The sequence below is a fragment of the Rhinolophus sinicus genome, chromosome 1, assembly GCF_057876585.1.
Source record: "Rhinolophus sinicus isolate RSI-liver-muscle chromosome 1, RSI-T2T, whole genome shotgun sequence".
Taxonomy (NCBI): Eukaryota; Metazoa; Chordata; class Mammalia; order Chiroptera; family Rhinolophidae; genus Rhinolophus; species Rhinolophus sinicus.
The window spans coordinates 66,174,024-66,318,202 of NC_142501.1; the positions used below are offsets into that span (position 1 = coordinate 66,174,024).

At 39.2% G+C, this 144,179-nt stretch overlaps 1 pseudogene; it reads left to right on the forward strand.

Annotated features, from left to right (window-relative positions):
* The first annotated feature begins 50,134 nt into the window (after positions 1-50,134).
* On the forward strand, positions 50,135-110,245 carry LOC109456555 (transmembrane protein 126A-like; annotated as a pseudogene).
* Positions 110,246-144,179: the final 33,934 nt, after the last annotated feature.

The following is a 144,179-nucleotide window of genomic DNA, read 5'->3' on the forward strand; positions in this document are numbered from 1 at the left end:
ACTTTGTTAATATGATGAATTACATTGATTTTTGAACGTTAAGCCAATCTTGCATTCTTCAGATAAACCCTCTTAGTCACTGTGTATTACCCTTTCTATGTATTGTTGGGTTTGATTTCTTAAAACATTGTCTTGAAGTTTTGCATCTATGTTTATATTGATCTGTAGTTTTCTTTTCTTTTCATCTCTTTGTCTAGTTTTGATATGAGCGTAATGTTGGCCACATAGAAGGAGATGGGAAGTATTCCCTTCTCTTCAGTTATCTTGGGAGAGTTTGTGTAAGTTTGATAGAATTCTCCACTGAAGCATCTGAGCCTGGAGTTTTCTTTGAAGAAAGATTTTCATTTAATAATCTAATTTCTTTAATAGATATAGGTCTATTCAGGTCATATCATTTTTTCCCTTTCTTTTCTCAAATTATTATGGTAAGAACACATGACATCTTCCCTTTTAACAAAAGTTTTAAGCGAACAATACAGTATTATTAACTGGGCACAATGTTGTATAGCAAATCTCTAGAACTTATTTGTCTTACATAACTGAAACTTTATACCATTGAGCAGCAACTCCCCATTTTCCATCCCCCAAAGCCCCTGGCAACCACCATCTACTCTGTGTCTGTGAGTCTGACTATCATAGGTACTTTATATATGTAGAATCATGCAGCATTTGTTCTCTTGTGACTGGCTCATTTCATTTAGCATAATGTCTTCCAGGTTCATCCATGTCATTGCATATAGGAGGATTTTCTTTTTCAAGGTTGAATAACATTCCATAGTATGTCTATACATTTTCTTTATCCATTCATTTGTCAATGGACTTTAGATTGTTTCCATATCTTGGCTAATGTGAATAATACTGCAATGAACATAGAAATGAAGCTACCTCTTCTAAATTCTGGTTTCAATTAACTTGAATATGTGCCCAAAAGTGGGATTGCTGAATCATATGGTAGTTCAATTTTCAATTTTTTGAGAAAACTCCATACTGTTTTCCATAGTGGCTGTATCATTTTACACTCCTACCAACAATGTACAAAGGTCTCAATTTCTCCACATCCTCACCAACACGTGTTGTCTTATTTTTTTTTTTATAATAGCCTTTCTGACAGGTGTGAAGTAATATTTCACTGTGGATTTGATTTGCATTTCCCTGATGATTGATGATGTTGAGCATCTTTTCATATACCTGTTGACCATTTGTATGCCTTCTTTGGAGAAATGTCTATTCAAGTCCTTTGCCCATTTCCAAATTAGATTGTTTGTGTTTTGCTACTAGATGATAGGATTTCCTTATATACAGAGGGTGCCAAAAAAAAGTGTATACACATTTTAAGAAAGGAAAAAACTCTATTAAAACTGTAATACTCAATATGTACCAATAACAAAAGATGAATACAGTCACGTTTGACTTCTGCAATTACAAGAGGTGCTCAAAGTGGTTACCATCAGCATCCAGACACTTCTGATTACGGCAAACTACTGCTTGAGCATAGCTAACATCTCTTAAAATATGTATACATTTTTTTCCGCACTGCCGGTGTATCTATGATTTACAGTATACATCTTTAACTTATCACACTCTACCCTGCAGAGACATTATTCTACTCTCCATGTAATATTTTTATGTATTTCATTTTGGATAGCTTCTATTGCAATGTTTTCATGTTCACTGATCTTTTCTTCCATGTACTTTTCATCTCAAACATTACTTTTTCATTTCTAGAAGTTTGATTTGTGTTTTTTCATATCTTTCATGTCTTAACTTTTTAAATACAAAAAATATAGCTATAATAGTGGTTTTAATATCCTTGTCTGTTAATTATTGTGCTTTGCTTTGGGATGCAGCTAGGTTACTTGGAAACAGTTTGATTCTTTCAGGACATTTGTTAAGCAGGACCAGAGTAGTATTTAGGGCTAACTTTGCCCTAGTACTGAGGCCAGACCCGTCTGAGCACTCTATCCAATGATCCATGAATTAGGAAATTTTCCAATCTGGCTGGTGGGAATAGGCACTGTGCTCAGCCATGTGTGAGCACTTGCCACTGTTCTCTCCAGTCCTTTAAGATGGTTCTTTCACTGGCCTTGGGTTTTTCTCTTACTTCCATGTTCTTATCAGTAGTTTGATGAATACTTGAGATAAAACCTTTGCAGATCTTGCCACCTTATCTCTGCAGGTACTTGAAGGGAATATTTTAGATTAGCTGAGTGAAAGCTTTTTTCCTTGATTGGAACTTGGCAATCTTGTTTCCTACCTTTCCTTTGTATGGACCATCACCACCAACTTTCAGGGCAGTGTAGGGGTGGGTTGGCAATTCCTGCAGAAAACTTTGAATAACTAATTAGAAAAGTCAGTGGCCCTTTCTTTCTCGGAAATATCACTACTCGGGTGATGATTTTTCTTTTCTCATTGATTTGATCATCTGTCTTTCCTTATTTTTCTGGAATGAATATATTTAATTTACGTGCTAAGAATATTTTTTAAATAATCAGAACAAAATTCCCTCCCTTACCCCAATAATCATTTACATTACTTATTCCATTTTTTCTGGCTGTCTGCCTATGGGTCATGGAAGGGCATGGCCAGAGGTATCATCAGCGGGGCTTCCAAAGGCTTGTACTTTAATGGGCAGTACGAGCTCAGAACCAAGCTCAGACTTATTTTTCTACAGCATCATTATATGCTTCTCTTCCTGAGCTGTGACTGTACCATGTGTCTCCCTTTCTCTCCGATCAATACAAAGCGTCCAACCCCAGTCCTTTGGAACAAGGCGTCCTGATGTTCAGTCTTGTGTCTTGTGTCTCAACTCATATCCAGATTTTCTTCTCAGAATCTCACAGATTTAGCCCTTCCGAGTTTTTTTTTTCCATCTTGTTATTTGTACTGCCTGTTCCTACTTTATGCTGTGCTTTACCCGTATTTGTTGTTACTTTAATTAGTCCTGTAAGACTTCATTTGAACAGCCCCCCTCCACCTGTCTCGGGCTCTATTAGTTTCCCCTCCAGCCTGTCTCGTTTTGTGTCTGGAGTCTGTTATAACTGAATGTTATTCTCATTTTCTTCTCTTTTTACTTTGTTTTCTTTTCTTTTCCTTCTGTGGATGTTTCAAGATGCTCCTGCTCTTTATTTTCCATGCTTACTGACATCAGGCAAAGCTAAAGAATCTGAGACAAGACAGCCTGGTCTTTCCTCTACCAAAGCAATCTTCTGCTGGAATCTCTCCTTCATTTCCAATTCCTTTATTTACTCTCTTTTTGTCTTTTTCACACCCAAACTATAATCCACATTTCCCTTTTTGTATTCTATATCTTAGAATTCCTAGAACAGAGCCTTATATGTAATACATATTTACTAAATATTTGTTGAATAAAATAATAAAAAAGTGAATTAATAAATGTTTGGTTATTACCACCTCAGCTGTTGATTCTTAGCTTTTATTTTAGTTCCTGGTAGTGGGTCCAGTAGGTTCGTCATTGTTTACGATGAATATTTTTATGTAGTTGTCTTATCTCAGGCCCAATAAAGGCCTCATGTTTCTCATTCTCTACAGGAAGTGCTGTTGTATCTTGGGCTTTCGCATCCATAATGATTTCCCTTATCATGTATGTTGATGTATTTTTTCAATGTTTGGAAAGCGAGGGTTTTGTGTACAGATTTGAATATAGAAATAATATTTAATTAACTTAAACTACAAATTAAAAACTACAAATTTTCTTAGGTCTTTAAATTCACTTTGCAATTCTGATTTTACTTATAAACCAACTATTTTTTATTAAATTTAAAACCACCCTTCCACTTACTTGATTAATTCAATTTTAGCAGATTAAAATCCTCTATACGATTATTCATATTAATAAACCATCAATTAAGTTTCCCAAAGTGTTTAAAAACATTTATAATTGAATATATCAAGCAACTCAGATGCCTGACGAGGCTGACTTAACCCTCAGCAAGCAAAATCAAATTACTTGTGAATCTAAAAATTCACCCTTAAAAACATAATGAATCAAAACATCCAAAGACTGTTTATAAACATTATGACATTATCAGAACTTTGAAACTTAAGATGAGAATAAAATTAAGTACAAATTTCAAGTTGAAATTATGAAGCTAAACTTTTTGATTTTGTAATACTATGCCAGATTTTCTTAAACGTTGCTCACACTTTAAACACACAAATTGTAACTTTTATGCCTAAACCTATTAATAAACAGTGTTAATACTATGGGTCCAATTTACTTCATGACCATTGTCAGTTGTGCTGAGGTTACTGGGTTGACAGACATGGGGCTGTGATATAGATACTCATTTATCAGATGTTGGAGACCAGGATTTGTAATCATTGGACTACGAACTTCTAGAATGAGTCTATCCATGCCACAGATGAAGACACTGAATATTGTTCCATCTGCCATGTCCATAGGGGAGCCAAGCTCCTGTCCTTTAGTTGAGATTGATTTAGCAGACTGTGTCCCCTGGTCATTTGAATCCCAAATTACACCTCTACTCAAATCTCTTGTAACATCTTCAAACATTTCTTACCTTTTTTGGGGTAAACTGAATTACGTACTTCCATTTAGTTTGCCACAAATTACCTTTACCATTTGGTTAGATTCTTCATTTCTTTTAAACTTTTCTTAATTGACTCTTTTGGTTGTAAATGGGAAAAAAAAAATCCAGTTCAGACTGAAAATAGCAAAAGTAGCAAAAAAGTAACCTATCGGTTCACATCATTGAAAAGTCCTAAGAAGTGGCAGGTTTAGGCATGACTGAATCAAGGGGTGCAAGCAATCAAACAATATCACCAGGAACATCTCTCTCTGTCTCCGTGCCTCTTTCCCTTTCCCCTTCCTCTCTTTTGACTCTTCTTGTATAAGTTTGGGCCTAATTCTTCATCTCATTCCTTATGGTAACAACAAGGCTCCAGGCACCTACAGGCTTATATGGTGCTGACAAGCCAGCAATCACCAAAGAAGAGACTAACTTTCAGCATCTGTATCAATCCCCTCTGAAAACCTGATTGGCCAGGCTTGAGTCATGTGTCTTCCTCTGGATCAATCACTGTGGCCTAGGAAATACTCACAGAACATTCTGATTGATCACCCTGGAACACATGTCCACCCCTGTGGTAAGGAGCTCAGGGTCCCTGGATTCACAGGCTCAAGAGAATCCCATGGAATTGGGGAGGGGGAGTTCTCTGCAATAAATGATGCCGAACACAAAAAGTGGTAGATGCCCGCTGCAGTGCAGAATATATGCCGATCATTTTGTGAGATTTATGTATATCAAATCTTTGGTTGTTCCTGCTGCCTGCTATAAACCTTGTCTGTCCCAAATGGAAAAGCACTTGGCAGCTGATTAACTCAAAACTTTCTTCCTTGGCATAACGTTATTTCATTTTTGTATTTCTCAGTTACAAATCTGTCTTCTGCTTTTCCTGGAACTGCTAATACATTACAGGCTTTATCCAAGTCACACAAGGTCTCCTATATTTGTTTTTAATGTAGAAGCATCACCAAGTTTTTCCAGAATTCTAGCTTCTTTCCTATAGATGTATATTCTCCAGGACAAATCCTGTTTCACAGTTGAACCAAATTCCTAGGGACGTGAATTACTGAAAAGATGGCTCTTTAGGCCCATCCCAATTCATGTAAATAAATTGGATCCCCGTGTATAATCATAACACCAGCTGCTTTTAAAATGAATCCTTATGATGAGTTTTCCATACAAAAAGTCTTTCTTGCTTTTATCTTCTAAATTGTCAGAAGATTCAGTTTCTGGTTTCCTGTCCTTCTGGAATGATGATGATGATGATGATGATGATGACAATTATAATAGCAAAGTGACTAATAGTTGTTGAGTAAATTGGTGCTGCCATTGCGCTAGGTATTTAAGTGTAATATCTCTTCTATTCCTGACATCATGCCAGGAGGCAGATATCCATTTTACATAGAGACAATCTCTAAGCGGTGATTTATCCAAAGTCACAGCCACTAAGTGACATGTCTAAGATTTGAAACAAGGTCAGTCCAGCCCCAAAGGCCATGCTCTGTATCTCTATGGGTAGACACGTGGAACAGTTACCTTTACAGCTGTTCCCCCCTTGTCCAAGGTTTCCCTTTCCTCAGTTTTAGTTGCCCACAGTCAACCATGGCAGTCCAAAATATTAAATGGAAAATTCCAGAAATAAACAATTCATAAGTTTTAAATTGTGTGCGGTTCTGAGTAGCATTCTGATGAAATCTCCTGCCATCCTGGTCTGTCCTGCCCAGGACATGAATTACCCCTTTGTCCAGTGTCTGTCTCCACGCTGTATCCACTCCCCTCCTGTTAGTCACTTAATAGCTGTCTCCGGTATCAGATCGACTGTCACGGTATTGCAGTGCTTGTGTTCAAGTCACCTTTATTTTACTTAATAATGGTCCCAAAGTGTAAGAGTAGTGATGCTGGCAATTCAGATATGCCAAAGAGAAGCTGTAAAGCGCATGTATGTGTAGGAAAAAACATAGTATATGTAAGGTTTGGTACTATTCGTGAGTTCAGGCATTCACTGGGGGTCTTATAATATATTCCTTGTGGATAAGAGGGGACCACTATAATGTTTTGTTAAAACACAACGACGTCTATTTATTTATACATTGTCTACTGTCTATAGCTGCTTCTCCTGGAATGGCAGAGGTGAGTAGTCAAGATAGAGACAGTACAGCTTGCAAAGCTTAAGATATCAGCTATCTAGTTATTTACAAAAAAAGAAAAAAAAAAAGTTTTTGGACTCCCAATGTAGTAGATGCAAATTTCTGATATAAAGTCTGTATAGTTAGTTGACCCTAAAATAACATGGGTTTGAATGGCACAAGTCCAATTGTAGGCGGATTTTTTTTCAATAAATATTGTAAAGGTATTTTCTCTTATGATTTTCTTAAAAACATTTTCTTTTCTGGGGTTTACTTTACTGTAAGAATATAGTATATCAATGATTTATGTCATTGGTAACATTTCCAGTGAATAGTATGCTATTAGTTAAGTTTTGGGGGAGTCAAAAGTTACCCATGGATTTTCAACTGTGCAGGGGGTCATCACCCCTGACCCCCATGTTGTTTGAGGGCCAACTGTAAAGTTTACTTAAACCAGCCCATTCTCCTAGGATAGCCTGTACATAATAAATTGTTCAAACAGGGCGACATGGTTTTGTGATTATACATTCTAATTTGTACCATTTTCCCAATTATGCTAACTTCTATTCGATTCAAATATTATTCAGTAAATAGAATTATGAAACAGCTTAGACAGCACAGTGTGAGAGCCAATGGCAAGTCAATGCCCACAATGAAACCCAGGAAAAGTGAGGAAGCTAATAACATTGAGGGGAGGGGTTAGAACTGCCTGAATCTCAAGTGCATATATTTCACAGCTGTGGTGCTACGAGACAGATTGCTTGGAATGCCACGGGTTGGCTAAGCCAGACAAAAATGAGAGCATGAGGAAATTTTTCCAGTGAAAAAATATTTTTCCTTACAAATTTGAAATATTTTCCCTTTGATGTTATATTCATTTCTTTCCCTTTAGAAATACGATAATGTCTTCATCCTCTGCCGAATGTGTTTTCCCCCTTTTGATGTCTGCAACAAGTGAAAATTAATTCTTTTACCTGGTGCACACGGACAGTTCCATAGGCTTATAGTGCATGTGAAATTGAAATATATACATTTTTTTCAGTTGGTGAAAATGGTAAAATTGCCAAACTGAAATTTGAAAAAACAAGTTTTGTTTTTGTTGTTGTTGTTGTTTTTGTATTTTCTGTGCAATTGAAAGTGAAGGCACCACTAAACAAAGTAGTTTTAAGGTAATACTAAAGATCTCAGTCCATGGACTGTTTCTTCCCCCCTTCGCAGGAGGTAGGACCCACACTTGGCTATTTAGTAGTTCTGAGACCTGGGACAAGTCACTTCTACTCACGGAGGGGGGCTCATTCACTCCAAATGTCAGACAGGAGTGGTAGTTGCTGTTGACAGGCCTCTTGAGAGGACTGAAGGGGACTAACTTGGAAAGGTTTTGTAAACTGCTGGAAAGCCTGTGTAAGTGGAAGGTGTTGCTATTGTTTCTTTGTCAGTAAAACCTCTTGAGAACCTCCACCAGTGGCTGGAGATGGGGAAGGAAGTGAAAGTAAAATCAAGCATTTTTGTTGCTATTTAAAAGCCTCCCTAGTAACAAGCCTTGCAGGGTAAAGCGTTGAAACTAAATGAAGCTTTCAGTTTTCTGTGGGTTTCAGCAATTCAAATTAGCTCGAGGGTTCCCCTTTTGTCTCTCCCCATGTAGCGGTAGTTACACTCGGGGTTGGCATGAGATAAAATGCTGCTGTGCACACAGAAATCTCTTGTACATTCTCCAGGGTCTCTCTGAAGTCCAATTGCCTGAGTTACTTCCATTTCTTTTCTTTTTTTAATATTCCTGGCATGTTCAGAAGTGAAATGCCAAAACAGAGTTATAAACACTGTGCTACATTTTTTAACATTTATGTCTCAAATCTAGTAATTTTAACACATGCATTGAAATAAGAGCAGTATAATTATCTTGCTTTTCAAAAGATTACAACATGTATAAGCAATGTTTGTGTAAGATGTGCTATAGAGAGTGGGACCCAAATTTAAGGTCCTGTAATGAATGACTCCTTGCAGCCATATGAGTGACTGTTACTGCATGTATAGGCTTATTTAGGAATGATGTCAAAAGTCTTTAGTTGAGATCCTTTCTAAACTAGAAGGCTGAGCTGAAAGGCTCTCCTGCGCTCCGTCCCCCAGCTCCTCAGCCCCCACCCCCCCCACACTGAGACCCCACTATTAGTATATAATTATGACTATGAAGCAGAGGGGAGAAAAATAAGGGATGATGGAGAGATCATTACGGATTCCTTCCACCAGTATTTTTCAAGTGCCTAATGTGCACAGGTAATGACACAGTGTTGTGATCAAGCTCATTCGGGGTTTGAATCCTGGCAGTCCTATTCCCTGCTTGTGTTATTGATCCTCTCCAAACCTGTTTTCTCATCAGTTACCTCATTTGTGAGGTGCGTCATTGGTTGTTGTGAGGGTTGAATGACTTGGGCATGTGAAGTTATCAGAACAGTGTCAGGTACAGTGAATGAGCAGTACAAAAGCTCTGGCCCTCTGGGAGCTTAAATTCCAGCTCCCTCGTTACATTTTGCTCCTCGTTTCCTCCTCTGCAAGCTGGTCTCCCTGAAACAGCTGCCTTGCAATATTTAAAGACATTTGGTAAAACACAGTAACTTACTCCACTAATGAAGGGAGATTTTTAAAAAGCATCAATTGTATTAAGGAAACGCTCTTAAAAATTCCTTAGTCAGCTACTCAATAAGCAGCACTGTGTTAGGCATTGTCTAGGAGCTGCTGATATGGTAGTGAACAAACCAGGTATGGATCCATGCTTGTGAGTAGGAAAGATGTTAGATACCTAAAGTGGTTTGCATAACGTAGATTTTTAAAGTATAAAATGCATACAGAAAGTGCACAAGTAATCAAGGGTGCAACTCAATTTTTACAAAATGAACACACATATATAATTCGTACACAGATCAAGAATTGGAATCTGACCAACACCCCAGATGCCTCTCTGTGCTCCCTTCCACTCACAATTACCCCCACCCAGGTTAAATATTGTTCTCCCTTCTAAAGCCACAGACTACTTTGGCTTGTTTTTAAACTTTATAAAAAAGGAATCACAGCATGTACTCTTTTGGTTTTTTTTTTTGACTGGCTTTTTTTTTTTTAACACAATGTTAGGTTTATGTGAAATTCATCCATTTTTGTGTGCGTAGTTATAGTTTATTTTCATTCCTGCATATTATTTCCTTGTATGAATATACCATGATTTTTGTATCCACTCTACTGTTGATGGACATGTGGGTTGCTTCCAGTTTGGGAATGTTACAAATAATACTGTGGTTGATGCTCTTATATATACCATTGGTTGGATATATGTGTGCATTTCTATTGAGTATATATTTGGGAATGGAATTGCTGAGTATAAGGTATGGGTATGTTCAATTTTAATAGATACTGTCAAACAGATTTCCAAAGTAGTTGCGACAATTGACACACTAGTCAATTTAGTATGAGTTCTGCTTTGCTCTAAATTGTCTGTCCTTTCTATGTTAGCCATTTTGGAGGGTATCTGTGCTATCTGCATTATGACATTAATCTGCATTTTTCCAAAAACTAATAAAGTTGAATGCCTTTTCATATGTTTATTTTCTGTTTGGATATCGTTTGTTGCAAAGTATCTCTCCTGACATTTGCCCATTTTTCTACTGAGCTCTCTTCCTTTTTCCTTTCAATTGGAAAGAGTGCTTTATATATTCCGGATAAGAGTAGTTTGTCAGCTATCTGTATATGTATTAAAACTTATTCCTATCTGTGGCTTACCTTTTTACTCTCTTAATGGTTTTGAAGAGCTGAAGTTCTTAATTTTAATGTAGTCCAATTGATCAATATTTTTTCCCTTCTTATTATTGCTTCTTGTGTCTTAAGAAATCTTTGCCTGAGGTGGGTCTTGTGGAGATACCTAGGGCAAGACTGGGAAATTGTTATGCGCTGTGTTACGTGGACTAGCAAACAAAACAGTCAGGATAGCTAAAGGTGACCCCAAGAAACCAAAAGGCTAGATGCCTTCTTTGTGAAGACATGTTGGAAGGGACATACAAAGAAATCCAGTGACTCCTGTGAACTCTGCATTTTCCAAGTGCTCTGAGAGGTGAAATACAATGTGTGGGAAAGAGAAATACAAATTTCATGAAATTGCAAAGTGCACTGTGATCACAAATGAAGGATTGGAGACCCGCTAAGGGAAGCCAGAAGATAGATCACACTGCCCCTAAACACCTTCATACCCCATCTGACTCTTTTCTCTTCTGCTTTTAGCTCTGCCCAAGATTGAATCCACAAAGCTAGGCATTTCTATTGGAGATGTAGCCAAAAAGCTGGTGACATGTTATAGCCTGCAGAATTCCTAAAATGCTCCTAAAAAGATAACCCACCCTAATTCCTGGAACCTATAAATATGATGAGTCATCACTCACTCACGTGATTTCATAACATTCTGTGGCAGCGTTGGCCTTAAACTAGGAAATTATCCAGGTGAATACGATTTAATCCATGAAACCTTTCCTAGCAGAGTGCTTTCTCCAGCTGGTGGTAGAAGAGGAAGTCAGAGATTTGAAGAATGAAAGGAATTTGACGTGAAGATGCAGAAGGTCATGTGAGAAGCAATTCAGACAACCTTGTAAAGAACTGAGAGAGGGCCCTGGCCAATGGCCATCAAGGAACTGGGTCCTCAGTCCTACAACCGCAAGGAACTGAATCCTGTCTACAACTTCAATGAGCCTGGAAGTGATGTCTACTTGCAGATGAGGACTCAGCGGCTAATAACTTGATTTCAGCCTTGTGATCCCCTGAGCAGAGAACCCATTCACACTGAGCTGGGTTCTGACCTACAGAACTCTGAGCTAATAAATGGGTGCTGCTTTAAGCTGCTACTGTCATGCAGGGACTCTGGTCCCACTCCCCACACAAGAACACAGGATACGGTGAGGCCAAAAAGGAACAACAACGGAGCCATAGATAGGGGAGTCATGCCACCATATTCTCGATGGCGGCTGGTTGAGACACAAAAGCAAACGTCCTCCAATACCCCAATGAGGAGTATTCCTGCATGCCCCTCTCACTGGTGGCTGGACGAGACACAGGAAGTAGGATCAACATGATCTGTAATCTGCAATCCACTTGCTAACCGCACTTGCTAGCCACAATCCACCATCCACTTCTCTGCCAACCAACCCACAACCCCCTTTGCCAGCGTAGCCACAGCAGTTATATTAGTCGCTAATGGCTAACCGGTAACAACTGATGGCCAACCAGCCACAGCTGATGGCCATCTAATAACCAAGCCAGCCCCTTGCCACATGAGGCCGAGAGCCTGGAAACTGCTCTCCTGCCTCTGTCCCCACAGCTACACTTGTAATAATTTGTTACACAGTGATAGAAAAATAAAACACATGGCATAATTTGAGTGATATTAAAAAGCCACCTCATAATAAGGCAATGATTTAAGGAGAGGAATGAGAAGGATATTGCCAACTATACTCTAAAGAAAAGTGATGGGATAAAGGGCCATCTAACCTTCCCAAGGAAAAAAAAGGTGGAGGAGGAAGATGAAGAGTACGAGAAAGGGATAAAGAGGATGAGGAAGAGAATAATTAATAAAAGCGTGTTTTATCTGCCTTCATGTGAATACATGTAGGACAAACGCAGTAACTGATCCACCTCCCATGTGAAAAGTTGTCTGTTGCTTTCACTGAGTTGAATTCCACAACTGGAAAATTATCCCGTTGCAGTTTTGGAAGTGCTCTAGGAATTGCAAGTGGTTTCCATCATGTGTTTGTGAGTGTCACAAGCACCTGGAAATTCTTTCAAAGTCGTTCATATTTCTAAATATTAAAAAAAAATACTCATTTGTTGTCTTCATTCCATGAACTTAAGGGATTCAATTGAGAGGGCAATAAAAAAACTCATAGACACAGACAATAGTTTAGTGGTTACCAGAGGGTAAGGAGGGAGTGGGGTAGGAGATGAGGGTAAAGGGGATCAAACATATGGTGATGGAAGGAGAACTGACTCTGGGTGGTGAACACACAATGGGATTTATAGATGATGTAATACAGAATTGTACACCTGAAATCTATGTAGAAAATAAATTAAAGAAAAAAGAATCAATTAAAATGTTTATGAAATTTTAAAACTTTATAATTTATTTGTAAAGTAGTGTTATCGATGAGAAATCCTGAGTTATCAACTGTATATATCTATAGTTTGTAAAAAGAACAAAACAAACTAGGCAACCTCTTGTGGTCCATGCTTGGTATTATAACGTGGAAGGTGGCACCTTTTTAGGGCCCCCAAGGGTGAGGCAAAACCTATAAACTGTACTTCAGGTTGCCTCGTTTTTCCATAGAGGGGCATAACATTCTTAGCTATGGAAAAGGGACATCAGCTGGCATAAGAAGTGTTCTGATTGGTTTTAGTTCAATCTGGTAGTTTTAAAACAAACTAAAACTTTTCATTGTCAGAAAAGTGAATAGCCACCGCTGAGATGAAAGCACCTAAGCCTTTGGACCTGAAACACACAAACTGCAGCTTTCTGTTATCTATTTATTGTTTTGTATGTTTTGAAGCTAAAACTTTCTTTTTGTTGAAGCATCATATAATATAGAAGAGTGCATATATAGCCAGCATGGAGTTCGATGAGGTTACACAAAGTGAACACACCTGGGTGACAACCACTCAGCATGAGAAGCCCCCAGTTCACCGTCTCTTTCCAGTTGAAGCTGCCCTTCTCCCCAAAGATAACCTCCACCCTCATTACTAATGTAAAGGTTTGATTACTTTCAGAATGCCAAAATATTTTGGAAGAAATGTGGATTTATTATATCTTTTTAAAAACGGGAAAAAAGAAATTTTACCTCAAGGTCATGAAGGTCTTTTCCTGCTTTCTTTTAGAAGTGTTATGGTTTTGCCTTTTGGAGGTCTTGATCCATCTCCATTCAGTTTTTGCGTGAGGCCTGGTAAAGATCCATCCTTGGCGCAACTGACAGCCTGGTGTTTGCACCTGGCCCCTCCCCTCACCAGGTCCTGAATTCAGATTTTCCCCTCGCGAGACTGCTGAAAACAGATTTTCAGTGTTTCTGCATCTTTTTTTTTTAACCTCCACTCCTCATACATTTCCCAATTCAGGAAGTGACATGAAGAGAAATCTAGCTATGTGTTTGAGCCCTCCTCTCCGTGTCTCTTTTAGAAATTATCTTGTTTCTCTGTACCCAGGTTCTCAGTTTCTGCCAGGACCCGGAATGGGCTAACATCCTGTGGGGGGTATGGAAGGGAGGTGGGAGCAGCTGCTAGAGTCTGCTGCCTGCTCTGAGGGTCTGCACACTCCAATCTCAGCCACCCCACCCCCCATTCTCGCTGCCTCAATTGCTCTCCACTGCCTTCCAACAGACGATCTCTGCATTTAATTGGACCTTCCTTGCTTTGCTTCACAGACGTGCTGGTCTACTGCAAGTTACTCCTTATCACCTACAACAACAATTACAATTAAATATCACAAATTCAATTGTAATTGTGATAATGTTATGAAGGGAAAAAAGCATAGGGTGCTATTATAAGAGGGAATATTAGGAGTCTCTGGTTCACGAATTCCATTGTCTTCTCTAGAAGCCACTGTAATTTATCATTAGTGGACCCGAGCCTTGAGCACATGGACAGGGTGTTCGAGAAAGAACCAGCAGCTCAACATCTAATCCCGTTTTCCCCACCAGTCCTCCTTATGGAACAAGTTTTAGCCTCTGTAGGTCCCAATTTCTGTGATCCTGGCATTTCTGCTTCACCTTACATACAGGAGCCTATCTTTTAAGTACTTTAAACCCTCAGGACAAAAGGCAGCTATTAAAAAAAAAAAAAAAAGGTGGCACAGAAATTTCCTTATCCTATTTAAAATGCTGTGTGTATCCTTGAAAATCAAGACAATAGTGTTTTTTTGCTTTTTTTTTTTTTTTTTTTTTAAGGTAAGGAGGAAGCAGAATAAATTCCCATAAGGCCACAAACTACCAAAAGCTACTGAGATATAGTCCCTAGAGAAGGATATGTGAGGCAAATATCACTTTGGCTTCACACAATCTCTTCTATGGTCCACTGCAGCATCTTGGGTATGAACACGGGTTTATGGAAGAAGTCATTGGTAGGAAACGAAATTAAATGCCATCGGTTAATACTACCATAGGATTAAGGCTGAGCGTATCTTGATAATCCTTAGTGTCCTGGGATGGAATGGAGTTCAGGGTCATTTTTTCTCTCTCATGCTTGAATTTGCAACTGACGATGCCTAGTGATCAACGAAGGAGTTTTCAAAAACAGAGCCAGGGATGGATGGGGGCGGAGGCAGGCTGGTTAGTCAACACGAGGAGTGGGACAAGCCTTAGGTAAAGAGAAGAACGTGCTTGAGTGCTTTCTGGCAGCTGGCTTCCAGCTGACAAAACAGTGCAGGACAAGCCGGGACCTTAGCAAATCTGAGTGATCACCACTTTGGGAGAAGGAAAAAACCCATATAAAAAATTAATTGAAATTCTCTTAAAAGAGGGTCAGAAGAAAATGAACGTCTAGATGGGAGCCAGCACCCAGAGATAACCTCATCTAATCGAGGATGTGATGGCTCAGAAGGTAAACAAAATACAGTGTAGGAGAACCACAAGTAAAACAAATGAAAGGAAATAGGGAGGGAATAAAACACAGGATGATTTGGGAGGAAGCGACTACTTGGGGACAAGCCAGAGAAAAATATTGAAAAAAAAAGTAAGTTTACTGCTCTGGTGTGGGATGTTGATAGCAGGGGGAAGCTTAGCATAGGTGGGTACTGCAGGTCTGTGGGAAACCTCTATTCATACCTCTCAATTTTGCTGGGGAACTAACACTGCTTTGAAAAAAAATTGTCTTAAAAAAAACACAAAGAGCCTGGAAGAAGCCAACCAAACTCATAACACTGTGAGATTGCTGGGGGAGGGGGAGGAGTGTTAGCATTCATTAGAAAAGCATCTTATTCAAAGGCTTGAGTCTTGACCTCTTCTTCGTTTGACATTAGGGACTATCCCTCCTTGGATTTTGGCGCAAGGAAAAAAGCAGAAACAGCCGCACAGAACAGAGAAGAGCCCCAAACAGGAATGGACAAACGACTGAAGGAAGTCTCTCAGGAGGGTCCCTGTCTTTCTTTCTCCATCCTTTGAGTTCTCATCCTCGTTCCTTCACATCCTCTCCTCTGTTTTTTGCCATGCTTCTCCATTCTTTCATGAAACTCTTCTACTGATAACTTCTGATGTTTCATACTCCTCATCCCATTGCCATAAGGAACAGACATAGAAAATAGGTTAAATAGTAATCAAAACAAAGGTTGATAATAATATATATTATTATATATTACATGTATGATTACGTATGATTTATTATACAATACATACCAATATGCATTACATATCCTAATGTATATTGATATTGGCTTAGCAATTGAAAATAAGCGTATGCCATTCTCAAAACTGTCCTTTTATCATAAGCCGTGAATGGACTTGGGATTTGAGCTTTATCTTGGCACTTGAAGGTTCACACTGTTTTTTAAAGACATTCTAACTCTCGCTGGATCTCAGAATACACATTCCTGAAACTGTGTAATTTCTGTGCTGCCATTACTTTGAAATACATATTTCCTATATTACAGCACAGTGAAACTATCAAGCAAGTTGTAATAATAAATATAATGATACTTTGTATTTTCAAAGTGTTGCACTCCTAGAGGCAGAATTTCCCAAGCATTCTTGCAAGCCAGGCAAGCACTATGTACTTAGGATTTTATAGCTGAGACAACTGAAATGTAGAGAAGAATGGGAGCCAGTGCTTACAGCAAGTCAGAAATAAAGAAGGAATTTAAGGGAAGTATCTTACACTCAACACTGGACTTCCTGTACTGAGAAATATGAAATAAGAAGGACAAATTATAAATTATGGTGGCAGAAGTACTTTAATCAAATTTGTATATTTACCAATTAAAAGCTAATAATTCTTAAGTACTGTCATGTAAGAGTAGTACTTATAAAGAACAATATTGTTTTTATTTGAGCAATTTGCTTCTTAATTTCTCGCGATAAAAATTTGTCATAAAATCATAAATTTTCATGGTTTTAGTGCACGAGTGGAGACAATAAAATGAGCTTAGGAACAATTATTAAATTTGATCTTTTTTCAAGTACAAATTTATGCTGGCAAATTCCATACTAGCTGCCATTTACCTTTTTGGAGGAGATGAGAGATCAGTGAAGATGATGTCTGTAATTTTTAAGAGTACTTTAAACTGCTATTAAAGGTAAAGCTGCATGATTTAGATTCAAAAAGACTTTGTGCGGCAAACATTTGCTTTAGATTCCTATGTCTTATAATAAGGTGAACCTGAGCTGTTGAGATCTGATGCTCTTGTTGGAGGGTGGGGAGGTCAGAGAGGGGTGGTGAGCAGCTATCAGGAATAGAGAATTTGGTCTGATGTTGGCTCTGAAGTTGTGTCAGACCCACAGATGCGAAAATAACCAGTCAACGCCTCCTGTCAGTGCCCCACCTGTCACCTTCCAGTTTTCAAGTGAATTGCTGGACTGCACATGTAAAATTTGGTGCCTCTTTGTAACACAGCTCCTAGCACCAGGCTGTGTTGATTTTGTGGAAAGACAATTAGATCTGAGGTCGGATGACCTGCACCTAGTTCCTGTACGGGCTGAGTGGCTTTCAAGGAATCACTTGACCACTTTGGACCTCAGTCTGTCTTCTATACCAAAGGGAAAACATTAATACTTGTATCTCACAGAATTGTTGCTTTGGTGCAGTGAGATACTGGATCTGGTGGAAGTGGTTTGTAAACTATAAAGTGCAGTAGAAATATTGGTTACTGTTTAACCAGCCAGTGATTCTCTGAGTCATTCTATAACCTGTATGTTGACGGCTTCTGGTCCAACCTACCTTTTGCTTCTGGCACTTAACGCTTTAACAAGCTACACAGAGTGTCCTGTCATGAGTGGGTGATGCGACCCATGCAGTCCCATTGACCCAGTCTGAGAAAGGCCTGTGCGTCATGTAACAGTCTGCTGTGGTCCTGAAATTCTTCCCTTTCAAACAAGGGGCTTTCGGGTTCCCTTTACACTGAGCCCGATAAATTATGTAGCCAGTGTTGCCTGTCATGTGTTTCTAACATAAAAAGCCTGACTTTAAAATCCCTTGGAATTTGCTTCATTCTAATCATCTGCTTTTGGTATCTCTATGTAGTTATAAATTAATATTTTTATTAAAATTGTTTATGTCCTATATGCATATATATATGCATATACAGAGGGTGCCAAAAATGTATACACATTTTAAGAAAGGAAAAAACGGTTAAAATTGTAATACTCAGTATATACAGATAACAAAAGGTGAATGCAAGTCATGTTTGTCTTCTGCTATTACAAGAGGTGCTCAAAGTGGTTACCATCAGCATCCAGACATTTCTGATTACGGTGAACGACTGCTTGAGCAACACTGACCAAACTGTTCACTTGTATACATTTTTTTGGCACCCTTGGTATATAAATATATACATTTATAGTGTCTGTGTGTGTTTGTGTGTGTTTTCTAGATAAAGCAGAACGTGAAATTGTGACCGAACAATTGATTCTTTCTAAACTACCTAGATTCTGAATTTCTGGAGGAAATACGTATGTTTTATATCCCTGTCCTTGTGCTGGCACATTGGGGATGGTCCTTAGAAGGTGGTGGATGGAGTGTGTGCTCATCAGGCACACCGTATCAGTCTATTGTGAGAGACACTCTTTTTGGATGACAAAAGTATCCTTGTAGGGTGATTTTACGGTTTTATTTTCTTTATTATGGCTGATAGTAGCTAAAGGTATTTGATTTTCAAAACACAAGTTGCTGCAGCTTTCTTCAAAATTTTTAAATGTATCCCATTATTTTAAATGTATCCCATTTTTTATATGTATCCCATTTTTTACATGTATCTTTGACTGTCTAGAGAAAAATAATGCAAATATATTTTGTTTTGTTCTCAATTAAAATATAGTCAAACTTGATATTCTTAAGGAAAGTTAGGTTGTCTGACTTTGTTGGGTATGTCATTTGGGAGTGAAATGGCAGTCAAATCATTTCAAAGTTCATATCATTTGTTTGATTGTAAGTAAAATTGGTTTACTTCAGATAGGGTTCAGCTCTACATTTGGGAGTAGTGGGCACTTCTGTGGGGGAGAGAGGTTGTGTTGCATATATATATATATATATATATATATATATATATATATATATATATATATGTATCAAATAGGGATAGAGAGTTTATAGTAATTATCTATAGCTGCACAAAAATTTGCTCTAAAACATGTCAGTCTAAGACAACATTTATTTTTCACACAGTTTTGGAGCATTGGGAATCTGGGAGCAACTTAATTAAGTTGTTCTGGCTCAGGGTCTCCCAGGAAGCTGCATTCAAGATGTTGGCTGGGGCTGCAATCATCCAAAGGCTTGACTGGGGCTGAAGGATCTGTTTCCAAGAAGCCTCATTCTCCTGGCTATTGGCTGGAGGCCTCAGTTTCTCTCTATTGGGCCTCTCCACTGGACTGCTTGAGTGTCCTCAAGACACAGCCACTGGTTTTCACCAGAGAAAGTGATCAAAGAGAAAGCAAGACAGAGACCAGAGACCACAGCAACTTTTATAACCCAGCCCCCAGAGTGATACCCTATCACTCCTTTATTCTATTGGTTGCACAAACTGTCTTAGTCCATTTGGGCTGCTAGAAAAAAATTACCACAGGTTGCCTGGCTTATACACAATAGGAAGTTATTTCTCATAGTTCTAGAAGGTGGAAAGCCTAAGATCAAGGTGCCAGCATAGTCAGATCCTGGTGAGGGCTCTCTTCTGGGCTCCTAGATGGCACTTTCTCACTGTGTCCTCACATGGTAGAAGAGGTGAGGAATCTCTATGGGGTCTCTTTCACAAGAACACTAATTCCGTTCATGATGGCTGCATCTTCCTAACCTAAGCATCTTCCAACGACCCCACTCCTCATATTATCACCATGAGTTCTAGGTTTCAACATAGGTTTTTTTTTGGTGGGGGGAGGACACAAACATTCAACTCATAGCACCGACCCTGATACAATATGGGAGGGGATTATACAAGGGTGTGAATATCAGGATGTGGGATAGTTGAGGACTATATTGGATGTTGGCTACCACAGGGTTGGTGGGTGAGAATTAGTCTTTTCCCTGAGTTCCAACTGAATTCTGCTGCAAAATTGGGACACTTCCTAATGTTTGGCTTCCTAGAAGCCCTGCACAGCAGACTGAAGGCATGGGAAATCATATTCAGGTTAATTTTCAAGTCTAGTGAATACATTTTTATTAGCTAATGAATCAGAGTTGTTGTATTGTGTAACTGCGGAAGAAGAAGCATCAATGTAAGGGAAGCCATTTGAAGTTGCCCTCCTTGCTACATTCTTAGCACTGTGTTAAGTGCCGCCAGGTTGGGGGCACAGGTTGTCTTAGAGAAAGATAAGCTGAAAACAATATGATGTGATGTATAATCAAGCAGTAGAAAGTGCAATTCAGACTAACCACTATAAACATTTAGGGCTCCCTGCTGCCCTGCAAGAATGCAAAGCTTCCTGAAGATATAGGTTTGTTGAGAACTGAATAAAGAGATGGTATGGAGAGGTGAAAGGGCCTGAGGATAGGAAAGGTACCCTGAGCAGTGGCAGGAAGAGACAAAAGGCTGATTTAGAAGCCTCATAGGCTTGAGTGGAGCTGACTTCTACTCTTTACATCAGGAAGATGAAAGGAAGCAGAATTATCAATAGAGCAGAGGACAATGCCATGGATGTTTATCAGATACCCACCATATGCAATGTACTTTCCGCGTTATTTTATTTAAACTCCAAATGACTGGGAGAGGCGAGTGTAGTAGTCTCCTTTTTACAGAAGTGGGTTTTGAACTCAGAGTTGTTTGCACCCAAAACACATACTATTTTCACAAGATACTTGCCGTCACTGTAGGGATGGATGAGCTGGAACATGTGAAAAACAAATAGGACTCCCCAGTGACTTGTTGACTCAAGGGAAGGTAATTGGCACGTAGCCATTGAGTAAACGCCCTCCTTTCTGTCCACAATCCTAGAGGACAGACTTTGACTCTTCTAGATATTTCGTGAAAACACAGCTGTCCACAATTTCCACTTTGCCTCCCGTGGTCGGGCACACCCAGTGTGGACTGGACCAGGGGTGCCCTGCAGAGGAAGAGGGAAGAAGGGCTCATCTCACACCCATTTCAAAATGAGCTATTTGAGTTTAGCCACTTTAAGTTTAAATAAAACCAATGTCTCAGATGGAGACGAAAGTGGCCATTTAAAGACAAGAGATAACAATTATACTATCAAATCATAGTGTGGAAAATAAAACAGAAGAAGCGTTTGGTGCTTAGACACTTTGGTATAGAAGAGTCAGGAGGGCCAGTTTCGAATTCTGGCTCCACATCTAAGTGACTTAGAGTAAAGTATGCAAGCTCAAGATCTCACCTGTGAAATGTGGATGATGATGGCTACCTCATTAGAATATTGTTTTAAGGAAGGTTACTTTAAATACTGCAATAGGTAGCTATTGTAGGTGCTATACAAATTGAAGTTACTTCTATTAAAGTGAATTAAATTTTTCCAAAAAGATTTACCATTCCAACTATGATCAGCTTTGGCTAAAAAGATAACTTATCTGCATTCTTAGGTAAATGCCTGTTAATGGTGGGGTGTTTACCTAAGGATGTACAAGTAGACTGAATTCTTTGTCACGCTGCACATCATGGTGGGAGGGGGTGGGGAGCAGCTGTAGAGTAAACAGGCCTCATGAATATTCCCTGGAGTTCGGAACACATGCAGAGAGAACCAAGAGTGGGTACCATTATCTTCAGCATAAAGTGATAGCAAGATGGAGGAAAATGGGGACGACGACGGTATGTGTGGGGTGGTGTGGATGTGGCACAAACCAAAGCTAGGGCAGATGACTGAATGTACTGATGGATTTGAAGATAGTTTGTAAAGAATATGAGCCACGCCCATTATCATCAGGGGCCCACCTCAAGTTATCAGTGTGTTAATGGCAGAAAAAGGGAGAATGGAACACGGGTTTTCTAAAACCCAGCCAAATACTTTTCCCTGTACTGTGCCATCTTGGGAACGTGGACGCAATACCTCTCTTCTGCCATTTAATGGTTATTTAGAGTTTAGCTGTGGCACAGCCTGCATATGTCTAGTGCCTGGTGGGAGAAAGTGAATTAATTAAAGTCTCCTCAAGCTGTTCTTCATTAACTTCTCTACAGTTTTCATCGTAAGGCCAAGTTATCAAAGAGATACCAAGACTTTCCTCAGAGGAGTGCCAGCATGGGGGAAGGAGAGAGACTCAATCCTTAGGAGAAAAGTTCAAGAGGTTAGAGCTTTTGGGGACAGGTACAGCTCAGCCTGAGAGCTTTGAGAACCTTGCCTCTGTGGGACAGGACACGTGTGTGTGTGTGTGTGTGTGTAGGGGGGGATGTTCAGTCAACCAGAAGGAATCCTGAATAGCTTGGCTTTTGCTGTATATGTGGAATGGAATATATATTTTTTCTTCTTTGTTTTAGATAGACAGATGATAGATAGATGGTAGATAGATGATTGATAGATAGATAGATGATAGATAGATAGATAGATAGATAGATAGATAGATAGATAGATAGATAGAGATGGTAAATAAAATTATAAGCTTCCAGAAGAAGAAAGATTGGAAATTAGTCTCAAAACTACTTTGCAGTTATGTCTGTGTACTTTAGATATTTTGGCTTAAACTAAAGGTAGTAAAAATCATAGTTTATACTATAAAGTAGGTTTAGTTTTTAATCAACAAAAAATTGTATACTACGTTACAGAAAGTGGGTTCAGCTATTAACTGTGCATGTATCAGACTTAAGAATATATGACGTAAAGGAACATTGTCAGATGATCAAGGCAAGTACCTAAATCAGTCACTAGTTGCAGTTGCTCTCTTAGTGTCAGACTATGTAGGCCAGGAAAAGATAATCTCCTGCAAAATTCTCCCAAGCTAACACTAAGCATTTTGCAGACATTTTAGAGGAGACGCAGCACAGAGAAAGCTCGGTGCTCACCTAGTCTAGAAATATGCACTAGTTCTCTAGTCTACATCACTCGTAGGTTGTGCTCTCTGGGATTATAAATTGCTTAAATTAAAAAAAAAATAGGAATGGACGATGGGAAATTAACCCCTTTGTTCATTCACTGTAAATAAACCATCAGATAATTCAAATCACAATTTGTCTCACTAGCCGTTTCATTTATCTGAGTAAATGAAATCTTCTCACCTCTTCACCTTACCTTGCCAGAGCAGTATGAATTTAATGGTATCCAAATGTCTTGGATGTATTTGCTGGCTTCACTGTGCCTTACTCTCGGAGTAAAGATAAGGCCTGATAGGTTTGTTTTGTTTTGTTTTTAACCCCAAAGTTGATTATTCTCTAAATGCAAAACACTTCCAAAATATATAGTAAGAAAATGAATGTGTGCTACATTTTGATTAAGCGGGAGACCCCACGGGAATTTTAGAAATATTTTAGAGCTTGGGGAAGTAGAGAAAAGAATGTATATTTATTCATAGGATTCAAGTAACTTACCTAGAAGAAATTTCAAATATTTCCTCCCAAAACAAGAACACATGCTTAATAAGTTCCATCATGATTTATAAATGTGAGGTTTGGGAGGTACAAAGTCACGTGAGTGAGACTCTTCCTGGGGTTCACGGGAGGAAGGTGTTAAACGACAGTCAAATCAGGTGAGAGTTCCCTAGGTCACTGACCTTTACAAATTGTAGTTCTGGTGGCAATGGCTGCCTCTCCTTGTAGCTGATAGTGTCTGGGGTGTACAGGGTTTCTCTTTTTTTCTGACTGAAGTACTTCCCTGAAGATGAGAAGTTCACGCAGCCCGAGAGCGGGAACCCCAGCCTGGTGGATCTCCCGTATTCCAAGCATAATAAAGGGTTGTCATCCCCCAGAAGGCATGATGGTTTCTAGCTTTCCAGTGGCTGGGTATGATCTTGTGATTAAATTCTAACCAACGAGATGTTAGGGGAAAAAAAATGTTTGGCAGCTTCTGATCACGTGCCCTGAGAGATAACTATTGTGCACCCTTGCGTTCTCTGCTCCTTTGTCCCATCCAATATTTGTAGACTGGAAGATGGACCCAGGAGACTGACTCTCACCATTGTGACGATAGCAGGGAGAGAAACTAGAGGAGTCTGGACTCTTGAGGACCTTGTAAAGATGCTCTGTCCTGTCTTACAACCTCCTGACTTCACTCAGGCAGGAAGAGAATATATTTCTGTCTTGTTTAAACCACTGTCCTTTTGAGTTTTCTGTCACTTGCAGCTAAACTAGGTAAAGGGCAGGATTTAGTTGTTGGGTTTTTGTTGGTTTCTTTTGTTTTTGCCAAAATTTTGAATACCATGACAATACAGAGAGATTGACACCTGACAGGTACACAGAAGAGGACAGATTTTTGTTGCAGGCCAGTTCCTGGGATTCGGAACGAGTCTCCTCATCCATGTCAGTGGCTGACCTGAGATTACTCACACATCTTCTTCAGGGCCAGCCTACTCCTGGTAGCTCTTAAGAATTCATAATAAAGTGTAGCATGTCAGCAGCTCCTTAAATATCTTTCTTTTAAACCAATTAAGGAGAACTTGGTAGAATTCATAATGGGTTCTGCCCTTCAGGATAATTATTTCTGAGGGGAGAAGAGATGAGCTGAGAATTAAACAGATATTCCAAATGGTTACTCCTCAAATGGTGTCGGGGAATGCAGGCCAGAGTCCAATATTCTCTTACGATTAAAGAATTATTATCCTAAATTTATAGAGAGGGGACAGGAAGGGGATAGAATGAATTCAGATGAAATAAACTCAACAAAGATTGTTGCAATTATGGCATAACCCAGCTGATTGAAATTTTTTGCTGCTTCTTGTGCCCTAGAATTTCTTCTGTGCTCACGATTGTATGGCGTTTCAGTGGGAATGGTTCTGTCTCAGTTCTTCCTCTGAGAAGTTTACTTGTCATGGGAACTCTCAACCGTAGTTCACAGCATCTCGTCCTTAGTTAGGACACTCCCTGAACTTTTGCTCCATCTAGCAAAGCACAAGCGGTCAGCAAACCACAGCTCATAGGCCCAATCAATCCACAGGCTAAGAGTAGTTTTTATATTTTTATATGGTTAAAAAAATTAAAAGAAGAATAATATTCTGTGAAAAGAAAATTATATGAAACATACATCTTAGTGTCTATAAATAAAGACTTATTTGAATAAACAAATGCCTATTCATGTACACCTTCTTTATGGCTGTTTTTTCACTATAATGGCAGATAAGTAGGTGCAACATAACCTACATGGCCTGCAAAGCCTCAAACATTTAGTATCTGGCTCTTCACAGAGAAAACTTCCTGACCTCAGTTCTAGCACAATGTGACACGTTCAGGAGTCTGGGTTCTCTGCTGCTCCATTTACTGAAGAGCAAATGAATACACATTGGAGAGTTGCATTCTATGTGCCAGTCCTTCAAACAGGTAAACATGGCTACAAAATGCTTAAAATATATATATATATATATATAGTGCCTCTAAAATCTCAAGCCATGTAATGCTGTAATATGAGAAGCAAGGGGGAATATACTCGTATTCTTGTTGTATTTTCTGTTTTCTCTACCTAATTGATCTCATTTCTAGACACAACCAGGATAGTAAGGGTCTGGAAACCATTTAATATAAAGAGAGGTTGAAGAATCTAGGGACATTTAACCTGGAAGGGGGAAAACGCTTGGGAATCTGACTGGAGCAATTCTATGCTTTCCATGACATTCATGAAATCCAGAGGAAAAAAGCATTATTCCCAGTGCCTTAAAAAGGGCAAAGAGATTTATTTCCTAGAAGCCTCCAGCAAACCTGTGTTAGTCAGGGTTCTCTGAGAGCCAACATCAAGGTAAGGATTACGTGTGCTGAGCTTTTATTAGGGAAAATGCATGTGTGAAAGGAAATAGACTGGCAGCTGGGCAGGCTGGAAGAGCAGTCAGATCCTCATGGAAGTCTCATGTGGAGTAAAAGAAAGAGGAAGAAATTGTCCTATACTGCTGTGCAGTCTAAGGCAAGCCTCAGGGAATCCTTTAGCCGGAATCAGCTGATAAAGGAATTCAGTGTCTCCTAGGAACCAGTCTGTTTCAGTACTTTTAGGATCCACAAATTTGCGGATGAATTTCAAAGTGCAGCACCTGGGGCCTTTGGTCTTAAACGCCTGTGGTAGGAGGTGTTTGACGTGTATTCCAATGGCTGCTACATTGTTCCTCACATCTCATTGGACCATTATTAAATCAATCTCTGTGTCCAGGGATTAAATGACTTGATGGACTAAGGCCTGAATTCTTGAACCAATCACTTTGGCAATAGGGATGGGATTTCCCTAGGCCCGTTAATTCTACTGTCTGGGTCAGTTTCCTCTTCAGCATGTGGGTTGTGGGGAAAGGGGCTAATATCTAAATAAAAATACGGCTATGCTTAAGAAGGGAGAAGTAGAATAACATCTATGATTCTGTAATTCTAATCTTGATCTATCTGACACCAAAGCCCGTGCTTTCTTTCTCTGCAGCGCCACATCTCTTAAAATCTATGGTGACCACAAATTTTACAAATTGTAGTGTTTGGAATGGGAGAGTGGGAATCATTTTCTATGCCACTGAAAATCATCTTGTTATCTATGACATAGGTGTTGCCATGACTAGTTTTAGATCATTTCATAAATTATTGATAAGCTGATATTTTGTAATAAGAATACAATAATCATAATAGCTAATATACACAGAGCAATAACTATGTGTTCCACACTGTGCTTTTTATCCATTCTCACACTTCATGCCCTCACCACCCTTGTAGATCAGCATTCTTACTAGCTCCAGATTATGTAGGACGCTAAGGGCTTACAGGATTAAGAAACTATCCCGAGAACACAGCAGGTAGGTGACTGACTTTCTGATTGCAAAGTTAGTTATAACACCTCCTCTTCCACAATGTCTTACTATGACTATCTCTTCTCTAGCTTTCCTCAATAAAGCTTTCCAAAAGTAACTTTGCTTTTCAGGAACTATTCTCTTCTAGGTGTGAATGGGGGAGCTTTGTGTTAGGCAAGATATGGCTGTTGAGGGCTCTTGAGGCTGGTGTGATGCCAACTGGAAGGGCAGTTGCCCTTATTGTCCAGTAATTGCAGGTAGCCATATACAGTGCAATGCTTTGACATTATAGCATTTGGCTGACTTTTTAAAAAGAAGTGTTTTATGTATCTATTTTGGTTGCTCAGCTATGCGCTGATATACACCCACATTAGGTGGAGTTGGTATTTTAGGGAACTAATCAAAAGACAGACAAAGACCAAAATAACAAGGGCTATAGGGAGAATTCCAGTGGTCATCTCAGTGACAATTCATTTGATTACGGTAAGCTTTACTGTGGCTACGTCTTGCTTTAAAGAAAACAAATCTACAACGCAGATAAATGAAAAGGTGATTATCCACTTTGAAAAGGGATAATGAATTTACAGAAGCATTTACTATGTCCTCCTTAAATATCAATGAAATGCAATTTAAAAAGCAATTCATTATATACAATACTTAATTTTTTTTCCAAGAGTACACCACTGGGTTAAGGGCTGTTCACATACATATGTTTTGAAGAAATACATTTCAAATGGTTTCAGCAAGATCAAATTTCAGTATGTTTTTATGTATCTATACATTCAAGAAATATTCATTAAGGCCGTACTACGTGCAAGGCACTGTACTGCATTTTGATATAGTGACTTGGTAAGTCTAGAAGGCCTAGACTCTACATTCCTAACAAGTTCCCAGATCACACTTTGGGTAGCAAGGGCTTCCCGAGAATCAGTCTGGAAAATCAGGAAGAAACTAGGAGAGATGTGAGCCATGGGGAGCACCGCAGGATGAGTCTGGGAGGATGCTTGCTGCTGCCAGCTAGTATGTGAATGCGTGTGTGTGTGGGGGGTAACGGGGGTGCCTGGTAACACTACTGCCACCGGAACTAGCCACTGCACACCCTCAGCTTCCCCTCCTGCTGCTGGATGCTGAGCATTGTAGTCTCTGTAGCTGAAATGAATTCCTATTTGCAGTAATTGCTCCGATCTCTGAGACCTGAATGAAAGCCCCGGATTGGCCAAGCTAGGGCTAGCACCCCTGTGCTCTACTCTTTGGATGGTGGGAAAAGCTGGTATCTGCTCTTTTCTGATTCTGTGGAGAAAGACAGGCCCTGCTTCCTGCCATGTCTCACAGGATAAGCAACTCCTCAAACTAGAAAAGAGATTCAGATGTTGGGAAGCCAAAAAAATGATAAATGTCCACCACGTGAGTTTATATGTAAAAAAAAAAAAAGAAAAAAAAAAAGCCTGGTTTAGTTATGTAGCTCGTCTTTACATGATCCGTGGCTCTGAGATGAAATTCCCAGGAGCCACATGGTTTTAGCCTTGGCCTTAGCACTGTGCTTCCAGCCTCAACTGGGAGAAACAGCTCTCCTGTGTCACGTGCCGTGCTCAGAGGGTGCTTTTCTTCTTGGGAGTACAGAACGCTCCCAATTCCAAATCTAATTTGCTTTGTTTCATCTCCTATTGGACTGAAAATTTTTCTTGTGTCAGTAAGTTTTTTCTGAATTTAGTGTGTGAGGATCGATGAACTCCCAAGGTGTTTAGTTCATCTTCCTGATGAGATTTACAGGGTAATTTCTCGAATATTAAAAAAAATAAAGGTAAATCTTATGCCGTGGCTAAGAAGAATGAGAAATGTCAAAGTGTATGCCTGTTTGTTCCCCTTTTAGGTTCACTACGCCCATCCATACTGTAAGCTGGTTTTCATTAAAATGTGACATTTATCTTCCCAAAGTGAGTTTGTCTTGCTATGATAAGAATAAAAAAAGTCACAATTTACTGCAAAAAAGAGTAAATACAGGAATAAGATAAATGATAATTTTAAATGAAAACCATAATTTTAAAATAATGCCTTTCTTAAATATATAACGTTCTAATAGAGGCAAACAAATGGCATGAGAATTCAAGTAAAATAAATTCTAATGTCTGACGAAGAGAATGTATTGAACAAAGATGCCTATTGTCAAAACACTGCCATAGAAACTTTTATCGCCACATATGTTCTTCCATTACTAGTTACTAAAGGGCAGGAATCACAAGTAGATCTTTCTTGCCTTGTTTGGTGAGACCGGGAAAAGGGTGCCTGTAACAATCAGCCACTCAATTGAATTTTCCCACTTTTTAATCAGATGTAGACACAGCCATCAAGAAAAGGGCCCATCTGCTGGAGTGGTTATGACCCATTGAGGCTGGGCAGACTGTCCCAGACCAGACATTGCAGCCCACAGGAAAAATAGAGGAGCTCTTTGCTTTTTTCTTTTCTTCCCTAGAGAAATGGAAAATATTGAGCTCACCTGACTTAAAAACTAACTATGGGTAACAAACATTTGCAGCAAATTGGAAAAGGGTTAGTCTGGAGGTCCCAGGACTTGAGTTTAATTCTGGTTCCAACATAGTTTCCTCATCTGAGAAATGAGAAGGTTGGAGTAAATGAGCTGAAAGATTTTTCCTCCTTTAATTAAGACTGTGCGATTCTAAAGATGAAAAGATTTTATCTCTACAACATCCTCTATTGGAAGGAAAGAGGCCAGATTAGAAAAGATCTTTAACTAGAAATGGAGGGAAATGAAAAATGTTTAAAAAGTCAGAAATCCCTGGAGAAAAAGGGAAACATGGAGAGATCTTTGGTAAGTAGATAATAAAAAGAGACCTACTCAAAATAAACTGGTCTTGCTTCCCCCAATTCCTGGACAGAGGGAGACACTTTGACACAATCCTTAGCTGATTTGTCATTGTTCTTGGCAGTTTTAATACCTGTTTCTGAATGAAACAGTCACAGTAACTCACCACTAGGTTAAAGATTTTCTGATTATTGGTGGGGACAAGATAAAACCAAGTCTCATATTGTAGTTTCTTTTCTACTGATCTTTAAGACCCTCTTCTTGAAGAAAGGACCAGCAATTACCCTCAGACATGATTTCGAACCAGAGTAGAGATGAGAATCAGGAACCAAACATTAGGCACCACTGTGCAAACACCTAAGTGAAGATGCCTGGCTTTTGTTTCTCTACATGTCATTTTTCAATATAATGAGAAAAGAAAAAAGAGGAGCATGGCTTTTTAGAAAAGAATTCACTTTTAATTCTCTAGTAGTTAAGGGTTACCCAGATGTGGATGGATTTACTTAGCTTTTAGGTTTTCCCTTTTTTGGCAAGAGCCATGAAGGGGAACAAGCAGAAATGTTTTCGTTTTTGTTTTTCCCCCAGATTGGACACTGAATACAGCAGCTCTACATAACACCTTTAAAGGCCTACTGTGTGCCAGAGTCTTTCATACACGTTATTTAACGTTTACAAAAACTCTGTGAGATTCATGTGATAACCTTCATTGTAGATGTGAATGTGGCAGCTCTGAGGTGTATGAAATTCCTCAAGGTTACACGATGGTCAGACTCAGGTTTCCTCACTTCAAGTCAGGTGTGTTTAGAGTTGCTTCTTAGCTTCTGGACTTATCTGGGAGGCAGCTTGTCTATGAAAGGGGGATGTACTTGTCTCAACTACAGGTCAAGACACCAGCAAAGGCCTCAGACGTACACTTGCCCAGCCCCGAACCATCAGTGAATACTGGACCATGAATCGCATAGTAGATCACAGCCAACTGGCTGAATAAATTAATGCATGATTAAATGTGTACGCTGAGTATTTTCCAAAAAGAATAAATCTTGCTAAACGTAAGAAGTTGAAATGTTAACATCTTGAGTTGATCTCTTTGTCTTCCTCTCTGGAAATGCATTTAGATCTAACTAGTCAGGTTGTCCCTACAACGTAGGTAAACTTCTCAACCTATTGCAAGTTTTGACTTTTGACGACTGTAATATAATATTGAATGACCAAGTATGCTGATACAGCTTGAGCTCAGTGACTTATGAAAAAGAGAATTTCTAGTCAGATAAGACTGCATACTCTTGTGTAATTTGTCAGAGTTACCAAAACAAAAACTGACAGATTAATCAACAATTTGTATTGGCAAGTAAATCTTGAATTGTTCACTAAACAGGAAAGTAAGTTACAAACAATTCTTCATATTCTAATAAAGATGTTTCATATAGGTAGCTTTACATGTTATTAAGAAACAGCAGACTCACTTTTTATACATATATAAATCAAAGGCATCAAACAGGCATTCAGAATTGAACAGAACCAGCACTGTCAGAATTTGTTTTCTGAACTGTAAGATATTTCAGGCCACAAACATGAGTCAGGCTTAAGATAAAGTGGTATCTACAAACAGGTTTGAAAAATAAAGAAGTTGGGGGGGAAAAGACACAACAAGCTTATAATTGTGAAACATTGGATATAAACATCAATCACGAAGGGGTAAAGTAAAAAAAAATTATGGCAGATCAGTACATATGTCATTATGAACTACGATGATAGAGATTAGTGTTTCTTAATCCTTTACCTGTTTCTACATCATCCCACTTATGCATCATACTCTTATCTGGAAGAAGAAGGAGGATGTAATGAGAATCACAGATGCAGAGCTACGTTTATTAACACTGGAACATCTCCAAATATGGCTGACTGGAAAAGCCAAGTTGTAAGACATTATGTAGAATTACATCTACATGTACATATTCAGAGAGATACCTGTAAGGGTATTCAGCAAAATGTAAATGGTGACTATTTTTAAAGAGTGAGGTTTCAAGTGACCTCTGCTATCTTATTTGTGCTTTTCTGCACTGTTTCAATTCTCATAATGAACATACATTTCAAATTTTTTTAAAAAAATACAGGATTGCTTCTGAGGATTTACACTTAGAAGAAAAAATAAAGCAGGAAAGCATCTTTTTAAAAAAAGAATAATAATCATAAGTAATAATCACCAATTGGTTTAAAAAACTTGAAAAATATTTCTCAACAGGATATAACAATTCTACAGAACATAACAGTATGGCATTTTTAAAAAATGCCACAATTTGGTGATCTCATGTTTAATCAATCAGTTTTTCTATCACTAGAATGGTGTGTATAAATACATGCTCTAGAAAGAATCCACCAAGACAGATAAAAAGCGAGATCTAAAGATGCGATCTGGGCCAAACATCTGAAGCACTAGTCTGAAATAATACCAAATGTTTAGCTGTTTTCTATCCCTTACAAAAAGTATGTAAATGGTGATGTTTTTATTTGTCACGCAGACATTGTTAGAATTATCAAGATGCAGCACAGAGAGAAGGGGAGGAGGCAAGGGCATTTGGTTTTCTACCTGCCTTTTAGGGGACATTTGTATGCAAGAGAAATAACAGTGTCTGTAACATCTCAAATACAGAGGCCATAGAAAAATACAGGACACATCAGATGTATGTTTCAGACATAGAGACAAATTCCAAATAGCACTCCATTGTTAGAAGATCATGCAATGTTCAAGGACTAGTTTGGTACTCAAGAGACAAGGTTTTTGAATGATTATCTTTCAGTATATGTATTTTACTATATGTATTCAGAAATTTGGTATGTGAGAGTGTAGTGTTATAAAGCTCAGCAGATAGCTGGAATAAAAGAGAGAACTAGATTTTGGATGGAGCAGGAATAACTCTCCTCCCTGGAGATTCATAATTCTCTGCAGTGAAGGAGTGTTGGTTGGCATGAGAAAGCTAAACCACATAACATGTCTAGAATATTAGTATTCAGTAAACAATCATGACTGCAGTCACCCAGTGCCGAAAGTCTGCAGCGTGAGTGTTCCCAGTCTCTTTGAAAAGACATGCAGCTGTTTCATTAATGGATGAGAATCCAAAGTAATATCAAGGAACAAAAATTGTTGAGTTTGGTTAGTTCGAGGGGATGTCATCTTCAAAATGTGACTAATTTGATAATATGAGAGCATTTCTGAGAGAAGAAAGAAAAGACGGATAGCATTATGCAAATAGATACAATATTATTTTCCTCCCCTTTGACACAAACCATTCTAGAAGCAAAATGACAGCAAGGAGGTGAGAAATGAATGAAGCAGCCTCTTCCATCTCTAGATAATTACACAGGGAGCTGACAGCTCTGGGCCAGAGGATTAAGAGTGGGCCCGAAACAAGCTGGCTCCCCTGTAATAACTGTAATAGTAACTCACATTCATGGAATGTTTAGTATGTTCCAGACCCTTTCTAGCTGCTTCACGTGGATTAGGTTATTTAATCTTCACCACCACCCTGCAGAGTAAGGACTGTTATCACTGTCATTTTGCAGATATGAAAATTGAAGCTTGGAAAAGTTAGGTAACTTCCCAAGGTCACACAGTAAGGCGTGGAGCTGGTATTTGGATTCAGATCGGCTAATGGCTCCCTCCACTATTACATTCGATTGCTTCCCTGTATCTGCTAGGTAAGGAGGGCTTTCATGGGTGTAACCTGCCAGTGCCCCTGTCCTCCAGTTCCATATCAGCTTTCTCTTTGGGATACTAGGAATTATTTTCATTTTGTGCCTTGAAAATATTTTCCATGGAGCCAAGTCAAGACCATGTTTTACGCTGTTATCTTTGAAATGCCCTCTTTCCACCTCCCTACCACGTCCTGCCCCTCCCTACCACCCAGTTCCTGACAATTCTTGAAGGTGATTTACAGAAGAGTTACATACATACCTAATTGGAAAGCAAGAGGAAAAGGATGGGCCTGGACATGAGAACTAAAATTTGAATTTTCAGTCCTCTGGTAGTTTTAGTGACGTGAATATGGTCAGCAAACATGAAATGTTCCTGAAAATTTGAATCACTATTAAAGCTCAACTTCTCCTTGGTTCAAATTCTTTTTTAAAACGAGACCAAAGCTTACAAAGACCAACGTGGCAAATAAACGGTAATGCATGTTTAGCACTTAAGTGAGGCTTTATTATCTCACCTAACCTAGAATAGGATTGTTTGGAAATGTGTGTATCCAATTTCCTTGCTCCCCTTTGCCCCTTGGAGGGAACATAAGGTGCTTTCACCTAGACATTTTTACTCTCAACTCTTTCTATTTTTTAAACAAAGGATTTAATTACTTTCATCCTTTGAACGATGAATTCTCCTTGAAACACAATATTGACCACTTTTATTGCTTTTGGTTATGTATCTAGGCTAGAACATTACATTATTCATGAATAGTAACAGTAACCACCAGAAATATTGGGATTTGGTTGTAGAGAAAATGTCAGCTGTCTTCAAGACATCTTCAAAGTGGTCACAATCCTGTTCATAAATTAATAATAAAAAATTCATGCAGATCACTGAGATATTAGATAAGAAATCATTCTGAAAAATTCTCCTACCCAACATGGTATAGTCATTTAAAAAGATAATACAACTGAAAGTTTGTACCTAGAAGTATTATTCCCCTTCACTTTTTTCACTCATCCTGCCTCCCCCTTCTCCTCTGTAACCATCAAAAAGTGAAAGGGATTAAGAAGTACAAACTTTTAGTTATAAAATAGATAAGCCATAGGGTGTAGTGTACAGCCCAGGGAGTGTAGTCAATAACATCGTTAATAAGTTTGCACAGTGACAGATGGTTACTAGACTTAGCGTGGTATCACATTGTAAGGTATATAAATGTCAAATCATTATGTTGTACCCCTGAGACTAATATACCATTGTCTGCCAACTTTAACAAAATTTTTTTTTTAAAAATACAAATCTAATTATACAGTTGACCCTTGACCAAAACAGGTTTGAACAGCACAATGTCACTTATACATGGATTTTTTTTTTTTTTCAATAAGTACCTGTACTGTTTTTGATCCATGGTTGGGAGGATTTTAGTATCTGCAGGAGGTCCTGGATCCAATTCCCTACAGATTCCCGGGGATAACTTGAGCTATACCCAGATTTTCGACTGCTCAGGGGTCAGTTCCTTAACCCCCACTCTGCTCAAGGTTCAACTGTATAGGGTTGAGCAATGGAACTTTTAAAACTTTCACATGTAACTTCTAGATTAGACCTAGAATATACTGAAAACTCTGGTTTGAATGGATAAGCACAATTGTGATTTACATTATTAAAATGGAAAAAGTGATTAAAACATCTTTGCATAGTTGAAGAGGTCTTGCTTCCTTCATCTTATTCAGCTTCCATAATGATACTTGAATTACCATTTTAGTTTTGGTATCTTGTCCAGATTCTTACTCAAAATATTAGCCATCATGTATTATCAGTAGTTCTTGCTATTTCATTAGGTTCAAAATCTAAGCATTTTATTAAGTACAGATGAATTCAAAGGTTGAGAATCACCAATATGTCTATATGAAAGCTGCCTGGGACTTGATGAAAAAGAGGAGATTTCTATGAGTAAGAATTGAATTAGTAAGCCAGATCTCTACTGCTAAATTAAAAGGCTGCCTGGAAGTTTTGTTTGTTTGTTTGTTTGTTTTGCTTATATTAAGAGTCATTCAACTAAGCAACAGGTATATTGCAATATACAGAGAAGGGTAACATATACTCTGATTTTAAGGATTTAGGTCAGGAGATTAGAAATACACATGGAAAAATATTATTAAAATTATAAGGTAGGTGTACAATGTTAGTATGAGCAATAAGTGCTGAAGATATTCAGAAAGGGAAAGTTTGCTTACTACTAATCAACATTCAGTCACCGTTCTTTTCACATTTTTCAGAATCCCTCCCCACATATATCTCAGGGAAAGCAAACTGTATCTTAAACTTCAAGGGAGACTCCTGATTAGTCTAATGCTAAATCAATTATGGTAATCCTATCCTCTCGTCTCCGCTCTCCCCCATGATTTGTTCAGGGAACTAGGTTTAACCCAATCAGTAGACAGAATGAAGTCAACACATGGGGCCCTACAGAGTCAAGATAATCTCAAAGTAAATGACATAATTGACCTCTGGATAAAACTCTGCCTAAAGTTTATTTTACTTTGAACATTTAATTTACTAGAGCCAGGAACTTGCTGTTTTTATTTAAGCCACTTTGTTTTGGATTTCCTTTTGCTAGTTACCAAAAGATTTCTAACTGATAGAAATTGATATGAATTTGTTGACAGTAGGGAAAAGCTCATGCTGGATAATAGAGAATAGCAGGAGGAAAAAAATCAAGAAGATAAAAATAAAAGTAATGTTGAAGAAAAGTTTAGGCTAAAGGAGAATATTTATTAGAGCAGCAGAGGGATGCCAAGTTGCATAGATTGGTTGGTGTAATGCTTTGGAGTTCTGTGAATGGCAAGCTAAATAATTTGAACACTTTTTTTTTTAGGCAGATGGCATATAAGATGGTTTTTGAACATGGAAATTGGAGCATTTAACATGGTATTTTAGGTTAATTAGTGGTGAAGTGCCAATCATATTAGAAGGGGACAGATTAGAAGAACAGCTATGGAAATGTAATGGCTCTGTGTGGTGTCAGAGGGATAGTGGATGGGGAGAGGGGGGTTCACACAGTGTGAGGGATATAAATGATAAACGTCTAAGTATTACTTTGTCTTGTGCATCAGAAACTAATAAAAAAAAATCTAAGCTAATACTAATAATAAAAAGAACAAATAATTAGAAGGGGCCAGACATCAGATCAAAATTTAGTGCCTTGATGTTTCCCAATTCAATTATGAAGACAGTGATTGCTGCAAATTTCTGCACTGGGATTGGTTCCATGCCCTCTCTGAACTCATTCCATCCCAGTTACCTAACCGGGGCTTCTTCCTGTTCCACAACAGACCACACTCATTCTGCTCTAGAAATTTTGCACTGGCTGTTCCCTCTGCCTGACATGATTTTTCTTCCTGATCTTTGCATGACGGGCTCCTTCATGTCATTCAATTCTCAGCTCAACTGTTGCCTCTTCAGAGAGGACTTCTCTGACCAGTCAATCTAGAATAGCCACCTGTCCCTTTCTATCATACTGTCCTGTTTTGATTCTCAGTAAACTTAGCACCATCTGTTATTTTTCTTGTCTATTTATTTATTTGTTTTGGTAGCTCTTCCCTTCCCCGACTACTAAGTGAGCTTCGCAAGTGTAAAGAGCTGGTTGGTCGTTTCATTGCTGTATCTCCAGTACCCAATAGGAGCTCAATAAATACATGTGGAATCAATTGTTAAATAAATAAATTTGGCTATGAAGTTTTAAAATTGCTGAACTATTGAATCACAAATTTAAATACCTTTCAGATGATCAAAATTAAATAGCTTAGCTAATCAGGAGATAAATATTTTAAAAACAAATTTTGCTCAAAAAGCAAGCAAGTGGAAGAACTAAAGTATGTCAGTATTTTTCTCAATGTTCCAAAAAGACAAGGGTAATTTTCAAAACAACGTTCTGTCTCTTATGGCTGTTTCCGTCAGATATGCCTTGGGCATAAAGAAAAGCCCTAGGGAACTTCTAGAGAATATATTTAAGCTTTTCTGTTTCCATTTTCCCTCCTGGCAGTTTTATTTCAAGACCAGCTTTCTATAACTAGCACCAGGTTTCTAGAGCAATTCACATCGCTGAAATGATCCGGAATGAGGAATGTTCTCTTTTTTTGTTATAACAAGAATTGAGATCCCTGATTTGCTCTCTAGTAAGTGGAAAACTCCGTGCTATTGGCTTTTGACCACAGCATGAAGTCCTCCCACTGTTAATAATTGTCTTCTTTTTCCTGAAATACGCCTCAGTGCCTTTACCAGTCCATTATGAAAAATCTTTGCCGCGAAAAATGAAGAGAAAACAAGCCTCCGCAAAGCAGTGAAGGAGCACCTTCTACAATGCGAAGAACTTTCTAAGCCAGCCCTGTTCCCCATTAATGTCTCAGGGTGCTATTATCGATAATATACTCTTGTGGCTTTTACTGGGATTACAATAAATGAGCTTGTGTACATTACCGATCTGCTTCTTTTGACTGAATTGGCTGGTAAATTATCTGGAGTCATCTATTGAGGCCATGTGAAAAACTCTCAGTGTTAACTTGAAGGAATTGGCTAATCTGGGTGAAATGGTCACTAAATTCCAATCATAAATATAGCAGATCAAAAGAGATACGTATCTTAATTTACCGTCAATTGAGGTTGGGAATATTTTTGATTGACTAAATCAAATATTTTTAGTAAGGGTCTGATAAATATTTTTGATTTACTAAAATTTTTGTAGTGAAAACTATTTGAAATTACTAGGGTATTGGTTGGAATTTGGAAATCTTTGTTACACAGCAATTTTGGTTTTCCTCCCTCTCCCTCTCTTTCCTTTCTTCCCTCCGACCTTCTTCTTAAAAATAAGTAATAGTTTTATTACTTATCATGGCATTTAATCAGGAATGTCTTTTGAATAAGTACCCTTTTAAGAAAGGCTTCTTTTTAAAGTAAGAACCTCAAGGGAATTAATGGAATCCTAGAATAGTAAATTAATTTTTATAATTATTTGCATATTTTAAAATGTTTGACCAGCATCATGCATTTCCAAATTAGGTAGTCTTCTTCCCCCACCCCCACCCCGGAGAATATACAGTCTCTCATAAATAATTTGTAAAAGTTTTAATGAACCATTTTTTTAGTTAATTGAGATGCATGCAGGAAAATTAACATACCAAAAACTAAATATGTATAAGTTTATTATAAGGTGTCCCTGAATTTAAAATTATCTTAGCAAAATTTATACATTTAATTGAGGTTACATTGGAAAGCTCTTCTAAAACTTTTTTGGATTATCTCTTTGGAATTAATTTGAGAACTCATAGCACATTCTTTTGAATATTTTTAACCATGGAAGATTTTCTTCTATTAGAGACTGATTTGAATTTTGGAAATAATCGAAAGTCATTTGTTTTTAAATCAGTTTCATAAGGTACATGATCAACTTGTGTTATAATCTTTGGGATTATGAAACAGTAATACAAGAAGATGGAATTCTAAAGCAATTTGATTAATTTTCTTGTGTGGTTCAGAGTATTCAAAGTCACATTTTGTTGTGCAGTAAATATTTCTGTTTCCTATTTAGTTACTGTCTCATTTACTTCTACTCTTCAGAGGGAAATGTCTTAGATTCCTAGTAATCATTTGATTTAGTTGCTCTTTTGGAGCTGAGGAAACCCTCCCACTACTGTAGAACAGAGAAGAGGGCATCTACAAGGCATTTCAGGATGTATTTTAAAGGTGTCTCGTCTCTCACCCCTGCATAACCCAGATTTATGCAACAGCAAGTAAGATGAAGAATGCAACATAAGATAGAGACATAACTATTGAACTCATGTCCCCGAGGTGAAAATCTGTCTTTTAAATATGCATTTCTTAGTGTTCCGCAGTGAACACAGGCAAATTCATAAAATGCAGTATTTTCAGGTATCTGACCAAATTGCTTCTCTCTCTCCTCCCTCAACTCAGAACTTCTCAAGGGGACACACTTTGCAAAATGCTCCCCACCCAGTTAGAAACACTCAGGAGAGGGTACTATTCACTTAGAATATAGCATCTGCTAGATCAGGTTCATCCCCTGCAAAGAGAGGGACTCAGAGTGACATAGAAGTCTGAGAAGACAATTAATAGTTATTGAGGATCTACTCCACTGCAGACACCACTAGGGACTTTGACAATATTAATAGTAAAATAATGATCACAAAATATACCTTAACATTTTTATCTAATTGAGTACATATCCCTCCATTAATACCATGAGATTGATACTATTATTTTCATTTCAGAGATGGTGAAACAATGGCTCAGTTGGTTGACTAAGCCAACTACCTAGTAAGTGGCAGGCCCAGAATGTCAGCCCATATCTTCTTTGAAATAAAAATCAGAACAGTTTCCCTTACACTGACTACTAGAGCAATGGTGGCACTCATCACCCAATCTATCTCATATGTAATAGTGAAAATAGGCATAGACACAATTAAGAAAGAAGTCTTAGACAAATAGTGGATGAGGTGTCAGAGAACCAGGGAGGATCATTGGGTATGGTTGTCCAGGTTGCACACTGCACCATTCAAGGGAAGCCACGTGAATGGCACTCCCTGAAATAGTGCAGCGTTCAACATCAGCAGCCATATGTGCCAGCTCTGGAACAGGTAGATGGGGTAATGTAGCCAAGTACCGCAGTACTTTGAGTTTTCAGAGGCAAATAGACTCTTGGGTAAGAATTTAGGGGAAAAAATGGTACCCAGTTTTAGGAAAATAATATGTTATTCATAAAAATGCACTAGAAACAGATATTAGAAGCTTATATACAGTGCAGCATTGGCCAGAGAGAGAACCAATAACCTGGCAGGAAGCCAATTTGTGGATTCTTTTCCATTCCTTGTTTTTCTTTTCATTTTTTTCTTTCTTCTTTTTTTTCCCCCAGCTTCTGTCTTATCTAAGTGTTTCCATTTAAGCTGCTATGCTCTCCTGGTGGCTGAGCCAATCTTGACTGGGGCAGGAAAGGTTATCGGGAACCTCACACACACCATCTGGTAGTATCTAAAAGTAATGCTTTGGCCTTCCACCCAGCATCCAATGCTGGGGATTAGCCTCTGAATCACAGCCTTTCCTTTCTCCCACCACGTTGGCTCAGCTATACAAGGGGCTTTCCCTGCCCAGCACAAAGTTCTTTTGCAATTAGCGTCCTGCGATGAAACCCAGATTACTTATTACACTTTATCCTCGGTGAGCTCTTGCCTAAGTTCTGTAGGAAACTGGAGCATGACTGTATATCTTTTATTATTAGCCAAGATTTCCACTCTGCATATTGGAAGGCACACACGTGTTAGCGTCAGACCATCCTCATTAAAAATTCCAGCCTAGTCACTTGCTAGCCATGTAACCTAGGGCAAGTTATGAACCATGTTGGGAAATACCCTTTGCATGTATGAAAAGGGCATACTATGGCCTCCCTCCCATGCATGAGGTTACCCATACGGGCTCTGATTACTCTTCCCTTCTTTCTCTGAGGAGGACTCATGGGGTGAGTAGTGGTTAGGATGGTTTCAGTTCTAGAGGATGGCTACTCAGCTCAAAGTTATTGAAGCAGTGAGGACACTTACTGGCTCATATAAGATAAAATCTGGAGGTATGGTGGCCTCTAGGTTTGCTGATCCTACAGTTTAATTGTGTCATCAACAAGCCAGGTTCCTTGTATCTCTCCATACAGCCATCTACAAAGGAGGCTTCATTACAAGGTGACTTCTCTACTTCATAATATGGTGGTATCAAGTAACTCTGTGCTATGTTTTCAAGTAACTTCAAGTAACTATGCATTACATTCAGTGCTATGTTTTCTACGGGGGAGAGAAAAAGAGGGGGAGAGAGGGAAGAAAGAGACGAGGGAGAGACAGCAAAAGAGAGAGAGAGAGAGAGAGAGAGAGAGATTGAGAAAGAAAGAGAGAGCGCATGTCTCCCTGATCTTTGGAACCCAAGTCTTCTCCTTTGTTTGCTTGGACCAATTTCAGTCATATGCTCTTCTTGCATGAATAACTGTTCATAGAGAAATGTTAGATGCTGACTGGTCCAAGTCTAAGTTCCTGCACCATCACTGGTCAGTGAGTTACCAGGATTGACCAGGGCCATTCCTAACTCGAATGCGGGTACCCAGTGGGGAAGTGGTGGGATGAGCGTTGGAGAATCAGACCACACAGGGTGAAGAACCCTGGGCTTTGGTACATATTCCTACTCTGGCAATTACCAGTGTGGTCACCACTTCTGAACTTCTGTATCTCCACCTAAAAATGAGGGATAAAAATAGTACCTGCCTCACCGGTTGGTTTTAAGGATTCATTGAAGTAAAATCTGTGAAGCTCTTAGCACAGAGGCTGACAGTTGTGTTATTGTTACTGACACCTACGAATTCTAGATGTTATTGTTACTCTATGTGCCTACAAACATGGTGCCACTTCATGCAATTTTCGGTTGTTACCTGATTCCTGGATTCCCACCATGCACCTCTCGGCACCAGGATGGCTAAGTCACATCTGAACGCTTCATACCGTCTTTGTACAACCGCCTGTTCAGCTACGCATGAGCAGGTGGCTAGATTTGTCCCTTCTCTCTCCCATCACCTTCCCATCCACTCTTACATCTCCTCCCCAGTAACATAGGGTATTGAGATCACAGCTTGCTTAGTGCTAGAGCAAACTCATGTTTTGATAATTTTCTTGGTAACCAAAAAATGATGAATGACAAGCCTGGGTAACTGTCTGGGCAACGAGGGGTATTCTACCTTATGCCTGTATGAAATTAAAAAGGTCTTTTATGATTCTGATTGCAAAAATACCTACTATTCAGAATTGAATATTTCTGTTTGATACCTACTTTTAAGCTAGACTTGCTTTCTTAATATCCCAAGCAATCTCACTACTGCATTTCTTAACCTCTCATTTTTTGCTTAGAGATAGTGTTATTAAGTAGTACATATCCTCAGATGTTTTTAAGTTCCCACGGGTTTTACCCTTTCTTAAGTAGAATTCTTCCTCTTCTGGTATGTCATTATTTTCCAGAAATATGTTAAGAATCCTCTTTTATTTTTTCCATTTGCTTTTTTGATAGCATGAACAATTCCCTCCCCCCGCCCAGTCTACCCAGTTGTAGTCTCAAAGTTGTAATGAACTCTGTAGGTTTACAAACTTCTCATATTTTAATCTCTGATCCTTTCTTTCTCTTTCTTCGTCCTCACCATGGAAGCCTAGAAGTAACACACAACATGCAGCCTTTTAGAAAAGTGGGCTATGCTTGTGGTGACAAATAGCTCATGACAAATCGCTCTTGGCTGTTCCAAAGATTCCAAGAGGAAGCTGGTGGCTAGTCTGTCATGAAGTCCAGGGAGACCCAAAGGCTATAGTGGCAGTTTCAAGCTGGCATATGGATAGGAGTAAAGGTTACGAACAGATGGTAACTGGAGTTAGAAGCAAATATTTTCATTTTCAAAAGAGCCAACACAGCGTCAGGCAGGCCCCTAATGGCAGCGTATCACATAACAGTGGGGAAACTGGAGCTTGGTGCAGGCCTTGGCATCTGCTGAGGAGAGGAACAGTGGGCCCCTCTCAGGGAGCATTTGGGAGGGTGTCCGTGCCCTCTGTGGGCCATGAGCACAGATGTGCACTGCTGGCGGAGACCCACGCCTGGGAGGGAAGTGACATCCAAAGGCTGGGTTCTGCCTTTGGCCATAGATTACAGCCAGAAATGGTGCCTGACAAATGTTGGAAACATAGCTCCTCCCTACCCTTCCTCCCCTGCCCCCCCCCAAAGATGTCTTAAAGGATGATACACCCTACTTGTGTATGTGAAGGAGAAAGACAAAATCTAGGTAACAGATACTGCTGAATTATTACAGGACCAGAAGGGCAGGGGATTTTACTCATCTTAACATATTGGAATTACCCTCCTCAGTTAATACTGTCTTGTGTGCAACTGCCCCCAGGAATGACAATGGTGGCCTGGAGTCCAGCAGTATCTAGGAGAAGCGCAGCTGTGTGCTTTGACAAAGAAAAGCAGGAGGGCGTGGAGTACACTTAAGGTAGTTGTGTGAGCTTGTGCACATGTACGAGCAGGTGTACGGCCACGCTGCTCAAAAGTGTAGACCACGTAGCTGTCTTGGGTGAATAGCCCCACGACCCCTTCACTTAGCTTTCTTTCAGTTTGTGATGTTAGAATGTTTTGCTCTTCTTGCAAGATTAGAATCTATTAACATTCCAGTACCTCAGTCCCTGGAGTTTCTGCCCCAGGGTCTTTGCTGAAAGGATTTTGCTGCCAATGAGTCTCACCCCTGACTGCGCACAGCCCCTCTTCTGCTCACGCATGCACCAGGGTTGAGCTCCTGTGACTCCTGCCCTCCGGCCACTGCAGATGTTGTAAGCACCCAGGAGAGAGTGGAAAAAGATAAAAGGATGTACCGGTATCTCTGAAGTTGTGAGACCCTGGGGCTTATAGAAGCAGAGCTTGACTTACATGGGAGCTTTGCAGGCCTCGTTTCCCACTGACACATTCGGGATGCTGTCGGAGGCATCCCGTGCCCTCTTCATTCGCTGTGGAGGGATTCCAGAAAGTTAATTAACCTGATTATGATACTTTCCTCCTTTGGAACTCAAGATAGGCTGAGGCTTTGCCTTTTAAAAAATGACCCATGTCCTGGGAGGTGGGGAAGATAAATCCTCCTCCATTTTCACTTCAGTAGGCTCACTGTTTCTTCAACTTACTTGGTAATTAGTAATTTACCTCTCCTCTTTTAGATTTGTTAATGTACACATTTTTCAATGGCCTGTTTTGTGCAAATGACTACGTATGTTAGGCACTTTGAAGAACAATACAACGAATTAGAAAATCCAGTCTCTGACCTCAAGGAATTTGCAGCCTTCGCAGAATTATAAAACGTGAAATGAAAATCGATGCAACATTTTAGACTGTTAAGATCCAAGTGACTGGCAGGATGCTCTGAGAATTTCACAGGCACATCTTTCTCTTTCTGACATCTTGGTGTGTGGAGTCAGGGTGGTTCTGAAGCCTGCGTTCACTGACACTCACTGTGGGCCCCGCGATGAGGCCTTGCCCTTCCTAAGCCAGGGTTTCTTTTCTTGCAAAAAGAGGTAACAATAATATAAATCTCTCAGGAGTTGAGAGGACTGAATGATTGCATGTACAAACAGCATTTGGCCCTGTGTCTGCCACACAATGAGTGCTCAACGAAAGCTGTTATAATTGCCTTTCATTTTCTCCTCACTGCTACGAGCAGGCCCATGAGTGAAAGCTGCAGGGCCAACAGATGTCTGGTTTTCAGGCTTTTCCAGGTGCCCTGGCCCAACGATCTCAGACAACGTTTAACCTCTGAGTGGCCCTCATTGCCCACCCCTCCACTATTTAATTTCTAAAATAAATGCAGAGTTAAAGATCAGATAAATGCTTGAACCAAGGCTTTGCCTAGGTAATGAAGTACCCCAGGCCCTGGACAGCTGTTGGCGAGGACAGAGTCGTGGGGACAGTGGAAGGAACACGTTCCTTGAAATCAGCACGAGTTCCTGTTTCCAAGGAAGGGGTTGATCAAGAGAAGGAAGGGACAGGGATTCTACGTCTTCTTTATAACCTGTTGCTACATTTAGTAGAAAGGCCTTGGCTACCATGTTAGTTAGATGCTGATGCCTCAGGAATAGAACATGAGAGGACAGAGATTTCAAATGCTGATTGTTTTTGTATATACCAAAACTTTCCATTCCTGTGTTTTAAAACTGCCCTAAAACTCACCACCAGCGTCTTGTTCAGAGCTGGGCTTGGTGACTAACGGCTTCATAGGAAGATTTGATTTTGCCGTTAACAAGGTTTCTTCCCATGGGGTGGGGAAGCAGCTCACCACGGGCCAGTGATTCCCTCCATTTACCACAGGACACCACAGCAGCAGGTGGAAGCGAGACAGCTTTGGAAAGCTGATCCTGTTTGAGCTTTCCATATTGCTCCCCTGAAAGCTACTGTGGAAAAGAGCCCAAAGCTGAGGCTCGAACAGCCTTGCAGTTGGTTGCAGAAATGTATCTGCCTGTGAAATTGTTTCCAGGCCGCAGGGTTTTCCCCAGCTCTTTCCAGACGGTGAGACCAAAGTCAGGCAGGAGAAGGACACAGCTTATGCAGGGCTCCCACCCAATTCTGTGGGCGTGCTTGCTCCTGGCAGGCTCAGGACCACAGCTCCCTGGTACTTTTCCTAATTTTCAGGGCTGCTTGAATAGCAATGAGCCCAAGGCCTCTCACCTGAAGGCCAGAAGGCCATTTAGTATTGAGAGAAACCCAAATATGCCACCATAAAATATGCCTCTTGGTAAAGGATTCTGTTGAGCTGTTCGTTTTGAGAAACAGCAGACATACGAGAATCTCTGCAAACAGAAGAAAAGTTACTTTTTTGTAAGGGAAACTTGTATTTCTAAAGGAAATCTCCATTTGTAAGGATGTCTCCCTTTCTTTACCAGGAAGAAAATAACTCTACATCACCAGAGGCTTTATCAGTGTCCAGAAGGCACCGACTTAAATCTGCACAAGGAATCTGACCTGTGTTCTCCATGTTTATGCCCCTGATCACTTTCCATTCCCTGACCTTTCTCACACAGTCCTTTCTTTGATTTAGCTAAAGATTGCCCTGAAGACTAAATCCTGTCACTTCCTGGAGTTCCTTGTTTCCCTGAGTATCTCCCATGTATATATGAGGTATATGTGTTAGTAAACTTGCTTGTTTTTCTCTTGTTAATCTGTCTTCTGTCACAAGGGCCCCAGCCAAGAACATAGAAGGATGGAGGGCAAATTATTTTTTCCTTTCCCACACTATCAACAACAGGAGGCACCTCTCATTTAGATATTTAACGTGATTTCCAAATGAACTTCTAGTTTGAGATAAGGGGTTGCAAGGACAAGATCGAAACCCACACCATGCACAGGCTGAGTGTGTGTTTGTGTGTGTGTGTAACGAATTATATTAATTTCTCATGAATAGCACAATTATATTCCATTGTATTGGGGGGAGTTTGAAGTAGGAAATTGTTAAATGCCAAGAATCATACCACAACTTTAGTAACCCTGCCTTGGCTTTGTTTTTTTCTTTGTTATTTTTTTTTTTGCTTTTAAATATAGTATGCTTCTAGCCTCAAACATTGTGAGTGACCTAAGACCTCTTTTAAGTTTAAGAGGCCTGGATACGCACCAAAAGTTGCAGTGAGCTTTAATTATGCTGACTATAAACCAAAAATACATGGTACCCAGGATGACAAATACGAGGATATTTATGGCATCAGAGGGCAAATTAATAGGAACTGAAACTGTTTTGGAAAATCTGGGAGGAATGTTGTCATAAGTAGAGATGTTTGGAAATTTCTTCTGGAAAGTACGGCTCATTCTATGACACCCAGGAAGAGTTCGAATCATCCTTTCCTCAGCACTGACAGATCATTTTAATCTCTTAAAAATCATGCGATTTTTACACTTATCCATTCCTCATGTTACATCAGATACAGTGGACATAAAAGCAACTTGTACATTGCTTGGTTCCATTAAATGTTAATTACTATTCATACTGGACTACACCCAATGACGTAACTATGGTATGGAGTGTTAACTTTTATGCATAGCCAAAAATCTCAGAGGCTCATCTCGAAGTAACTAGAAATCTGTCAAGTGTTATTCTCTTATGGAAATACAACCTCCAAACTAATGGGGAGGGCCGTTTAAAAACTGCTCCCCAGGATGAAGACTGGAGTGTTTGCCCCTTAAGTGCATGGAGCTGAACATTTGGCTCTGGGAGGTGTATCGGAAATATTTGAATTGGCCTGAATTCCCAGGTCCGAGGCAGAGCTGTGAGCCCTCGATGTGGACTGTTTGTTGTGGTTGCAGTTGCCAGCACGGCTTCTCAAACTTTAAAAGACACGTCAGTAGATGATGATACTATTCTCATCTTCTGTGTGTGCGAAAGAAAAAGGACACCCGCAGCAGTGAACAGGCTGACAGCAAATGTGTGTGTGTGTCCGGAGTGAGGGGAGAATGAAAGGAGGGGTGACTACCCCTCTGATGGCCAGCTGTTCGGTACTTTCCAGAGAGGTGAGAAAATGACCCCTAAGAACACAATAGATTGACCTCAACTGTTGGCTCACCAGAGCTGCCTTTCACCAAAGAAGGAACTGCTCTACGATCAGGAAAAACAAAATTTTAAAAAGTTGCTGATTCCATTTGTTGCCCAAGTGAGTCCCTAAGTATGACCTATTGTGAGCAGCCCTCTGTGGGTCTTGTGAAGTGGTCAGTGAACCGAAATCAAACTTTCAGGAAGATTAGAGAGCTGAAGTACGGCCCTAGTGAGTGAACTGTAAGATTACATGTTCTGGGAAAAGATATATTGAGTCTGTGGATAAGAAATAATAATTACATAACTGAAGAACAAAAAGGAGAAGAAAAAGGAATTGATTAATTTATCTCATTACAGACTTAGTGCCTTCTAGCTAATGTAATTTGTTTTCTTCTCTCATTTGGTCTATTGTGCCCTCTGCAGGGTTATTCACCAAAGAGTGGATTGTGACCTGCATTGGGGTCTCATGAAAATTAGAGACAGAAAATAGCTTTCTGAAAGGCTTCTCAGAAGATGCAGAGCTGTGGTTTTCAGATGATGCCGATGTCTCAACTTCTCCCTCCCACTCTTTAACTTTCAGATTTCTAGAGCAACATTTTCTTAACGGTGATCATATACCGTGTTCCCACGAAAATAAGACCTACCTGGACCATCAGCTCTAATGCATCTTTTGGAGCAAAAATTAATATAAGACCCTGTATTATATTATATTATATTATATTATATTATATTATATTATATTATATTATATTATATTATATTATATTATAATATATTATATTAAAGACCTGGTCTTATCTTACAGTAAAATGAGACTGGGTGGGTCTTATATTAATTTTTGCTCCAAAAGATGCTTTAGAGTTGATCGTCCAATTAGGTCTTATTTTCGGGGAAACACAGTAATAATAATAACAATGATAATGATAACAGAAGAAATAAACAAAGAATAATGACTTGGAGCTAAAGAAGCCTTAGAACTAAAAAAGAATTTAACCTTCAGAACAACTTCAGAGTTGCCCCCTTATGAGACGCTATCTTGTAGCAGGACTTTTTTTTTTTTTTTTTTTTTTGCATGATGTAGTGTTACTAATTATGTAACTTGAGAATTAGACACTAGGACATGTATCCAGTCTCTATTACCATCCGACAGAGAAACAGAGAAACAGAACACTGAATTCTAGTACTGAATGTATCATTTAGATGCTATATCAGCTCTTCAAAGGAAAGCGTAATTTCTAGGCCTGAAGAAGAAGTAACTAAAGTCAGTTTTCATGGCACTATTTGATCACTCCCTAGGTTAAAATGAACCATTCACCTGGTTTTGTTGTTGGTGCTATTTTCCTTATTTTGCCGTGAAGGTGGCTTACTGACTCTGTCTCTGTGTGTGTCAGTCATTTGCACTTTTGTGTCTGTGGAGTGCTTGTCTACTTGGGGTCTCCTCGGGGTCGTCCTCCACAGCTGTATAGATAGTACAATGCACAACCCCACTGGATAGGACAGTGATGTTATAGATAAAAATCAGTATCATTGCTAAGGGTGAAAAACGGGTTCTATGGAAAGTAACCGCACAGGGTTATCTGATCAGAAATTCCTAACTGGGTAGGTCATGGTGGATCGTTATGCCCCAAGCATACAATTTTTTTTAGTAAAATGTTTCTCTTTGCCTTAAGAAAGCCCCGTTCATTGTTTCAGTGCATCTAGGTTAATACACCTTTGAAATGCCTCTTTTTAGACCCTCAGAAGCAAAAACACCCTCAAGAGAGTACATAATCTTAACTACTTTGTAATCTAATACCTACCTTGCTTTTTCCTACCTTCACGTAATTTTCCTTACTTTCCCTCCTTAATTTCAAATGAATAAAATAAACTTCAAAACTATCATTCTCTGGAGCATTTGAGATCTTGCTTCTCTCCAATTGTCATCAGTTGGGCTCCAACAAAAATCTTATAAAATTTTTCTATAAGTTTGGACATTTTCTACATCGACATTCCCAAGTCTAACATGATCCCCTAACATACTGATGCTGCTTGCAATGACTGACATAATGCTTATGATGACTTATGATGGGATTACATCCTGATAAACCCGTGGAAATGCACATCTTATAAATTGAAAATGCATGTAATACACCTAACCTACTGAACATCATAGCTTAGCCTAGCCTACCTTAAATGTGCTCAGGACACTTTACAGTAGCCTATATTGGGGCAATTATCTTGAGTTTCATTTCAAAAGCAATTGCCTTCCCCTTCTCACCAGAAGAAGGAGACACAGATGAATATTTTGTAGACACAATAGGATGCCAAAACACAAAACATGACATCGAAAACACACTGGCGGCACAGCACATTGTAGAGTCTCGGTTGTTTACCGTGGTGATTGTATGGCAGTTCACTGCCTCTGCCCAGAATCTCCAGAGTATCACACAGCATATCCCTTGCTAGTCCAGGGAAAATTCAAAATTCCAAGTACAATACCTACTGAATGTGCATTGCTTTTGCACCATCATAAAGACAGAAAATCCTAAGTCATCTTAAGGTGGGAGCATCTATACAAGAAAAAAGAGCTCCCCCCCTTTCTCCCGTGATCACGGGAAGTGGGTTAGGCAGGGACCTAGTTCGTAACGTCAAAGGGATTTGGTAGCAGGAGGCAGGAATCTTGTTATCTTTGGCGGTGGCTGTGATCTTAAGAATCAAAGGTGGATGCTTGGGGCTTTAGGTCAGCCAGGTAGTTTCTCTACCCTGGGTGTTGGCTGGGGAATTTGCAAAGACTCCTAGGCAGCTATGGAATCAGGCCCCAGTCTGCCCTCGAGCAGGCAGTGCACTGGGGCCCGAGCAATGGAGCTGGCCTTCCTTCTCCTGTCCTGTGTCATTCGAGCTCCCTACCTCTCTGGCTGTGACCCCCTTGGTTTTGGCAATGCCACCCCTAACCCCTTTGCGAGTGAGAGTATGGCCAGGGGAACCGAAGAAGACACTTACCCTCTGCATTAGCTTTGTATTGTCGGCACTTAGAGTTTTCCCCAATTTTAATAACCTTACACATTCTACTAGACTGTTTAGGTGGTGGCAGAGATACTAATTTGGTCCTATTTTAATTGTTCTGGGTGTTTACCTCAGTGCCAATATTTTTAAAAAGCTCTCAGTTGATACTAACATTTATCTAGGGTTGAGAAAGTCTGTGATGGAGAGGAGAGTAAGCTAGAGTTAGAATTCAGATGGCCTGTCTACAGCTCTTTACTTTCTACATAATGGTTTGTCATGCAGGGACTCCTGCGGGTCTCTGGTCCCGCTCCCCACATAAGAACGCAGGATACGGTGAGGCCAAAAAGAAATACCCATGGAGCCATAGATAGGGGAGTCATACCACTATAGTCTCGCTGGTGGCTGGGTTGGAGACACAGGAAGCAGGTGCCACACTATCTGCAACCTGTTGTCCGCTTCTCTCTGCCAACCAACCTCACTTGCCGTGCTAACTGCAATCCGCTCTTGCTCGCTCAGCCACCATCTTCTTGCTAGCCCCCATTTTCTGTTAGCATAGCCATGGCAGTTATATTAGTGGCCAATGGCTCACTGGTTACAGCTGAAGGCCAACTAGCCACAGCTGATGGCCATCCAATCACAGTTGATGGCCATTTACTACCTGAGCCAGCACCTTTCCACGTGAGGCTGAGAGCCTGGAAACTGCACTCCTGGCTCTGTCCCCACATGGTTACATACCTGTTCTGTTCCGGTTTCCAGCACTTCCCTCCCACACCTTTATTCATCTCACACTTTTCCCCAACTCCACTGGACATCTTTCATCGGGGCCACTCGTGCAGCTAGAGACCTCTCTCCACAACCAGAAAAATATGTCTGGGAGAAGGCAGCTGATTTGGCTGTGTGACTACCTTCACGTGACCTAGTCCTCCTTCTTAAGGAACACGCCTGTCTGTGCTTCCATTTCAGTCTGTGGTATCAGGCGAGTCCCTGCCTTTAAGGATATCGTGAGGTCTGTATCTAGACTTTGGAGGATGCAAATGTTGGCTAGATTGCAGCCGAATGACAGCACCCCCTCTGCACAGAATGTTGGATTCAGGCTGTGTATCAAAGCCGCAGAGGAATTGCTGGCAGTTTGTTTGCTCGGTCTGGACTTACAGAGAAACCTGTTGAAGAATGGAGTTTTGCTAATGAGAGGACAACAGAAATGACACTAAGGGGACAAGTTCCAGGTTGGGGATCCGCGGGTGTTTGTCTTCTGACTGCAATGCTGAGGACTCCATACTAGGTAATACACCGGGAGCCACGATTCCGTGAGAGATCCCAGCAGACCAGAACATCTGGATTCAGTATCAGGCAGCTCCGGGGGCCTTTGCGTCACCCCAGCTTCATGGACGGCCATCCTCGGCTGTCCGTGGCTCTGCTCCATCTGTGTGCTCTGTCAGAGATAATGAAATCAGACAGGCCCCCAGAGACTTCTTTTCTCTCCTCACAAATTTTTAATAAAACTCTTTGAACAACAGAGCTGGGCATCTCTGAAGCCTGAAATTAAAGTGATAAGATGGAAGATTACTCACTTGTCAGTCTGCACCACACTGCATCACCCATACAAATTCCAGGGGAGTTTTTTTTAAATCTGCCGACAATGTGAGGCTCTCCATCTGGAGTGCTTTCTTTCTTATAGGAAGAAAATACAGCACCAAGGAAGAGAAAAGAGACACTTCATTCTCTGCCACGAACAGCATGTGAACCAAGCCCTGAATCGGGTTTTCACAGAAAGTAATTCTTGGAGAGAATCGCTTTTGAATTAGTTAAGTGTCCTTGATGCTGGAGACAAAATGTAATCACAGTTGTTCCTTTGGTCACCACCACTCATCTCTATCTGCCTTTCAGGAAGAATGGCCACTGCAGGTTTCCGGGCTTGCTGTCTTCCCACGTGCACATGAGTCTGAATGCCCACCCTCTACCTGTGCTGCCTGAAGAGCACACCTGGCCTCCTGGAGCTCGCATGCCAAAGGGCAAGGCCGACAATAGACAAACACCAAAGTCCTATAATGTAATGTCAGTTCGTGCTCAGTGCCATGAGAAAACAATCAAACAGGTCGTGGGGCAGAGGGGCATGGAGGATGGGCATAAGGTAGGTAGGGTGTTGTGGCATGCAAGGAAGGCCTCTGAGCCTCAGGTTGTAAATTAAGTATCTATGTAGGCTGGCCTCTTTCTCAAAGCAGAAACTGCACATTAATTCTGCGAGTAAAATTATTCTGTTTTCTAAAAAAGAAACTTTATTTAGCCCTGGCTGAAATTTCCCTCCCTCCCTGCTTTCCTCTCCTATCTCTCTCTATTGTCTTTCTCTTAATTTTACCACCTAGTCGTAGCCAGGAAGAAAAACAAATGTTTCTATACTTTTATAAATTCCTCAATTTATATTACTAGAGTCATAAGCTCTCTTAACACCAACAGGAAAGCTCGCTGCAGCTGACTTCTGCTATCCTGTACCTTCTTGCGGAGTCCCGCACAATGTAATGTAAATCTTACAGTGGATATCTGGGGGCTGTGGCTCAGATCTCCCATAATGTATGTATAAATAAAATGGGCCTCCTGCTGAAAATGCCTAAAGAAAACAATGAGCGGTTAATCTATCTGGGTCCTGTGCTAATTTCACATTATTTTCCACATTAAGGCATTGACTCTAAATGAGGTACCAACAGTATCCTGCAATCCTTTGCCTTAGAATAGAGTGATAGTCTTTTTTTGTGAAAATGTATTCAGGACTGTAGGGGCCAGTGTCCCTGGCAGGTAATACAGGCCACTCAAGTGTTTTAAGTGAAGAGAAGGCAATGAATGGCCGATTGTGAGAGGTGTGGATGAGGGAAGGGAGCAAACAGCATGGTGAAGCATTTAGAGACTAGAGAGAGCAGAAAGCCACCTCCAGGGCTGAAAGGCAAGGGGCAGGGGATTTGTTCCCAGAGCCCCCTGAGAACTGGAGTCCTGGAGTCAGAGATAAGAAGAGGAAGAGGGGCAGAGCAGAGAAATCCCCGAGCAGTCACTTTTCTCACTCTTTTGTCTCAAACCCACCTGGAAGCCAGCTGCCCATGACCATGGACAGTTTGCTCCTGGGGTACAGAACAGGACAGAGAAAGGAAACTGAGGAAGGCAAATGCAGAATCTAGAGCACAAACGCCATATCTAACACGTACCTGTTCATTAGATGCTTTGTCTATATATGACTCTACAGTGGTTACTACAATCCAGTCTTCTTTCCTTCAGTTCTAACAGCCAAATATCGAGCGTCACACTTGGTAAATGGTCTCCCTGATCAAAGTGCTAAAGTGACCTAATTCAATACTATTTTTTAATTTAATCTATTTTCAGCAACTGGTCTGTGGAGACTTGATCTGACCATGTGCATCCTGACTCCAGTTGCTTCCCTCCCCAAGTCCCTCTTTTGTACTTTAAGATAAAAGATCATTTCAAAAGAATTTAATTATTTCCTTTCTAAGTAAACTCAGAAGAATTTCCTCTTCTCTTCAGTTTTTAGAGCCTGTCTATAATTCTCTTATTCCGTCCTAATATTTTTTCTTTCATAAAGAAATTTAGGACTTGAAAGTCATCTTAAGGTCATTTTCCTATAGTAGAAACCATAAAGATGAAAGCACAACTATCTGGGGGGCCCACTGTCACAGCCCAGTTCTTCCTGAAGCCTCCAATGACTGCACTTTCTCGCTCTGGCTACAGTTATTTCATGGGTTACATTACAAGCCACAGCACTTTCTTTCTTAGCTGAAATAGTTTCCTTGGCCTTGGCTAAGAGTGCCCCCCCCCCCCATAAAAAAAAGACAACCCTGGAGAACTTTCCCAAAGACACACATTCACACAATCCTACCCAATACATCTGTGTTTAAACATGTAATGGCTCAGCTAATATTTATTGTGAAAAATAGTCGTTGCCTGAATCTGCGCCCACTTTGAAGAAACAGATCTCTCTGCTGCTTCCCAGTCAGAACCCCTTCCTTTGTTGTGTTCCACGTGTGAACAGAGAGAAACCCCCTTTAAACTGATATTGATCCATAGGCTTTACCAACCCAAAGCCCTACAGAGGGCATGTCAGCTCATCTTAAGCTGAGGAGCATGACTAATTAGAACTGGGATTTAGGCTTCTGTTCATGGATAGCCCTTCATAAGCACCCTGAACTAACCCTCTTCAAAGCCTGAGACTAAGGAAGGCATGTGTGAAAGAAACCTCATCAATATTAAGTTATGTCTTATTGAGACTCTGGAGATCTTACTACTATGACATGGGAATCACGTCACCTCAATTTGTAGCCCTAGAAAGTTTAGCTGGTCAGCCTTGGAGAGAGGATCTCCACCCACAAAAATACATCTTCTGCCCATATATTAAATACAACTGGTCTCTTTTCCTTTCACTCCCCCCCTCACCCAAGTCATCAGAAGTTAACTTGGATTGGGGCAGGTAAGACTCCAGTGTAGATATTTTCACCTAAGTGCTAATAAGCTTAAACGCTAATAAGCTAAACTGTAAAAAAAAGAAGCCATCAACATGGTAGTCAAAAGCAAAGGGAAGAGAGTCCACCCAGAGCACAGCTGCTAAAGTCACTGTATTCCTTATATGCTGTTTTATTAACAGCCTGTTTCCAGGTCTGATATGACACAGGACATCATACTTGTCTTCCCCCATCTGGCTTTCTTTGTGCAAACCTAGAATGTGGAATGTCGTACCAAGGTCAGGGTCAGAATCCTCTACAACTCGGTGGGTAATTCATCATCTAGGTTGGTGGCAGGAGCTGCTCACTTTCTTGGATATAGTCAGAGAGGAAGCTCCTGCTGGTTCCTGACCCAGAGGGAAAAGAAAAGAGCATTCCTACCTGGCATATTCTGGGATGTGGATCAACTCCTGAAATGACTCTGGTTCCTGATGAGGCAGAATTTTCAGAGCTCAAGAGGCTGACACTGCCAGAGCCTCTTGAGTTGTTAAGATGATGTGTAGACACCCAGCAGGTATCTGGGGAACTGCATTGTCATCTCGTGGATGATAAAGCTGTAGTTATTAATTGCTAGAGCACTATTTAGAAATTGTTGACTTTTAACTTGGAAATCAGATCACATTCTTTCCCTGCTAAAATCCCTGGTGTGCTTTCCGATTGAAATTACCATAAAAATCTCAACTTCTTCGTGGTTTATTCTGATCCCTCCCTACTGGCCAATCTCACTTCTCTCCCTCTCCCCTGTTTTACTAGGCTCAAGCTATGCACTAGTTTGTTTCTGTGCCTCAAACGTCTTAAACTGGTTCTTCTATCAGCACCTTTGCACTTCAGGCCTGTCTTAATTCAGAATGTCCTCTTCTCAGAGAGATCTTTCTCCGAAGGACACGTTTTCTAAAATAGTGTCCTTCCTGTAGGGACTCCCTCACTCACCATATCACCCTATTCATTTCTTTCATAGGAATGATGACAATGAGTTTCTTGTTTTATTTTGTTTGGGGATTTTTTTGGTCTATTTTCTCCACTGAAATCTCCAAAGGGTAGAAACTTTGTGTTGGTCATTGCAGTATCTCCTTCAGCAAGAACAGAGACTGTCATGTAGCAGAGCTCAAAATATAATTGTTGAGTGAATAAGTGAATCCTACTGCTTAAGATTAATTTCCAATGTAAATCATTTGTGAATATGAGAATATTAGGTTCACAGTCCATATTTTCTTAGGGCCTAAGATTACTGAAATGCAAAGCAGCAAAGCTGTAACAACCTTTGCTATAATGCGTCTCCCCCAAGCCTGGGTTGGGTGGGACAGGTGGGCTGCAGGTAAGTGTAGCTTTGGGTTTACGAATTAATGAAGTTAACTGTGACCCCTGAAAGAAAAACTCTAGAGAATTGTCCACCTTTCTCTTTTTTAAAAATTTTTTATTTGGGTTGCAAATGTGGGTGGTGATACAAGTTTTAACAAACAATTTTTAATTCATGTTTTATTAAAAATAAAGTAATACTTTTGCAACTTGCTGTCCATGTTCCTTTTCTGCCAATTGGATATCATTTATTCCTTTTGCAATAGACTCTGTAGATATTTCAGCTGGTGCAAGATAAGATCTTATATATTAATTTTTATGTTTTTCTCCATTTCCTGACACTTTTCATAGTAGCTAGAAGACCCACATTGATACAAGGAGAATTAGGATTATTGTATCCAAAAAACATAGGGAAAGAAATAGTTAATTGAAGGTCTATTTGTTTCTACCCCTCAAGCAGCCTAAGCCGGTTCTTATGTCTGGAAACAGTTATTAATGGGGTTTCATCTGAATCAAAAACAAAGGTTTTCAGGGGAAAGTGAGCAGCCCACTTATGAATTTATGCAACAACAAAGCTTGAAAAGAAAACCAATGTGAGGGGGCTGATGGTGAAGGGAACAGCAGAGGATCTTGCCTAACCAACCTGTTCTTTTAGCAAAGAGATATAGGCAGGATGTGACCTAAAAGGGCCAGACTTAGGGCCTCAGGGGGCTAAGGATAGAGTGCAGAGGTGACACAGGAGAGCCAGTAGCTTGAGAGCTGAGTGGAAGCTAAGCTAAAGCTATGGGTGGCCGTCTTTCTTTATTCATTACCCAGGCAAAAAGCCAGTGACGAGGGTCGTGCCAGTGTTAGGAGGGAGACTTTCCCTGAAGCTGCCTGGAGGTTGGCCCTCAGCAAAAGGACACCAGTCTGCAACCCCTTTCTAGAGCCCCTATCCAGCTATTCCACTTGGAAGCCACCCTGGACATATAGGAGGGTCCTTGGCCCCTCAGAGAGGCAGGGATAGGTGGAATAGACACATATCTGGGTGGGGCTGGACAGTGGGGAAATTCACTTCATGTACAATCATGTTTCCTAGGAGGAAGAGGATATCTAGCAGAGTTTTGTTCATGGCTTTGTCACAAGTAAGCTCAACCAATATCTCGCTTCTGGTTTAGAGATCTCTTCTACCATACTTCTCAGGGGATGCAGGGATTGACTAAATAAAATGTAGAAAGCAGGTTTTATAATGTAGGGTCCAAAAGATGAATCAGCATGCACTGTTGGCCAGCTACTGCCCCTGTCATCACTGCAGACCAGGGAGGAAGGGAGCCAGCCCACATCCAAGAGTTCCCACATTTGACCCGTAAGGAAATAAATACTTTATACTGTTGAAAAAGTGTCCTTACCCTCCCTTGCCTCCTGTAGGCTCATAACCCGCCTACCAAATTATGGAAGCCAGTGGCACACTGAGCAGCAGTCGTACCAGTCAGTAGGATGAAGACGTCTTGAAGCTTAACTTTGTTTAATGATACATCACCCCTCGCTCAAAAAGGAGCTCACCAGTCCCAGCAGCCCGCTTTGTGGGAAGCTGCTGCAGTGGTTTTCCTTTATTTCCCAAGGAAGAGGAGGATGAAACTTTTAGTATTTCACCCTAACATTGCAGAAAGTTATTAGGGGCATTCATTCTAACCACTGGCTGGCTCTTGCTTATGATTCCACCAGGGCCATAGTCCTTTGGCTCTTGGTGAGGATCCCAAAGCTATAAATGGCCCAGTTCTGGGGATGGTGGGGTCGCCAGCAGGCTGGGCAGAATATCGAGTGGCCCCGGGAGCCGCTCTCTGCAGTCCCTGCTCGCTGCTTGGGTCTGTTGTAAAAAGCCAGAGTAGACACCTGTTTGCCTCTTTGCTTGGGCTGCAGCTGCTGTGACAGAGCAGACATACGGTCTGTGGGGAGGGGGTGGCACACACTTGTCAGTCCCTCTGCCGTCCTCTTTTCTACCGCCTTTCCCACCCTTCTGAGAATGTTTTTTTTTTCTTTCTTTTTCCTGCTTCACGTCCATGACCCTGCCTCCTTGATCGAAAGCTTATTGTCCACAACACTGCTGTTTGGGAGGGGCACTGGGCCCTGGCTTCCAGATCATATTGACTTGAGTTGTAGTTGTTAGTCACCAGAAGACCTGCAGCAACCAGTGGTCAATCTAGCTTCCCTTCTGCCTTCCATGAAAGGGTTAACCTTAAGGGGTCTGTAGAGGCAGCACTGGCCTCCCTTCGGGGTCACAGGCTGACAGGCTGCAGGGTTGACCATATTAGGCGTGTGTGAAGTGGAGATTCAGCTCCTAGTGTACAGAGCAGGAGCTCTCCTTTCAGTCTGAAATGCAGGGGCTATATTTAGTAACAGGCACTTGGGAATAGCAGCTTCACGTGGGAGTGGGTTGCCGGAGTACGGATCTGTAGGGAGTTTCCACTCCAATCCCCATGGTGGCTTTAAGCTGGAGACCTAGGCAAGAGCTGGGCTCTTCCTCCCTCCTCCTCCTCCGGAGTGTCTGCAAGGCAGCTTTTTCCAGTTAGGGATGAATAATTCAGTCCGTTTCATCTCTGCTGCTTTTCTAACATGGAGGATTGTTGAATGACCCATCACTCAAAATGCTGTAAACAGTGATTTTTTTTCTCCCTCCAGCCCTCACCTCTCCTCCTATATCAGGTTAACTAACCGCACAACATGATGAGTGGAATAGTTTTATTGCCTTGTGATTTCTTTACCTAGGAAATAAATAAAAGGAATCACTTCCCTTTGGTTTTGCAGGAAATGTATCTTTGGTACTTAAAGGATTTTATTTCACATTACAGAAGCCCTTGGGTCTAAAAATATGTCTTCCTTTATAAAATATAATTGTATAAATAGAACATAATCATTCTGTATGAATTGATTTCTTATAAGTCCATACAGATTTATACAATATACTTGCATTCTATGAGAGTAAAAATTATTGAAAAATAGTCTTGTAAATAAAGTTGTTAACTCATTTGATTACATGGAAGTGCCTTATTTAATCAACTTATGGTAGATAGCTCTGTTTTTTTAGGTTTTTCCCCTCTTCTTCTGCCTCCTCCCTACCCCCCACTCCGGTTCAAGCTGTTGTTTCTCAGCCTAGTTGTGTAGGACACAGCTCCCTGGCCCATGCTGGTATTATGAGCCTTGCGCCCCCTCCCGCCACCACTGAGGCAATTGGTTGCCGATGGTTGGTCAGCTGCTCACAGCTGGTGGCTCATGTTGGCTGCCGGCCATTCACTCTGGCCACCGGCCGCTCATGGTGGCACACGGTAGCCCACAGCAGCACACAGCAGCCCACACCAACCTCCGGCTGCTCAAGGTAGCCCAGCTCCAGGGAGAGCTGTTGTTCACAATCTTAGCTGTAGAGAGGGTGAAGCTCACTGGCCCATGTGGGAATCGAACTAGTGACCTTGGCATTAGGACACCTGAGCCACCAGGCTGGCCCAGATTGCTCTGTTTTAAGGGTAATTTGTTTACCCAGGAAAGATCAGTTCCAGGGGAAGCCTTTGTGCTCTCTCTCTCTCTCTCTCCCTCCCTCTCCCCCTTCCCCCCCCCCTCCTTCCCCCCTCTCTCCCTCTCTCCCTCTCTCTCTCTCTCCCTCTCTCTCTCCTAAATTTGCCTTTTCAATTCACCAAGACTTTAGGTTAAACAAATTGGCCGTTTCTAATTGTGAGGCTTGGGAAACATTTAGAATATGAGACTCTTCTTATTTCCACATATTTATATCTATTACAAACCCACTAATTTCCTCAGATTATTTGGTATTTGGGTGGAGAGTTATAGTCAAAATATTGCATAGGCCTGAAGTTTCTGGTTGGCCAATTTATTTGAATTAAAAGCCAAAGTCATAGCATGTTTAACCACCATCCACAACAGCTGGAACGCTTTCTCTCCCTTTCTCTCCAGAGCTCCAGCTACGATGAAATGTTTGGGCCATTTAGATGCCTTTGGTTAAAACTAACAAATTGTCGTATAATCTAATATGTGCGATTTGGTTAGAACTGCCAACAGTTTGGTAAATGGAAGACCTTTGAGATCCTGCAGAAGGATATCTGGGGATCCTTGTAGTGAAAGACTTTAACTGGGTCAGCACACTCTTTTGTGTACATTCATAAGACTGGTCATCACTGCTCAGCAAACGTGTGCACAGCAAATACAAAATGTACTTTATGGCTGGATATGGGAAAAAAAGGTTAATCGTGATACTTCCGTGAAGACTAGGGCGTCTGGAAAAGTGCTGGTGCACTGATACTGTGGGTATTGGCAGAGTCAGTGGAGGGAGGAAGGAAGGCTGTACTGACAGCTAGGGTCAGGAAGAGGATGAGATTAGGAGGGGAACTTGCCAGAGACGAAGGTGCCTACAGAGGCACGCAGGTGGAGGGGAACCTCAGGCAGGCTGTGTTTAGAGGTGGGCTAACCAGGTACCAGGGTCCTACCTCTAGAAGACCAAGCCTCTTGGGGTGAGGTGGTAGGTTGAAGGGGTGAGAGGGGGGTAGAGAGGGAGGGCAATGCAAGGCATTGAATGAGGAAATAATATACTTAAGGTTTCAAGACAAGGGTTCAGGCATAGGAAAATCAGCAAAAATCGAGCTTTGGGATAATTACACTTCAGAATAACGATTATGATAACTAATGTTTATCACCCAGATGGGCCAAGCACTGAATACATTGATCTAAGAACATTGCAAGCACTGCTTGTCAAATTGTGATAGTAACCCAGTGAAGGTGATTCTCTGATTTTCATCATTAAACATATGAGGAAACTGAGGCAAAAAGAGGTACTTGGTTAGTAAGTGGTGGAGCTGATATTCAAATCCAGATCTCTGACTAGAACCCCAAAACTTAATTACTTCACCACACTGACTCCCCAAATGCTACAGATCTTAAAACCAATTCAGTGCTTGATCTTAGGAAAAAGGTAGGAGCTCTGTTTCTAGAAATGTTATTATTTCACAGTTACATATGATACTGTTATTTATTAAAGCGCTTAGCATATGTAAAGCATTGGCCTAAGTACAGATCTAAGTTTGACACAGCCCCTCAAGGCATATTGTGATAGACAAATACATAAACCACAGCACAATGTGATATGTGCTTAAAACCTGATATTAAGTGCTGATGAGGAATCGAAACATGAAGGCAACCAGAGAAGAGATGGCATTTGAGGAGCCTTGAGGGAAGAATAACATGTCCTCAGGTGGACAAAGCAAGGATGAATGTTCTAGGTGGAACGGGGGAATTTCTTAGAAGTCTGAATCATCAAGGATCTACAAGAAGCCTGGTATAGGTGGTGGTGGGAAAAACCATATTCTAGGCTATATTATACAAGGTCTTACATGCCTGAGTAAGGAGGTTAGGGTCCATTGAGTTCTGAAAATGTCCAACTAATGTCAGGACTGATATTAGGGATGATTCTGCAGGCCAGTGCTAGAAATGATAACTTGGGGTAAAGAAAAAATCCTGAGATAAACAACTAGCATAAGATCCAGATAAATAGGGTCCGAGCCAAAGACTTTGTCCTGCAAAGTCACAACTGTCTTTTGAAATAAATAGCTAAGCCATTCTCCTTTGCCCAACAACACCCTTAACCTATTAGTATGAGCTTCTAATGAAAACTTGTCTCAATACTCACAAAGATTCCAATTTCCTTTTACTCTACAAGACGCTGATTAAATCAAGCACTGCGGACATCCAGGCTCTTAAAATAGAAACACATTTAAAGGGATCAACAGTCAGAATGACACATATAGTATCACCTTTCTGTCACTCTCCCTTGGTTCTAGAGCTGGGATAGTTTTCATGGAGGAAGTCCTGTAGACTTGAAAGTTTCCCTGGTGAACCCAACTCTCCCGCTTCTCACGGCTACTTGTGGAAAAAATATTCATAGAACCAGACTGACTCTTTCATCTTTAGTTTTAAATCAGCTCTTTTAACTTTAAATTCTGGATGAAAACTTCAAATGGGCACTTGACAATGGCACGGGATCCCACGGTGCTGCCACAGGAAGCATATTTACTGATTCTTTAAGACATTATTCCGTATCTTCTCCTCTCTCCTTCAACTTCCCATGCCTGCCCTTTTCTCAACGAATGACCTCATCTTATTATCATTAAGCATAGAAACCCTTAGAGTGGAACACCTGATCTTCCTGTCAACCTTCCTTACCCATCTGCTCACCTCTGTGCCCATCCGGGGTCAGTTCCTGCCTTGGATCTCTCTGTGTTATCTTTCTAAGGACTTCACTCCTTCCACGATCCCCTCTCTCTTCTGCAGCAGCAAATTCTTCTCTACTTAGTCGGTCTGCTAATGTACAAACATGCTTGAGTGTCTCCCACCTTTAAAAAAAGATCTTACATTTGCCAATCCCACGTTCCCCTCCAGAGAGTGCATCATTTCTGAGCCGTGTTTTATACTAAGACTTCTTGAACAAGTTGTCTAAATCTGGGATCTCCACTTTCTCACCTCCTATTTCCTTTCCAAATCATCACAATTTGGCTTCTTTCCCCATCACTCCACTAAAACCGGTCTTAGGTCTATGCCGCACCTCTCCTGGTGCAGCTAAACGAGTTTGGAGAAAAATGCACAGCCACGCTGACTGACTGCACTGTAAATTTGTGATCACTCACAATTGTGGGTCCTTCATGCTGCCCTGAAGTTATACTGTATTCCTCTAGTTTATCTACCCACCCAGGCTCCTGGGATTTTTATCATTTCTTTTCTCTCCTTGCGCCTCTCACACCGTCTCATTCTCATTCTAGTAGAGGACCCTGCTTCCTACTTCCCAGCTTTACAGAAAACTGTGACAGTCCGAAGAGAACTTCCAAACTGCACATAGCTGAACTGACCCATTACTTGGGCCTGAGTCCAACCTTCTGTCCTGTTAAGTCAGGGATCCATTGTCAGCCCCTCCATTTGTGTGCTTGATCCCATTTTCTCTCACCTACTCATTGTCTCGCAGTTCTGCCCTGTTCTCTTACATCATCGTTTCCCTCTCTACCAGATTGCTCCCAGCAGCCTACAAATATGCGTCACTTTGGTGAGAAACAACAGCAACACAGCAACAACTAAAACTTTTCTTGGTCTCAGTTATTCTCCAGTTACCACTTCATTTCTTTTCTTCCTTTTATAGTAGATTTCTCTGAAAGAGTATATTACACTTGACCTCTACTGTTTCACTTGTCTCACTCTCTCTTGAATCCACTCCAGTCAGGCTTTTCCTCCACCACGCCTAGAAAACTCTTCGAAATGAGATCAGCCAGTGCCTCTACATTGTTAAATCTAGAGGTCAATCCTCTTGATTGACCTATGGGGAGCTTTCGGTCATGCTCTGCTTCTTGGGACCCTTCCTTCACCTGGCAGCCAGGAGGTCACATTTGCCGAGGTTTTCACTTACCTCTCTGGCAGCTCCTGCCAGATTCCTTTTCTGGTTCTTCTTCATTGTCCCAACCTTAGATGTTGGAGAGGACCAGAAATCAGTGTGTGAACCTGTACTTTTTCTTTCTACACTTGCTCTCTTGGTGGTCTCATCAGTCTCATGGTTTTAAATTCCACGTATAGATTTCTGATTTCATTTCCTACCCTGGTCCTCTTCTCTGAACTTTGATTTATGTATGTGTTCAAATGCCTATTCAACTTCTCCGTGGTAATATTTAATAAGCACTTCAAAACTAAAAAGTCCAAAACCGAATCCTTCATTTTCTCCCCCCAAACCTGCGTCTCCTACAGTCTTTCTCATCTCAATCAATGACAACTCAATTTTCCAAATTTTTCGGACCAAAAACCTAAAGTCACCCTTGACTTCTTTTTATCTCTCACATCCCACATACAATTCATCTGCAAATCCTTTTGGCTTTAGCTTCAAAACATTTCCAGGACCCAACAATTTCTTACCACCTCCACTGCTAATAATCTGGCCACGCCATCATCATTGATTGCCTAGATTATGCAATAGCGTCCTAACTGGCCCCTACTTCTTTTTTGTTTGTTTGTTTGTTTTTGTTTGTTGCCCTTCATCTCCATCCTTGCTTCCCTATAATCTACTGTTAACACAGCAGCCAGAGTGATCTACTTAAAACCCAAGTCAGGTCATGTAACTCCTCTGCTTAAAACCTTCCAACCTCTTTCCGGCTCACTCAGAATAAAAGTCAGAGTTCACACTGTATCTGCCAGAACCTACGTGCTCTGACCCCATTCGTCTCTGCCCTCCCCTGATACTCTTCTTGCTTCCTCCACTTGGACCGTTCTGGCCTCCTTGCTAATCTTTCACATGCCAGGCACATTCTTGCCTCAGGGCCTTTTAAATTACCTTTTCTTCGACCTGCTTTTCCCCAGATCTATGCATAGCTCAGCCCTCACTTAAGGGTCTTACTGAAATGTCACCTTTCTGTATAAACCTTCCCTGACTAGCCTGTCTAAAAATTGCCACCCCCCATCCCCTAGCACTTTCTCCTTTCCCAGTTTCCTCATTCACCTTAGCAATTACTACTATTTTATATACCATGTATCTTACTTATCTATCTTATGATCTACCTCTCCCACTGAAAGGGAAGATCCAGAGAGCAGGGAATTTTAAAATACTTCATTCATCAACACATCCGCAGTGTCTAGAATCGTGTCTAGCACCAAATAAATATATGCCCAACTGTTAATAGGTTAATGACTAGGATAAGAACAGAGAAGATTTAAAACCTTTCCATTGCCTGGGTGCAGGCACTGAATACACAGAGAGTTGGATTTAATCAGGGTTTTGTTGAATCTGGCAACCACTGTATTCTTCCACCTTCCCACTTAATTATCAGTAAGATTTGGGAAACATTAACATTTTTGTGTCTCAATTTTTCTAACTACAAATAGGGAGTCATAAAGTGTCTAGCCTCTATTATTAAGACCAAAGGTTAATACATATGAAATACTTAAAACAATGCCCAGGACAACTCTGCTCCATAAATACTGTCAGTCATTACCCGCATTGGACCAATTCTGACCAGCATCGAAGGACTCTCCCCTCTGCTTTCATGGTACCACACCTTTCTGGTTCCCTCTGACCTTGCTGGTTATTCCTTTGCTCTCTCTGCCACTGGCTCTTTCCCTTTTCCCCGGCCACTGAAGGTTAGAATGGACCCCCGAGCTTAGGGCTGGACCTTCTTTCCTCCGCTGCACTTTCTTCCTAAATGATTTCATCCAGTCCTCCAATCTGTAATACTACTTGTGTTGGTGACTTTCAACTTTGTTTCTCCCCCACGTATGCTGATGACTGTGTCTCCAGCCCAGGCCTGTTTCTTCTCAATTTCGATGAGTATTTGCCACTGCTTCCTTAGTCTTCCCACTTGGGTATCTCACAAGCATGTATTTAAATGAGCATGTCTGTAGTGGTTTTAAAAAATGGGCACAAGTTCTTTGATAGTCCTCCGTTCCCTCCCGTTCAATGTAGGTTGGACTTCGTGACTCACTTCTAATGAATGTAATGGAAGTGATGGTGTGTGGCTTCTGAGACTGGATGGAAAAGTCACTGTGGCTTCCTCTTTTAGATTCTTTGTTTTTGGAGATAAGTTTCATGTCCTAAAGCCACTCAAGAAGCCCTGTGGAAAAGTTCATGTGGTGAGCAACTGTGGCCGCTAGCTTATAGCCATGAGGAACTGAGGCCACGAGAGACCACGCGGACCCTCCCACCCCAGTCCAGCCTCCAGATGATGGCAATCCCAGTTGACATCTTGCCGACAACACGTGAGAGTCCCTGAGCTAGAGCTACCTACCCAAGATGCTTCAGAAAACCCTGCCTTACAGAAACTGAGACAGACTACATGCTTGCTGTTTTAAGTTGCTGCTTTATGGTAATTCATGCTTAAAAAATCCTACTATGATTGTGGATTTGTCTATTTTTCCTTTTCGTTTTGTTGATTATTTTGCTCCATGTATCTTGAAGTCTTTACTTCATCTCTTTCCTCCTAATAGTTTCTAAAGCATGCCATGGTATATCCTGCCTGAGGACCTTTGCTCTTGCCAGGCCTAGATCAGAATGCTCCATTCCTGGTTGTTCACATAGCTGGCTTTTTCTTCTCCATCAGGATCAGTTCAATTGTCATCTTCCCAGAGAAGCCTTCCCTGACCATTGCATCTAGAATAGACACTGTCCTGTACACAACCATTTGCTATCACATTGCACTGTCTCCATTCTTCATGGAAACGATCACAAAAGTATTGTTTGCTCAAATACTTGCTTGTCGCATTCACTCACTAGAATGTAAGCTCCGTAAGAGCAGGACTCTAATGTTTTATCTACTTACTTCCCCATCTCCAGTACGGTAAAAGCCCTGACACATAAAAGAAGCTTCGTATATCTTTGTTGAGTGAGAGAATGACACAGAACAAAGTGGATGAGATGGAATTCTTTCTTCTTGGACCAAGTCCTGGAAGCTGGTATGACTCTAACTGGATGGCTTAGCATTGGAGTGTTTGCCCTTTGATATACTTTATATATCCGTAGTATGTAAAGGAATTCTGTGAAAATCTTCTAAATTTAGTATGTTTCCTAAAGTAGATTACACATCTTCATTCAGCTATAGAACAAGGCCAAGCAGAAGCATTGGCATAACTATAATTTCAATTCAGAGGCATATAAAGAAGAATGAGTCCCCACTTAGAGGAAAATCTACTGATTTTGTATAACCAGGTCTTATTGAGCAACTCCTGAACTGCTTGCCTAGGAAACCAGATTTCAAACATTTGATCTTGTCTCCTGGCCCCTCATACATATACATAGAGGTTTCCTATATGAACGCTATGCAGGTAGGGGATGCCGGCATACCATAGATTGCCAAAAGGCACTTCTTTGATTTCCAGTGGTATCAAAGTATAAACTTGACCCAAGATCCCAGAATTTACTCAATAGGAAAAAATAGAGACTGGCCTTTGGTAAATTCTTTTGCTCAGACATAGATCAACAATCCCTGGGGAAAAGAGTCATATTTAAAAAAAAAAAAAAAGAATTAACCAATTGTCCTTCACTAAAAGATATTGATCTAATGATAAAGAAATTAAAATGGACCCTGATCCCAACTTTGCTGTGCATGAATCTTTTAACAACCATGAAAATAAAAAATAAATTTATGTATGAGAAAAATGATTTAAAAATTAGCATTAGTGAAAGATGAAAAATAGAATTCTACCAAGCAAGTTGCATTTGGGGACATTTCTTCAGAGTCTATGGTTTAACAAAGTTTTAAAGCTCCTCTGCTTAGAGGGAAAAGAAGAAGTTTTCAGCTTCCTGTCTGTACTATACAAAAGGATGTCCTAGATCCTCTGATCTTCCCCAGGACACGACCCCACCCAAGTCTCCAGGGAAAGGCCTTTTGTCTTAGATTCCAGGCCTTCCCTTCTGCAGTTTCCCTTGGACTTCACCTTGAGACAACTCCTTCCTCTCCTTCAGGCCTTCTGTGGGCTCTTCCTTCCTCTCCTTTCCCAGATCCCCCTTCCCAGTCAGACCTACCCTTAAATAAACATATGCATCCTGAAGTACTATTGATTGATTATACTTATTGTTTTTAGATCTTGTGTATTTTATCAGAGCATAAGTCAAACTTGTGGTTAAAGCCATCAAAATAAAATTCAACTTATGAAATTTTAACGATTGGCTGTCTCATGGGCAAGTGCTTCTCTGGGTGGGAAAGTCTCACAGAAAGTACCCAGCTCTGGAGTAAGCAGGCTGGGGTTGGCACTTCGTTTCTCCAAGTGAAGTGACCCAATATAGATTACTAAACTTCACTTAACCTCAGCTTCTTCACCTGTAATATGAAAATTGAAATGTCTATTTCACAGGGCTGCTGAGAGGATTAGGTCACATTATATGTGGGTAGCTTCTAGCACAGATCCTGACACACAGTTGGTATTCAGATGACAGTCTTTCTCCCTCCACTTTTCTTTATACCATCAGACATGGATCCATGGCATTTTTTGGGACTCTTGCCAAGCCTTCAATAATTACTTAGCGCTCACTGGAAAGGAGCTGAATTGAAACTAGACTGATTTCTTCAGTAAGCAAGTGTCTGGGTGAGCTACTGGAGCTGTAGTTGCTTATTTTGAGAGGCAAAGGTGATCCTCTCAGCAGCTATCAGCAGTTGAGAATAAAAGATAAAATTAGGGAAGGTCCCATTGGGTGCCTATGAAACAGTAATGAATAACTATATAGAAAGAAAGCTAGGTATTCCATCAAAAATATTCATTGAAAATCTTATGTGTGCTAGGCACGGGGCAAACAAAGAAGAATAAAACATACTATTCATTATAGCACTGTGGAAATACTGTAACTGAGGGAAGCTATGGAAGATATAGAGAAATTTGCGGGAGGAACAAACTTTCCTCTACCCTCAAGATTCTTCTGGCTGGTCTAATAATCAAATAGACATGAGACAGATTAGCAAGAGAAAATAACCAAATTTAATACATACATACGTATGAGTGGGAACTCCACATACATGAGAGAGTCATAGACTCCACATGCGGCAGAGGTTCTGAGATAGAAAGGGAATATGGACATGTAAGCATCCTGAGCTAGGGAGACATAAGGTACTTTTGGGGTTTAAAAGGTCATTGCAGAATGATAAGAAGAGCAGACCTTTAGTAAATAGAACTTTGCTCTGCCACGTAGGTAGGTCGAAAAGAAATTATCACTGATAATCTCTTACTATGGGCAAGGTCCATAATTCACATTCTTCTAGGAAGTTAAAGGGAGGGGAAGAATTTTCCCTTGAGCCTGAAGCTAAAATTGCTCTTAGCTCAAAATGATATGCATACCACAAAAGCCCATCTTGAGATAACTAGCTCTAAATCCCCACCGTTGCATCCTAGAATTAAATACTCCAGATAATTAAATGATATTACAGTAGGGTGTTCCTGTTACCTATTGCTGTGTAACAAGTTACCCCTAATTAGTGTTATGAAACAATACTCATGATTATGCTCATTGATTCTGTGGGTCAGGAATTCAGAGAGGGTATAGGAGGAAAGATTTGTCTCTGCCATGATGTCTGGGGCCTCAGCTGGGATGATAGGGTGACTTAGACAGCTGGGTCCAGAAACATCTGGAGGCTTCTTCATTAATATGTTTGGCTTCTGGGCTGGGCTCAGCTGGGACCGCAACATCTATATGTGACCTCTTCAGGTGACTTGAATTTCTCAAAACATGGGCTTCAAGAGGAAGCAAATGAAGAGTTTACATTGCAAAAGAACACAGCAGAAGCCGCATGGCATTTTATGACCTGCACAGAAGGATAATATTGTGTGGCCCATTGAGAAAAAGAAGAGCCATTCAGTGTGGTCAGCCTTCCATACATGGCTGGTAAAGTGCTGGAACAAAGGTCTAGGGAATGTGGCCAGGCCAGATCAAGAGTGACTTCATGTAAATTGGTAGTCACAAAATAGTCAGGGGGATGTGAAATACAGCGTGGGGACTATAATCAATAATGTTGTAAAGATTCTGTAGGGTGCCAGATGGGCATTGGACTTACCAGGGAGATTACTTCATAGATTGTGTAAATGCCTGACCACTGTGTCGTACACCTGAAGCTTAGGCAGAATAATATTGAATGTCAACTATAATTAAATATGTATATATTAGTCATGGGATGTAAAGTACAGCATAGGGGATATAGAATGGGATTGTAACAGCTATTTATGATGTCAGAGGAGTAGTGGACTGGGGGAGGGAGGTTATCACTTTGAGAGGGGTGTTAATGTCTAATCATTATGTTGTTTTGTACACCTGAAAGTAATACAAAAGTGAAAAAGAGTGACTTCACATGCCTTACTGAGTAGTTTGTACATCATTTTGTAAATAATAGAGAGTCATTAGAGCATTTTGAATTTGAGAGTATTTTAGGAATACTATGATGGAAGTATGAAGGAAGGTTATTGGAAGGAAGTGGGACTGGCTGAAGAAAAATCATTTAAGATACCATTGCAATAGTTAAAGAAAGGAGAAAGAGCTTAACTAAGGCACGGGCAGTGAGAATTGATTGGTAGGGACAGCGTCAAGAATAATTGGTAGGTGAAACTAATAGGTCATAATAACTTCTGAAATGTGGTGTCAGGGAGTGAAAGGAGATAGGGTGGTTTCTGTTTTAGGTGTTAGGGTGGATTGTAATGCTATTTGAAAAACATGAGACTATCAGAAAAATAACAGTTTTGTGGAAAAAAATGAGTTCAGTTTGGGATACTTTGAGTTTGATGCACTTACTGAGTCACCCAGTGGAAGGTGTTCAGTAGAGAGTTGAATTTATGAATCTGGGGTTCAAGAAACACCTTGTCTGGAAAAGTAAAATTGACAGTGATCAGTGTCCTGGCAGTGGTTAATACCATGAGATTCCATTAAATTGTCTAGGAAGAATAGCAGAGACAAGGAAATAGAGTCTCCAAGTCGGTGGTGAAGATAAGGACTGTCTCAGAGGCCAGGTGAGAGCAAATTTTTCAAACATATGCTCAAAGGTGAAGGTGAGTGAAGAGTAATGGTGAATTGATACCAAGACTCAGAATTGCTTACATATCTTCTGTCCTGGGAACCAGACAAGGGCAAAACCTACAGTTAGAGAGTCAAATGACAAACTTTTGAGTAGTTAATCTTTTCTACTTAAACCATTTCTTTGCATCTTGGATTAGTCAGTTCAATTTTGTGGAAAGTACCCTAAACTCAATTTAAACTAACTAAAAATATGAGAAGAATATTTGTATCTCTCATAAGTAAAAGTTCGAGGAAACAAATGACAGGAAACACTGTTATGCAGCAGAGAGAACTAAAACTTGGAGTCAAGCATGACTGGAATTCTTTCTCGGTTGCTCCTCTCTGCTGACTTCATTCTCTCTCTATAGACCACTTCCTCACCAACAGCACTCAAGTTTTATATCTTGTAGTTCTCACTGCTAGAAAGGGCCAGTTCTAAAAATACCCCAGCCACAGCCTCTGATTGGATCCAGTGCCCACTTGCGGATGAATCAAGAGTGACTAAGAATCACATTTCTGGAATGGACAAAGTGGGGAGAAGCTGGGTTGACAAACCAAGTGACACCCAGTCCACATAGACAACTACAAAGAGGATTTATTGTTTTCTGAAGGCCTGGGCTTTCCTCTGCTCTAGAGGCTTATTAATAGGTTGACCCATTGCCCAGTGTGTCTGGACAGTCCCTTTCACACCAGCTGTCTTGATGCAATTATTAATAGCACCCTTTCACTTTCAGAAAATGTCCCAATTTGGAAGATAGATTATATGGTCGTCTTATAGATTGGTGTTGTGACTCTGAACTGACCAAAGAACTGGAGGAAGCAGGCTTGAAAGGATGGTGAAAATGATAGATTGTGATCTCCCTTAGGGCAGGTTATTTTTTATGGAGCACCTCAGTACACAGCTCCTAACTGGCACTTAGTAAATGCTGAATCAAGGATCCAACGTTATAAAGAGCTTTTCTCCACCAGAGTATTTAAAGTCACATCTGACACAGTCTCCCAGTTCTATGTGATACTACGTATAATAGAGTGTGTTAAACCTCAGGATTAAAAGGAAATTCAAAGACTATTTAGTCCAACCCCTTTCCATTTAGATGATAAACTCTATAAGTACAGCACTTGTCTCTGTCTTGTTCAGCGAAGGCTGGCAAGTAGTAGGCATTCAATAAACATTTGATTGTGGGTTTCCAGCGCTAGCTTTCCTTCAATCACATTTCCAACATGAGTACACCTCACAGGACTTGAGCACTGCTGACATTGGGAGACTCTTCATGCTTGTTAAAACAGCCCTCCAGTCTCTGAGCAGCTTCTATATTAGAAAGTCCTTTCTTTCAGTGAGCTGAAATGTGATGCCCTGAGTTTTCGTCTGTGTCCGGGGTTTGCTGCCCCTGAGGCCAACTGTCCTTCCACAACACAATCTCTGGTCATCCCTCTCCAGGTTAAACCACTGCAGCTCCCTTTTCACATCTGAAATGGTTTCCAGACCCTTTGCCTTCCTGATCGCTGTCTTCTGGACTCATCCAGTTTGTCCAAAGACCCTTAACGCAGAGTTTAAGGATGTGTTTCGACCATGATTAAAAGAAAAAGTGATAATCTCACTTCCCTCCTTTAGGTAAATTATGTTTCTATTAATATCAAGCTACTGTGTTTTAATATAAAACCAGGTATAATATAATATAATATAATATAATATAATATAATATAATATAATATAATATAATATAATATAATATAATATAATGTAATATTGGGTCTTATATTAATGTTTGCTCCAAAAGATGCATTAGAGCTGATGGTCCAGCGAGGTCTTATTTTCAGGAAAACACAGTAAGATTTTTCAGACTTTTTCAGCCATATCACACTACTGACTCACATGTAGCATCTTATTATTTTTAATTAGGTGCAGCCTCACTATTTGAAGTCTGAACAAAAAGAAAAGCAGTCTTTTTAAATATGTCTTTGCTAAGTCGAGTCTCTTCTATCATTTCTTATGCGATTGGCTAACTGAATTGTGTTACAGCCTTACATTTATCCCCGTTAAATGTCAAAGTGTTAGAAGCAACATGTGTTATAAGACAGAAATATTTTGGGATGATAATTTTAATGTCCAGGATTTTCATTGACTGTCCCATCTTGTTGTCGTCCTCATACCTAACGCATGGAGAACACTTGAAAGAAAGTGGCCGTCACTAGACATGAGCCTGGCTCCCTTAACTCATACTTTCATGGCTCTCGTAGCCTGAAAGCCAACCAAGAAATTACAAGAATGCACATCCCACCAGAAAGAAAGCGTTCTGAGAAAAACAGATACATCCGCAGTGAATGAGTTGCCTTCTAAGGTGTTTCCTGGTTGCTGGTAGGTTTAGACAGACAAGATACCCATCTGTCCAGGATGTTTCACTGGGAATTTTTGCACTGGGTGGGACGTTAGCCTAGACTATCTGTAAAGATATTTGCAGCTCATAGATTCCATGGACAAGACACACGTACTATTAATAGCTTGCATGGGATTTACTTTTCTCATCCCATAGCTGAAGGACATCACATTTTCATTCACCAAAGACAGAACAATTTAAAAAATATGGACTAGTTATAATAATAAAGTCATCCATACTGTAATGTTTGGGGGATATATTTCTGGAAAATTTGAACCACTTTATGTTTCAAATATGTTTCTTTTAAAGTGGGGACTCAATTTTATCTGAATAAGAGACAGTGAAGTCTTAGTGTTTATTTGTTGCCGAATACATATTAACAGTCACTATCATTAGTATGTACACCATCAATTTATGGATGTTCGTTTGCTGGTAAGTGCACAAACGATCATGCTGCTCATAGGATGTACTCATCTATCTCTATGCGTATCCATCAATTTGTCTATCCATCCATCCTGGCAAATGTAAATTAGGACACTGTTATATATTGAAGCGAATAACTTAACCTTCTCAAATAGCTAGTAATTGTGCAATTGGCCTGAATAATTGTAGCCCCAAACCTTAATAGGCATCCTGAAGTCAAAGAAACTGCTTTGAGGCTACAAGGAAAAAGGAAATTACAGTATCAAAGTCCCGCTAAGGAAAGTGCCAAATTCTAGCCTGTTATTTATTATGTGCTCTAATGCAGAACACAAAACTTTTCCAGATGAGGTTACATTTGATTAAATATAACTTTGAGTCCCCTAGAAGATTATTAGGGTGGTCCAGCTGTCTTTGAGACATACAAATGGATTCCTATGTTATTGCTTAGAGAAAGCATTCAAGAAATTTCAGACAGGTGATAAATGAAGCAAGAGTGTTATTTGAATTGCGAGAAAGCATAATGGGTCTTTCCAAATCTTATTACTGAGAGCACTATGATAAAAGCATTTAGACGTTTATATATTTTTTTCTCACTTAAAAAAAATTAAGCATATACCTTTCCTGTCCAGAGAAAGCTAATTAGCTAAACATCAAAGATGACAGTGATTTTGGATTAAATAATTCTCCATGCTGCCATTTTTTTCTAATTATAGAGTTCCATTTTACACAAACAATTTGAAGCATGTCTAATTCAGCTCTGAACCCTAGTTGGTGCTGTTTTCCATTTTCCCTGATGCAGTCTTACTAGCTCACTCAAGTTTGACCTTGAGTAATGGTGTCAGTCCATCAGTACACTTCTACTCTTACAGACGCCTCTGATGACTTCCAGAGTGCTTTTCACTGGGAGGTGTGATGGTGGCGAATCTTAGTAGAACTGCTCTGTGGAAAAGTTTATTTATTTAATACCTGTGTTATGATGTTGACCGAGGATTTATTAATATTTCACTTTTCTTAGGAAATATTTTCTTTTCACGGTAGGCCTTGAAAATTCAAGGATTCATTCTAGAATAATTTGGAGTTTCCTGTCCATCTGTTAACATTTTTGTTTACTGAAGCCAGAGAAAATTAGTAGCCTGAAGCTCTCAGAAGAGGAATTTCTTTCCTTACTAGCAACCAAAAGAATTTCATAGCCTGTAAAACAGCCTTCGCCTTGGTGATAGTCTGTATACTAATTGTGCTTATGAGGTTTGTAGGTTCTGGTTGGAATTAAAGGACAATGGATACAATGCATTTCATACATAAGTAGCCATGCAATCCAGCAGCCACAAGTGACACTGATTTCTTGCTGTGTCCTAACACCCAATAGTATATTAGTACAACATAATTACTCTAATGGTGTGATGCTCTCTGCCATAAAATGGCGTCTTCACCTATATGCTCTCTCTCTGTCTCCAGGATTCATTTCTAGCATTTCTTCTCATATCTCACGGTAACAAAATAAAGGTGTTTAGCAGTGCTTCCTCTGGGTTTGGATGAAATATTTTGTACAGTGATGTTTATTCACATACACCTTGGGGCTAAACCAGGTCTATGGGGGACTTGACATTCCACTGGAGAATACCCAAGCCCAGTATAAGGAATGAGGATTAATGTGTCTACAGTCTTTGCTCTAGAAAGTAAAGGGGAAATTGGTAGACAGCAGGGATGATTTAAGCTTGGCAGTGCCTTCTGTTCAGAGCGTGGCTAATTTGGAAGTAACAGGATAGAGGATTTCAGCCTTATGTGTTCTCTTAAAGGAAGTCCTCTTTCTCAAATAGAAAATATTAGTTTGTGTATATAATCTTCCAAAAGGTATGAACCGTGACTGTTTAACTTGGTGTAAAGGATGAGACTTTTATACTTTGTTTAGAATCAGCAAACTTGCCAAAAACAAGCAATCTTGGCCTTTTTATAGACTAGTTCTCTAGCTGGAATTCCTGTAGAATGTTTGAAGGAGCGATTGCTCTTGTGTAGATGAGAATTTGCCCTCGCACAGCCTGATTTAGCCCCCACAGCTCATTCATAACACCTATCTGCTCTTGTGAGATTAGGCTACCTCCCAAGTATGGTTCCAAATCTGCCCCTCTTCTAGCTTCTCACCTGCCACTCTCCTTCCCTTCATCCTCACCCCTCCTCTGGTACCATGTGGACACTGTCCGACCTCAGGGTTTTGGATTCCCAGAGGATTTGTTCATATTTCCAGTGTGACAGGTACAGCATTACAGCAGGGCTCCACTAGTTTTTGACCTTACACTACTGTCAGTAAATATTTTTGAGCAATTACCCCTAATATATGCATACTTATTTATAAGTGATGTAAACACACTACTATAGTAATACATTTTCATACATATAAAACATGTGCAAATTAAAAGTGATAAAATTAAGAATAAATATAATTTGAGAATCTGTTATTTTTTTCTGTACCCCAACAGACCATTTTGTACATTCCCTGGAGGGTTTGTACCCATGTTGGAGATCACTGCTTTCTGGTACTTGTATTTGTAATTGTGCCCCTAAGCTAGACTGCGTGCTCTATATGGGTACAGTGTGTGGTCACTTCAGTTTTGTATCCATGGGAGTGAGCAGAGCATCTTGGACATAAAAGTGACTTTAATGACACTTACTTTGAATGCATCAATTAATTTCTACCTCTGTATCTTTTCTCTCATTAGTGTTCCTCTCAAAAATGTTTCTCCTTCCCTCCCTTTTGACCTGACAATCTACCTGTCACTGAAGACCAACTTTAAGTCCCTTAGCCCCCATGAATCCTTTCTTGTCACTCTGTATGTCACGATATCTTTCTTTTCACCTATAGAAATGATTGACTTTGCTTGTCACTTGACATCTTATTCATTGTCTGATGACATCTCTCAGATGACATATTTTCATGCATGTATGTTTCCAGATAGATTGCAAATTCTTCTTTATGTCTTTGCCGCTAAACAATACCTCACTCTTGCTATATTTACATAAAAGTCACTATAAATATTCATAGAATAGATGACAAAGGTATCAATTCACACAGTTACACTTTTGACTCAAATTGTCATAAGTGTGTTAGGCATTTTGTTTTCTTACAGACATTTTAAAGCAGCTATTTCTCCTCCAGAGCTTTCCAACTGGCTCATGTTCTCATAGGGACCCAATTTGCAAAACCCCTTGGCCATAAACTTAGGAAAAAATCGGAAAACGCAACACATCTCTTAAGCATGCGCATAAAATAATGGTTCTGTAGTTATGGGATTAATGGGCATTAGGTTCCTCAAAACACAATCATGCATATTTTAGACCATCCTGATGGATCAAATCAACGCTTTGGAGCCTGACCAAAGAGTCAATGTACCTGGTTTGTTTTAAAACAATTGCTCATGCCTTTCAACATTGCTATGTTCTGTTTAAGATCTAAATTCTTGAGTTCTGAGAACTCCCTTCATTCAGAAGATTCTGATGTTTTCTTTGGGCAGTTTCTTGGATTTGAGCTCTCAACATATGTGATCTATAGATTAGGAATTCAAGAGCTTTAGATATTGGCAGCCAAACCAAAGGAGGCAGAGTTCATATAAATAAGACCAGCGAAATTTCTAACAAAAGTGATCACTGCCTGATTACATGGCCATGGTAATGAGTTCTGGATTTAACTCAGCCACACTTTCTGCAACCCTGGTGCATGCCCATATAGAGAAATGAGGAAAACATTTTCCAGCTTAACAAAAATATTTCTAGTTGCCTAGAGCCCAGAAATGATTACAATATTACCTTCATGTCGTACAATTGCATGATTTCTTTCTATTGGAAACCTAGTAGCACTTTTTGTTCTATATGGGGAGTGCTTAGTAAATGCTTACTGGATGACGCAGAATAGAAAATAAATGTGTTTATTGGTGAGAGGGTGAGACTCATGTTCTACTGAATATCCCATTTCCCCCTCAGTATATATCTTGGCAGAGTTTATTAATATATCCCATCTGTTTCTAAAAACAATTGAAGATTTATTATTTTATTTTACCCTCACAATAACCCCGAGAGGTAGTTAGTTGGGGCATGTCTTATGCATCAGTAAGTAGATGATAGTACTGGGCCCAGATAGACTTGCAGACTTTTAGTCCTAACCTTGGAGACTCTCTGAAAGCTACATATGTGTGTGTTGTGGCAGCAAAAGAGAAGAAAATAAATGAGGCTGGTGTGCTGATGAAAGTGAAGGCAGGGTTTCTCAGCATTGGCACTATTGACATTTCAGGCTAGAGAATTCTCTGCTGGGGGAATCTGTTCTCTACATTGTGAGATGTTCAGCATCATCCCTGGTCTCTTCCCACTCAATGCCTCCCTCCAGTCGTGACATTTAAAAAAGTCTCCAGGCATGACCAAATGTCCCCTGTGGAGCAAAACTGGCTCCTCGTTGAGAACCTCTGAGCTAAAGGGAGATAGAAATGGCTTAGAATAGTAAACACAAAATAAGCCAGAATCTGTCCTCATAATTTGGTTTCTCATTTTGTTCACTAATATTTACTGAGCTCTTATTGTGTGCAAACGCTATCATAAGGCACGAAGGGAGGTGCCAAGATAAGCAGGCCATAACTCATCCCAGAAGCAATTTACAATCTAGTGGAAACCGACAAGGTCAGGTTGACAACTGAAACAGGTGGTTAGTGAATGTCTACTCCGTGCAAGGCGTGGCTGGTTATGCTTCATATTGTGGTGAGACCCAAGTGGCGATAAGGCCCACAGGAAAGAAAAACAAACTACAAGGATATTTTCTATACACAAAAGCTTTTCAAACTAGCTGAAGAATAAGGGGTGGAGGGAAGGAAAGAACTAGAAAAGAAAGACTAACATTAAGTACAAAGTTAAATGTGACCACTTTTAAACAGGTATAATAAAATGTTTAATGTGATTTTGAAAATTAATGTAAAATGAATTTTCAAAAGCAGGGCTAGAGAAATAAGACAAAGCTTTTCGTATACGAAAGTAGGAGTGGGCTATGGGGAAGAAATTCTAGAATAGAGGAACAAAGACAGGGTTTACTCAGATTAAAAACTTTGGATTTTCTCAAACTCACTACACATTTATTTCAACAAACTTCTATTCTAGTTGATTTGAATTTTTGATGACCTTAAATCTATCTGTTGTTCAGCATCATGATTTCCCTTCTCTGCTGGCCATGACATTTATTTATTTTTTTTAATCTTTCACTTCATGTTTTCCTTATTAGAAAAGCACATAAAAAAGTTAGAAATTATAACCAAATGAAAATGATAAAATACACACAATCCTACCGTCTAGCGACAACCCCTCTTTCGGGTTTACCCTCATCATTAAACTACTTCGTAACCTGTTATTTTTCATTTAGCAATATATTATGAGCACTTTTTCCCTTTCAATGTATTCATATCAGCAGCATCTTTAAATGATGGCTTAGCATTTCTGCTATACAGGTATATCATAGTTTATTAACAAATCTTCTGTTAGTGGTCTTTCATGTTGCTTTAAACTTCTCTTAGCACAGGCAGGGCTGGGATAAATATTTTTGTGGCTTCATTTTCCTTAATTATTTCTTCAGAATAATTTCTCAATGGTTTCCAGTATTTCACCCTCAAGGACTCCTTTTGCTATGGTCCCCTCCTGGGTCCCATATTTGGAAACATACAATCCACCAAACTACATTTGATATGAAAAAAAAAATTGTATCACTTTTTACTAATTGAAGAGTTAGGTAACTGCTAATCAAAATTTTAGATCAGAGTGAGGTTGTAAAAAGTATTTACTCCATTACGATGCTATAACTCCAGCCTAAAGCAAAGATCTTGGATGTGTTGGGGAGTGTCTGCAGTCGTATCTTGGGGAACCATACTCTTTCTATGAGCTTTTCTGAAATCTTGGAATCTGCTTGTAGACGTTCTTTCCCCACATTTGCAGCTACCTAATGTTGGAGCTGAAGGAGACAAATACTTGAAATCACTGTGTTGCTTTAGGCTAACAAAAGAGAAATACAGACATGATCGTTTAAATACATCAAATGTTTACTTTTTTCTGTGGTCTGATGGTAGATTTCAAGTACTTGCTTTTTACTTGGAAATACCTTGTGCTGGAAACAAATTGCTGAAGAATAAGGTTTTAATCTGATGTGGTTAAATTAAAAAAAAATAAAAAGTGGCCAAAGTAGCCATTTCTGATCGTCTGTGACCAAGAGTAGCTAAATATGGAGAGTCTTGAAGTCATCCCGAAAATGTGTGATGACTGCTACAGCTTGGCTGTGTCGCTTGCCAGTGAAGGGACAGCTGCAGGGCTAATCTACCGAGAAGCTGAGAGCATCGCTCATTTCCCAAACTGCATTCACTTTGGCCATTGCTGCTTGTCAGTTGCGTTGCTTTGTTAATGGTGTGGTGTCCAGAATAGCTCTTTGGACCCAAACAGTAAGGAAAGAACTTCAGTGTTTACTTGGACGTTCTAAACTTAGTTCATTTTCTGAACTGTTTGATGCCAGTGGGTTAAATAGTTTGGCTCCCAGACTGAGGTTTGGGTTACAGAATTCTTAGGCGGGTTGTTCCTTGCAGCACGCTGAATTCAGATGAGGCTTCACAGAGGCTGTGCATATGCACGATGGTGGTGGTGGAAGGGTTCCCAGGACTGTTCCAGCAAAATTTCAGGCCAGGTCCTTCAGTGGGGGTTTTCTACAAGGTGGTGAGTCAGGCTGTGCTGTGGTAGAGAGCCAGTGTGAAGCCGTCTGAACCTGAGCTATGATTGGAGTCTTGCCACTATGTCTGATGACACAGAGTATCTCTCATGCTGGGGGCATCTTACATCTAGGATACAGATATTAATTCATTAACGTTTATGGGAACATTTGAAACTGCACTGTAATCTTGCTATTTCTTAGACAGTAAAATTCAGTATAGAGTGGGCTGATTCCTGTTGAAGAGATCTCAATTCTCGAGGCACCCACAGGATGTCACTTAGGCAGGCTTACTGTGTGGGCTCTGTGAAGGGCATCAAACCGAGATTTCCGTGACAGATTCAGTAAGGGACAGGAACAAGGGCAGTAGAATCAAGTTAGAGAGGGCTTCGATACTAACATTCAGATTTCTGCCAGTGCTTTCTGGAATCCCTTGCAGCAGTAGCTGTTTAGGGCACCGTAAGCTTTGGACACATCATGAGAAGGCAGGGGTCTTTGGAAAAGACAATAATGCTGGGAAAAATAGAAGGCAGCAGAAAAAGAGAAAGATCAAATATGAAATGGATTGACTCCATAAAAGAAGCCATGGGCATGAGTCTACAGGAGCTGAGCAGGGCTGTTGGACAGGAAATTGTGGACATCACACATTCATAACGTTGCCAGGAGTCAGAGCTCACTTTATGGCAGTAACACACACATGCAGAAAAAGAAACTGAGGCCCAAAGAGTGTCCAAAATTCACACTTAAGTTCAAAGACTATAAGTTGAAGGGCCACAAAGACCTAGAACTCAGACCCTATCTAATTCTTATCCACAGCCCTTTTTACCACCTGACCCTCACCCTGTTCCCTCCCTACTTTCCCTCTTCTCTAGTATGTATCCCCCTCCTTCTCTCTCCTCTCTTTTTCCTCTGCCTCCTTCTCTCCATCACTTCCTCTTCTTCTTCTTTTTCTTATTTATTTTCCTCTCCATCCCTCTCCTTTCCCTCCTCCTCCGGCTCCTCTTCTTCATCCTTCTCCCTCTCCCATTGCTCTTGTGTTTTCTCCTTCTTTGTCTTTTATATATTTTTTATTGTTGGTAAAGTAGAAACAATTAAGTAAATTGTTGTGTGATATTTATGTGAACAAAAATTTGGTCATTTTCCCATCTTAGTTTGAGCCAGGGTTTGAATAGATGGATATTTTCAACCATTTTCATATCGGCTTGCATATTGACTCATTTTAGGTGACGGGTTTGAGGATTTTTCTTTTAATAAGACTTGACTGATTTTCAAGACCTGTTACTTGTACACACACACTCACACACCCTTCGTTAGTTTTGTCAGAGTTAGCAGGTTGGTAGTTCAGAGTCACTACCTTCTCCCTGTTTTAATTTCATCTAAAGTACACTACCTACAGATTTTTACAACTCTGAAAGAATGCCCTTCCTACTGAGGAGTGGTCAAGAGAAAATGACAAGGAGGTGAGGGGCTGTTGGAGGATGCGGTGAACACTTGGCTTGTCCTAAGGCAAGCAGGGCCGTTAAGAAATAGTTCCCATGGCATTTCTAGTCTGACCAGCAACAGTTATACAAGGCAGGGGAAAACCCCTCTTCTCATGAAATGCTCCAGCTTAGTTCATATTATCTGAAGCTGTGATTCTCAAACAGGACACCCAGGGCTTTCCCAGCATAGCCACTGTGACAGTGTCAACAGCAACCCTGCTTTTCTCTGAACTATGTGTTCTGGTAGATGAAGGCCTCTGTCACATGACTTCTTTTTGTCCCTCTTCTCCTCTCTTTTCAATAGTGGAAAAATCTCATTCTCTGATTTTTTTTTCTCTCTCCTTGAGAGTTCCTGTACTCCTTTCTACCAAGGACTACTGTTACGGATTTATGGACTGTTAAGGACTACTGTTATGGAATTATGTCTCCCCAAAATTTATATGTTGAAGCTCTAATCCTCAATGTGACTTTGTTTGGAGATAAGTCCTTTAAGGAGTTAATTAAGGTTAAATGAGGTTATAAGGGTGGGGCCCTCACCCAATAAGACTGGTGTCCTTATAAGAGAAGAAAGACACTCCTGGGATCTCCCTCTCTGCATGCACATAGAGAAGAGGCCATATGAGGATACTTCCCATCTACAAGTCAAGAAGAGAGGTCTCACCAGAAGCAATTGAATGGCACCTTGGTCTTGGACTTCTAGCCTTTGGAACTGTGAGCAAATAAATTTCTGTTGTTTAAGCCACTCAGTCTGGGATATTCTGTTATGGCAGCCCAAGGTGACTAATAGAACTCCTTCGCAAAAATTTCATTAGAATCTTCTGAAGGCTCTAGGATGTCATGAAAACACCATTTCTTCACACGTCCCACTAGCTTTGGATCAATGAAGAGCTGTTAATGTTTCTTCATGAGGCATGCCTGCATGGATGTGTGTGTGTGCGTGTGTGTGTGTGTGTGTGTCCAGAAATAGTCAACCTATATACAAACTCAAATACATTTGTTTTCACAACAATATCTAACATTAATTGAGCACTTAGTACATAGGACATCTGCTAAGTACTTCACATGCATTAACTCGTAATCCTCACAACAGGCCTCTGTGGAAAGTGTTCTTACTGCCTTTATTTAATTGATGAGAAAAATCAATGTGTAAAGAGATCAAGGACTGTTCCCTCTTTCAGGTCCCCAGAAAACTCAGGGCTGCCTGATTCTAGAGCTCATGTTCTTAACACCTCACTACAGTGCTTCCCATTTTTCTTTATAACCCGTGTTCCTCTATATCCTCCAATGTTCCAGGAAGGAAACATCTGAGGTAGTTTTCAAAGATACTTGTATAAAATGCAAAATAGCATACAGATAAGAAGAAAGGAAAAATAAGGATAAGACTGGAATTTGGATCTAGAAATGAAAAGAATGTACACTTGTGTTTAGCTTGATGATTTCTGGCAGCCAACATAAAAATGGGAAACTGGTCATCCTCACAATGTACTGTGTCCTTAAGTTAAACACCTACCAACTGCTCAGCAAAAGCATAATGCCTCTTTTCATTAAGCCCAGATAAGAATTTCTTCTAAACATGCCTGTCTGATATCACAAACAAAATCATCAACATGACAAAATAATGAGCTCCCTGGGACAGTGACAAAGACACATGTACGTACATACATGAACACAGAACTCTATCCTTATATAGCTACTTACCTCACCAGTTCTTCGTCCTCCCCCTTTCACCTAGTGACTCTGGGTCAAAAATAAGCAAAACTCAACAACAACACCTAGGGCATTGGGAGAGCCCAAGGATGCAAGAATGTCAAAACAGAGAACTATAAAATTGGTGGAAGAATCAGGATTTAGAGAAGTTTTCCAACTTGGAGGTTGGATCCCAAGAGTGGATTCTGAAATCAAGTTAGTGGATATCAATGAGATTTTAAAATTCTAAGCAAAATAGAACAGAAAATTTTAGAGTGGACTGCAAGTAGAAAAAGTAAGCATTGATTTATGAGCTGTTTCAATACATGTATATATGTACACATATGTACGTTTGTAAATAAAACAATGTCTCTTACGCCAAAAGGTAGCCCTGTTTGGTTACATTTATGAAACTGGATATTTTTGTTCTACATGTTCAGATTTAGCCATTTTAATTAGAAGATGGATAAAGGTGAGATCCTACAGCATAATCAGATCCAGGCTTAGAGGATATAGGAATAAGAATCTAGGAAAGTTTCTCTGGCAATTGGTGAAGAAGAAAGGACTCTGGATCAAGAAGAATTTCTTTCTTGAATTGGATGTGGGTGAGAGGGGTATGAACCTAGGCAATATTGCTAGGGCATGGAATAGCATAAATAGTGATAGCAAGCCTCCGCAGTTAGTTACCATGACGACTTCACTTAAATGTGTGCAATATAAAGTCCTAGCACTTTAGGGTGAAAAAACATGTTTTTTGAGAACATAAGTATATCACTTTGTTCATTTAGCATCCATCCTCTTGTAAGGCATTAAAACATCTTCATCAGATTTGGGAAATGAAAAAACGATATATGTACTTACAAAAGACATTTCTTTTTATTATTGTAATTTTTTAATGTTGTATTGACATTTGCATCTGATCTGAGCAATAAAAAACCAGCTGGGAGGTTCATTGCACAAATTTGTTCATTTGTCCATATTTTTAGGGTCCCTAAAGAGTCTCCATAAGATTTTTATCTGGGACGTTGAAAGCATTTCTCATTCCCAGGGGTCATCATTCACAGCGTTAATTAACACCTATATAGAAGCAACTCTCAAATGCAAATTCAAGTCTAGAGCTCTACTCAGAGTTATTAGACTTGTGTATTTATATGTCTTCTTGGATAGCTTAAAGACAACTAAAAATGAGCATGCCCAAAATCAAAGTACAGAGCGTTATCCTAGACATCAGGTCTTCCAATACTGCGTTTCTTATCCAGTCCTGCATGGTCAAAACCCCTAAACAAGACTTTACTTTTGACATCTCAATCTCTCCCCTACCTCCCTCTCTCCTTAGTGATTCCATCACTAGGTTCTGTTGATTTCATATTCAAACATCTCTTGAATCCTTCATCTTCACCTTTACCAACACCATCACCCAAGCCCATCATTTCTTCTCTGGACCACTCTAATAAACCCCTAACTGCTCTATCCACATGTACACTCTTCTTTTTCCAATCTATTTCCAAAACCAGAATTATGTTTTTAAAATTCAAATCTAATTATGACTTTACTCCCACATTCCTCCCCTGATCCTTAAAACATTTCAATGGTTTCCTGATATACTTAGGATAAAAGGGAAACTCTTCAACATGATGTTTCAGTCGGAAGAGCTTAACTGAAAGTAATTTATTGAAGAGACTATTGCATTGGTAAAGGATTTTAAGGGAATCAACAAGGAATGGTGGTGGGGGCAGCCAAGGACAACTAACTGTGGGATTCCACTACCACCCATAGGCCAAAAGAGGGAAGGAGAAGGGAGCTGAGCTATAGAAAGAGCTGTAGTCATAGCAGCCTGAGGCTACTGCCAAAGTCACAATCCAGCAGAAAGGGCCAAGAAGAAAGGCCCTGATGGCTTTCCTCTCCCGTCTTTTGATCTCCTGCCAGTGCCTTTTACTGGCTAAAGGAGACTGAAAGCCAGAGGGCACAGGAGTCCAGGTGGGGCAGTCACAGAGGTGAGGTTTCCAGAACACAGAACAGGGAGGAGCAGAAAATTGATCTGGGTACAGGATAGAACTGTTTCTTGGGCAACACTAAGAAAATAAAATTAGAGTTAGTCTAAGTCATTTGGAATTGATTGTAAAATATTTGAAAGACTTTAATTAGTGAGAGTTCACAGTCCTTCACCTAGTTCTTTAGTCAACAAAATTACTAAGTTGCTTTGTTGGACCTGGAAATGATTGGTCTTTTTCTGTTTATCTTAGCCAGAAGCCTAGAGAATGGGCATTGCTAAAAAGAAGCAAGAGACAGGGATAATCATTTTGCAAAGAAATACATAGCTTTCAGGCTGATAGCATTGTAAGAGGGCTTATTAATCAGCTGAATGGCAAGATACTTAGTTTAGTGATCTCCACCCTCTTCCATATGGCTGTCCTCCCTTGCTTGGTCCTGCGGGCCCAACAGTGGACTAACGAAGTGGGAAGCCCTGATCTTTTCAGTGCTCCCTCTATTGACGGGAAGCCAGGGCTAGTTCCCTCTGTAAGACAACCTTGCAAGATACCTGATTTATGTCTGTGCTGTATGTACCTCTTGGAATCTTTTAATCTGATACATTTTATAGAAGTTCATTCATTACACATTGTTGAGTACTTACCATGTTCCATGCACTATAATATTAAAAGGTTAAAAATAATTGCAAAAACTGCAATTACTTTTGCACCAGCCTAATAGATGCTGAACAGGTAAAGTTGAATGAACCCAAACTTTTTGATTTCCCATTTTTATATGAACTTTAAAATACATGTTCACATTTTTCATTATTTGATTGGAAAGGATCACATGTTTATTTTTTGCTTGCTTCCTTAGGCTGTTTTTTCTGCAACAGTAAAATCCTCCTGTCTGTGGATGGGATCTGTGGAAAGTAACAACACAGGCAGCTGGCATGACTGTGACAAGTTTCCAGGGCAAACTTGTGGTTTGGGAGGCAACTGTGTTTTATGTGGGCTGGAGATGGGCTGTTTATTTCCCGTCTCTGGAGGCAGACAGTGGCAGCAATGGAAATTATTGACTCGAGGAATCTTGATTACTCATTAAGTCACTTTCATAGTATTGAATGCATTTTAGTCAGGGTGGGTGGGTTCTGGCCAGACCATCTTCTCTTGGGCTGTGTCTTTTATTTTCTGTATAGCTTCCCACAAAAGGAGGTAAAACACCTTTCACATAATTGAATCATAATAAATATTTCTTTGTACATTCCTTATAGTCTTTTCACCCATGCTCATGTTTGATACCATGAAAATAAGTTTCAATGGTATGTTCCTTAACCAGAAGAGAGTGGCCACCGAAATTAAAGAAAGTGTGCATATTAGTAGTGGCTACATACACTGCTCTTAAGCATTCTCTACCAAGGAAGGGTGGTTAAGAAGGGATTTAAAAACCTGAAACTAAGTCTACTGGAATGGGTATGAAGCAATTGCCTCATGGAACCATAGCTTTTATATATATATATATATATATATATATATATATATATATATATATATATATATATATATATATATATGGATAACTTACCCACCTTCTTTAGTAGGAGAGGGCAGAGCTGAAAAACAAATATAACTACACAAGAGCAAGACACTAAAAACAAAACCTTGTAATTTTGGAATTCTGAGCAAACTAGAATTCGCAACTAGAATTCTAGACTAGAATTCGCAACTAAAACTCTGCAACTAGAGTTCGCTTTTCATAAAGAACTGGAGACTTTCTCTTTGGGGCAGACCATCCCTGTGGGTTTCTGTTAGATATGCAAATAGAGAGAAAAGACTCTGGAAAGAATTTAAGCTCTAACAAGCTAAAAGTTTTGAAAAAATCATGCAGAATGTAATTTTAACAATGGACGGAGGTACATCTTTACAGATTATGTTTACTGAATTAGGAGGTAGAGAGGAAATACAGAGTAGTGCTAAAAAGGTCCCAGTGCTTTCAACCAGACTACCTGGACCCAAATCTCACCTCTACTTCTTACTCTGTGAAGACTTCTTCCTCTATGACTAGATAATCTCACATTTTTTTCTTTTACTTTCTCTGTATCATGGTTTGTCCCTCTATAAATTTGTGTTAATAAGAGTATATGACTCATAGAGTTATAGTAAGAACGAAGTAAGTTAAATCACATAGTACAGGGCTCATAAGAAGCACTGTAAATATTGGCTCCTTTGTTACTATGTGTAGACATATCTCTTCTCCATCTGGATTTAGACTGTCCTTCACATGGATTATAAATTACTGTTTCTCCTGGGGATAATTTTTGGTTTTGGTTTTGTTCAAGCAATTGCTAATAGAACATTGGAAGGCGGGACCACAGAGCCCACTAGGCAGGAAGAGATGAGCTGCTAAATGAGCTATGTACCTACAAGGAGAAAAGTCAGTGGCCCAGAGTGAGTTGCGGCTGACATACTAGCCACATGGTGACCGCACTTTGCTCCAGATCATCTGTGGAGAAAAATATGTCACTGGGCCTCTGAGGGAAAGGTATGCTTTGGTCCCTACTTAGAGTATGCAGGAAAGAATGTTCCACAGCATGACTGCCATCTTTCCTCTGCTTCCAAAAAGATTAAGACAGAAGTAAGTCAGGCCAGAAATCAAATTATGCTCTTTAATTCTGTCAATGGAGTTTAAGCAGATGATGACTGATCATCTGCCTTCCTCCCTGTTTCCAACCCAAAGGAAAAGCTTTTGAAATTACCCACGAGAGCTTTGGGGATCCGTACTCAGGTAATGATGTATATATCTAGACTTTGCCACTTGGACCAGAAATGATGAGCTTGTCTGGTGTTTGAAAACATATTTGAGGACTCCTGAGGGAATGTTTGAGGTCAACTAGGTTCTCAGCTTATCACCTAATTCTTTTGATTGAAAATCTACACCACATCCTTTTATGTGACTAAGCTTCCATGTCTCTGAGTGTATATTACACTTATGACTTTATTCACTTTTTCCCCATTAAGTATGGTCAATGGACCAGTGTATGACTATAACAAAGAGAAAAAAAAAAAAAAAAAAACAAGGCAGATTTCTAGAGACTTTAAAAACAATCCTTAAAAGTTCTGCCATCTGTTTCTGAATCACTCAGAAAACTTAAGTGAAAAAAATGCAAACTTTTCTCATAAAACTGAAAACATACCAGCAGCTGTACTTCCAGAGGTGATGTGGCCTGTTTTATCACATGGATGTCTCAAGTAGTTTATAGAACTCTGGGCTTCCAATCTCAGCTCAGATTCTGAGTCTTAGGTTAATAATGAACAAATGATGTGATTTAGTGCCATTTTGTCATCGGCGCTTTTTGATGAGTTCAGTCTTCATTAGGTATGCCTCAAGGTCATTTAGAAATATGCTGACATTGCCAGAGAGCTATGGTCTGGTGTAAGCGTGTTTTCAAAGAATGTAATCCGTGAAACATTTTCTTCTGTTTTTCCCTATTTTGTGTCATCTTGTAGTGTCCCCCCCCCCCCCCGTTATCTAAGATCTTTTCTGTTTTATTAGCAACTCAACATTTGAAGGTAAAAATCTCTGTAAGATCCAGACAGAATATTCGTTGCTTTAGGTAACCTTACTCTCTGACCTTTCTCACTGGGTGCCTATGTAGGATAAGTCCCCTTTTCATAATTTCTGAGTACTTTCTCTTTGTATGTGAGATTTTGTAAGTGATGTTCGACAAATCCTTTTCCATAACTCCTAACTATTAAAATGTTCTTTCAGTAAGTCATGCTTGGGTTGTTTTTCGACTTTACTTTGTGAGTTTTAAATGTATGTTCAATACCCTAGAAAAATAAAGATTTTCACCATTTAAAAATAAAGCCTAATTCGCAAAAGGAAAAAGAGGAAATTCCGTGGAAGGAAACTGAAGAATTACAAAAATATAAAAGAATAGTTAAAAACAAAAATATGGGAAAAGAAGATATGAAGTCAGCTTCAGGGTCTCAACATTTGAGCCCATAGTTTTTTTCTCCAAGGAGCTCTTGAATATGCCCATGCTCCATGGACCACCAATCTTCACACCTCTGACCCCTACACCCCAAGTTCCTGGGATTAAGCATCCCATGGTCCCACTTTGGTCAGTTGTCTAATCCTATGGCAGTTGGGACAGGATCCTGAACACAGATTTAGTGTTTGGAACCCCACCTATAAATGGGATCTTGCAATAGTTTGGTCCTCCTAAGACTCAGATTCCAAGATAGCATTACACACACTTCCCCATTTACTAGGGAAAGCACCTGTAAAGGATAAAGGGAAGGCACAGAGGACACAATGATGCAGAGGTAATCCCTGTGAGGGAGAGAAGGAAGCAAGTTTGGACTGACACAATCTGAGATTGCAGCATTAAGAAAGTTTTGGCCAAACCAATGGGAGTCCTGGAGCCAAAGTCAAGAATCAGAACATTTTCACAACCTTGTAAGAAGTAGGCTGCCTTAGTATCCCCACCCTACTTGGTCATTGATGAAAACTGCTCATGGGAAAGATGGCCTTGGGTATGAATGTTGTGGTGGACTCAGAGTGGGGCAGCTGGAGCCGTCCATTAGTTACATTCCTCACAGCAGGAGACCTGAGTTGTACATTTTCATGGCTGCCATAGAGCTGTTCCTCAATAAGAGAAAATCACAGAGAATGGATAGGTCACCTCAAGAGATGTGCTCTGCATTAACCTTTGAGATAAACTCTTGAAAACTGAGTGATGTCTCTGTTTGGGGCTCTATCAGTGCTAAGCCCTGAGTCTGATCATACCTGGCAATTCCTAAGTTCCTACAGTAGTCATTCATCTTTGCATTACCTTGTTTTGCAACATTCTATGGTCCTATTCAAGTGACATAGAGTTGAATCCAATGTTCTCTACATATCATAGGAAAGTCACCCCTACAGTGACCAGCCTTAGGGTGTTTTGAGTATACAACTGCACTCACTTCATGGTTTTCTCCACTCTGTTGTTTGCCAGAAACCATATCTCTACAGTTACACTCTGGTTGCTACTTCAGTCGGACAGAGCATGATTTTAGTGGCAGAAACACCATCACTTGCAGGGAGGAAAACAGGAGTTGGAAGTAGGAAGGATCAGAAAAGGGGCATGTTGATGGGAAGAAAAGCCCACGTTGGGCAATATTCTGGGGAATCCCCCTCCCCTGCCACACATACTTTATCCTGCCTTTCCCACTCACAAGAGCCTCAGAATTCATTTAAATTACAGTCTTAACTTTGTTTTATTCCTAGCTGTTCACTGAAAGAGCCAAACAAGCTGCAGTTCTGCTCGTTCTGTAGCTACACGAGCCCTAAGGGTAAGGTAAAGAGTCTTGCTAAAACCACCGTGAGGAGACCTCTGATACCACATACACGCTTCATCAGGGCCCCTCTGAGTATGCACTCCATCTGCTCTATTCTGAAATGTTTTTCTTTGCAACTTGCAATTTCTCTTCTATGAACATGTTACAGTGAGAAGATTTAATAAGTGCTACTTAACTGAATGATTTTCCCTTAAGGTCTTAAAAGCTTCATTTTCAGATGTCTGTGGAATCTTGTATAATCTTGCAACATGGGTGCAAATAGAATTCGTATTTGACTACATTAGTCATGATAAATGACATAAGCTTCTGTAATAAATACCCCCCAAATCTCAGTGATTTAACATACAGTGTGGATGTTTCTAAGTGGGTGCCTCTGCAGCAGCTCTTCCCCAAGCAGTGACTCAGTGATCTAGGCTACTTCCATTTTGTGGCTCCACTGTACTGAGGTTTGAAAGTCGCCCTAGCCTCACCCAACAGCAGATAATAGGGAAATAATATGAGTGGAAGATTACACATGGGAGATATTTTTTAGCCAAGCTCAAAAGTGGCTTAACTCTTTTCTGCATATATATCATTCACCATAACTCATCACGTGGCCAACCAAACTGCAAGTGAGACTGGCAACCATAATCTGGGGAATACTGCAGTCTCCACCAGATTGACTAATAGAAACTTGAAAATAGATTATCACATCTCCTAGAAAAACAGGCCTTCCCCCCAAGCAAAAAAACAAGTAGTTGATTTTCTCCTTATATTCTTAATACCCATATGTCATGTTGTAACAGAACTGATACTCATGAATTCCAAAAATAATTATTAAGCTCCCATTATATTCCAGACAGACTCCTGGGTGATATAGTTATAACATAAAATGTGATCTGTGTCTTTAAAGAGCTTATGGGCAGGTAGAAAAGGGTGAAAATGCAATCATAATTACAATGAAAAAGATGCTGTGATGAATCCAGGGTTCTATTCTAAGCAAGAACGAAGAATCTTTAACTAGACTCAGGTGGTCAGAACAGAGTCGCAAGAAGAGCTAGAGCTTTCAATTTGTGTTAAGGAAGAGTAAAGGGCAGTTCAGGGAGAAAGAATACTGTATATAAAGAGACAGAAGATGTAAAACTTCGTGACATGTGAATGCTTTAACGGCGTGACCGAGGTGAAGCTACTCTGATGAATGAATGTAGACATGGGGTTAAAGGTAAAGACATTGATCAGATCATGAAGAACATTTACGGCTGAGCTGTGGACTTTCGTATGCATGACAACCCATGGAAGAATTTTAAGCATGGAGTAAGGTGGTTAAAATTTCAACTGATGACACTTTTTGCCATGAAAAAAAGTATAGATTAATTGCCGTATGGGTTTTAGTATTGCATTGTGTGTACTGAAAATGATACTCCTGCTATCTCTTCACTTGAAGGCATGTTTATCTGGCCACAACGCCCTGTGCATTATAGACATGTAAATACTTTGTTTATTTTCAAACATGAATGGCTTTTAAAAAATTCTGTCACGGTAATTCAGACTTGCTCTCAGCTTCAGGGTCTAAAAAATAACCTCCCTATTTTAGGCTGCTATATGGCAAGTTGGTATGTCTCCCATTTATGAAGGCTGTACAAATGTTTACTAAGAATTTATTTGGGGGTAGGCATTTCCAGGAACTGAGTGGGTAGGAGGTGGTGTTATAAAGAGAATCAGCATGGTGGGGTGGGGAAACTTCAGGCTTTGAAACCCAATTCCATCATTGAAAATGGGGGTGGGGTGGGATTCTGAGAACCTCATGCAATTTGCAAAATGGAGAAAATAATATCTACTTAACAGTATTGTTGTGAGGATTCAGTGAGCTAATATTTACACAACATTTAACAGTGCTTGGAAAATCGGGGGTGGCACATGGCATAGTCTCCTTGGCTGTGGCAGATATCACTAATTGATCACGGTACAATTTCCTGCTGAGATAAAACACAGCTTGGGATGATACTTCTAGGAATGTAATTGTATTATAAGACAGTATCAGAGGCATGCTGCATGAAGGATCAGAAATACTAGCAAGGATTTCAGAGGTGATAAATTACTCTGTATGCAGTAATCAAGAAAAGAAAGACTTTATGCAGCAGAAAGGACATGAGCAAGCCCCTGAGATGTTGTTAGGGTTTATCTGAATTCCACATTTAGAGCACATTTCCAAAGGTTGGCTTCAATGCAAACTTAGAGTGTTTTGTTCTACACCAGTTTGTCATACAGAAGTTGCTAGCCATTCTCCATTTTGAGCTACTAGCACTACAATAGAACCAGCTAGCACTACAGAAACCATCAGTTGAGGGATGATTCTGAGATCCTACTCAGACTGGTTATACAGACTTACTTATTTTCTAGAGGAAAAAAAAATTCTCACAACTTACAATTCAGTAGTTGGTCCTGCTTTCCTGGAATGCTGTGCAGACTGGGATTCTGGGCTCCTCAGGAGTTTGGTCGTGATAAATTAGTCACATTTCACGTGAGCAAGAAATAGAGTAGAAGGGCATATGAGATAGTTATTTGTCTGTAAGGACACTAGAGGCCATCTAAACAAGCCCCTCATTTTCTTTCTTTCTTTTTTTTTTTAATGAAGAAACTGAGATCCAGAGAAATTGCCACTTGATAGATAAAATTTCTAGAGACAGGACTGGATTAGAATTCCAAAGCCCTGGTTCCAGTGATCTGAGTCAAATCCTGTTACCTTTGGTATCTTTTTGCACAAGGATACCCTACAGACATATTTCATGACTAGGTCCTGGAGTTCATCCTATATTTTCTATTTTTTAATTTGTATTTTATACCCCGGCTTTATTGAGGTATCATTTACTTTTATGAAAATTCACCCATTTAAAGTATATAGTTTGATGAGTTTGGCAATTGTATACAGTCATGTAACCACAATCACAGACAGGACATAGAACATTTCCATCACTCCAGAAAATATCCACATTCTTTTTGCAGTTGATTCCTTTCTTTGAGCCTTATCACCAAGGCAACCACTGTTCTTCTCTTTGTCATTGTAGTTTTGCCTTTTATAGAATTCGTATAAATGGAATCACAAAGTATGCAGTTAAATTCTTTCATTCAGCAAAAGGCTCTTAAGATTCACCCATTGTTGTTGCATGTCAACATTTCATTCTTCTCACAGCTGAGTAGTATTTCATATATGAGGTGTGATCAAACAATATGGTGAATGTTTAAATTAAAAAAACAAAACATTTATTACAGTAAAAGACACATTGCCAGTAATCCACCCTCAAAATATACCTCCTCACTTCAAACACACTTATCCCATCATTCTTGCCACTTTCTGAAGCAGTTGTGGAAGTCCTCTTTTGTGTTTTACTGTTTGTCTCCTTATTGAATCATAAGATTTCCTTATGTAGTGGATACAAACCCCCAAATTTGCAAATCTTTTCTCCTAGTCTGTGACTTGCTTTCTATTATAGTTACTTTAAGTGTATTTTTCAGTAGTAAACATTTAAAAAAATTGTTGAAGTCCATTTCATCTAATTTGTTTTCTATTTTCTTACTTTTCTGTTGTAGCTTAAGCTATCTTTGCCTAATCGTTTCACACAAAAAATTTTTGATTTTTAGAAATTTCATAACTTTAGTACTTACATTATGTCTATGACTCACTTTGAAATAATTTTGTGTCTGTTGTGAGGTAAGGGTTGAGGTTCTGTTTTGTGCAAACAGACATTCATTTGCTTCAGCATTGCTACTTGAAACAACTATCGTTTTTTCCCATTAAATTACCCTGACATCTTGGTAAAAAAAAATCAATCGACCCTTAGAAGTACAGATCAATTTCTCTCTCTGCTCTTCCACTGATACTATATGTCTACCTTTATGCCAATATCACACTATATAGACGACTGCAGCTTTATAGTTAAGTCTTGAAATCGTATGGGATAAGTCCTTCAACCATTCTAAGTCCTCAAAATTGTTTTAGGTATTGTTTTTCCATATAACGTTAAAAGTGGCTTGTCAATATCTTTAAAGAAAAAGTCTGATAGGATTTTCAAAGGGATCGCATTGAATCTATAGTTAATTTGGGGGAGCATTAAAATCTTGACACTGGTAAATATTCTAATTCTTGAATATGGAATAGGATTTCATTTATTTTGATCTTCTTTAATTTCCTTAAAGATGTTTCATAAGCTGCCGACACCAGAGGTAGTCAACTATCCCAAGACATCGACAGGTCTTTATACCTATGGATTGAACTCAGAACCCATTTTGTTTGTTTTTGCTACTTGCTAATGATATAAATCATAATAGCTATACCTGTTCTTGGGGTTTTTTCCATATAGTGCAATGGTTTATGATTACTGGACATGTAAGATAACGGCTAATACTCTTTTCATGGCTTATGGAAATGTTATACTAGATGCCAAATACAGAAAAATGAGACAGAAGGCAAAACTAATATCATGACAGTTCATAGGTTGGAAATGACCCATAGTGTTTTTCACAATGAGAAGCCATAAGACCTGACTTCCTTCCGTTTACCTACCCTTCCTTCTCTGGGAAAAATTTGGCCTCAACTCCGATTCCCTGGTTACAGTATTGCCCCATCCCCTGTGGTCAGCAAGATGACGTCAATACTGAGACTTCTAGGACTGAACTCTCCTAGCACTGTGAGACGACAGTATCCGACCAAAAGGTTGCTCATTGGTGCGTCCTTGGGATTGATCTGTGAGTAAAACGGGGAACTGTGGACAAAAAAGTGGGGTTCTATGGAAAGTAACCTCACAGGGTAACCTGATCATAAATTCCTAATTGGGCAGGTCATGGTGGATTGTCATGCCCCAGGCCTACAACTTCTTTAGCGAAAGGTTTAAGTCAGCTCTGTCTTTTGTTCTTGTGCACCTAGGTTAACACATCTTTGAAAAACCAAAAGTAATACTCCTCGAAGGGGAGTATTGACCCTCAAGAGAACACATAATCTTGTTAGCTATCCTGTAATCCAACCCCTGCCTTGCTTTCTCTAGTCTTTCTAATGTCTCCTCCTTAATTTTAAATGCATAAAAGAAGCTGTAAAACTTTTATTCTCTGGAGCATTTGATATCTTGCTTCCTGGCATATGTTGTCAGCTTGGCTCACATAAACTCTTATAAAAATTCTCTATAGGTTTGAACATTTTTTATTTCTACAGGTCTCTTGGCCTGTCTGGAGCAGAGTTGGGATATGCTGTGAGTATGAAAAATGTGTTAATTTTACCTAGAGTTGCCAAAAAAAAACCAAGAAAAAAACACTTCAGATTTAGAGTTTGCTATCTGATTTCTGGAATTTAAGCTGGTGGGCTGGACATATCAATCTCATCTGGGACAAAAAGAATAAGAAACTAGGTCCCTAGAATGAGCATAAGAAGTTCTTTCTTTTCCAGAATTGGAAGACATGCTATTCTGCTGAGGAAGTTTCTAAATGATCAATCTGAACTTGTCATCAGAAGTGTGGAGCTTTTAGAAGGTGGATACTATTTTCATCAGATACAAAATGGAGATAGTAACAGTACCTTCTGCATAGGGCTGTTGTGAAGAATAAACACAATAATACATGTCAAGTTCTTAGCACTTGGTAAGTGCTCAGTAGGTGTTCATTTATAAACAAATACAAAAAACAAACAAACAAAAAAGAAGTTTTGTAATGGAAGTAAAAGCTAAAATAAACGAATGGGACTATATGAAACTTAAAACCTTCTGTACAGCAAAAGAAACCATCGACAAAATAAAGAGGCAACCAACTGAATGGGAGAAGATTTTGCAAACAGTGCCTCCGATAAGGGGCTAATATCCAAAATATACAAGGAAGTCATGCAACTCAACAACAAAAAAACAAACAACCCAATTGAAAAATGGGCAGAGGACCTGGAGAGACATTTCTCCAAAGAGGACATACAAATGGCAAATAGACATATGAAAAAATGCTCAACATCACTAATCATCAGAGAAAAGCAAATAAAAACCACAATGAGATATCACCTCATCCCAGTCAGAATGGCTATTATCAACAAGACAAATAGTAACAAGTGTTGGAGAGGCTGTGGAGAAAAAGGAACCCTCATACACTGTTGGTGGGAATGCAGACTGGTCCAGCCGTTATGGAAGGCAGTGTGGAAGTTCCTCAAAAAATTACGAATAGAATTACCATATGACCCAGCAATCCCTCTCTTGGGTATCTACCCAAAAAATCTGAAAACATTTATACATAAAGACACATGTGTTCCAATGTTCATTGCAGCTTTGTTTACGGTGGCCAAGACATGGAAACAACCAAAATGTCCTTCGATAGATGAATGGATAAAGAAGTTGTATATATACACAATGGAATACTATTCGGCGGTAAGAAAAGATGATATAGGAACATTTGTGACAATATGGATGGATCTTGAGAGTGTAATGCTGAGCGAAATAAGTCAGACAGAAAAAGCAGAGAACCACGTGATTTCACTGATATGTGGTATATAAACCAAACACAACAAAAGAACAAGACAAACAAATGAGAAACAGAAACTCATAGACACAGACAATAGTTTAGTGGTTACCAGAGGGTAAGGGGGTGGGGGGTGGGAGATGAAGGTAAGGGGGATCGAATATATGGTGATGGACGGAGAACTGACTCTGGGTGGTGAACACACAATGGGATTTATAGCTGATGTAATACAGAATTGTACACCTGAAATCTATGTAATTTTACTAACAATTGTCACCCCAATAAATTTTTTAAAAAAAGTTTTGTAACTTTCAGTGTATAGGTCTTACACACATCTTTTGTTGAATTTATTTCCAAGTATTTTAATTTTTTGATGCTCTTAAAAATGGGGTCTTATTCTTCTTTATTGTATTTTTTGTTTTTGGATTATTTGAACTTTTTTAGAACTTTATTTTAAATTCATACTGACTTTTTAACTATACTTCTTTGCATTTTTTAGCTGTTCTTTGGATTATAATATGTCTTTAACTTTTCACAGGCCAAGTTATAATTAACATTATACCACTTTATATAAAATATAGAGCCCTTCCAACCCATAGATATATATCTCCTCCTTGTCTTTATGCTACATCTACATTCGTTATCAACACCACAAGAGAATGTTATAATTTTGGCTTTAAACATTGTGAAGAATTGATCTCACTTAAAGTGAGGCCTAGCCTTGCCCTTTGCTCCTGTAAGGTGATCTCTAAGTCCTTGGAATGTCCTCTCTGATATGAGTGTCTATTTACCCAAGGGCTTCGAGCCACACCAGACAGAAACAATATAATTCATGGTGAGAACTTTTGGTTACATGGTTATCAGCTCAACCTCTGGAAGGGCTGGAAAGTAAGGTTAACAGCGTAAGTGGTCTACCATGTCTATGCAACAGAGTCATAATAACATTTTTGGACATCAAGGCTCAGGTGACCTTTCCTAGTTGGCAATATTCCATGTGTACTGTCACACAGCATTTATGGGATGAGTTAGCACTTTCTATAACTCCACTGGGAAAGGACAATTGGAAGCTCTGCCTATGGAACTCTCCTGGATTCTGCCATGTGTCTCTTTCCTTGACTGATTTTAATCTGTATTCTTTCACTGAAATAAACCATAACCCTGAGTATAATAGCTTTTGGTGAGTTCTGTGAGTCCTTCATATGAATTATGGAATTGCAGGATAGTCTTAGGGATTCCAAAATGCCAGTTGGTGTCAGAGGGAAGGTGGTCTTGTGGACTGCCCTCCAAACTCTTAAACACTCAGATGTTTTGTAAAGAAATTCTGAAGAGAAGAAGTAAAAAATATAGTATTTGTTTTTACTCAGATATTTTCATTTCTGACATTCTTCTTTGAGGATTTGTACACCTATATTTCCATTTGCAATCATTTCCCTTCAGCCTGAATATAAGAAACAAAACATTTTTTTTTGTATTTTTTTGTAGTGCAGAACTATTGGTGATGTATTTTTTAGTTTCCTTTATGCAATAATATTTTCATTTCACCTTCATTCTTGAAGAATATTTTTTTTCACCAGATATAGGACTCTAAGTTGGCAGTGGTATTTTTTTTTTCCTTTCAGCAATTTTAAGATATTTTTTGATTCTTTTCTGGTCTCCATAGTTTCTGATGAGAAGCAACTTGCTAATCAAATGATTGTTACCTTGTATGCAATCTGTCACTTTTCTCTTGATGTTTTCAACTTTTGCTCTTTATATTCAGGTTTCAACAGTTTAAGATGTTTCAAAGCAAAACCTTCTTACGTTTGTTTTACCCGGTATTTCTCCAACACATTGAATTGTAAATTTGTATGTTTTATCACATTTGGGAAAATTTGGCCATTATTTTTCCAATTTTTTTTGGCCCAGTTCTCTCTCTTCCTTCCTTAGGGGATTCCAATTAAACTGTTTGATATTACCTACCAGGTCCTTGAAATTCTGCTCATTTTAAAATCTTTTTTGTGTCTGAGATTCACTTTGGATAATTTATGTTGATCTACCTTCAGATTCACTTACTCTTTTCTCTGTCATTGCCACCCTGCTCTAAAGTCCATCTGATAATTTTTATTTTATTTTATATTAGATGTTATATTTTTTCAGCTTTAGAATGTCCATTTGGTTCTTTTTTTTTTTTTAATTGATTAAACTTCTCTCTGAAAATTCCTGTCCTTTCATCTATTAGGAACATTTTTTTAAACTTCATCACAAAGTCAAAATAAGCTGCTTTAAAATCCTTCTCTGCTAAGTCCAACATTTTGATTATTTTAGGGCTAGTTTTATTTTATTTTCTTAAGAGTATGTTCTCTTAAGAATATGGGTGATTTTTTTAAATTTTTTTTTAGTGTAAATGAATGGAAAAAAAATACTATTGTACCACTAATGCGCTACATGTGAAAAAATAAAAACAAAAACTCTTGCTCTAAAAAAAAGGAGGTATGTTCCATTTTCCCGGTTCTTCATTTGTCAGGTAATGTTGATTATATCCTGGACATTATGAAATGTTGAGCTGTGATACTTTTCACCAATGAAAGTTATTTTGTTTTAGCAAGCAATTTTCTTGATTTATATTAACTGAAAACTCAATTTTTTGTGTAGCAGGTCGAAACGCAGTTCATGTCTTTTGTCTTGGCAGAGCCATTTCAAGTTTGTTCTGCATATGAGTGGTTCAAGAATTATCGAGAGTAAGAGCAGAAGAATTTGGAGAACCCTTATCTGACTATTTTTCTTACAAGTCCCCAACCCCACTTTGATGACTGGTTTCCTCAGATTTGGTCTTTTAGTTCCTCAGGACAAAAAGACAGCAATTTTTCCACCAGTGCCCTCACTGTCACTGCCCTACTAACTATACCTGGTTCCAAGCTAAAAGTACAGTAATGGAAACTCAATCTAATACAGCTCCTTTCCTATGAGCATGAAGTCCCCATATGAATTTGCATCACTCACTCTCTAGTAACTTCAACTCGTGACTTTTTACATTATGTCCAGGGTATAGCTACCATCTGTAGGAATATCTGTATCGTACTCAGCAATAACCAGTTGTAAACCAGTAAATCTGGATTTTACCTGTGTGGGTGGCATCCCATCGCTGTCCACAGGGGTCGCTCAGTTTCACAGATATTGATTACCCTTAACTAAGTGACAAGGATGATTACCATGTAAATTCTTACTAAATCCAGTGCAAATAGATGCAAAGTACATTCCCATATGTAAGATAATGGTATAGTAGTTATGACTTATATTTAGGATGGAACTTAATTAATTTATAGCTTTTGAAATGAAATGAGCCTAAGGAATAATTCCATTTGGTGTTGATATTAATTCTTAAGAGAGTAGTATTTATATATAAACAATACCTGAAAATTACTTCACTTTCATAAGATTCTAAGAGTAAAATATTATCACTACGTATATCAGTGCCTTGGGCCTATCTTATCCCTTTTGTTTTCCTTTTCCTCATTTTAATACATTAAATTGTGGGATGATTTGTTACAAAGCAATAGATACCTGAAGTAATTATTTTCCAGGATGTTCTTCAGTGCTGGCCAAACAAATGGCTTGGAAATCTCTTCATACTGATTTCTCCTTTCAACATGATCCTCCATTTCTATTTCTCCTATTTCATGGTACAGACTCATCTATCCAGTGATTCTTTTGTCACTCCCTTTCACCTTTCAGCCAAAGGGCACAGCATGGAAATGTGGCTTTCCATTCATTCCCTTTATAATTTATTAAATAGTGAACACTAAATAAGTATAATTTGTTACTAAATAATACATCCCCCCAAGATACTAATAGTCCCAAGACTATCTTTTTATTTCTCAAGATATTATTTTGATATTCAAAACATTTGATTCTTTGTTACATTTTTACTTTTACATAAATCTTCCCCCCTAGTTTTATTGAGAAATTACTGACATGCATTGCTGAATCAGTTTAGTATGATGGTTTAATTTACATATATTGCAACCCGATTATTTTTAACAGGAGCAGGGATAGAAATTGTACAATGATTATCTGTTGCAGTTATTAACTAAGCCATCTAGGACAGAAATTCTAATGCTATAGAAAATCTGGTAATAGAGATGTTCCAAGACTTAGCTGCACATATTACCACTTAAAAATAAATCTCATCTGAGCTTGGCCAAGTTGCTCAAGAGGAATTCTTTTCCTCAGTTTTCTCACCTGTGATAGACAGGTAGACTTGTGGGGTTGCGGTGAAAATAGATGAAATAAGAATGTAAAGCTGTTGGCACAGTGCTGAACACATTATTTCAGTTTAGCAAATATCTATAGTCATAACAATTTGGTGGTTGTGTGATGTGTCAACAATTGGCTAGGCTGAGATACATATCCCCAAATTCCCTTTTCTGCGCAATTCCATTTGAAGCAGGTCACAAAAGAGAGTTTAGTGGAATATTTGGAGGACAAGGTGAAACAACAATCATTTTGTAGGTTATAGACATTGTTTTGCTGGCTCACCTCGCTGGTGTGAGGCAGCAGATGGGCTACAACTGCGCACCTTCTCTTGGAGGCGTCTTTAGCTTATGTGACTCTTGGACCATTTGTATTTATTTAGTTCCTCAACTAAGGAGCCTGCTTCTGGAGGGAAGCCATATAATCAAGGTCAGAGGAAATGAGAACTGAAATAAGTCAGTCCGTTCTTGTGGGCTTCAACTCATATTTGTGGGTTCCAGTCGGTCCTCGCTCTCCTTGACTCTACATCCATCTTCTTTTCCTAGTGGTCTGCTCTTAGGCCCTCAAACTCCAGGGTCAGAAAGGTAGAAAACAGACTTACAGTGACTGCTGAGCCAGATCCCACAGTTGCATGAAGTCAAACTTTTATGACAAAATCTCAATCTCTCTCTCTCTCTCTCTCTCTCGCTCTCTCTCTCTCTCTCTCCCCACACACACACAGACACACACACACACACACACACACACACACACACACACTACTTTTCCTTCTCTGATTGAATGCTGCCTGATACAAATAATAGCTGACAGTAATTCAACTAGCAACATTCTAATTAAATTTCTCATTAATGGCTTGTGACCATGATTAATTGCTTAATTAGGAAAGACGAGGACATGGGTGGGTGGTGGTTCCTTGAGACTAAGATTGACCAGACTGTGTGGATGACTTTACAGCCTTCTCACTTAAAAGATTATGTTCTTTCCTCAACAGTTTTTGGGTGTGCTGCCTCCCACCCACTCACCCCTATCCTACGTTCATTATTTTTTTCTTTTTCCACTGTTGCCCTCCACTCCCAGCTTTCTTCTTTTATGATTTTTTTTCTTGCCAGCACTCCAGACTGGAAATATTTTAGGAGGAGCAGCTTGCTACATGATATTTCACTAAAAATAATACAAGTCAAATTATTGGCAAAAGAGTTAGCCTTGGAGGAACACCAATTGCGCAGAGCCTGGAAAGTGGCATGGCAGCTCTGTCCTGGTTTTTCAAGCAGGATAAATCTCTAAGACTTTGCAGCTGGTGGTGAGGGTGCCCAGACTAAAGGAGATGACCATAATTTGACTCCCCTATGATTTCTGCTGACTTCAAAGTGTGAGGCCTTTTTGGACAAACACGTTGGGACAAATGGGTCTTACGGATTTGTAGAAGTGATCTGTCTCCTTTCCAATTCACTCTCCTCTCCTGACCTTTAACAGTCTGAGGACTTCCTTAGGGCTCTGTTCTCTCTTATTATTCTATAGGCTCACCTACAGCCATTCTTTTCTCGTGCTCAGTCTGGAAGCCTTGGGGTTTGGAGTGTGAGCTCAGGAGTCAGAGGCCAGGGTTTGAATCCTGGCTCTGCATGTCCTAGCTGGGCGATTTTAATAATTTTGGGCCCCAGTTTCCTCAAAAGTAAAATAGGATTAACATCTGTACTTGCATCAGACATTGTTAGGTAGATTAAGCAATGTAGTGTTTATAAAGTGCTTAGATATTGACTGGTAAATAGTAAGCACTTGCAAGTGTTTATTAAATAAATTTGCAAATATATCTTGTTTAGACTTTTCTGCCCTGTTCCAGGCTCAAATAATGAACTGTAAATTCCTTACCTCCACTTGGGTATGATATAAACAACATTTCCAGAACTGAAATCAAGTTCTTCTAAAACATCCTCTGCCTTTGGAGGCCCCAATGTCAGTGGTCACTCTCCCTGCATCCATTCAATCTAGAAACATGGGAGTCACTTTCACTCACTTTTCCCATTATATGATTGATTCTGCCTCCTAAATATCTTTCAGATCCTTCTATTTCCATCAACTTTGATACCACTGGTGGGCAAAGGCAAAGTCACCATCACCTTCTTTCTGGATCATCATGATAAACACCAATGGTCTCCCTATTTCTGTGTATATACTTCTGCAATTAATTCCCCAAAATGGAAAAGGTGATCTTTCCAAAAAAAAACAACAAAACACACACACACACACACACACACACAAAATTGGCAGGCACTGAAAAAATATCTTCCTCATGTATTTCCATTGTTATTGGTTTATAGAGCTTCAGATCCTTATGCCTTCAAAATTCTTATGAGTTCTGCTCTGCTTATCTTTCCAGTTTCGGCTCACACTCTCACGCTGTCTTTTTCCTATTGGTCTTCTTGTAGCTCATTGACCATCTCATGTTTCTTCCCATCTCAGAACCTTCACAGATATAGTACCCTCTGCTTAAAATATCATTCCTTTCCCTTCTTGCCATTAGACCTTTCCCCTCACCACCCCCACCTATCTAACTCTCCTTCAAGATACACCCCAGATAGTACTCCGTTCATCTCAAACCATTTTGGTACTCTAGTTGGACACTCATACCTTTGCTTATCTTTTGTATCACTTACTACATTTATAATTTAGCATTTTTAAAATTTAATTTCTCTCTTCCCACTAGTTTTCCTACTAGGCAAATACTTTATCTTGTTCAGTGTTATATTTCTGGCACATAGAGTGAGTCCAATAAATACTTGTTTAATGAGTGAACAAATATGTATATGGCTTTACATATATCATGATGCCTTTGAGCATATCAATGGGCATAGGTAAGGAATAAATTAAGCAACGGCCCCACTCTGACCCAAAATCCATTTTTAAAAAATCCTGAGTTCTAGAATGTAATATCCATATATATATTTTTAAAGGTTTTATTTCAGGAGCAGATCCAAGATGGTGGAGTAGATAAATGCTGTGCTTGCCACTTCCTGTGGCCACATTAAAATTACAATTAAATTATAGAACAATCAATCTGGACAACCATCTGAAGTCTAGCTGAACAAAAGTTTTATAACTAAGGATATAAAGAAGAAGCCACATCAAGGTTGGTAGGATGAGTATAGACGTAGAATGGGTTGGCCCCACACTTGCATGTGGCAGTTGAGAATCAGAAGAGATACCTCAGCCACAGAGGTTTCCCCTTGGAGGAGTGAGGGACCCCAGCACAACATCATGTTCCCAAGCCTGAACTACCAGTGCCAGGAAGAAGAGCCCCCCACAACATCTGGCTGTGAAAAACAGTGGGGATTATGACTGACCAGGTAGGATGGAATGGTGTGGGAAACCCAGACAACTTCTTAAAGGACCCATGCATAGACTCACTTGCTCACTGGCACTCACCCTGGGCTCTGGCAGAGGGACATTGACTAAGGAGGTGTCAGAGACATAGGAAAAGACTGAGTTGTATGGGTCCAGGGTGAGGACTGGAAGGACAGTCGCCATCTTCCCTGTGTTTTGCCCTCCCTCACATGGCCAAATATGAATCTGCATTGGCCTAGTGAACTCCACTTGCTTCACCTTGGTGACTCCCTGGGACTCTGCCCCACCCAACACGTACAATGCCAGTGGGTTTCAGGGAAGTAGCACCAGGCCTTGGTGTGCTCTCAGACTTTTGCTTAGTAGCTCTAGGCTCTGCACTGGCACCAAATCAGAATCTATACATTAACCTGGTGAACATCACTCATCCCACTCTGGTGATTCCCTGAGACCTCACCCAACTCATGTTCAACATGAAGCTCTATCAGCAGCTGAGACTGGAGACAGCAGGACACCCAGTGTGTCCTGGACCTTTTGTGGAGCTACCCCCAGGCTCGGTACTGGTGGCAGCCATCTTAAATTCCCAGTGTGGCCTCTCCCATGCACCTCTAGGCCTAGAACAGGCAAAGACCAATCACAGATCAGTTTGTAGCTTCTTCCAGGTGGTCCTGGGCCGTCACAGGCAGTGGGTGACCTAGACCTGCACCAGAGCCCCTCCCAAGAGATTCCAGAACAAACATACCTGGACGTCAGCTTCAGACCACAGCAGAGTACTACCGAATTAGCCCCACAAGTGGCATACCCAAAGCACAGTCTCAACAGGCATCAGAGCCCACTGGGGCAATCCCGCTCTGTGGGGTAAACCCATGCACATCATAAGCTGTGGAGGTGGCCAAACTCCATAGCCAGTCAGCCTGAGAGTCAATCCCACCCACTGATGTGCCAAGAGCAATCAAGGCTCTACTATAACAGGAGGTCACACACAACCCACACAAGAGACACTCCTGGAGCAGCCAGCACAGGTGACCCGAGAAACTGTGCCACTGGGCCCCGCAGGGTACCTAAGCCTTAAGGCTACTTGGAAAAGACTGGGAGATATAGCAGATCTACCTAATACATAGAAACAAATACAGAGAGGCAGCCAAAATGAGGAAACAAAGAAATGTGTCCCAAATGAAAAAACAGGAGAAAACTTCACAAAAAGAGCTAAATGAAATGGAGGCAAGCAATCTACCAGATACAGAGTTTAGAACAATTCTTATAAGGATGCTCAAGGAACTTCAATAAAGCGATAGCAAGCATAAAAAAGCACATAGGAACCATAATAAAGAACCAGTCAGAAGTGAAAAATACAATAATTGAAATGAAGAATGCACTAGAAGGAATCATCATCAGACTACATGAAGCAGAGGATTGAATCAGCAATTTGGAAGACAAGGTAGCAGAAAATGCCCAATTGGAAAAGCAAAAAAGGAAAAGAATCCCCCCCCCCCCCAAAAAAAATGAGGATACTTTAAGAGACCTCTGGGAAAAAAATCAAGAGTAACAACATTTGTATTATAGGAGCACCAGAAGGAGAAGAGAGAAAGCAATGGATTGAGAATGTATTTGAAGAAATAATGACTGAAAACTTCCCTAACCTGGCAAAGGAAATAGACATACAAGTCCAGGAACTTCAGAGAGTCCGAAACAAGATAAACCCAAATAGGCCCACACCAAAACACATCATAATTAAAATGAGAAAGATTAAAGACAGAAAATCCTAAAAGAATGAGAAATGCAACTATTTATTTACAAGGAAGCTCCCATAAGATTGTCAACTTTGCAGAAAAGAAGGGATTGGCATGAAATATTCCAAGTGATGAAAAGCTATGACCTACAACCAAGATTACTCTATCCAGCAAGGCCAACATTTACAATTGAAGGAAAGATAAAGAGCTTCCAAGACAAGAAAAAGCTAAAAGAGTTAATCACCACCAAACAAGTAATACAAAAATGTTAAAGGGACTTCATTAAGAAGAAGGTCAGGGGGAGAACATAAAGATAAATAACAAAATGGCAATAACTATGTATCTATGAATAATCACTTTAAATATAAATTGATTAAATACTCTAATCAAAAGATATAGGGTAGCGGAATGGATAAGAAAACAAGAGCCATACATATACTGTCTACAAGAGACTCACTGTTTGTAAGAGATCAAAAGACAAACACAGACTGAAAGTAAAAGGATGGAAAAAGATACTCCATGCAAATGGAAACAAAAAAGCTGGGGTAGTAAATACTTATATCAGACAATACACTAAAAGAAAGACTGTAATAAGACACAAAGAGGGATATTACATAATGATAAAGGAATTGTTCCAATAAGAGGATAAACATTTATACAGCCAATGTAGGAGTACCTAAATATATAAAGCAAATATTGACAGAAATCAACAATAATGCGCTCCTAGTGGGGACTTTAGCACCCCATTGACACTAACGAACAGATTTTCTAGACAGAAAATAAACAAGGAAACAGCAGCTTTAAAGGATACACCAGACTAGATAAATTTAATTGATATTTTTAGAGTATTTCACTCCAAAGCAGCAGAATTATACATTCTTTTCAAGTACACATGGGACATTTTCTTAGATAGATCACGTTAGGCCACAAAACAAATCTCAATAAATTTAAGATTGAAATAATATCAAGCATCTTCTCTGACCACAGTGGTATGAAAGTAGACATCAATTACAATAAAAAAAACTGAAAAACACACAAACACATGGAAGCTACTTAACATGCTGCTAAATAATGAATGGGTCAACAATGAGATCAAGGAGCAAATCAAAAGATACCTTGAGACAAATGAAAATGAAAACACAACAACCCCAAATCTATGGGATATAGTGAAAGCATTCCTTAAAGGAAAATTCATAGCAATACAGGTCTACCTCAAGAAATAAGGAAAATCTCAAATAAACAATCTAACTTTACACTTAATGGAATTATAAAAAGAATAGCTCACAAAGCCCAAAGTGCGTAGAAGGAAGGAAGTAATAAAGATCAGAGCAGAAATATATAAAACACAGTCTTAAAAAAAAAAAATACAAATGATCAATGAAATCAAGAGCTGGTTCTTTGAAAAAATAAACTAAGTTGATAAACCTTTAACCAGACTCATCAAGAAAAAAAGAGAGCACCCAAATAAAACCAGAAATGAAAGAGAATTGACAACTGACACCACAGAAACACAAAGGATTATGAGAAAATATTATGAACTATTATATACCAACAAATTGGACAACCTAGAAGAAATGGATAAATTCCTAGAAACATACAATCTCCCAAGACTGAATCAAGAAGAAACAGAAAATCTGAACTGAGTACTATTAACAAAATCAAATCAATAATCAAAAAATTCCCAACAGACAAATGTCCAGGACCAGATGGCTTCACAGGTGAATTTTTCCAAACCTTCAAAGAAGAATTAACGCCTATCCTTCTCAAACTATTCCAAAAAATTCAAGAGGAGGGAAAGCTCCTAAGCTCGTTCTAAGAGGCCACCATTACCCTGATTCCAAAACCAGACAAAGACATTACAAAAAACAAAATTATAGGCTAATATCCCTGATGAACATAGATGCAGAAATCATCAACATAATATTAGCAAACTGAATTCAGTAGTACATTAAAAAGATCATACACCATGATCAAATGGGATTTATTACTGGGATGCAAGCTTGATTCAATACCCGCAAATCAATTAATGTGATACACCACATAAACAAAATAGATGAAAATCTTATGACCATATTAATAGATGTAGAAGAAGCATTTGACACGACACGAAGAACAATCAAATCTCATTGTGACTTTTTATTTCAACTTTGTCCCTCAGTGCCCATAATGAGCCACAAATCATTGAAATAGATAATTTTTTTATCATTCCTCAGTGTCCAAATCACCAGGAAAGAGCAATAATACCCCAGAAAAAAAGAAAAGGGAATGAAAGCCTGCTGAAAAGACACATTTACATCTTAAGGATTTCTAGCTTTTTGATGAAATAAGCTACAATGAATGAATCAGAATCTTCATCAGACACTTATTTCAGGAGAGCAAGATGAAAAGGAAGCAAAAATGCCCTTACTTACTGAATAGTTAATTATCAACTATGAGACTATGTATAATAACAATGTATAACAGTTTATATTATTTAATATATTACATATAACCATATAATTTAATATATTTATTTTATATGTGTATAATGAGAAAAAATTTAAAAATAAAACACAAAAAATTTGTATATAAATGTTTAGCTCTAATGCACAATCATTTGTTTTGCTTGTTCTTGGTCCCAAGCAAAATTTCCTCAAATTTTACAGCATGTTTTTCTTTCTTTCTGCTGATTTACTTATGCGGATTACGGCTGTTTTTTTCTCTCTGTTGGATGTGGAAAAGCACAGAAAACATTTTCTTTGTAGTCTGGTTGCATCTTTCTGCTTAATCCCTAAAGTTTTTCAGGGATTTAACATTGCATGTAAAACCATTTTCATCATGCTTGTTGTGTTGAACAGGATTATTGATGTCAGTGGACTATCTAGACCTTGGAGAATATACAGATTGCTTCAGAGGGTCTTTTAGCTCTGAAGGGAGTTGTGGGAATTTGGGTTGTTTTATCTCTTCTCCACATTACTAATTTAGGCTTTTCCCCAAAAAATCTTTTGAATTAATTATATTTTTCAGAAGTACCTTCTCTTGGTGATAGATTCCACAAAGATATTGCCTTCTACATGAAGTAGCACTGCAATTCTCACTACTACTAAAATAACTTTCAAAATTTCAAAAATGGTATTTCTACTACAATAATGAAGAATTTGATGTCCACTGAGTCATGTGTCAGCCAAAGATGGCTGTGCCTGGGCGAGTTATGCAAAGCTTGCAGTGAACCTTAGTAGCTGAGGAAGAGGAGAGGCAGTACCGACTGCTGGGAGGGCAACATAAGGCTCAGTTGGAAAATCATGAACCAGATTATGCTGTCAAGGAAAACCAAATTTTGATATTATAACAAGAAAAATTAACCGACTTCCAGAAGCAGAAAGGGATCTACTTGAACATGGACGACCATATATTGGACTTAATGCTGCTCTAATGGCCAACAGTCTTGTTCCGCGCATCTTAAATGTGACAGACTTGTATAGCTGCAGGCTTACCAATGGCATAAGTAATCCCATTTTTTACAGCAAATGTATCTTACAGAGGTTTTGTAAGTTTACCATTGAATACAGGTGATTTGAATCGTGAAACCTGTACCGTAACACAGGGTGGATTGGTTGGTCTTGTTATTGGTGGTCTGTACCCTGTTTTCTTGGCTATCCCTACAGGAATGGTGGTCTAGCAGCCAGGTATGGCTCAGCCCTGCTACCAGAGAAAGGAAACATCTTAACCTACTGGATCAGAATTTCTAAACCTCTCTTTAAAAAGATATTATTTCTCATTTTGCTCCAGACTGGGTTGGCAGCATACCTTGGTTCTAGACAATATAAACTACTTATCAAGGCTCTTCAGTTGCCTGAACCTGGCCTAGAAATTTAGTGATTGTTAAGCAAATATGTACACAAAAATAAAACTGTAAAAAAAAAAAATTTGATGTCCATTCATACAAAATGTTTATAGCTTGAAAGATTTCCTTTAGTGGTTTCTCAGCTTCCATCTTTCCCAACTACAGAGTCCCCATCTTGTTATTCTACCATCCCATAGCTTATCAGCCTTCCCTAGAGGAGTACACATTTGTTAGTATTTGGCCAATCAGAATCCAGCCCACCCTAACTGTTGACTGGGGAGCCATCCGTTGTTACTTTCACTATATATGCTCCTGGTGGCACTGCTTTCAACCCTGGCCTAGAGATGGTGTCTAAGCCAAGCTTGGCTACACAAAACCTCAGATTCTCCTGTGCATAGTGGTGGGTCTGGAGATAGAGATGTGACCAAATCAATGCCATTGAGATTCCATCGAAATATTTCATAGAACTTTTGGAAAAGACTGGCATGCTTTTTGTGTTTGTATTTAAACACAAATAAGATGCATGTTCTGAAACTGTTGCAGCCATCCTTGTATCACAAAGGAGAAATCTTTCTGAGAATGGAACAATTGTAATTCAACTACATACTGTTGAATTTCACAAACTTTTGCAATCTTAGGATAAAGTGGAGCCCTGGGCCTAAAATGTCATTAATGTCCTATATTATTCAATTCTCAATCTCTGAGGAGGTAATGTAAATTGGTTTATAAAATGTGTGAGTGCTCCAAAGATGAAATATATGAGGCTGTGGAGCCAAATCTCATCATTGCTCATACTCGTAGAAAAGAGTTACAGTTTTGGAAAGAAAAGTAGATGCATAAATTAGTTCATTTAACAATTAATCGAATTAATTTTACCCACACTGAATTGACAAAATCAATACATGGTTTTGACATATATACTAAAGACAACCTCAGCCAAGTAGAACATGACAGGATTTTCATGGCCTGAGGAACTCACTGTTGGACTACAGCAAAATATATCAATTTCTCTAGCTGATTTAGAGCCAGGCTTGGTTAATCAGCCCCTGGACTTTGTTTTTGTAGAGTTGTAAAGAGTGGTATAGCGGAGAAAGAATGAAACCTAGCCTGAGCTCCATACCTCCTCATCTGTTGACACCAGGTAAGTCATTATTTCAATACGTTCTTCAAAATGACTGGGGTAAACAAACATCCTCTAGAATCCTTTCTGGGTTTTCTGTTGTTTTCTTTTTTCTATTTTAGCAATTTAAATAATTTCTCAAATATTTTATACTTAGCTAAAATTCTTAAAAATAAACTTTAGTTATTAATCTTATAAATAAGTAAATGATCCTCAAAATGGATGGGAGAACATTATCATAACCAAAGAGGGATATTTTTCAAATTCTCATGCTTACTTCCACCACTTCTCCAGGAAGTATCAAGGTCTCAGGAAAAAGAATCATCTATATTCTGTGAAAGCCCCAACTGATCCCCAATATATATACCCTACCTTCATTTATAATTATTATACTAAATTATTATTTCTTTCACTTCAAGATTTTAGATTTATTTGATTCTCAAATCTAACCATCAAATACAATGTTAATGAACAAGAATTATCGTTCATACTACCATGCTACCTGAAATATTCAGAGGTAGTATGTTGGAAAGTGTTTTATTGAGTATTTGTCTTGATATCTAACTTATTTACCATTTTTCCCTGAAAAGAAAGTACAGACAAAATTAATTAACTATTACGATTAACGATGATGGCAACAATAATAGTAGACATTTATTGAATATATACCAAGCAACACATATTGTGCTAGATTCTTTAAATGGATTATCTCACTCAATCCTCTCAAAAAAGGCTTTGAGATAGATGTCCTAAGTATCCAGGTTTTGTAAATGGAAAAACTGAGGCTTACGGAGATTAAAAAATTTGCCCCAAATTTCATAGCTGTAAAGTAGATTAGCTGGGATTTGAACTCAGGCCTGCCTGACAGATGAACCTGATCTCTTTACTGCTGTAGCTCCTATAATCACTTATAACATTATTTTGGCACCTACTACCTTCTATGTCCCAGACATATGTTCAATGACTTCTATTCATTATCTTCTCTGCATTGCAACCCCATAATGTAGCCATTAGCATTCTTACTGAGTTACAAGACAGAAGACATTGATGTATTTGGATTATGCCTTAAATAAAAGCATACATTTATGAAATGTATCCTTCATACATTTATGAAATGTTTCCATTGCTGCACGTATATTAATGAATGTCAGCCATCAAAGAAAATGGCAACTCCTGAGCAAATGCAGCAGAATGGTCCATCTACTGAAGACAAAAGCTTATGGGAATGAATCTATTCTACAGAGACAAATAGATTTTTTAAATAAATCTTCTTACTGAGAATTTTTAATTAGAGCCAGGAAAGAGACAGTGGTTTATGATCCAAAACTAATGGTCTTTGAAATATGTTTTCAATAGCTTTTTAAAAAAAATAATAAAGTGACATTCTTTGCTTTAAAAGGGCAATATGCTTAAGAAAATAGTAGGACCACTTTAAAAATTATACTATTAATATTATTAGGTTTCAACTTTTATATTCTCTGGTTTTCTATTTAAAAGCATTCCTGTATAGTCTTATAGTTTTTATGGAGGTGACAAAATTATTTCAATTCTGCTTCACTGAGACTTCTGGCTAGTATTGGGTGCCAGACATGACCCTGGTCCCTGAGAATCAGCAAGGACTGAGACTCAGTCCCTGATCGAGCAGATTTTACTCCATTTTTAAACACTTCCCATTAGAGGCAAAGATGCCTCTATCTCCAATCACCTTGTAAGTTGATTAGCTGTGTAACAACTATTTGAAACTTAAAAGTCTTTGGAGAGAGTTTAACCTTCATTCCGTAGAAGGAGATAATACATTTTCTTTTCCTCTGGCTTTGATATATATCTTCTATAGTTAGAATTCCAATTAGTGTTTTCGGTTTTCCTTTGCCAGAGTGAAAACAAGGCCCTGTCTTCAGGCAGGTTAAGACCCAGTGATATACTAACTGTTTAAAAGAATTCTTCAAAAACCTCTGATGAACAAGGCAAAGTGGGGGTTGGGTTTTACAACAGGCACACAAGGGACTTGGCAAAGATCTCCAAGTTTATGAAGAGTTATTGTACAAATAGGGATTTGGCAGTAGTGATATTTTTCAACTGATATCCAACAAAAGTAAGTAAAACATTTTTTAAAAAGTGAGTAAAGGCCAGAATTACAAAACTTGTAGAATTAAAAGATTAGAAATTTGTAAGATGCTGATCAATCTTAAGGGAAATTGAGGCCTACCTTTTAAAAAAATATTTAATTATGTGCATTTCGCTTTACAGTACGTATTTTATAGAAGAGGAAACAGAAGCTCAAAGATATTAAGTTGTCCAAGGTCACGTAAACTATAAGCAGCGGAACAGGAATTCAAATCCAGCTCTGACTCCAAAGCCTGCACTCTCTCCATGATGTCATCCCACAGCCTTTTATGGGATGACTTAGTTGCCAACTGGAGATAAAATAAATGGCCTTTTGAAATTCTTTCCATTGCTTTGATTCTAGTCTCCCTTACTTGATCTCAATATTCGCCATACCACTGTTGAACAACTTCTATATACAGAGAGGATAGGATAGAAGACAATGCAACTTGATGAGTTTAATGGACTTTTTCAAATTTAAGTTCTTTTCACTCTAACTGGTTCATAACATCTCAGTAAAAAGGGACCTTAGAATTCATCTAGTACAAGCCAAGTCCAATGTTTAACTCAATCTCCCCTTCTCTCTTCCTTTCAGCAAATATTTATTTAGCACCACTTTGTGTTAGGTAATGGAGATAGAGCAGTGAAGAAGTCAGAAGCCCCTGCGATCATGAAGCTTTTTCCTTATTGCTGCTGCTCTCTTCTGCATTTTGTAGCTGCTCGTTCCAGCAGAGTAGGCTAGACACTGGCTAATAAAGGAAGGAGGAAAGGCCAAACCATTTCAAAGACTCTCTCCCTTACATAACTCATTAAGGACCCCCTGGTGCAAAGCTGACATCTAAGGCAGTTATTGGGTACATAAAAGTCGATCTTAGCGCTTTGCCCTTAGTCTTATTAACTAGTTTAAATGCATTTCCCCCATGTGGCTTAAGGATTATTAAAGTCCTACTAATACTTTTGGACTCTTCTGAGCAGCCAAGGAGACAGATGGACTTAAAGAGTAATGGCTGGCAAGAACATTGTTAGGAGTTTGATTTTAAGATGGTTCTGAGAGGGAGCTCAGTAATTTCAGTGGGTGTCTGAAAAGAGATTCGGACACGGAAGAAGACTGTAAGGGAGCCCAAGAAGAATGAAATAACTGAAGGCACAGAGTGAGAAAGCCAAGAGGAATGATGTGAAATAGCACCTACTCCAAACATACATCTACTTAAACAGGATTGATGGAGAAGATGGGGAAAACCCCCAGGCAAGAATGCCACTTGATGCCTAAAGCCCCCTGTACATTTTGTTACTTTGCCTCCTTTTGGCTCTGTTTTATTCAGTCTTGTGTGCGATCAGTTACATACCGATCTGTCTCCCTCCGTGAGGGTGAAACTAAGTGAACCACAGCTTAGTTGTCTTTGAAGCCCACAGTCCCTTGCACTGTGCCTCTTGTGGGTGTTCCCAACAGGATTGGGGATGGAGCACTTTCTCATTTGGTAAAGGGCCTGCACTTGGCAATAGTTCTTGAATAATAATTGAGGTTAGGGAGAAAAGGAGGCAGAAATTGTCCTGTTGCTAAGCAAGCTCAGAGGGAAGAAAACAGAGCAATCGGAGTTGTTTTCACTCTCCCAGAAGTCACGCACTGAAATTAAAGGGCATCAAAAGATAAAAACAAGGGTCCATTTTCCTTGTTTCAATACCAGACAAATCCCGATTTAGAGGTTTCTTTGCATAACCTGTTTCCCTAGGCCTAAATAGGCTGAGGTTAAAAATAGGGTCATAAAAACAGCAAAAAAGGTGAAGGAATTAAGAAGTACAGATTGGCAGCTACAAAATAGTCACAGGGATATCAAGTACAGCTTAGGGAATATAGTCCATAATATTGCAATAACTGTGTATGGTGTTGCAGAGGGTACTAGACTTACGGGGGGGGGGGGTCACTTCATAAGTTATATAAATGTCTACCCATTATGCTGTATACTGAAACTAATATTGGATGTAAGCTGTAATTGAAAAATAAAAAAAATACATCGTAAAAAAAAAAAGAACAGTAACAAAACAGAATTCATTTTATTCTGTCCCCAATTTAGCAGAAATTCAATTGCCTTTGAATCCTTCCCTAATTATTCTGGGAAATCCAGGAGTTATTTCACTTGTATTCTCAACGTGGTCATCTAGCCTATCATCTGCCAGGAGCCACTTTCTCCCACTCTTATTCAGCAGTGAAGAGGTTGCCAAAAAGCCAACAAGAGGCTTTTGATAAGGGTGCAAATGTATCAGCTACCCATACCGACAGTGCATTAGTGTCCATTATTCTCTCAGCTTACACTGTGGATGTAGGCCGACACGAATGACTTCTCAGCCTACTGTTTCTACTCTGGACTCCCGTGTAATCCAGTTGGCCCTGGGGGGAGACAGTACTGCAATGTGATTAAAAGTATAGATTTTAATATCAGGGAGATTTGAATTAAAGTCTGGACCTACCACTTTTTAGCTTCATGTCCACAGGCAAGATGTATACCCCTTCTAAGCCTCAGTTTCCTCATGTAAAAAATATAAGGCCACTGTGATGTGATGATTATGACAATATCTGTTAAATGTTTAGAAATTAGGGAAAGCTCAATAAATGTTAATTATTATCATCTGTTACTTAGGTTACCAAAAATGTTTCTTTGTGCTCTCAATGTCTAAAGATAGTTTTGGTAAAACAGCTTTTAAGGTTTTTATTCATTGTCCCCACTTCAAAAGGGGACAGAATGGGGAATAAATGATACGACTGATGACGTTTTGCCCAAATGACACTCCAACCCTATCCCATTATTTTGAAACAAATGTATTTCCCTCAACCCTCTCCTGTCTTATAGGGAGAGCTTCAAGGCTTGATGCAAATAGAGCTCTGAGGGGGTCACCACAACAAACATGCAGGCAGGGCCAGGCACGTCTGAATCCTGGTATAAACGTAGCTAAGGTCTCCAGTACATAAGGAAGGGTTTCACAATGGCTAGATGTTAGCTGAGAATGTAAAGGAGACAATATACAAAGAGAAAAAAGGAAGAGAGAATTCAAGTCCTTAAGGAATAATGAAAGCTAAGGATTCAACAAGAGAATACTTTTGGACAGTCAAAGTCTATATTTTAATTCACATTTTCCTGCAGAAAATTAGTATATGTAAGCAAAAAAAAAATAAAATGTTTTTATTGCATTCTGAGTAAAGCCTTCAAAAAAGATTAAATGTTTGGAAAACACTGACAGAAAATCTGGGACCTGTTATATGCCTAGGTTGGAAATGTATATCATGATTCACCAGGCACAATTCAGTTTGAAATTATCCCCTCTTTATGCTATTCAATGGAAGAAAAAAATTAATCTCCTCAGTAATGAATGCATGGTCCATTATAGTTATTGTGTTCTTTTGAAAAAAAAATAATAACATGACAGCTTTATTCACTCCATGTGGCCAACCAAATTGCTTCAAGTGAAATGCAAATAAGACAAACACTAACATTGAATCTTTCTTTCCTCATGTAGCCAGAGGCATATGCGATGGCTGTAGTGTGTAACTTAAAATGACAATAATAATAACGGCGGAAAACCAAATGGAAATATTAAACTCGGTTAGACAACCAATTCCAAGGAGCAGCAAGTTTCGTGTTCCATCTGCTTGGAGAAAATATCTTGTTAGTCAGCTTTATAAAAGGGTGTTGGTGCTGGATTCTATTTTCTGTTAAGAACGTAAAAGTTTCTGAACAGTGATGTGTCACTTACCACTCACTGGTTGAATCTGGTTTGTTAATTTTTAATTTCCAAAGACCACCCCCTCCCCAGGTAGTTTGCTAACTGAAGCCCCAAGGGAAACTGGCCAAATGAATGCATGTTACTGGGTACAATAACAAACACCAACAAAGAGATAAATTAGCATTAAATATTCAAATTAGAAATTTTGACTTTTTAATTTAATTATCAGCTGGGGACTATCCCTTATCACTATGCTGGAGCAGCCCAGCGAATACATTCATGGAAGATTTAAATAGAACCAGCCCACCAAATTTCAATAATTTGCTTTACGTGTCCTCCAAAAGCTTCTGTACATGTTTAGAGAATAGAAAATTCTCATGGGACTTTCTTTTCCTTACTCTTATAAACGGTTCTACTAACACCAGTTCTATTTTGTTGCCATTGCCTTCATTTTACAAAGGCTTAATGGAACATGCGACTTAGATTAACACGCCATTTGTTGGAAAACAAAAGAGTACCAAAGCTAAGTTTCTCATTAGGTCCCATTGCTATTATTATTATTTTAAAATAGTGGTGGAGAGCATGGGCTTTGGATTCAGGTGGACACACCACTATTTACAGCTCTGTTATTTGCTGGCTTTGTGACCTTGGACAAGTTTAATCCCTCTAAACTTCAGTAATCTGTTCTGTAACATGGGTATCAGAATTCCTTTCTCGCAAGACTGTAAAGATAAATCAACCTTAGCACAGTACTTGGCTCATAGTGAATAGTTTACAAACAGTAGCTATTAGTATTATTATTAAGCACACTAATTTAAGATTTTGTGTTCATTTCCTTCTGGAAAAAAAATGACTGATTTAAACTTGGGTATAATCCACTAGATATAGATTTAATAGAGCAGTCATTATTTGCTAAGGAAAAAAACCCTCTGCTAAGAGTGGATCTCTCAGTGCATTGTTCATGACTTGTGCATAATCAGGCAATGGGACCCACCCTGGGACAAGGGGCCTCAAGCAGTGGGTTTCACACAGAGCCATTGAATTAGGTTTACGCCACCAAAGGTTAGAATGCACCTACAATGTCATCACTTCTCTTAACTCACAGCCAGAATCCCCAAAGAAGAAAGTGGACAAAACAATCCAGATAAGTCCAGAGTCTGGAGCTGAAAAGAGGGCATCTGTGCCCATCCTTTGAGCTTGAGAAACAAGCAAGAGTTGAGATACTGCCTAGGTGGCCAGGTCATCTGTAGAACAATTTCCCCTGAACTCACTATGGAGCCGGTGATAGTAAGGGCCAACGTCAGCCCCAGAAGATTCTCCAAAGCGCTAGAGTGGCACATAAGTAACTGTAAAAGAGCTAGGTCTGAATGGCTTTTAGTTTGGGTGTCAGGGAGATGTGGCAGCTAAATTCATTGAAGATGAGCTTAGAGGAGCCGAAGTACATCACAGTGGGGGAACCAAGTACAAGAGGCCACCTTCTTCCACTCCCAGACAACAGAGACGTGGTGTGTAATCCCCTAGAAGGATACTTGCCACCTGGGGAGTGGAAGCTGGACTTTAAATTCACTGCATTGCTATCACCACTCAGAATGGGTGCTTCAAATAGAATGCAAGTGGAGTCTAAATCAAGAGAATTATGTTAACTGCTCACTTGAGTGAAGTATTACCCGAGGCAACAGCAGCTTCGTACTGATGGGAGATGGTGCATTTTGCATGTGTGCCCTGGCTGGTCTCAGTGGCATGACACATGAGATTTCATTTGGTTTTTGCTAGTATACTGAAGTATACTGAATGCTAACTACATGTTAAGCACTGCAATAAGTTCTTCAACAGGATTATCTTATTTCATCATCACAAAACACTGTAGGATAAATGTTATTGTGTTTCCCTGAAAATAAGACCTAGCCGGACAATCAGCTCTCATGCATCTTTTACAGCAAAAATTAATATAAGACCTGATATTATATATTAATTATATTATATTATATTATATTATATTATATTATATTATATTATATTATATTATATTATATATTATATATTATGTAAGACCCGGTCTTATATCATAGTAAAATAAGACTGGGTCTTGTATTATTTTTTGCTCCAAAAAACGCATCAGAGCTGATTGTCTGGCTAGGTCTTATTTTCAGAGAAGCACAGTATTATTGTCCCTAATTTACAGATGTTAAATTTGAGGACTTGAGAGGTCAAGGTTATTATACTTTTAGTATGGGATTGGACTGGGATTCAAGTCCAGGCAGTCTGTTGATATAGTATGTGCAGTTAAGTACTGTGACAGCCTCCCTGGCTCGGGCAATTATCAGTGGCAGACCTTCTGGCAGACACTGGCATTGACAGTAACAAGAGACCTCACCAAAGGGTCATCTGCAGGAGAAATGGAATGTGTGGTCACTTCTTGGAGCCAAAATGACCGATATGCAAGTCATGATGGGGAAATCCTAAAATATTTGGGAAGGATTTGAAGGCTAGCTGGAGATCTTGCTGAAGAGGGCCAAACCAGAAGAAAAGCTATTATTTTGGGATTGCTCTTATGATCTTTTCTTTTTGTCCGGGTTGGGGTGGCTGAGGAAACAAAGGCCATACAATCAGTACCCCCACATGTTACAAACAAAGATAAATGGATGGTACTTGGGATACATCACTGCGCTGTCACTTAGCATCTCATGTGGCTGATTCCAACCCAGGTCTCACTGCTTTGTTGTTAACATAATTATTCTCCCTGGGTTTTTATTTTAGGATATTCTCTTAGGACTTAGTGTCCTGAAACTCTGTAAGGATGTGAGCACTAAGGACTTCATTCCCCCGGTTTGGCATTCACAGACCATTTCAATATGAATCATTAAATCCTTCCTCAGCCCCCGACATGTCTTTTGATCTAATTCCTGGTAACACATGTATCGTCTATTTTGACTTCCTTTTTTGTCCTATAACCTGTTAGTTTTATGTGGAACCATTATAAATTAGCCCTCTAAGGCTTTTGTTCTTTTCATTTTCTGTCTTGTTGTCTTCATGCTAATTTATATGCTGGGGAATCTTGATTTTAATCTAGCATTCTTTTGACTTTAATTTTCAGAGATCATGTTTTTAACCTCCAAGAGCTCTCCTTTTTGTTGTTCTTGGTTTCTTTTATGAATATATATGGTTGCAAAATCTTCTCAACTCTCTCTGAGAATTCTAATTGGAGTTTTTTGTTGTTTTAAAACTTCTCTTCTGCTCCCTGAATTATCTCCAATTCCTTTGGGATCAGCTTTTGCTATTTGTAACTAAGTGTCATGATGAATATATTAACTAACTTTATTGTGGTAATCATTTTGTAATATATATGTATATCAAATCACCACACTGTACACCGTAAACTTACAGAATGTTGTAAGTCAATTATATCTCAATCAAACTGGAAAAAATAAAAATGAAACAAAATAAATATTTCGGTTACTAAGAAAGTAAAACATAAAAAAGTGAAGATGCTGGTGAAGTCTGCTTAGTGACCCTTGGTTTTTTATCCATATTTAGAACAAATGACAGACTAGTTGGGGTGGGTATACTTTATTCTTTATTAGTAGATCTACTTCCTGATATATACCTTTTTTCCTTTAGTGGAAAGTCTGACTGAAGCCCTATGTAGTTGGGGGGGAGGAATTCTCTGACAGGATTATTTTAGCTAAATGGGCAAGGAGCCAGCAGTCAGGTACTAGTCCTCCAAACTCCAGATAGAGGAGGGCTTCACTTTCAGACTCCAATTCCCATACTATAAACCACAGCTGTTCTCCTGTGGTTTATTCAAGAGGTTTGTTCTAGAGGTAATGATGGTGATGATGATGACAAACACAATAGCTGATACTCGTGTAGCACCATGTACCAGGCACTGGCTTAAGAACACTGCATATATAAATTCATTTACTACTCACAACAATCCTTTCAGTTAGATGCCATTACTATCCCCCTTTCATACACAATGAAGTGGAGGTATAAGCTGCCCAAAGTCATACAGCTAGTAAACGGAAGAAGCAGGCTTTCAATCCAGGTAACCTTGTTCCACAGTCCATTCTTTCAATCTCTAGGTAATATTTCTAGGCTAATTGTCCTCTGTGAGGAGAGGTGGGGATTGAGGGCTAAATGAATGAAAATAGTTTTTCATATATAGATCTTAGTTTCCACATATGGACTTAAAGAACAGGTAATCAGCCCCATGTTTCCTTCATCCCTATGAACTCTGAGCTTGGGGTCGTCCCAAAGTTGCTATTGGTAGAAAAGCTCCCACCTCACCTTGCTGCAGACCCTCTGTGGGGAATTCTGTGCTGTGTCATCTGCTTAGAGGTGTCCATCTGCTTCCTGTCTTCCAGATATTTGTAAAAATTTCTCATTCACTAATGACCATTGTTCTCACCCTCATCTAAAGTACTTTGTTGTTATTATTTATTCTTTTTTGTGCTTCTATATTTCTATTTCAGTGGACCCTCAGAGGCCTGGGTTATAAATTTGTGCTCAGGCTGCCATATTGAAATGACTTCAAAAGTAAGTATATTTCTATGGGGATTTTGGCCATTTTGCTATACTTTTAATATTGGCGTTGTGCAAAGATGTGTAGAGTCAAGCCATGCTATGAATTTCCACTCATTTATTTTACTTTTATATATAACTTATAAAGATATACATTATCACCTGGACATAGAATTTAGTAAGTACGGATCCCAAACGTATTATACTGTATCATTTTCACTAGGGCTCCAAGTAGATATTTAATGGGCTGGATAAAGAGCTTATTTAAGCTAAAATCAGTTTGCATATTCTGGGTAACTCAGTAAAGCAATTCTTCAGAGGAATATGAAGGATGATAGTTTCTACTTCAAAACTGAGTAAGTGTCTGAGAAATCATCTGAAGTGGCTTATGAGCTGCTTATTCTATGTCGGCAAAATATTCACTATCAAACGAAAAGAGCTTTTTTTTTTCCTCACAAAATGTTCAATACTTTTCTTCTATGGTTATTGTAGGGATTAACCCTCCTAATAAATATATAAAGGTACAAGGGCTGTCATGTTTTAGATGTTTGATAAATACTAGTTTCCTCTGAAGTTGTGAAATCTCAAAGCAAACTGAAACATTCATGTTAGAAACTGAAAATTTGATTTGATATGCAGAAGAGAAGGCAGTATAGAACTGCAGTTAATTAAGCTCACAGGCTGTGGAGTCATGCAAACAGAGGTTCAGGTCATAGTTCCACCTCTTAATTGCCTGTCTTCTTACGACTCAGTTTCCTCCCAGTAAAATGGAGATTACAATAATAATATCTGCTTTGTGAAATTATTAGGAAAATTAAATAGGATAATGTGTGTGAAGTACTTAGTGTATTATAACATGGATATAAAGTACTTGCATTATGTGGCACATAGTAAATGTTCAATAAATGTTATCAGCTATTAACGTTATTACTGTAACTCCCATGTGTTAGGGATATACTATTTTATATTGATAAATATTTTCGAAAAGCATGGAGCATAAATATGGCATCCTGAGCATAAATTTACAACCTGGGCCAAGTCATAAAAGCACTGGGTGGTAATAACATTCCTCACAACAAATGTTTTAGAGAATCATTTCCCATAGAGTATTTGGTGGAACTTTAGTTCCTGGGGATTTTTTGGGACAAAAAGTTTCACGTTCAAATAAGTTATGGAAACAAAACCAATTCAGTCCCATTTTGCATGTTAAAGATCAAACACATTTCATCTTAAAAAAAACAAAACACAACAACTCATTAACGTGGTTTAACCTAGCATATCCTCCAAACTCCTTGCTGACATAATATAATAGCATCTATAACTTGTATCACCAATATATATGAAACATTCTTTGGGAAACTCTGATTTAAGTCTTTAGGTTTAAGAAGGTATAGTTCTATTTTATCAGGGTTGTCACTATTACCAGTTGTTGGGAAAGCTTTAATGTCAGGCCTCTAATATCTAAACCATCTAAAATAGTGAATATTCATGTTTTTATAGGAAAGTTTAATTTATCAAACAATTAAAAATCGATTTAATTATTTCAGGGGAAAAAAATGTAATGATGCCAAAACAATAGTGCTGGATACGTTAGGAAAGTTTTCAACTGAAAAAACAGATCAGGTTAAACCAATAATCTAGATCTAAGAAAAACGCTTACTACGGTATTAGGACAGTGAATTGTTTGAATGAATTGTTGTGTGTGGTGGAGTACATCTCCAAAGCTGCTTTGCAGTGAGCCAGACCTTCTGGTATTCACTCCCTTCCATATGAAGTCTGGGCTGGCCCTGTTTAGTGTTTTAACCAATAGAATGTGGAATTTCTATAGCTAAGTCCATAGAAGGCTTGGCAGCTTCTGCTTTTATTTGTGGGAGCCCTAAGTCTCCATGGAAGCTCTGCTGGAGAAGCCGTGTGAAGAGTAGAAGAGACCATAAAACCAAGTAGAGAGAAAAAGAAAGTGAGGGGACTCCCAGCTGTCTGAGCATCCCATTTCAGATAAAAGATAGATGGCATCAGCCTTCAAGCTATGCCATCAGATGTATAAACCAACTCAGATTAGACATTGCAGACGGGTCGAGTCCTCAGATAATTGCAGCCTCAACCAAAATCACATGGAGCAAAGGAACTGCCCAGCTGAGCCCAGTCAACCCTCAAAATCACGAGAGATAATAAAATGGCTGTTATTTTAAGCCAATAAATTTTGCAGTTTTTTTTTTGTTTGTTTGTTTTTTTGGTGTTTTTTTTTACGTAGTAGTACATGATCATAGCAAGTGGATGGGCAGCATAGAGGAGTTCACAGAAAAGTATGCAGATGGGATGCTCCTCACTTCATTTTGTTTTTCTAAACACTAGTTGAGTGCAGTGTTTAAAATTTGCTCTCAGGTTCCGTCTGACAATTCTATGCTGATTGAGTTCACAAGAGCTTAAAAGGGCAAAATATCACAAAAATAGCTTGTCAAGATACTGCAGAAAAATATTGTTTGTAGCCACTCATATTTTGTGTTAGAACTTTTCTTCTTTGGAGAACAGTGCTAACGAGATCTAAAAATAAAATTTTCACTTTCAAGTTTGCTTTTAAGTTTGGAAAATAATAATCAGAAAAACAAAAGCAAAGACACTGTCTAACAAGGAAAAATTATTACTGTATCATTTTTATAGACTAATTCCAAGTCAGCATCTGAACTATCCTTTTTTCTCCCAGATGATAAGGTTAATTATAAAATTGAACCAAATAATGAGAGATCCAAGACAGCAGAGTACACACTGTGCCTGCTTCCTTCCATGAACACATTAAAATGACAACTAAATTATAGAACAATCAACCTGGAAAACCATCTGAAGTCTGGCTGAACAGAATTTTTATATATAAGGATATAAAGAAGAAGTCATGTTGAGACTGGTAGGAGGGATGAAGACGCGAAACAGGCCCCAAACCTCTATTGGTGGTTGAGAAGCAGGAAGGCTATCTCAGTTGCAGAGGTTCCCCGTGGAGGAACGAGGGACCCTAGCCCCACACCAAATTCCCCAGCCTGGAGTACAGGGGCCAGGAGAGGAACCCCAACAGTATCTGGCTGTGAAAAACAGTGGGGATTCTGACCATCTGAGTGGGACAGAAGGCTGCAGGACTCCACGTGTCCTATTAAATGGTGCACAGGCTCACTCACTCATAGGAACTCACCTGGGGCTCCAGTGGAGGGATGGTGACTCAGAGGCATTGGAGGTATACGGGGGGCAGACTGAGGTGTGTGGCTCTCAGGTGAGGGCTGGAGGACAGTCTCCATTTTCACTGTGTGGTCCTCTCCAGAGCAGCTGGCAGGCAGGTGCCATCTTTCCTGTATTGAGCCCACTTCCACAGGCCAAATCTGAATATGATTGGCCTGGTGAGCTCCACTGTTCTACCCTGCTGACTCACTGGGACCCTGACCCACCCAATCGCCCCAATGCCAGAGGCACTTTCTCCCTGAGCAGCCAGCCCTGTCCCCACTGCACTCTTTCTTGGAAAACTATTAGAGTCCATGGGCTCCAGGTGGGTGACAACTGGCCTTGGTGTGCTCTGAGACTTTTCCTGAGTAGTCACAGGCTCACCACTGGCACCAAACCAGTGTCTACATTAACCTGGTGGCAACAACTCTTCCCATTCTAATGACTCCTTGAGACCCTTCCTCACCCAACTTGCATGTCACATGAGGCTTTATCAGTGACTGAACCTTAAGGAAGCTGGCAGGTGGAAGCAGGCCACCTAGTGGCTTTTTGCAGAGCTACTCCAGGGTGGTACTGGTGGCAGCCATCCTGGGTTTGCAAGGTGGCCTCTTCCATGTGCCTCTAACTTTGGCACAGGCAGCAAAGAACTACGGATTGCTTTGTAGCTCCTACCAAGTAGTCCCTGGCCAGTTACAGGCAGTAGGTGACCTGGGCCTGCACTGCAGCTCCTCCCTAGAGGCTCCAGAACCAACATACTTGAAGGTTGACTTCAGACCCCAGAGAGCACCACCCAACTAGCCCCACAAGCCCCACACAAAGGGCGGCCTCAACAGGCACCAGAGCCTGCTGGGACAAATCCCACTCCATGTGGTAAGCCTCCTGCACAGCAGCCCATAAGCTGTGAATGTAGCCAAACCCCACACCCAGTCAGCCTGAGGGGCATTCCCACCCACTGATGCGCCAATAGCAATCAAGGCTCAACTATAACAGGAGGGCACACATAAGCTACACAAGGGACACTCCTGGAGCACAAAAGCAGATGACCAGGGAGACTATGCCAAGGCCCTATTACATAAGGCCTATTACATAAGGCCACCACGCCAAGACTGGGAGATATATCACCCTACCTAATACATAGAAATAAATACAAAGAGCAGCAAAAATGAGTAAATGAAATATGTCCCAAATAAAAGTACAGAAGAAAACTTCAAAAAAGAATAAAATGGAGGCAAGCAATGTACCAGAGACAGAGTTCAAAACAATGGTTATAAGGATGGTCAACAAAATTAGTGAGAACTTCAACAAAGAGATAGCAAGCACAAAAAAGGACATAGAAACCATAAAAAAGAACCAGTCAGAAGTGAAGAATACAATAACTGAAATGAGTGCACTAGAAGGAATCACCAGTAAACTAGATGAGGCAGATAATTAAATCAGTGATTTGGAAGACATGATAGCATAAAACACCCAATCAAAACAGCAAAAGAAAAAAAAAGGTCCAAAAAAATGAGGATAGTTTAAGAGCCCTCTGGGACATCAAGTATAACAACATTGCATCATAGGATACCAGAAGGAGAAGACAGAAAGCAAGGGATTGAGAACCTATTTGAAGAAATAATGACTGAAAACTTTTCTGACCTGGTAAAGTAAACAGACATACAAGTTCAGGAGCTTCAGAGAGTCCCAAACAAGATGAACCCAGACAGGCCCACACCAAGACACATCATAATAAAAATGGCAAAGTTTAAAGACAAAGAGAGAATTCTAAAAAAAGCAAGAGAAAAGCAACTAATAACATATAAGGGAGCTCCCATAAGACTGTCAGCTGATTTCTCAACAGATACTTTGCAGACCAGAAGGGATTAGCACAAAATATTCAACGTAATGACAAGAAAGGACATACAACCAAGTGTACTCTATCTAGTAAGGCTATCATTTAAAATTGAAGGACAGGTAAAAAGCTTCCCAGACAAAAAAAAGCTAAAGGATTTCATCATTTCCAAACCAGTATTCCAAGGAATGTTAGAAGGACATCTTTAAGATGGAAAAAAACCCAAAAGATCTAAATTATGAATAAAATGGCAGTAATTACATATCTATCAACATTGTAAATGTAAATGGATGAAATGCTGCAATCAAAAGACATAGGAGGTTTATCATTTATATCCCTCACACTGTGTGGACCCCCCTCCCCCCATCCACTATCCCTCTGTACATCAAGGATGACTGGATAAAGATGTGCTGCACACGTGTATATATATAGAATGCTACTTTGCTGTTTATATATCTTTTTGAGAGAAGTGTCTGTTCAGATCTTCTGCCCATTTAAATCGGATTATTTGTTTTTCAAAAAAAAAAAAAGACATAGGAGGGTTGAAGGGACAAGAAAACAAAATCCTTACATATGCTGCATACAAGAGATTCACTTCAGATTGAAAGACACAAACAGATGGAAAGTAAAGGGATGGAAAACATTATTTCATGAAAATGTAAACAAAGCAAAACCAAAAGCTGGGCTAGCAATACTTATACCAGACAAAATAGATGTTAAAGCAAAAGGCTATAACAAAAGACAAAGAAGGACACAGTAATCCCACTGCTGGACATTTATCAGAAGAAACCCAAAATGTTATTTCAAGGGAACAAGTGCATCCATATATTCAGTGCAGCATTGTTTACAATGGTCAAAATGTGGAGGCAGCCTGGGTGTTTGTCAATGGAAGAATGGATAAAGAGGAGATGGTACATATATACGACGGAATATTGCTCGGCCATGGAAAGGAATGGTTCTTGCCATCTCTGGCCACGTGGATGAACGTGGAGGGTATTTTGCTGAGTGGAGCTTCAGACAGAGAGAGATGGAATGTGATTTTGATTATATGTGGAAACTAAAGAACAAAATATACAGCAACAACAACAAAAAACCCAGAAATAATCTCATAGATACAGAGAACATTTTGATGGTTTCTAGATGAGAGGAGTGTTGGGGTGGTGGCTGAAAAAGGAGAAGGGATTAAGAAGTACAAATTGGTAGTTACAAAATAGTCATGGGGATGTGAAGTAAAGCATAGGGAACATTGTCAATAATATGGTAATCACTATGTATAATGCCATGTGGGTACTAGACTAGTCAGGGGGATCACTTCTTATATTATTAATATATAAATGTCTAACCACTATGCTGTACACCTCAAATTAATATAAAATAATATTGAAAAAAAAGTGACCCAAATGAGAAATGAAGCTACACTTCACAGATGGCTTTTCACAGTGAGAAATTGGAGGAACGGGAACAGAGAATGGGGTGTCATAAGTTGGGAGTGTGGTACCCAAGGGCTAGATGGGAGAAGAAGTAAGAGAGGAGAGGTGTATTTTTGTTGTTGTTGTTGTTTGTTTTGCATGCTTATTTGATTTTGTAATTGTTATGGGTGTGGAACTTTGATGAGAAGGAATAACTAAGACACAGATTGTTGCAAATTTATGGACAGCAAATGCAAGACACAAAACTCCAATACTTTACCAAAAATGAAGATACAATTTTTTTCTCAAGTTATGAAGGCTGACTCGTGTTTTCTTGTGACTCTGGGAAGAGATTGTCACATCCCTTGGGACTTACTAGGATTACACATGAAAGGTCATTATCAATTCAATTAAATAACATTATGTAAGACCCTATTTTAGGTAGTATGTGGGGAAAGAGAGAGTATAAAGTTTACAAGTTCTTAAGTTCTTGGTAATCTAGTAGGAAAGCTAAGAAATGTATTTAAGTATGCTAATAGAATATAGCAAAATGTCATAGCTAAATCAAGAGCTCAGCTATTCATGAAACTAGTAGCTTTACTACCTCTCTGACAATCATTTTTCATGAATACTTGTGCACAGACTTGCACTTTCTAGGAAAGAAGTAAGGAAAATATATGTTTGTTGTTTTGTTTTTCTGTTAGTCTGATTGAAGGACTCCTGATAGAGAAGAACAGGATGAGGTCTGTGGATGGGGTGGAATGCTTTTCTCCACTGCTTTGGCTACTGGACTGGTTTTGAATCTCTGCTCAGTGAGTGATAAGTTCAAATTAAAGAAAATGTCTTATTAGGAAGACTACTTCATGGACAGTGTAGATGTCTGACCACTGCACGGTACACCTGAACTGAAGCTGAATAATATTGAATATCAAATATATATATATATATAGTCATAGGATATGGAGTACAGCATAGGGAATAGAGTCAATGGAATTGTAACAGCTATATATACGATGCCAGAGGGGTAGTAGATTGGGGGAGGGCGGTCATGACTTTGTGAGGGGTATAAATGTCTATTACATTGTTTTGTATACCTGAAACTAATTTAAAAAAAAAAAAAAAAAAAAAAAAACCTAAAGAAAATGGTTTCATAAAGACATTTCTAAAATACTCACCCCAAGTAGTGCCACTTAGGGGCCCACGTGGCAGTATATGGCATAGGGATGGGAAGGGTACCATAGTGCCCACACAGTGTCCGGAAAACATGAGCACTCAGTAAATAGCTGATGAAAAAAACAAAACCCTGGAATGTTTGGATTGTTGGCTTTGGGAGCTGTCCTGGACGTTTCTCGTCATGGTGGGCACCTTTAACATTAGGGGGAAAAAAGGAAGTTCTTAAGTAGTTTTATGGGAAGAGGGACAAGAGGGATCTGAAAAAGAAAAAGAAGAAAAGCCATGTCACATAGGGACCTGAGGTACCAACTTGTTCATAGCATATGACATACTTGAGAACTCAAAGAATCCATGGTGATGGGTGCGAGGGAGAATAGCGGAGGGGGAGTTGATTTGCATATTCCAGCAGCTGTGGGCAAGAAGAGGAAATTTATTTCATGAATATGAAATGATTTCATTTGTATCCACTTTTGGGGGGAGCCTGAGAACATTTGGGTTACATAAGGTACAATGTCATAAGAATAAACCTAAATGTTTTCTGTGCTATGTGAAAGCAAAGAGCAAAGGTAGGCTAATCCAGACAGGAACAAACGTTCTACCTGGTTGTAGTACAGTTATGATTTATAATGTTGTACAGGTTGGGCTGTGCAAAAGTTAATGCCAAAGGGAATGGGCCTGTTTTCGTGTTGTTGCCTTCCGGTTTCAATAGATGACCTCTTTTAGCAGTGAGCATCATGTGTTTGGAAAAATGCTCACTCTGGGGGAGGGTAGGAGAGACTGTCTCCACCGTGCTGAATAGCTCCTCTAGTAATGCAAGCTTCTGATTTATTGTCTAGCCTTAAACACTTGTCAGTGCACCTTATGAAAACCTAAGCCAATTTAGTTTGAAGCAGAGCCCAGAAAAGTTCTTACACAATATACATTAAGAGGGTTTCTTTGGACAAAAATAGTAGTTACACAGTGAATTCTGTTCTCAAAGACATCCTTTTCTTCCAAGGTTATGTGGCAGTGACTCTACTTGGCAGTCTACCCTCTGGAACAAAACTTGAAGTGATAGAGAAGCCCAGACAAAAAAGTCAAATCGCCTTCGGGAAATTAGATGCACAAATATCCTTAGGGCATCAATTAGAGAGAAACTATGCCTTGAAAAGTGTAGAAATATCTAAACCAAAGTTCTTTTGGCAATGTAAACTTATTTCTCTTTGACTTACCATATTAAAAATTATATAATAACATACATTAAAATAGCTATAACATAAAACCACGTGACATATTAATGATGCTTCAAATGGTTTCATGAGAACCTTATTTGGCTTGCTTCTCTTTTCACAGATCTGTCAGTTTTCTTTGACATCTCACAGTCTTCATTTCACTTTATTTTCCTTCTCATCTTTTCCCTGGATCCATCTCAGTTATCTGACAGGTGGTTCTTTGTCTCACAGGGCCACATAACCAAAAAGCCACTGTAAATGTCCTCTGCATTAGGACACCCAGGTATTAATAATATCTCCAGCTGTTGGCTGCTTTAGCATATCCTGTTCCCTCAGAGACCTCCTGCTACCTTTGTTTCTACACCATCATACTCTTTTGATATAACTCTCAAAACTACCTTTATTTTTCCATTTTTGGTTGTGAAAGTTCCCAGTCTGATAAAGACAGCTTCACTTCCAGAATTCTCAAGATTTGGTGTGGTTTATTGTTAGTTGCAACCTAGATGGTAGACAGCCCTTCCTTAATTCTTATGCTCAGTAAGTGTTTAAATGGCTGTCTTTAAAAATGGTTAGCTGGGAAAAGAACTGGAATACAACTTAACGTATCACATCTGTGCCTTTGTAGACATATATTTTATCCTAGGCTACTCTTCCTTTTCCTATTACATCCTCCTGGCTGACAGTGAAGAAATGATATCATGGATTGAAATGCCATTTCTGGAAATATATTTCTGACTGACATTAAACAAGCCAAGAAAATGGCATCTTAAAAGATTGTTAATGAGTCATATATACTGTATTTATGTTGCCAGTGATACAGCAATTGGTCTGCATTATTCAACAATCAGCACATTAGTGGATTACGTTGATTAATTGTTTGGAAGGAGACTTCCTAAATCTTAATGATTATTTTAAATATCATATACAATGAGAGTTTTATTTTATTGATGACCCTAGTATCTTACTAGCAGACAACAAAAGACCCTAAGCCTAAATCTAGCAAAGGAGGGTAGGCAGCAGGGGAGAAGGCAGTGGAGTGGAGTGGTTAGGCATGAGCTCTGTGGTCATACTGATCTGGTTTGAAAACTCAGCTGTGGAATGTACTGCCTATAGGACCATGGGAAAGTTATTTAACCTCTCTAAGTCTTAGTTTCATTATTGGTAAAAATGGAGTGAGTTTGTTATGAAAATTATTTGAAATGATGTATCTAAAGTTCTAAGCAAAGTACTTGGTGGAGAGTCCACTTTCAATAAACAGCAGTGAAGCAGGCATTTGCCACTATTTTTGGCTGTCCATTAACCTTATTGTGTTTGCCAGATCCTTCCTTTCCCAGCCTCCCTTGAGGCGAGGGTGGCCACATGACCCAGGCCCAGCCAAGCAGACACTTACACACAGGCTCTGAGTCAGCAGTTGGTGTCCCAGAGGGGCTTGGTGGGAGACTGTGTCCTGGTGGAAGAGGGTGGTAGCTGTAATGGTTCATGTAGTCTATGGCGGTAACAGGGGTAGCAGTGCTCTTGAGGGCTCCAGAGTTATGTATCTGGTGGGGGGAGGACTGGACCTGGTCTCCCTTGTTCCTACCATTCTAACTCTGGTTCTCCAGCCATCCCAGTCCTTCTGTGAGCTACCTAATATCATTTCAATAAAGTCCTTTTCTCTTTCAATCAGGAAGAACTGGTTTCTATTGCTTAACTTTAAGAACTCTAATTAGGGAGGCTATTTCTATGTCAATTTTTAAGCTACATACTTTTAGTGAATTGATCTGGAAACATATTTTGGAAGGACTATTATTTTATTTTAGTTAATAAACGCCATGAGGACAGGAAGTGTGTCTGCCTTGTTCACCCTGTATCCTGAATGTCTAGGAAATTATCTGGTTATATAGTAAATGCTTAATAAATATTGACTAAATATGTGATGAATTATGGGTACAGAAAGAGCAATTATAATGATGTGTTATATTCTCTTCCCCAAAGGGGTAACAAGCTACATACAAAGTAAGTAGAAGGTGGTAAGGTGGTATCTCTGCTGTAAGAGAAGATGAAGGGTGGGAGAATACACTCTTTGACACCTTTTCAGTCACAAGAATGAGCATTTTCTAGAGAAGGGAAGAATATCGCAAACAGAAATTTCTATATTTAAAATTTTGGTAATGCCAAATTAGGAAAATCAAAATAACCTTCTTCTCATGATAACTGACTAAATTTATATATATATATATATATATATATATATATATATATAGCTTATATACATAATTTTATATATAATAAGAAATGTATAACATTTTAAGAAAAGAAAACTGTATTAAAATTGTAATACTCAATATATACCGATAACAAAAGATGAATACAAGTCACATTTGACTTCTACAATTACAAGAGGTGCTCAAAGAGGTTACCATCAGCGTCCAGACACTTCTGAATACAGCGAACTACTGCTTGAGCATCGCTGACTAAAGTGTCCACTTGTATACATTTTTTGGCACCCCTGGTATATACAGATGATGCCAAAAAAATGTATACACATTTTAAGAAAGAAAAAAACTTTATTAAAATTACACTGATGGTAACCACTTTGAGCACCTCTTGTAATTGCAGAAGTCAAACGTGACTTGTATTCATCTTTTGTTATTGGTATATATTGAGTATTATAATTTCGATACAGTTTTTTCCTTTTTAAAAAGTGTATACATTATTGTGGTGGCACCCTGTGTGTGTGTGTGTGTGTGTGTGTGTGTGTGTGTGTGTGTGTTTATATAAAAATTTTTAAGCATCAAAAGACAAATAAGATAGTTAGGAATTATCAGGTTGCGATCCAGAAGAAGAGAGGAACCCAGAGAGAAGAGCACAGCACGCAGGGCTATTTTTGTCCTGATGACTTTTACTGATCCACTATATCAACTGAGACACTGAACTGTACCGGTGACCTCTCAGTGCTGAGGCAAAAACAAATGAACTATAAGGCCCACCAAAGGTGGGAGCCATGTAATCCACACTTTGGTTTTGGACTGAGACCTAAAAGCAGTGCCCTAGGAGTCAACGTTATTTGAAAGTAAGTCCTCACAGTGACCGTATCCTAGCTCTTCATCACTGAACATCCAAGGAAACTTCAAGCTTTGAAATTGGATTAAAGCTGGACTGGACTGCCAGCATTCCCAGATGCCTGGCCTAAGCAAATAAAAACCTCTCTAGAAGAAGATAACTTTACTTTATGTCTCAAATTATTTTTACAAGTAATTTTTCAAATACATAGAAAGGAACATTGGTAGAAAAGATAGTACAAGAGACAGCCAATCAAAAATAACAGAAACACTCTCAAGGAGCCCAGATATTAGAATTATCAGACATAGATTATAAAACAATGTTTGGTCTATTCAAGGAGATAAAGAATGGGCATGACATTTGGAACAGAAAATACAAATTTAAATAAAACAAAAATAGAGAACCATATGATTTCATTGATATGTGGTATATAAAACTGAAAACAGCAAAAGAACAAGACAAACAAATGAAGAAATAAAAAACTCATAGACACAGACAATAGTTTAGTGGTTACCAGAAGGTAAGGGGGGAGGGAGTGGTAGATGAGGATAAAGGGGGTCAAATATATGGTGATGGAAAGAGAATTGACTCTAGGTAGTAAGCACACTATGTGATATATAGATGATGTATTACAGAATTGTACACCTGAAATCTATGTAACTTTACTAACAATTGTCACCCCAATAAACTTTAATTAAAAAAAAATAAATAAAATAAAAATAAAATAAATAGAAATTCTAGAATTAAAAAAATACAATAATGAAAATTTAAAACTTACTAGACAAGTTTAGAAGCAAATTAAAACAGCTGAAGAGAAGAAGATGGGTTAGAAGAAATTATCCAGGAAGAAGCATGAAGTGACAAAAAAAAAATGGAAAATGTAGACTAGGAAGTAAGAAACATAGGACATATGAGAAGGTTTAACATATTGTTATTGGAAGAGAGAAGATAGAAACCTGGCTGAGGCAATTTAGAGATAATGACTCAGAACTGTCCAGAACTGATGGAAGATAGCAATTTAATAAGAAGTCTAATGAATCCCAAGTACAATAAATTAAAAGAAACCCAAATCTAGATAGTGAAATTGCAGAAAACCAAAGCTAAAAAGCAACCAGAGAAAGAAAGTCAGATTCCCCTCAGAGGAGCAACAACTAGACTAACAGCTGATGTACTAAGAGCAAACATGGAAGCTGGAAGAAAGTAAAATAACCTTAGTGCATTGAAAGAAAATAATGACCAACTTAGAACGTTTACCCCTTGAAATATCCTACGGAAAGAAGATGAAATAAAGGTATTTTCAGATAAATGGAAACTCAGAGAATGTGCCACAAATCAATCTAAACTAAAGGACATTTTTAAAGTATTTTGGGAGACAGAGGAAAATGATCCAACTAGAATGTCAGAGACGCAGGAAGGAATAAAAGGCAAGGAAAGTTGTAAATATGTGTGTAAATGTAAATGAGAGGTGACTGTGTAAAGCAAAAGTATGTCTTGTGGAGACTATAAAACAACATAAATAGAGAGAGTAGCACATTTTCCCAGAAATGGAGAGGGAGTGAATTAGGTTGAAGAGTTCTAACGTGCCATTGTAAAGAGGAGGGTAAAGGAACATGAAACTTTGACATTAGACTTTGGCAGGTCAAAGAAGCATGCTGCAACTTCTGTAATTACTGAAAATGGTAAAAGAGTGTGTAACTCTCAGACACACAGACGGGAAAAAAATAGAACCACAAAAACTAATTATACCCAAACAATGGCAAGAAAGGAGAGGAAAAAGAAGATAGAACAGTTGACAACATTTAAAATTTGCATGATTTCAAATCCAACAATTGCATTAAACATGAATAGACTAAACACTCCAGTCAAAAGAAAAAATATTTTCAGAATGGATTGTAAAAAAAAAAAAAAAAAAAGAAAGAAAAAAAGAATGGATTGTAAATAACATAATACTAGAATATAGGCAGCATACAATAAGCATATCTCAAATATTAGGGTAGTGAAAAGCTGAAAGTAACAGAACAAAAAAGATCTACCATGCAAGTAAAAGAAAGCTGGTATAACCACATTAATAAAGGACCGATTACTGAAGAAAAGATAGTCACTATAAAATGATCAAAAGTTCAATTCACCAAAAAGATGAGAATTCCTATTTGTATGCATTTAAGAAACGAACACGAGTATCAGAAAAATAAATAGACACAATCATAGTAAGAGTTTTTTTAAAAAAGAAAAATATGTATTCTCTATAATACATGTAATAAGCAGCCAACAATTACTGAAACATAGAAAATTCTAAAATATGACAGGCATATCGAACCTCTAGGTATTTTACCTCACCTCAGTGAGTCATAATCAAAAAGAGCTTGGAAGCCCCTAATTATCCTACACAATGTGAGAGCTCCTCCTGTTTTACTGTCCTGGTAATGACTTTGTCATCTGCCAGCGGTGCAGGAGAGAAGCCGGGGAATCGTCCAGACTCCTCTCTCTCTCTGACTCCCATGCTTCCTCACATTCCCTAACGCGCACACTGCTTCCTTGTCCCAGAAGAGACAACTTTTTCACCTTTGCCTGAGCACTTCCTATCTCAGACTTCGAATGGCCATATTAACTACTACTCAGCTCATACATCACCCCCACTAGGACACTAGGAAGCAGTGGCTCACCAGCCTGCACCTCCACCGATTGGCCCAGACAGGCTGATTCCACAGCCTATGCTCTCAGCCCTAGTTTTTCTTATATTGATTCAAAAAAACTATGCATTCATTTTAGGGTTTGGATGCAGGCCTTCCAGGAAAGAAAAACCGACATTCACTTCCTCCACGAGTTTGTGAGAAGGTCCAATTTCCCAAACCATTGACAACACTGGCTGTTCTTATTAAACACAATAACAACACAGCAATTTCATGAAAGTAATTAATAAGTTGTGTTTTACTCTCCAGATCTTAGGCAACTAGTGTCACTGAACCTATTTTTCTCTCAAGTTTTTATTAAAAACAGTTTTTCTTGGATGCTTAGCATTTTCTTACTGATTTTTATACAGCTCCTCATAGAGTAAGGTCATTAAAATGATATTTGTAGTATAGACTGTAAATACTTTTCCCTAGTTTGACACATTACTTTATCTGTGTGATGGTATCTGGTTTATTTATTGGTTTGTTTGTTTATTGTCTGTCCCCCATTAGAATGTAAGTTCCATGATAGTGAAAATCTTCATTCTTCATTTGTCTTGGTTACTGCTGCATCCCTAGCATCTATTACAAGGCATGACACATAGTAGGTGATCAATAAGTATTTGTTGAATGAATGAAATACATGAACACCCACTATGGGCCAGGCCTTATGATGGTGCTGAGGATATAGAGGTAAAAGACACAGATTCTGACTTCAGGACACTCACAGTTCAGAGGCTAACTCTAAGCATATACTTAGAGCCATGAAGTCCTAGGCTTCCAGAGCTGGTAGGATTCTTCCACAAAGGGGATTGAGACAGAACAAAGCAACTTCTAAGATGTTCCCCACCCACCCCCACTCCCCACCCCCGCTACCATGACCCCTACTCCCTGCTATGCATGCTCTTGTGAAATTCCCTGACCTTGAGTGTAAGCTAGTGCTCATGACTGGCTTCTAACTAGAGAACACAGCCAAAACAATGAGATGCCACCTCCACGATTAGATTACAGAAAGATTGTGACTTCTATCTCGCCCACTCTTTCTCATTCTGTCTCTCTCAAAGTCTTTGCTCGTGAAGGAAGCAAGCAGCCATGTTGTAAGCTTCCCTAATGGAGAGGGCCACCAAGCAAGGAACTGAGGGAGCAAAGCCAAAGAAGGCCAGAGACCATCAGTCTAACATGCTGCAGGCACTGAATCCTGCCATCAACCACATGAGTGAGTGTGGAAGCAGATCACCCCCCAGTCAAGCCTTCAAATGAGACCAGGACTCTGGCCTGACTATAATCTCAAACCTAAAGATCTTGAGCCAGAGGTACTCAGCTAGGCCTTACCCTGATTCTTGAGCCACTGAAACTGTGACACAGTAAATATTTGTTGTTTTAAGCCACTAAGTTTGGGGGATAATTTTGTTAATCAGCAATCGATAACCAATACAGAGACCTAGCAAGTTTAAGCATAACTTTTCCTACTTCATACCCACAGTAAGGTAATGGTGAGCTATATCTAGAATTCACATTTCTCACTTCCATGATTCCCCATGTAATTATCTCCTCTTGTGAAGGGAATGGAAAAAGCAGCACAGCAGTAAAAATAGGAAGGACACTTAGCAATGGAAGCACATCAAAGAGAAAGCATCAGTCCCACTAAACATTGATGCTACCTTGCTAGGACTTCAAAACAGAGAAATAACTGCAATATCTTTAGAGATTTTCAGCAGTAATTGAAGAAGGAAACACCAATATCTTCCCACTGCTACCCCTTTATCCTTCCCCATCTTGCACCTCTGACATGTTCCCTAAGTTGTCATCCCAGAAATGGAGGGCTTAGGAGACATACATGAGTGGTAAAATGAGAACAGGAGGATGATGGAAAAAAGTGCTGTCTTCTATTTGTTTTCTTTTTCTTTTAAAACCTCAATATGTTCTTAGCACAGCACCAACCAACTAGGCACCTTATAAATGATCACAAGTTAATTATTTGGGCTGACAGATGCACACAAAAGGACTCTCTCAGAATCTACTTTTAGAATTACCAGGGAAACAAAATGAAAATTGCATCTCTGTTAAGTTTTGGCCCTCAACGTTACAGGAAGTCACATTGTTAGAAGGGACCAGAGGTACATTTTGTCAATGAGACAAAAAAACACTATATAAGCGAATGAGAATAACTCATTAGGACCAGGTGAGAGGATGCTGGCTGAGGAACTTAGCAAATTCTTGGGTATAATGAATACCTGACCGTTAGTGTGACTATTGAAGAAAGGTCTGAGCAGTCACCACGTTTCATCACACGACAATGGGACTTTCTACCACATACCGTGTTTCCCCGAAAATAAGACCTACCCCAAAAATAAGCCCCAGTTAATATCGTCAGCCAGACGGACGCATTTAGTACGTTATGATGATGTTCCAGGAGAAGATGACATGACTGCATTTGAATAAATGTAGATTGTTGTACATGAAAAACTAAGACATGCCCTGAAAATATGCCATAATGCGTCTTTTGGAGCAAAAATTAATATAAGACCCAGTCTTATTTTGGGGGAAATACAATATAAGACCCCGTCTTATTTTCAGGGAAACATGGTATTTTTTGGTGGCAGCAATGTCTCCAGCTTTAAAGGGAAAAGAAAAATAAAAAAGAAAAAAAATACACACACCTCCTTGATTTTATTTATTTTCTTTAAGTTATCTTCTGGACAGTGGTAGCTATCCAACAAAGCACTGACCAATGAGATGAAAGATGAAATCTATGATAGGGCTTTCAAGAAAAGTATGAATTTCCTGATAAAAAAAGGAATAAGCTTAAATGCATATGCCTTTTATCCCATCCTTTGCTCTTTCCCCGTTTGCTTGCCTGGAATACAGTTACAATATCTGTATATGCAGCAGCCATCTTTTGACCATAGGAAAAAAATCTACTTGTCAGTGGTGGTGGAGTCTGACAAACCAGATTTCCTGATGAATTCCTTACACCACTACACTGGTACGGAGTTGCTACCTCCAGACTTTTTGCTTTGTGAGCAAAAATCATCATTTTACTTAACTAATCCTTGATTGTAAAGGTTTTCTCTACTCCTAGCTAAATGCAACCATAGCTGATTTATCTACCCCTATAAAAAACATAATCAACTATACATATAATTAATAATAAAAAAGAGTCTGTGTTGAGTTGCAGGTCCCTGGTAGTTGCCCAGTCTCACCCTCCAGTTAAGCGATCTGCTCATACCTGCAGCCTCACAGCACACCAGGTTCAAATTTGTGTTACAGCAAAATGGTAAATTGACCTTTGTGGTCTTTGTTGCATGATAAATATTCTAATACTAAGAGTCTAGATTTTACTTGAATAAAGGTACTATGTCCCACAACTCAGAGAACATAGGAGGAATTTTAACTCCCTGGTCAGAATTTCTCTAAATGGTATATAAATAATTCTTCAGTAACTATAACAGTAAGCTCTAGAATACATGTAGTTTACAAAATAAGTCATCTAATTCAGGATACATAGTATCCTTTTATAGATTGAGTTAATTACCCCATTCATTATATTCATAAAGGAAAAAAAATGGGCAAAATATCATTTGAAAGGGATGTTGACCAAGGGCTACTCGAGTATCCTTCTGAACCATGGGAATTCCTCATACGGCTCTTAGCCTATATTTTGGCTGTGGAACCTCCTGGAAACTGAAATCTTGATATTGTATAGCCTTCTGGGTAAGAGATTTCAGTTTCTCAAAGCTTTATCTGTAGTATACCAGACCTGAGGAATTATTTCAAACAAAAGGGTGCAGTTCAAAAATACCTCCTTGACTATCCTTCTTTAAGTATTCACAGTAAATGTTAGCTTATTAGAAGCATGGAGAAGTCTCATAGCAAAAATATCTGTTAATATAAGTTTTTTTAGCTCAGCATAGCTCATGGATCCCTTTTCTTTTGAAATGCTTACTTTCACAGACCATTTTTGAAATGCTGGCTTAGAATACCATTGGAATCTAGGATGACATGGTTTTCAAAATTCAAATTTTCTTTCTTGATTTGTTTTTCAGATTTTCTTTAGCTGGAAGTTGTTTTTCTCACTGTTAGGAGAATTTATAGACAATGTTAGTCAAAATAGCACTAACTTGCTTTGCAAATTTAGCCACATAAAATAACTTCATTTCCTCTCCCTTAATTGAGATTGTTAGCTTAGAATTTGCAAGACTCCTCATATTGCAGAAAATCCTTTGACTCTTTTCTGTTTTGAGTAGAGGGGTTTTGCCTATTTAATGATATCTCTCTGAGTGCTATCTTTCAATTAGCTGGACAAACACCACTGTCGTCTATCTCTATCCCAAAGTGGGAATGCCCTAGGGTAATAAATCACCACTCCATTTCTGCAGAAGTATTTGACGCTCCTTATTTCTAGAGCTGATGAAAGCTATAATGAACATACACATGTGAGCTCTTTATTAGCATGGTCTATAGGACTCCTGGAAAATGTTTGGGGACATGGAGCAAGCTAAAGGATAGAGATCAGCTCATTCTCAACATCCACTGCAAACAGATCAAGCAGCAAAGGACCCAGGCTCCTCCACAAATAACACAAATAATATTACCCAGAGCCAGCCTAGAGAGACAGTTGTTAACAAGGTGGATCAGAGTTAGTGACAGCTTTCTCTTAATGCTTTTGAAATTGCAGTATCTGTTTCATAGAGCAGGCAGGGTATGTAGTAAAGTCTCTTTAACTAAAGTTGTTGGTTTGGTCTTTCACTTAAATCACATTTCTAGGCAAATTGCTTTTGTTTTATTTTAAAAACATTTACTGAGCACGCATGTTTTGCAAAGCACCATATAAAAAATTCTGATAGTGTGGGAGATTTTTTTGCAAGTTGACCACAAAATTAACTCCCATCTCACATGCTCTTCTTAAAATGTGACTTCAATGCTTCTATTGGGAAGTGTGGTGTATGTTCCTGACTCCTTGAAATTGGGTGGGCTTTTGTAACTGTTGTGATCAACATAATGGTGGAAGTGACACAGTCAAACTTCCAAGACAAGGTCATAACAGGTCAGACAGCTTCCACCTTGCTCATTGGAATTCTCTCTCTTGAAACCTTCAGTGGTCACATAAGTTGTTCAGTGTCTTTAGGATGCCATACTGGGAGGAGGCCCAAATTAGCCCATCTGGAGAGGCCACAAGGAGAAACCCTGAGACTACATGAAGTTTGATAAGTGCCTGGCCATCTCCCAGCTGCTCTAGCCCCCACTCCCACCATCCCAGTTCCCACCACCATCTGACTGCTGCTTCCTACTGGGCCTTAAGCCAGAGCTGCCCCACCAAGCCCCCTTCCCCAAATTCCTGACTCACAGAGACCACAAAGCTTAATGAAATGAGTGTTGTATTTAAGTCACTAAGTATGGAGATGAAATGGTTACATAGCAGCAGATAACTAGGACAGAGAGACAAACATGATAATTCATGGTCTTTGGGCTTAAAGGAGCTTGGTATCAGGTGGGAAAACCAGATATGCACATAAGAATAAAAGGGTGAATGAAGGTAAGAGGCTGACCAAAAAGGGCTAGCAATGAGCTAAATATAGGAATAGATTGACTCAGATTTTCAATCTGGTGTGAAGAAGCCAATTTCAAATCTCAGACTTGTTTCACTTTGTTGTTACGAGTCCCAACAGGGCTTAAAGACCAGAAAGCTGTCAAAGAATGGGGCAGTTTTTAAAGCCAGCTTCTGATTTACTGCTGGTGTTAGAAATTTCCACAAGTTTGAAGTAGTGTGAATTCACATTAGCATTTTTACAGGAATAATAAATGTTTTCATGCACTATTTTCTTTGATCATTATAAAGCACCAATAGGTTGTCAACAGATCCAGCTTTACAGTTCTACTGGATCATTTATTTAAAAAAATTAAGAAACGTCTGGCTGATATTAATCAATCAAATGTATGTATGCTTACTCTGAGCAGAGATGCAATATAGTAAACATAATGGCAGAGAAAAGACATAGGACATAATCCATGCCGTGAAGTTGTTTAGGGTCTTGCTGGGCTTTTGTGACATAGAATCACACACACACACACACACACACACACACACACACACACACTCACACACAAATAGTTAACAATAAGGAAGAAATTTTAAGTGCACAATGTTGGGTACAAATTAAATGCAGACTTTAATACATTTACATTTGTCTGACTTAAATGAAACTTTTGCCTCAGGCTACCCTTGCCTCAAATGCTTTTCATGATTCTGACACAGTCTTGATAATGAAAATCAAGTAGGTATAATTTCCCATTCTGTATGCCCTGGCCTTTGCTCTAAAGACACTAATGAAACAAAAGGAATTCTTGAACCACACATTTTGCCGAGAAAGTTTTCAAATCTCTAGAGTAGCTTTCTCAAAATGTACTTCATAAAACACTGTTCTCATAACGTCTTGTTAAAAAAAAAAAAAAGTATGAAGAACTTATTTCAAACTAAAATTCTATATCCTTTCAATGCATATTAATATATTAAAGGTTCTAAGAAGTCCTACAGTTAGAAACCTACATAATTTTAATTAATCAAGGGTTTCCCAAACTTTTTTAACATAGAAACTTCCCTCTTTTTCTTCTACCCTCTTTTCTCCTCTCTCTTTCTTCCTTCCTTTTTTTTCTTTCTTTCTCTTTTTTTGTTGTTGTTGTTGTTGTTGTTGTTGTTGTTGTTGCTTCATTTTAGGCACTGCTGTTTTAGGGACAGAGTGATAAAGGGGAGTGAGTTTTACCCCCACTTCTGTGTCATCTTAATTATGTGGCCATTGGTAACTTAAGTAACTTTTATGAGCTGTTCATTTGTAGGAGGAATAGCTATAATAAACTCTACCTCATGGAGTTGTTGTGAGCATATAGATACCTAATGGCCTTTGTTTCCCTCTCCTTGGAGAATTACTTTCCCCTTCCATGACGGGACCAGAACAGACCACTCAGGCTTGCTGCTGTGCAGCTCCTTGCTCCTAATATTGGACCAATCACAAACTGTGCTCCTAAAATGGATGCTAGACCCAAAAGGAAGTAAAACTTGGCCAAATTTTTGTCCTTCCTAGACTCCTCTGGCTTAGATCCTGGCAATCATGGACTAAGTTGGAAAGGCAGAAGCACGCAGTGATTAAGCCCTTAGCATCTAGATCAAGACTGCCAGTGTTCAAATGCCATTTCCATCATTTATTAGCGGCATGGCCTGGGGCAGTGACTCAACCCTCTGTGCCCTAGTTTCTCCATCTGTTGAATGGGGACAATGGTAGTAGTTACATCCTAGGATTGTTATCAATGTTAAATAATGAATACTTTGAACAGCGCTTAGAATATGACATGACATTAACTATTATTACAGGTTTATAAATATAGAGGCAGATATAAAAGTGGATATCTGGTCCCACTTTAGCTCTAAAACAGCCGAAGAGTTAAGGCAAAATTATTTTGATGTCGTAGTGTGCTTTCTTTTAAGAATTTTGTCAGTTTTCCTCTTTGCTAGCTTGAACCTGGCCTCAGAAGTGACACTGCCACTGTGTCATGTTCTTTAAGGCTCTCAAGCGTTGGGAGGTCAAAAAATTCAGATACATTTTTTTCTATATTACTCAAACAGACTGTTAACCCTAATAAAATAAGGCGATGCCTTTTGAATGTATAATGATTAGGTTTAATAAGAGGAAATCTGGCTGAGAGTGGTTATCACTATGGATATGCATTAAAAATTATTAGGTTACAGAATAGACACCATGAAAATTTCACAAGGTTGAAACCAGGGTAAAGCTCCGCATGTGGGCTGAGCTGAGAGAATGCTCTGAGCATGGTGGTTATTAATATCTGCTAAATAACTTGACCTCTGTTGCTGTAAACAAGACCAGATAATTGCACGTCCATTCTAAGAGCAACCTTGAGTTGAAAATTGAGGCGTATGTCAAAGGGAACAGGAAAGCAATTTGTACTAGAATGA